Consider the following 144,179-nt stretch of genomic DNA (forward strand, 5'->3'; position numbering starts at 1 on the left):
AATACAAAAAGTACTAAATCCAGCAGTAAATGTTTTGTAAACTACTTTTTGAAGAAACTGTTTTACTAAGACAAAAATGCTGCTTATTGCTTTTTGCAAGGGACTTTGGGATTGAATTTCTAAAAATACTACACAGTGAAAGTAGTTGATAATGTTTGTGCAAGTAATACATGAAGTACTTTGTCCAGTAGCACGTTTTGAGCTACTTGGTTTAATTGAAGACCTTTTTTTTTTAATCACTTATACAAAATCACGTGTTATTGCTACCTGAAAGGGACTGAAAGACAAGATGGACATAGAAAAAAAAGATAAATGCTTTATTTTGAAATCCGGAAGTAATCATTGCTGGTGGTTGCTTTCTGCATAAACTTGTTAATAAGCACTTGACATCAGGAGAGGCTGACTTGACCTCAGTCTAGACTTCCTTGGGTGAAATTCCCAAGGTTGTTCTGTCTGGCACCTTTTCTAAAGCTGTTTATCTCATTTCTTTAGCCACTTGCCACAGTCTTGTAGCCAAGCAAACACATTCAGATAATCTAAATGGCAACATTTGATCTATAACAAAATGAGAACTTAATTTAAAATAACCACAAAAGTAAAATTAAACCCCTTTTTCCAGCAGCTTGTAGTGTGCTGCTGTGCTGTGGACTTGGAATACCTTGCCATAAAACGAATTAAGAAACTGATTTTCTATCCAACATGGCTGTTTTAAAGAAACAAATGTGCAACCTTCTTGTTACGGCCCCAGGCTTTGGCATTTGTGTGTATAATTGACTTTTGTTTGGTTGCAGCCAGTTGATATGCTGGCTGTCTAAATCCCCTTTGTGTGGATCCTCTCTGCAAGTAGCTGACGGTGCCATCACTCATCTGCGATTGGCTGGCTGTGCCATCACCTACTGGCCCAATCAGCTGCTGTCCACCTGAGGCTCCACTATTTAAGCACGTGTGAGACATGCATTTAGGACAGCGGTTAGCAAATGGAGCAGCTTGTGGTCTCTAGTTTGAGTATGTGCTTAGGAATTTTGGACTTTGTCAGTTGAATTGTTTCACTTGTGAAGGTTATTGCCTCTAAAGAGCCTTAGGTGGGCTATTTGGAGTTTGACCTGTCATATTCTTGTGAATGGCCTTAGGCTTCAAGTTTATTAATCAAGTCTTAGCTCTAGGAGGTAGTGTAGTGCTTCTTTTGTATACTTTAGATTTGGGGTTTCAGGTCATATTCTTTTGGTGTTTTTTTTTTATTATTTTTTTTTTATTAATAAACCATTTTGCCTTGTTGTGTTGCCACCCCCTTTCTTTTAAGTTAGCCCGGGTTGTAAAACTACTTTAGAACATTGCTCTACGTTTTTAGACGCCTTTGTGAAAACAGCCTTGCCTGTGAGTGCATGTATGTCAAAATTATGTGTGCTCCAAACATTTTGCACTTCATGAAATAATGCAGCCCGATGACAAAATACCTAATTATAACACTGTTGTATTAACTTATTGCACTCCGTTTCAGACCTTCTGTATACAGCCTCCTGCATCACTAAGATACTGACTTCTTTGTGGCAGTTTTAACAACTCAAAAAAACTACATGGACAGACCATGATCAGGTCAGAGGTCAAGACGGTGCCAAGGAAGGAATCTGGGAACAGTCTGGAGTCCCAATGATTTTGTAAATTTTTTAAACATAATTCAGTCCTTTGCAACTTTGTTCTGCATGTATGAAAGCGTAATTTTTTTTAGGCAACCCTGTTATTCAGCACCCTGAAGACATTCTTCTCCACATTTCCTATTCAGATGGATTTATTTCATATGAACATGAATGTCCTTCAGCCACTTTAACATGCACCAACATTTTATTTGCATGTTAAAAAAAATATTTGTGCTTTCAAAGGTTTTATAGTAGCATGTTTTGTTTTACTGCATCACCAATAACAGGGTAGAGAAGCAGGAGCTTGCTTGTTTTTGTTTAACCGACACTGCTGATAAACAGAATTCTTTAGAAATAGCCTCAGGCTTTCCTGTAAATGATTCCAAGACTGTATAAATACCAACATGCAGTATCGACTTTATTAGTTATCTCTGCAGACGGCACAGATCTGAAAATGGAGAGATGGATCCCATACACGTTCTGAGTTTTCTTCCCAGATTTATCAGTAGCGACTTAAATACTTTACAGCAAAAAGTACAGACACTGCTCAGGAAATGTAAAACCTGGAGACTCACAACAGTCCCACTGAATATAATAATGAAAATAAAAAGTTTATTTGTTCTCAGTTCACTGGCAAAGTGTTTTTGTCGCCCCCCCCAAAAGTCTCCAGAGAAACTCTTAAAGCATTACTTTAGATTTTCCTGCTAACTCCATCAGAGCAGGTGAGGATGTGTTATCTGTTCTTCTTCTTGTCTTTTTTGCTCTTGCTCATAGAGCTGTGAGGAGCGTTGGCAGAGAGCGCAGTAGCGTGGCCGCTGGTCTTCAGGTGGTCGAACAACTTGTTTCTTGTAGGGAATTCATTGTTACAGGTTACACAGCGGAGGTTTACTTCCTTCTGGAGATGAAAATGCAGCTATGTCACTTAAGACAAAGACCAATCATTTTCTTCCGAATACTTTAAAGGTAATGGGAATCCAACAATTGTACAGTACAAACCTCAGGACACTGTTCAACAGTCTGTGACTTGATGTTCTTTGGTTTATCTTTTCCTCCTCCTTTCTTTCCTTTTGTCTTCCCAGAGCTGCTAAGATAAAATTCAAATGGCAGATACATTTTAAAAAGGACAACAAGCAAAAAATCATGACATCCAACACCTTAAACAGGAGGGAAAAATCCTTTTAAGTTCTAATCCTTATTAAAACCATTTTTTTTTCAAAATAACTACTTAAGAATGTTAAAAGGTTCTTATTTTTTCCAAGACACTTCCTTTGCTTTGATTTTCTTCATAAAAATAAACATTGCAGCTCATTTAAATGTACTGTAGCCAAAATAATTTAACATCCCTCTTTGTAGGAAACAGGAAACTTATCCAAACTAAATCAGTTAGAAAAGGACAAAGAAGCTGACAGGTCTTCTAGACCCATTACAGTGTTTCATTTTCTCCTTTAGATGCATTTTTATGAGTGTTTAAAACCAGGTGTAAAAACTCTCAAAGGGCTGAAAGTGCATCAACTCATTTCTTCTTAAAGGAACTCTCGCCCTGGATCAACTGTCGTTTGAGCCGGGTTAACCTAAATGGAGCAGTATGCAGGTCAGTAAAAAGGAATCAAACCCCTTCCGAATGGAAACCAATCCAGGTACAATCAAGGTGGGCATGATTACAAATATCAGGGACTGGTGTATACAATTTATGTAGCAAATAGTTTCTGTATAAATGGATGCAGAAATCATGAAGTGCATTTTGAAAGGAACATAAGAGAAATAAAAAAAAGACTTTTTAAGATGCATTAAAGGGACATTGTGTGACATTTTGTTGTTTACTGGCCAAAAACGATGTTTGCATGTATAGATGGGTTTTCATTGGTGTATTATGACCTCTGCTAATGATCTGACACATTATCGTAATTAAAGAATTTTAGATTTGTTCATACATATGACAGATAAGCCTGTAGGGAAGCGCCATGACAGCCTCATGAAACTACACCTGCCGGCAACTAGCACCACCATGAGCCAGCGCAGTGATTGAGACGAGGAGAAGATAAACGAAAGCGGTTTACTACCCCAGCAAGTTTGAAAAAATTTGTTAAATTGTTATTCACAAACATGCCGGACCATGCATATGCAGCAGCAGTACGAGAACCGTTTTCATCCTCGCAAAAAAGGGGACTTAAAAGGCAGCGTGACTAGACATAAATATAGATATAAAAAAAGTAGGATCAACATCCGGCTAGCCTTCCCCAGGCAGAAGGAGCCCAAGTGGAAGGCCAGTTTCCCTGTCAAGATCCATTCTCCCTGTGAGAACCAATCATCCTTCTAAACACAGAGGAACAATATCTGACAGCTTGATGGGGTGCGGTTTGAAATATTTATGAAAGCATGAACCTCTTCAGCTGAGTGAACACTCCATGAACTATGGGATGACCTGCTTTCATTGTTGTCGAGGTTTTTTTGAGACACGGTGGCTACCGTTGTTACAATACGTGTTTGAGAAAGAGAATGCACCATGTGTCAGAATGAAATACACAATTCCAATATTAGATGGAAGTAATGTCCCTTTAATACAAAGCTTGTATTTACACAAAAAAAAAAAAGAATTAATGCATGTGGTAGAGCAAGACTGTTTATTTTCTTCAAGATATCAGTCAGAAAACAGAGCAGGGACGGCAAAACTGACCTCTTGACTTCTGTTTGAGGAAGATCTTCTTGCTTTTCAGACTCTACAGAGTCAGCTGACTTTTCAGGAGCATCTTCCTCACAAGTGGTGGGTGTCTGTTTCTCCCCTTCCCCCTCCTCTGGGGCACTTTGCTATACAGGATTATTTCATGACCAGATAACAGAAGAGTATGTTTTAAAAAAAGATTCACTTCATGAAAGTAAACCAAGACACACAAAAAGAAAATGACTCACTTGTGAAACTTTCTGCTGTTTTCTTTTCCTCTTTTGTTTTTTTGACAGCCTGGAGACGTGGGAAAATGCATAGTCAATAATCTAAAATCAAAAATAATAATGATGGCTACATGACATGATTTTACTTTTGCCTTGGCTTTTCCTCCTCTTCCTCCTCCTCTTCCTCCTGTTCATTTTCATCACCGTCATTTCCATCATTGTTCAAACCAAGCGAGTCCTCTTCTTCCTCCAGCTGTTGCCGTAGCAACGCCACCATCTCTCGGTGCTTTTTGGACTTTTCATGGTTTTTCATACTGAAGAGAGAAAACAAAAGTAGCAATCATGAAAAGTCCAGATAAATTAAAGTTTTTTTTTCTTTTGTAGCAATGGATTGTATGACTTAGTCATTCATGTGCAGCTTTTCTGACTATAGAATAATAAAACCAAATGGATGAAAACAACAAATTCCACAGCTGTGACGAAGTTGAGTGCAATATGAGTTATTCTGAGCTTTTAAAAAAAATGACATTGGCTGGTCTTGTCAAGCAACACAGACTTATACAGTTTTCCTCTACTGTCTACGGCAAAAACATGATCACACAGAGAGCATACAGGACATAAAATTAGCAAGTTTGTCATGACAATTACCTGAATGTATAAATCTAGTCAACAAAAAAGATTGAACCTATTATTTACATCAAATCAAGATTTTAGCCACATCAAAACATTAGTAATATTCTCTGTGAGTGCCTTTAATGGCATGCTGAAATCATGGCAATAACAAGCTGATTTCAGAAACACTGGTCTGTGCTGTGACTAAATTTCACTCAAATTATCTATAGCTTTGAAAGCTGATCCAAAGAACAGAATGGTGGAAAAGTGTTGCAGATACTCACGCTTTATCTGATTTGAAGGATTTATCACAGGCTGGGCAGTAGAGATCATCAAAGTCGTCAACTGTTAGATTGTCTCCATCAGGTTGCTCTCCGTCTGTGGTTGAACATCAGCAACATTTAAAGAACCACTATCAACTGTTTGTTACTTTTTCTGTGTCCTTATAGAGAAAAATAACAGTGATGTCTCCAACATGTAGAATTCACATGACAAAGAAGGCAGTTAAAAATTCAACAAGAGGCCATTTCCAGAAATAGCACAGCGTTTCAAATTCAAATAACGAACACCTGTGTGCCAAACTGATGCATCCCATCTGGCTTTACTTATGCCGCTTGTTATGTAATAGTTGTATCTTTTTATGCTTTGACTGCCTGTGGAGTCTGTCCATTCAATAGTGTTTTGCACTATTTGTATTTTGCATTGTGTGTATGGTTTTTATTAACGCACCACTCAGCAATTAAAGTCAGCATGTGCACATTTATCTTTTTTTAATAACTGAAATAAACAGTAATGATTTTAAATTTTATTTAAAAGCATCCCTTCAAGATGAGTTCCACTAATTAAAATTACCTCCTCCCTCTTCACTTTCCTTCTCTCGTGTGTCCATGTCTAAATCTTCTTCCTCACTCTCAGATGCATCTCCAAACTCCTCTCCATACTGAGCTTCGATCTGCTGCAGCTCCTTCTCTAGTGCAGACATGGCCGCCCAGCTCTGCTCCTTGTACTCCTCTGCCAGCCTTGAATAATACAGAATAGAGTGAGCTCGGAAAAAGGACCAAAGAACAACAATCTTATCCGAACATTAATTTCAAACATACTTGGCTTGTTTCAGCTTCTGCTGCCGTCTAAGTTCCTCCATCTTCTTGATCTTCTCAGCGTTCTGCTCCTCTACTAGCTTCCTGTGGGCCTGCACGCGGCGGTCACGCTTACGGACAAAAGCCACCAGCTGTCGCACAAAGTCGTTGCGCTCCTTCCGAGCCTTGTCTCTGGTCTTCTTGTTCTCCTTCTCCATGGCTCTTTTCTCCCAGCGGTTGGAGGCCTGTCTAGTGTCATATTCCTCCTTCCAAGCAAAGTTTTTGCGTGTGCAGAAGCTCTGCCAGTAGCCGTAAAACACATGCACAACCTGCAACGTAAAAGACAGAGAATGGTTAATACCAACTAGTAGTTCAAGTTTATTTATAGAGCACATTTTCTTCAAACAACAGTTGCCCAAAGTGCTGAACAATAGAACAACAAACACTCCACAGTTGAAATTAAAACACTATACAACAATAGAAATCAATAAAAATTAAATTGATAAAGATTAAATCAATAAAAGAATATAATTAATAAAACTTGAATAAAAAGTAAAACATGCGAATGTCTAGCTCAGTTTTGTTCAAATGCCAGCACAAAGAAGTGGGTCTTGAGAAGAGACTTAAAACCAGAGACAGACGGAGCAGCTCTGATGTGAAGGGGAAGGCTGCTCCACAGCGACGGAGCAGCGACAGAGAAAGCTCTGTCAGCCCTGGATTTAAGTCTAGCAGATGGGACCTTCAGTAAGAGCTGTGAAGAGGACCTCAGAGTCCTGGCTGGAGCATGCTGGTGTAGCAATTCTGACAAATACGGGGAAGCCAAATCATTTAAGGCTTTAAAAACAATTAATAAAATCTTCTACTGGGTCCTAAAACTAACAGGAAGCTAATGCAAGGAGGCAAGCACAGGGGTGGTGTGATCACGTCATCCTGTCCCTGTAAGCAATCGAGCAGCATCGTTTTGGGCAAGCTGCAGTCAGTGTAGAGATGACTGGTCAATGCGGGACATAATGAGCAGGTGGATATCTTTTCTAGGTCATGCATGGGCAGGTAGGGCTTTAACTTGCCAAGCAGCCTTAAATGGAAGAAAACGCTTTTGGCCACAGAATCAACCTGCCGGTGGAAGTTAAGGACCCAGATTTTTAGGATCGGTTTGACAATGTGAAGTAAGTAGACCAAGAATACCAACTGTACCATTTAAAAGCTCAGAACTACCAAAAACCACAATACCAGTCTTTTCCTTATTAAAGTGGAGAAAGTTTAAATCCATCTACACTTTTAGGTCACACAAGCAGCTGAGAAGATTATTCAGAGAATAGTTTACTTTTAATATTTCACTTTCTAAAACTGTTCCACTAAATAAAAGAAAGCCTGCTTCTTATTTACATCAACAATTACTGTAAAACATAGAAACATCTATTTTAAGTCTGGGTGTGACTTACTGTATCATAATCACTCTGAGAGTCTCCAAAGAGAGGAAACTCCTCTTCCTCTTCCTCATCTTCCATCTTTGTGTGCTCCATCTCCTCTTTAACAATGGATTCAAAAAGATTCCTGTAAACTGTGTAAAAGCCCTTGGGAGAGAAAAAGAAGAAATAGTAAGTGAGAAAATCAGTGTTCTGAGAAGCACAAAGCATTTCCTTTCCCACAGTGTAATATAGGTGCCCATCTGGTCAGAGACTGCTGCTGCTGATTAATCTGGGTTGTTGGACAAGGTAAGTGCTTATGATGTAGTTTAAAGCATTTCCATGACAGATTATGCTCTTGTGTTGACATATAAGCACTTGATAATGGTTTTGAGCAACTAATTCATATTTTGAGTTGGTCTTCAAGGGTAAAAGGGGTCTGAGACAAGTTCTGTAGTCATCCTGCTGCAGCCACATCACCACCATATCCCTAATGCATAGCAATATTAAGGCCAACCAATACTGTAGTCCAGAGGTTCTCAAGCTTTTTTTTTGTCATGCACCACCACTTTAGGCTCTTCCAGAACCACCAGTATGACTGACATTGTAACATAGTAGAAGAGAGCTACCCTTTCCCATCAGGCAACTATTAGACAGATGTAGGTTAGTTCCAAAGTAACATGCTGTACATTGTTGAGTGGTGCAGCTCTGATTGTAAAAGGGGTTTATCACCAGAACTGACATTTCAACTTCATCACACATTCAAGGATAACCTTTCACCAAATTCCTTATAATCCTGAGGTTATGTATTATTTATTTTGGTTGTTTGAATTCTTCTGATTTGCCCTTTTTTGTATCAAATGAAGAAAAGTATGTTTGCCATACCTATGTATGCACCCTAACAACAAAATTAGGTCACCTGGAGAACTGCTGTCCGCTTCACTTGAAAGTGCAGATATAAAACTCTCTCAGTTTTTTATTTGCCATTGACAGACCATTTAATGCCAGAAATATGACTTTTTATTTTATAAGACAAAGAAATTTATCTGTAATTTACAGATTACCCTCTGCACAATCTGTAAGTTGGACCCAGATGGAGCGCGAGTCCCACCATTGGTACATGTAACATAGTGTGACATCGGGTGGGAGTCAATTTCATGACCTCTTAGCCTATATGCTAATCATCCTGTTCTAAGATAGTTTCTATCTATCTTGTATATTCAAACTGAAGTGGTCCTGTAACTACTCACTCTGTGTGTGTTTTTTTTTAAGTATTTCCATGTTTATTTGGGGCTTACAAGCTGATGGTTAATGCAACTGCATGTGATTTAAAAACTATAATCCCCACATCCGTAACCCAAAACACACAAACCTTCTCATCATCTCCGTATCCAGAGTAGCAGGTGACGGTAAAGTACTGCAGCAAGTCAATGCTATCATCTTCATAATCTCCACTCAGCCCTCCTTTTAGCAGAGCTTCCCTGTGATTGTCATACCTGCCACACAAGCACAGACAGAAGAATCAATGAGAGCTCTGCAGCCAGACAAATGCTGCTGTATTGGCGTCATTTTACTGAAAGATGCTTGTACACACCAGGCTCTCTCTTGCGGGTCACTCAGTACATCGTAAGCTGCCTGAATCAACTTGAACTGCTCTGCTGCCTCTTCTGCATTCTCCAAATTTTTATCTGGAAAGTTCAGAGAAGGATAAAAACAAACAAAAACAAAGCTGCTTAAAAGGGAACATTTTTACAAATAGCTATTCCAATAAACTTGTATCATCAGAGAAAGCAACATCATAATGATGCAAGAATAACAAGCTTGCCATCTTATGATAAAGGGTTGACACATGCAGATGCAGCACAGTTAGTACCTCAAGCAAAATGATCTACATTCTTATTTCAGTATACTATACTGTTATTTTTCTTTCTGAAGCACATGTAACATATGACTACTGGAAATAAGTTCAATCACCAGTACTGCAGAAGATTTTAGTTACAGGAAATCAGAATCTAAATTAACTCCCCACAAATGTCTAAATGGATTTTTATACAAATGTAACGCTATCCACTGATATATAAAGCTATACGTCTGATAGGGAACCGAATGTTAAACAAGTCTTAGCCATACTTTTAAATTTAACGTATCAATTACTGATATTAAATGTAATGCAAGTTACTGACATAACCCACAATTTTTTTTATTTCTGGACTCTTCCATTTACTACAGTGAATCTTCTCAATGAGGACAATGATGGCTTTTACAATCACAACTTACCTGGATGCCATTTTAAGGCCAGTTTCCTATAGGCTTTCTTCAGATCATCGTCTCCCGCGTCTCGTTTCACGCCCAACACTTCGTAGTGACACTTCATCCTTACGAAAACCTGACTATAGCATAAACAGTAAAGATTATTCACTTGGTCACAGCGAGGCTACCTTTAGCATTTAGATGGTAACAGGGTGCTAGCAACCGGGTAGCATCTCTGATATATCTCGTTAAAAAATCAAACTTCTGAGGTGTCATCGACAGTATCGTAACGTTTAAACTCTACATATTTACATATATGTTTTTCAAAAGAGCTTTAATACACCAAACTACTTTTAGATACTCATTGTGATCGTAGCTGTACTATCTGATCGAATGCCGCTAAATCTCGCGATATCTTCTTCTCCTAAAACGAGTGAAACTTGAAGCAACATTGCTCTTTCGTGCCATCTACAGTTACTTATCGACTATGTGAAGATTGTTTTATGACTGTATGCTCTCTTTGTATAAAGGCATTTTAGGGATACAAAATCAGACTCATTGCAGTTGATAAACATTACCACGTGTTGAAAGGTCAGAGCTTAAAGGAGCTTTGAAGTAATCGACCTCAACATATGTTTTAATCCCTTTCTCATTTTCTCCCGGAGATTAACATTTGTTGCTTCATCTGCCTCTTCTTTTCTCTCTTAAGCTGATGGGTACATCTGTCCCACTTTTACAGCTTGTCTATGTATGTATTTCGCTGCCTGGTTTAGGTTTTTTTATCTTGCTGTTTAACTGATGCTAAAAAAAACCAACAAAAACAAACAAACCTTACTGGATTTTCAGTCACCCAGTAAGGGATAGTCAGTAGCACAGCAGCCTAAATGGCATTTGTCTGTTCTTGACCCTGTTTTATTAATTACACATAGCATTAACTCGCAGACAAAGAGACAAAGGCAAAAAGCCCACGCTAGACTTGCACTGGAATTGTATTAATCTTCAATCCAACACAAACTATCATGTGTTTTCTGTGAAAGAGCTAAACTAAAAGTACTAACAACAAAGTCATAATCAAACAACGCACAGCTCAGGTTGTTCCACATATTTCTGTAACTGCCACTAAGAGGCAGCAAAACACTAAAAGTGTAATTGTCAGAAAATGATGTTTGGATATTAGATTATCCTATAATGCAATCTAGTGGTGTATGAAAGAGTTGCACCATGTTTGATTCCCTCTTAGTAACTTTGACTTAATAGAATTGCAACATGTTTGGAAACTGATTTTCAAAAGGTTGAAAATCAACTCTCTTTCACAAATGAATGAAGGTATGACGTGTCGTCATCATCATTGCATTAATTATTTTTTATTTAAGTGCATTCATGTAATATAAATATATATAATCGACCCCAGTGCACCTTTTGTTGCAGTACCACCTCCACGCCTCTAGGATTCGCTATCTCTGATAGTTTCAGTTAGACATCTGCCAACCACGCGAGATTTGCCTTTACTTAAGAACATGGCGGCATTCAAGAGAAAACGTGGAGGAAACAGACCAGTTCACGAAAAGGCAAAAAAGGTTAAATTTGTTACAGACGGAGGTGAAACACCAGCTGAAGTTGAACATGAGACGATAAATGAAGTCACAGTCCCAGCACCAGTTTCGCTGGTAAGTGCCCTGACTTGTTTTTAGCCTATTAGCTATATTTAGCCCACCAATACAGATTGATTAGTCTAGATTAATTTCTGTAGATGTTGTATAAGTAAAAGAAAAAAAAGAAAAAGAAAAGAAAGACAAAAAGCCACGCGACTACTAAACACATATCGGACTGTTGAATTTATTTTGTGACCGCATGAAAAGATCACGGAATTGAATTGAACCACAAAGATTATCACTCGCCAAACAAGGCCTGTGAGAAATGGCTTTATTTCTAGGTTGTTTTAAGAGTCTCCACCGGGTAACGGGGGCATGTATTACACAACTCGATACTGAGTATGTTGTTTGATATGATGCCACGAAATTATGTCTCCTTAACAGGGAAAATGGACCAACAAGGAAAGGGTTCTTATCTTTTCCTCAAGAGGAATCAACTTCAGAACACGACACCTGATGCAAGATCTGAGAACAATGATGCCTCATTCAAAAGCAGGTTAGTGTTTATAGATTTACATAGAGTAATCTTTTCAAAAAATATATAAAAAAACTAACTTGTAATCGTATCTTCAATGCCTAGATACAAAAATGGACAGGAAAGACAAGTTGTTTGTTGTTAATGAGGTGAGTATGTTAATTGCAGGAGCAGTCTTAAATTATCACACGTCAGTTAGCAGAGCTTGTCATTAAAGTTGTTTTTTGTAGGTCTGCGAAATCAAGAACTGCAACAAATGCATCTTTTTTGAGGCCAAAAAGAAGCAGGACCTCTACATGTGGTGAGTAATAAATTTTATTTTCTAAATGTCAAACTTATTGTAGCTGGAAAGCAAACAAATGTTAAATTGAACAATAATCCTTCCCTGTAGGATTTCTAACTGCCCTCATGGACCTTCAGCAAAGTTCCTGGTTCAAAACAGTAAGTTCCTCCTCTCCTTCAATCCTTAAGTGTAGATGGTGTCTGCCATGCTTTGGACATATAACTTAAAATTTCTTTCCAACAGTTCATACTCTAGCTGAACTTAAAATGACAGGAAACTGCCTGAAAGGATCTCGGCCACTGCTTTCGTTTGATCCTGTAAGTAGTTCACAGCTATAAAGCCAAGGAGCCTCCAGTTCTTTATATTTGTTTATACACTGTGATCTGGGTGATGATTACTGCTGCTTTTTCAATTTCTAGAAAATGTGCATTTATGAAATCGCCAATTTTTCCGCAGAAATTTGACAGTGAGCCCCACTACGCTGTACTAAAGGAGCTTTTCATCCAGGTATGTTTTCAGTTTGTGAGTGAGAAGCCTAAATACTGACAACATAATTGAAGATTAGCTTGTTTTGTTTTTGTAACCAACAAAAGGCTAGATTGAAATTCAAAGCATCGGTAGCTGATTCTGCATGACGAGTGAATTTTTTAAAAAGCAAAAGCATTGGATTTACTTAATTTAGACAACTAAACTCAATAGTTTATATATGTTTTGTTGTTTTAGACGTTTTCCACTCCACGCTACCACCCTAAAAGTCAGCCTTTTGTGGATCACGTCTTCACATTCACCATTACAGACAACAGGATATGGTTCAGAAACTACCAGGTAATATTTCACCACACACTCTTAGTTTTAAGCTTAGTAATGCAGGGCTTAAAGTATTCCGGCACCGTGCCGGATCTCCAGCTTTTCACTATGATTCACTATGGATATAGTGGTTGAGACTCTGAATTTGCTCTGAATTGTAGAAAATTAATTGAACAATGTTAAAGTCGGAAATTACACATATTCATCTTCAAAAATAAGCAGAACTTGCTGCTGCATGTTTTCAGTGTTCAGCAGATAATGACAAAATGCCACACTTCATTTTTCTCCGCCGAGTTAAACTGTAGCGTGAATGTTATCTCCGAGTGGTCTTAAACGCAGCATCCAAGCCGATGACTGTTTCACCAAAATCAGAAAAAAAGAGTAAATTCATGAAGCCAGGGAAAGACGTCCTAATTGTTAACGGCATTAGAACCAAATGGCGCTGGGCATGGATAGAAAACGGGGTGGAGACGGCAAGCTTTTTGGGAGCTGGTGCCAGAAACTAAGAGAGCCAGGTAGGCCTACTTGTTTCTGTGTTGTGCTCGAAGAAGCTGGTGTATGCAACTAGTGGCAAAAAAGTTCTATGACACCACGAAGGAGACCCCGGCAGCAGTTCGCGCTCTCCAACATACAAGTCGTTTGCCGGGAGCAACAGCCACAGCTGACGTAGCGGCTCCGGTGACTGATCCATGTTAAAAAGGAGAGGAGTCAAAGCCCAACCAAAAAAAAAAGAAGAAATAGAACAGGAAAAAACATGTCAATGAGCGGTGGTGATTGCACCGGAGGCTTCAGTTTAGCAGTTCTCAGTTTCTGAAGTAAACTGTTTTTATTTTCTATCCATTTCTTACACAGTTTAATCAGGTCTCGGAGCATTTTAACCTTTTTGTTGCTGTTAATTGAACTGACTTGTAGTTTAGTGTATTAAATTGCATTTGTTTATTTTGTATTTTCTATAACATAATTTGATATTGTTTTGCCTATAGTGTGTATGCATCAGATCCACTGCACCTTCGCTCCCCAGGAAAAAGTTACGGCTCGGGATTTTTTTTTTTTTTTTTTTTTTTTTACTTTAAGCCCTGGTAATGAGTTAACTTTTTTCCCTTTATTTCTTTATGTAATTATTTCTCTGTCCTTGGTTTCCATGTTCAGATAATTGAGGAGGATGCCTCACTGGTGGAGATTGGACCTCGATTTGTTCTGAACCTTATGAAGATCTTTCAAGGGAGCTTTGGAGGGCCCACACTCTATGAAAACCCAAACTTCCAGTCTCCTAACTTGGTAAAAATCCATTTTAATCATAATTTTAGTTGTATTTAATGGACAGTAATATTAGAATTTTCAGGCTCATTGTAATGACCACCTTGTAGAAATATCTACTTTTTGCTGGAGGGCTGCAGATGTCGTCTTTTCTCACTACACACACACACACACACAACAGCCTCTGTTTAATATAATGCTTCACCTCATTGGGTGTACACATTCACTATGAAAGGCAGCCACACACACACACAAAAAAAGCTATCATATTTCCTGTTATATTACTTAGTTTATAATCCATCATCTTCATCCACCTACAGCACCGGCGAGAGCTGCGACTGGCGGCAGCAGCCAAAGTACGTGAGAAGCAGCTGGTCAAGGAGATGCAGAAAATGAAGAGGACAGAAGCAAAGGAAAACTTGAACAAAGATGTTACAGCTGATGTCTTTGTCACACCAGCTGAGGAGAAGCCTGTTCACATCCAAACGGAGGCACCTGAGCCAAAAGTGGTAAAGAAGAACAAACACAAAGCTTTCAAAAGACAAAGGATGCAGAGGGCACGAAGATAACTGGATGGACTGAATTTTGTTGAGTCACTGATTGCTCAGTTTAAAGTCAGGTTATTAGTCCCGTATTGTGACCTTTTGTGGAAGATTTCCTTTGATGCATCCCACAATTATCATAAAAACCCTAAAAATTTGTTTGAGTTAAATGTCTACTGCTATAATGTGGACAGAATTTCTCTTATTTTGTAAGTAATAATGGTATCGGGACATAAAGGTCTTTAATTTTACAATACAGAAACAACATTTGCTGCCCTTTTTGATAATTTAATGTTTCAAAAACTTCAGTTTAAGTACAGTAGTTTTGTATGTCACTGAAATAAAACTATTCAACTCGCTGTCAGTATTGTATGATGTACCCTTCAAAAAGTCTGTGCAGGTTATCAGCATACAAAAATCTAGCATTTAGAGATGGCTACGGCTGTACTGGCAATCATTTACTCAAACTGAGTTAATGCCAACCCAACTAATAGACTTCTGATTTAATAACTAGGTTTCCATAATAACCAGCAACATAGCAACTGTATAGTTATGTAGTAAATGAACTTGGGAATATGACGGTGGTCAAACTACTCAAAAGTGCATAACGAACAGATAAGTAGCATCTTTTTCCAAGTCTCAGAAATGTTCACGATATCAAAATGTTCTTTTAGCTTAAAAAAAGGCACCTTCCTTAACTCAGTTAAACCATTTTCGCTTAGGTGTGAACATGGCAACACAGACCTCACCCACCTTGGAATTTGCTGTAATAATCCCTACACATGGTAACTGAGGAATAGGCTGAAGCCAAATGTTTGTAATTTTGTAGGGGTAGCCCAGAGGGCTAAATGCAGCCTGGATGAGTGTTTGACCTTGAACATATGGAAGCCAAAAATAACACCTGAAGTCTACAGATTAACTCACCCCACTTTGTGGACACTAATTCCTCATAAAGGTCATCATTCAAGCTAATTAAAGTCAAATTGAACAGGCTGTCAGCATTCTTCCTCCAGTTCCTCATCGGGACAGCAATAATATTCCACAAAGCAGATCTGTCCGTCGTCATTTCTGACCAGGTACTGCAGAGAGAGGAAGCCCCTGCTGTCTGTCCTCACAGAGACTTTGCAGGACAAAGCCAAGGCTTTGATGGATGGTTTCAGGAGGGACATTTTGTATCTGTCAAAGTTCACAAATAAGGAAAGAGAATAAGGTCCTTTAATAAAAGTCATTACAGATATTTGGACAAAACACAGATGGTTGTAGATAAATGTACAGAATTGAATATATTTGAAAAATTTTCAGTTGTCATTTAAAGATATTGGTCTATACTGGACCAAAATGTTAATGTCATTAACATGAGGTTTGAACCAGGAAGTTTCTTGCTGTGAGGCAACAATGCTGTTGACAAGATCCAGGTCTCATTAAAAAGATGTGTGAGTTCTTTTGTTAATCTGTAGCGATATAAATTAGGTCAATGCACTTTTCTCTTAATGATGGCATTCACCTGTTTGTTTGTGTCTTGGTGCACTGGAACAGTTCCATCATGTCCGAGTCTTTAGTATAATCATAATGGGCATTCCCAGAGTTCCCAAATGTTGACAATCTAAAGAGGTAAAAAGTTCAAACAACAATGTATCTGTGAGGTAGCATGAGGAATCTATGATAAATCAAATTCAGGAATTATATTTGAAAGGGAGCAGAGGAAAATAAGTGACACCTGATAAAAAGGATGGTACTACTGACATTTAATTCAACCCGAAATTAGTGTAATTATGCTCCTTCACCTCAAAAGATATCAGTTTAATCACTTTAAGGCATGAAAGTAAGTTTTTGGAGTTTTATCTACATCATTAAGCACTGTGCACTGTAGAGCAGCTGTATCTTTAACTACCCACCTGAAGTAGGGCTGGCTGGGGGTCATGGTGATCTGTATTACCTCACTGGTCATGTCCAGTTCAGAGAAGACTTCTTTCAGACTGTCTGACTGCAGGATCACCTTTCAAAAGAGTGCATTACATTACTACCTACTGGTTTTTTTTTTTTATAACAACTGCTTTTAGTTTTGTATATATTCCAAAAGGATTTAAGTATTTTTTTCTTAATTAGTAATGTTGTTTTAATAAATGAATGAATGAAGTGAACCTTGTTTGTGACATTGGTGCTGCAGAACTCAAAGTCAATTGGTTCTTCTGATTCTTGTGTGTTAATATTGCAAACAGTCACCACACCACCTTCCTCCAAGAACAGTGTCAGAGGGTAACCATACCCCCTGTAGCACATACGCAAGGCTGTTGATACTCCTGTAACATAATATGAGTGAGGTAATGCATACTGACTTTTTTACCTTTCCCATTCTCAGTCAAGTTTTTATTTTTTACCTGCAACAGTGCTTTCACCAAAGATATTGAGGCAATCCAGCAGAACAGTGAGGTTGATCTGAAAAGCCACAACATCTTCCTTTATAGTGAACTCTTGGAAGATCTCTGCCTGCAATAATACAGAACAAATGCAACTGTTCAATTGGATGTTTAATTGATAGAGGATGCATTTAACAAGTATTAACAAAGAGAATGAGAAGAAAAGTGCCACACAAACACACCTGAATGAATGCATTTGCTTGCAAACATTTACAGTCCTCCACAGTGACCTTCAGGCCATTGGGTGTAGCTGTGAAGATGGCATGGTCCTTGAAGGTGATGGCTTTCAGTATGTTAGAGAGATTGCGAGCATGATCCAAACTGGCCACCAAAATGTACAGTTCATCATCACCCTGAGATTGTGTGGACAAAGGCATTTTTATACTGAAATAAAAACAGATTTACAAGAAATGTTAGTTGGTATGTGTGACTGTGAAAAATAACAATGGAGTACAATACAAAGGGCTCCACCTGTCCAAAATAAAAGACGAAAGACATTCATACTACAAAGAGACAAACAGAGCTGACAACATGAGTCTCTGTGGTCATTTTTGTGTGCCTTGGTTGAGGTGTTTGCAGTGATTTTGTTTCTGTTTAGGTTAATTTTGCAGCTGTAATAATCAGTTTGCATTTCTTTCTGATTATTTCATGTTTCACATCATTCCACATTTCCTGTTTATTTTACTTATCCCCTCCTGATTAGGTCACTGTTCTAATTCTAGGTCTTTTGTAGTTGCTTGTTTTCTGTCTTTGCAATAATTTTGTAACTAGCTGTGATCCTTTTAATTGTACATTGTTGTAACTATGCTTGCATCAGCCTTTTATTTGCATTTATTTGGCATCTTTTGAAAACTGATTTGTATGTCTTTCTGGTAATTTTGAACATAGTTCAAAGAACATTATCCTTTCTAGTCTCCTGACTTCCTGTAGCTCTCTATTGTCAATTTGTTATCAGTAATCATCATTTTGTTGATTGACTATGCATCTCTTTCTGTTATCCTTTTAAGTCTCCTTGTAAATTTTGATGGATTAATTAACTAGTAATGAAATACGTTACTTAAAACAGAGGTCCTGTAGCAGGGTCCACTTATTAATTAATTATTAAGTAATTTATTGGCCCTCTGTGATTGACCCATTATATGCGAATGCTTAAAAGTTAGTAGATTTTAGTATATAGATACTGTTTAGTTACAAAGTTAACAACATAACTGACTGATATTTATGTTTGTCTGCAGCTTAGATTTCATGTGTCATGTCATATTTCGAGGTGGATTATAAAATAAAAAATAATACAAAAGACAAAACGCACCAAACTACTACTAGAATAGCTATACGTAGTTTAACGACGTACATAAGTGTTCGTTCAGTGCAATGTTGTATGATAATTGCACTGTCAGGTAAATAAACATGGTAAAATTGCGAATTGGTAGAACTTATGATTTTTAAGTCAGTCACAAACCTGTAAATGATTATGTGGCTCGATCCTGTTTTGAAGAAATGCGCCTAATGTGGAGCAACTTCCGTCTTCCTCTTTTCCTGCGGAAGTTGCGGTGCGTTCTAGTTACCTCGGAAGTTACCCTTGCAACAATACGAAGTTAAATGTGCGCCATCGATGTTTAGATATGCGTATATGTGTTTATGACGTGCACTATATTATTTAGCAGATATTACTGCAGTTTTTTATTTAATATTAATATGAGCTTCAGTACGATTGGCATTCTAAATACGGGCAGGTGAAGTGAACCCGAATTTGCTGTTTCTTTCTTTGTGTGTGTGTGTGTGTGTGTGTGTGTGTGTGTGTGTGTGTGTGTGTGTGTGTGTGTGTGTGTGTCCTTAGACATTCCGAATCCCAATTTCAATAGAACGCACCATTGGATTTAAGCGTACATCAAGTTCCAGAGATTTCGTAGAAGAGTCGAAACACACTAAAATCGACGTGTTCACATCGGCACTTTATGACAACGCTGTTTTTATTTGTTCCGGATTAGAGTTATAACAGTAAGAATGTTTACTCTCTTTGATTTTCAGGCTGGCTAGGTATTTGGCGTTGGGGTTTTTATACCTGTTATGCTAGACACCGCACGATGACAGGAAGCTGTAAGCTAACTTCTAGTTTGATTGGTATGACATTAAGATGTATAGACGATAAGTAGTAACTCATAAACAACAGCTTAGAAATAAATGTAACCACACAAAAGCCTGCTAGGCAATCAATCAGAAGGCCTGGCATGATTGAATTAAAGATTAATTAGCCTATAAAGGAGAGTTTCCGATTTACTGAAGTAGCTAACCTCTTCATCAACTTTGCTGTTGCAATTCAAGACACGATCTTGTAACAACCAATTTTCTGTTTTGTTTTTACAAATATGTTAAAATATTCGATTGATTTTGCAAATAAATATTAACATGTCAAATGATTAGTATATTAGACAATTTATTTAATGTAAATCCAAACCAAATTCAACGTTGATGCTCACTTCTTCTTCTTCTTCTTCTTCTTCTGCTACCTTTTCTTCTTCTTCTATCTTTTCTTCTACTTCGTCTTCTTGTTCCTTTAGTCTTTATTTAAGAGACCATTTATTTGTAACTTTTTTTTGTCTGACAGAACAACTGCACTGGGGCAACTGCTATTAATCGGTAATCATAATAGCTGAAAATGCCTGTCTCTATCTTTGACTGACGAAACCAACAATGCATCCCAGCATGAGTTGGCACAAAATGCTTACAGACACAAAGGATTCCTGATTTACAGCTGTTTAATGGTATAAATCATATAGATGGCCCCAAGTTATTTATAAGATTTTTATTTTGGGGTTTATGTGTGACTTGTGGGTTTGTGGTCTGGGGTACTTAATGAGAAAATTGTTTTATTGTTTTTCATTACATTTTTAATGTAAATCACTTTGTGTTGCATTTCTTTGTATGAAAAGTGTTCTATACCTAAAGATCGACTGGTTTTTGTCTTTGATTTTGCAGCTCCTGCAACAGGAGCAGTTGTTGAATTTCTTGAGCTTGTTCTTGCTACCTTTCTATCCTTTTGTACCTTAGGGGTCTCTGTTAGCTTCTTTTTGGTCAGATATATTTTTTAGAGTAATCAGAATGCAAGTAGATGTGTTTTTATTTAAGGCTGTCTTATTGATATTTATGCTGAGCTTTAACCAAGACTTGAAATCAGTTTAATGACTCCTGTTTCACCAGTATAGGGATGTGCATCAAACTTCTCTTGTAAAGTAGCGTCTTAAATTATTGTATGGTCAATGAGTTGTTTTTGCACTTATTTAAATAACTTCTGTGAATCTATGTTTTCTTTTTGTGCTTCAGATTTCTTCATTTTGAACACCCTGTCTGAGTTATAACCATGGTGTGCATTCCCTGCATTGTGATTCCGGTCCTGTTGTGGGTCTACAAGAGGTTCCTGGAGCCTATTCTCTATCCATTTATTTCACCCTTCATTAACACATTCTGGAATAAAAAAGCTGTCCAGAATACTGACACTGGTGGTCAAAACGTCAGTGATAAGAGTAATGGCACTTACAAGGTAAGCGGATAACAATTAATATATATATATATATTTAAAACTTTTTCTTTAATTGTTTACAGTTCAGTTACAATGTGAATGTCAGTGACATTACATTTTTCATCATTTTTAATAACATGTTAACGTCAAGTAGCAACATTATGAGCTAATTCTACAACCCAACAGGATCCACATCATCAGTATTTGTATATGAGGAATTATTTGTTCATGATTATTATTAATACCTTTTTGTTAAAAAAGTGTGCATATCTTTCATGTCTTACAGCCCCAAAACAACAGTGAGGCCACTGCTAATGGATCTACTATAGCAGCCGATAAGAAGACTGACTGACACCTCTACTTGCTTCTAAAGCAGCTAAAGAAGTGTAGATATTCAAATGAAATGACATATAGAAAAACTATTAGATAATTTATCAGTCTTCTTTAAACTGAATTGTTTTATAACCTTTGAAAGGCGTTGAAGCATGTTTTAAATTAATTTCTTCATTGATAATATTGATATTTTTCTTGTTAATTACTGTATGTGATATTGAATCCCAGTGAAATAGACTTCATAAGTCAAGCTTGCAGTTTTAACAAAAAAAATCTAAAGATAGAAAAGTGCTTGCTTCCATACAAACTTTACATGTTGCTGCAACTAGTTTGATTATGTAAGAAAGACATCTATTTTGTATGTATTTTAGGATATTCTGAATATTATACTTCCATAAATTAGTTGAAGATCAATTATTGTCACAGTTGTATACAATCGTGTAAAAATAGTCTGTTTTGACAACTTCAACTCATTCTCATTTTGATTTGTACATTCTGTAAGGCAGCAGGTGTAGTGTCTGTTATTTACAGTCAAGGTACTCATTTGTGGAAAAATGCTTACATCATTCAATTGTACTGCAAAAGAGGTGTAAATGAATATTTATAAATTAATAAATGCAACTTAATGCATCAATATTTTGACATCTGATACATTAAAGCTTTATGTAACAATGTATGTAGAATCTTCTGAGAACTTCTAATGGGAATAACTTAAAATGCTTCTTTTGCGCTTGTCATCTCCTTTTTGAAATCGTTTTGCAATAGTACTGGCTAGTAAAAGAATTATTTGAATTACTGTGTTCTGACAGAATATAGCTATATAGTACATAGTTTTTACTTTTGGAAAACCAAAGAGATGTTGAGTATTATATTGAGTCCTATCATGAGTGTGGTTTTAAATATCAGTTGATAATACCCCAGTCATCATTATGGCTATTTCTAATTTAAACTAAAGAAATGTGTTTTAAAATATCAATTTAAAGGCTATTTTTGCCCATGACAGCATGGCCAATTTTATGCTTAAATTGTTGCATTAACTGTATGTTATTTGAACTGTTCTCAGATGTTTAAATGTCACTGTCTAGTTTTTAGTAAGGTTGAAGTTTGCACTAAAGCTTTAACATTGGCGTGCTACTCAGATCTAAACATTAACATCAACACGTGACAAAAGTTTTGATGCCTCATTGGGATGAAAAATAAATAAAAAACTTGGCCAAATCATTGGTAAATATTTACATATCTCAGTTTATGAAAAATTTAATGATTTCCCAAATTATCTTGTCAGATTTACAGACCTCACAAATAATGTTGGCCAAGAAGGTAAACAGTAGGCCAGAAGCCTTAATTGGCATAATGCCTTAATACATTATTGTTAAGGTATTAATGTCAGTTCATTTATTTGGGTACTTCATATATATTTTGTTAAAATAGAAATAGGCTGTTTATTTATTTATTTATTTATTTATTTATTAAAAAGCATGTATAGTGTGGTCCTCTTTGGTGCACCACACAGGCAAGGTTTGGTGAATACCTACTCTGGTGCGTTTAAGTTCCTCGGTAGAAAAAGGCTTTGGTTGGAGTGCATAGAAACAGGGAATTTACTTACTAACAGAGGTTTGTGGCACTCTGTGTGCAAACAGGTTCCAAAACCATAAAGGAAGATTTTCTTTATCACTGAGAATTTATTGCGTGTGAGATTCCATCTTTAAACAAAGTTTCTCACTCCGAACTCTGAAATGACAAATTTCCATTTGCCATGAACTAAGCTTAAACGTCAACGACGTAGTCAACGCACCAATGTTGTCATTACGCCAGGGTAGGCTACGTGGAAAACATGGAGGAAAGGGTATGCAGAGTGAACTGCTAACTGAATCACACTCCATTTGAAAGTATTTTCAGTTTTAAAGACAATTGATAAACAATCTGGACAAAACCTGCTAGTTAGTGGGACGCTGAGGAAAATATAATCTGCCCTTAACTGTTCTGGAAGCCAACAGAGCCACGGAAACTGCGAGAAGCATTTATGACAGGTAAGCCGAGCGGTCAGCTGATGACAAACTAACAGTGAACGTTAGTTGCTTTCTGGATAATAATTTATTATTTACGCATGGGTCAGTATCATCCTAAGTGGGAGATTTAACTTACTGATTTTATATTATTTTTTGTAAAAGGCATTTCACTGTGTTGACTGCAGAAATTTACAAGGCGTTGGCTAATTCCTTCACTTGCAACCGATATAAGCTAACGTCATGCAAGTTGATTATTAAAAAATAAATAAATTAATAAATAATAAAACCACAAAAATTCATTCCATTAGAAGACACATTTGGCTGTCTGATAGTTTTTAGTTGAATTGGACACTACAAAGGAGTATCAAAATGAATTTTTTCATAGCTCCTCTTGTTTTTTTTTTTTTTTGTTGTGGTACTAGTTCTGTATGAAAAGTACACACTGTGGTTCCACAGTATTGGGTATTTCTTAAGTGCAGTAGGTCACTGGAGCTGGCTACACCTGTATGCAAAAGGTGTGTCACTAAAAAAAAGAAAAAAAAAGACATCCTGGTCTGTCAGTGGGTATCCTGTAGTCAGTCTAGCCGTTATAGATAGATATCTCCTTTATCTCCTTTATGTTTACTTGGTGTCTTTATTTTTTAATACTGTAATGGTTTAGTTTGTCCCTTAAAACCCAAGAAGAGAAGATATTTTACACAATGGAGTACCACCTGAGTAATAATGAATGTTAGCCACCGACCACGCAGACCAGCTAGAGAAGATCAGCTATTCAGCTGTTTCATTTTCACACATTATCTGTAGAGGAGGTATAGTAGTATCTTATGAGAGTGAACCAAAACAACTGGACCTGGTGGAACCCCTGGCTACATTTTTTGAGCAAGTGCTAAACAGTTAAATGATTTTTTTTTTATTATTTCCACTGTTTCCACCTGCTTCAAGTAATTCCAACCCTGAAGAAAACCACAGCTAGATTTGTGAATGACAGTTGCTGGGTGACACACACCCCTTTCATTATGAAGTACTTTATAAGGCTACTCATGTCACACGTTAAAGCTAAACAACTATAAGACTGGTATGGGAACCCCATAGCTGCTGAGTGTAGAGTTCTACAATGGGTGATGAGAACAGCCCAGCATATCACAGGAATGACTTTCCCATAAAGTGACTTTGGCTAGTTTATAGCATGGTTACTCATTATGTGTGACGGCAAAGACTAACATGCTTTCTGTGCAGCAGGATTTGGCATATGCCTGGTGAATAAGTGGTGAAGAGTGGCCTGTCTGGCAGAAAGGAGCCAGCAAAGATGGGAGCCAGCACCAGCCAAGTCAATGATCTGTCTGATAACCCCAACCTCAAGGCCCTAGTAGGCACAGTGTCCATATCTAAGAATGACCCCTTCTGGAATCAGCTCATCTCCTTCACATTCATTAGTCCCACCAGCAGGTAAACACTTTGTTTGCTATGTTAATAGTGTTCCAACAAGATGTTTATCAAACAGTCCCACTATACCCCACTACTGGCCATCTTCCTGTCTATGAAATAAGAAACTAAAGAGCAATTCACCTTCAAAATCACGGACAATGAGAACAACTGTCAGCCAGAGCTTTTGATTAAAATTTCACATGCTAAACAGATAAAACAACAGAGCAGTTAGAAAGGAAATTAAGGTCACAGTGACATAAGCAACTTTTCTTGAGTTGTATTTCTTCTTTGTTATTTTATTTGCATGGCTGGTGAGCTTTAAAAATGAAGATAACTGCTGGCTGACTCATCTGATGATTTCTTAAAAATACCAGACAACTTCCTGCAAGCACTTTAGTGATTTATAAAAAATAGTATAAGCCAGTATATTGCAACAAAGAACATTTCCCACCCAGGATAAAACATTAAACTTTAAAGATGGTTTTTGCAGAGCTTATCTGGGTAATGAACCAACAAGGTTGTTGTTGCACTCGAGTGAGGATAGTTAATTGTTAACATTTAGGTCTTTTGTCAAAAGTGTTAATAAGTCAAGATCACTCCCTTTTAGATGTGGACTGTGACTGATGTTAAATTTTATGTAGCAGCACTTTTTAAAAGATTTTGGGGTTCCTATAAACATTTATTTATGTTATAAATTAATTGACAGAAAATACACAACACTAGATAGAACATTATAAAGTTCTGTAAAAGAAAGTCAGAAACAACTGCGTTTCCCAGCTATGCAGAAGATAAGATAGTTATATAAAATATCTGCACAAACATGAATATTGAAAATTACAAGCCAGCGTGGAGCTAATAGATTTGCATCTATATCAGCTCCAATAGAGAATCATGTTGAGCAACACAGTGTCTTGATCTAGTCTTAAGCAAAAGTTGAAATAAAAATGTACTTTATGCCACCATGCTACAGTAATAGCTCGCTCACTGTAATAAAGTAGGTCCTCATGAGAACATTAAGTATGCCTCTGCAAGGACAATTATGATGTAGGTTTGAATCTTACAGCGTCAAAAAAGGTTTTCTTTTACACTTACAGAAGAAAAAATGAAGATGTTGCATCAATTCACATCTAAAGTCATCTCAAGATGCTTTAAAGAGAAAATACATTTCGAACAGTCCTTTTATGTCAGTCCACTTCAGTCCAATTATTATCTAATCAGTTGCAATTCAGTTAAAGTCTAATATAACTGATCATTATCCAGTTCAGTTCATTATAATGTATTCATGTCATACCAGTTTATAAAAACTTGCCTAACTAAGGATGCCATTGGTTTGCATTAAATCTTCACTTCAGTCAATTTTCTTTAATCCTTCTTAAATTATGAGTTTGTCATTGTGTGGGCTGCTTTGCTCTGCGTCGTGTGTTAAAATGACTTTCTGTTGAATTTGACACTATTGATAGGGAACTTAGATTATTCTGGGAAGATTAGCTTGCAAGGCTTTGGTTGTGTGTTTGTCCTAGGGCTGGGCGATATGAACAAAATCTTATATCTCGATATTTTTTACCTGAATCACGATATACGATATATATCTCGATATACTCTTTTTTTTTGTCAAGTAACCAAAGAGACAGCTCTAATTTAAAGCCTTCAGTGCTAAATATACTTTTATTAAGGATCAGCAGCACATGTGCATTAAAACAGCTGAATTAAATTAAAGTACATTTATATTAAATTAAATGCTCCTAAAACAAAATAAATTAAAAGTAATTTTCAATGACAATAACAAAAAATACAGCTGTGTAAAATGCAAAAGAAAAGATGCTTTTAACTCAAAACAAGCTATCTCGATATAAACCATATTCCTTCCTTCTATGTTGCGTCCGATAAAGTCTCGATATATTTGTAAATCTTGATATATTGCCCAGCCAGTTTGTCCCAATGGCACAGTTGTTTTGGACCATCAGTCTCCTATGCTGGCAGGTACATTTGGGTTTTAAGTTTGATGATGGTCAACAATTGTGACTTCCCAAGAGAAAAGTAAAGATGCAGAAGCAGCAGCATTGCTAGTTTTTTTTTTCATTGAAAGAAAAATGAAAAGCTACACCATCTTTTCTTGGTGGAAAAGATGTTTGTGCCTCTTTTCCATCTGGATTTGACAGGAGTTAATGAACTTGTTCATTGATATAATTGGTTGATGTCATCCCATAATAGAAAGTTATGTCTTATGCTATCTCTTTAATTGGGCAACCAATGTTTTAAACTTTGTGTTAAGCATGTATTAAAGAGGAAACATGAGCATCAATTACTATAAATATTTATTAGACAATGTTTAAGGGGAAGGGTTGTCTCATCCTGTGTGAAATTACGTTACCTCACTGTCATAGCTTCTTACTTACAAGGAGCTCTCATTGAACTACCTGTTTTCATTTCTCTGAATGTTAAAATATTTCTTTAAGAATTTTAATGAGTTCCTGCTTGCTCTGGCTTGTTGGAGCTAATTATGCTTTTTTATTTTTAATGATTATCATGGTTAACACCCAAGGAGAACATGATGAAAAGTAGACATTTTCCTGGCATGTTGACACATGACCTTCAGAAAATTAAACTAACTGCACTTTGAGCTTAAAACAGTATTTTCTAAAGCATATACTGTACACGAATCCCTCCTAAATGGCCTAATCAGCGAGTAAATTTATCAGAAACAGTCATGCAGTTCATCTTAACACAAATTATAGTAAAATAAGAATATGATTTTTTTTTCTATTTCAACTCTTGTAGATCTCTGATAACTGCAAAGTACAATTTGAATTTTATGATTGTTATTATATGTAACCTTGCATTGCAAGTTTTACTTTCTTTATCATTTGGTGCATTTTTTGTTTGTTTATTTTTCTGTTTCACAGTGGAGACTCCAAGTTACTAGAAGAGGCTGTCATTCCCTTGGCCAAGACTCTAAGTATGTTGTCTATTTGCTCAACGCTTTTGTTTTTTTTTTTTTTACATAACAATATATTAGCTGAGGCATTCTAGAGTGTACTGACTTCTTTGGAGTTAATATTTAAATTTAAGATTTATATTCTTTCTAGCAGAATTATGCATTTTATGAGAATTATATGTTGGTGACAATAAAATATTCTCATTTTTTCCCCCCCAGTTGAAAACAATCCCAGAACAGGGAACTTTGGTGCTCTTGTAAGAATCTTTCTGGGAAGAACCAAAGAGTTGAAAATTTCAACAGAATGCCAAGAGTGAGTATGAGGACATTCTTTCCTGTCCTTTAATGGAGACAAACACAGAGACAAATACAAACTGTATGTAGCCTAATGTAACCCATTAAAGGTTGGCATTATCATTTACCATCCACTACTTTTTCTTGGCATACTTGGTATGTATATTCAGTTAATTAGGTATCATTGATTATATATCCCTGCTAATCTTTAGTGCTTGAGTAATATCTGGACTTCCGCTAAATGGTTTCAGTCTTATTAACTCTTTTTATATTTTGCTCTGTCATATGTGAACTTACAGTAACCTGTGCATCAATGTCTTTTTTTTTTTTTTTTTTTTTTTTTTGCAATGAAGTCAACCTTATCCTCATGCCATGGAAAGGGACAGAAAGCTGCAGAAATAAAGTGCTTGCATTGTCTTGATTGCATTGACATCTTCCTTAGATTTGATCACAGTGAGGAACTGAGCTCCTCCCGATGTGGCCTGGGTGCATTTACAACTGACATTAACAACATTATCAACTGACATTATCCTCCTCCAGATAAAATATATCACTGTAATGTCAGGTCAAATGAGCTAGTAGTGTAGCTATAGTATCTCCAGCAATGTGTGGATATTGTGGAAATTTCCTTTTAAGCTGCTTTTGTTTAATTAACAAATGCCACAAGGCCAGCTTTCACCCTGCTGCATGCACATTTTCTCTTCCACAGTCAGTTGTTCATCTGGCAGGCTCACAATGCGCTGTTCATGATCCGCTGCCTGCTCAAGGTGTTCATCAGAGAAATGAGTGAAGAAGAGCTGCACCAACAGTTCTCCTACCAGGAGAGGGCACCAGGCTACTGTGGAGGTAAGCTCTGTCACTAGTGGGTGCGTCATTAAGAGTCTGAAATACAGCTGTAGATAAATGTGTTAATATGAAGAAATCAACAGTAAGAGTTACAAAGTGATTCTGGGGGAAAACCTTTAGTCACACATAATGTCACAATAGTGGTGGCTCATTTTTACATTTGGTTGCATTATTTTATGCTTTTGGCTCCTAGTGAATTATCACAATATTGAGAGAATGGTTAAACGTAAGACTTCCTTGCACTGGTAAATTGGCTTGAATGGAAAGAATCATTTCTAATTGGTTTGTCCATCCATCAATTTCCTGCTGCTTATCTGACCCCAGATCAAGTTAATTTGATTAATTTCATCATTAGGCATCATTGTTCTAAACTGCTGGGAAGCACTGAAAGATGTTGACCTCATTGTTCCTCTTATTCTCTTGCTGTCGTGTTGGTAAATTAGTGTGCTGCCCTTATTAGTTGTTTTTTTTTCCCCTAATTTTCTCTGGTGCAAAATGAGACTGGAAATATGAGGCATGGGAAGATGGAAAGAGAGACTGTGGGAAATGAAGAGAACAAAGAGTCACTGGCTATGATCAACAGGGAGCTGCCATATATGTCTCATATAATAACTCCCTCTACCTCTCATGTAGATGCAGAGAGTGAGGACCTCCTTGAGGAGCTGTTGTCCAACCTTGTTCACCTGATTGTTGAAGTGCCCCTGCTGTAAGTACCTCCTGCGTCTGCATGTGAGGAGAAGGTTGAATTAAACACCACACTGTGTCTTGTTAACACTATATGCAGTTGTCCCCACGTACTGACTTCTTAATGGGAATGGTAATTACTCAGGATTACTTGATCACCTCATAGTATCTCATTTACTCATCTGACTATTTTTTTTTTCTGATGGTTTTGCATTGATGATGTGCCTTGGATGTTAGTGATAATGTGATAAAAAGCAGTTGGCACGTGTATTATTCGTCTCTTGTTTTGTTTACCAATAAAAGATTAAATCCATTACTGAACATGCCAGACAGACAATGATGAAAATCTGAGCTGACATCTTGAGATACTGTGGAACAAATAAAAAGAAAGGAATGTAACTGAGAGCTGAAGAAAGAGAGAAAACATTGCTTGCTTTGCGGAAGAAAAAATAAAAAAATTAAGAACATTTCCAATGAGTGGGAGAGAAAAGAACATAATGTTTGAAGAATAAAATCAGCTTTTACTCCCACTGGGTGGTGCAAACACTAACACACTTTGAATTAATGAGTGAATTATTCAGTGGGTGGGTGGCTCATCAATGGTTGAATTATTTGATTGACAGTCTGTCAGAGAAGCACACAAAGACACATCTGCACACCACACAGGCTTGTTAGCAGTGTCAAAACAGTTCACAGAAAACGACTTGGCATTTGTTATTTCCTTGATATTGTATTGTCCTCTTTCTCTCTCTTTTCCCATGACTGTTGCATTTCATTTTTGACATTTTCTTCTGCCTACCAGAGTTTTCTATCTTCTTTCTCTCCTGTCTCTCTGTTTCTCTCTCCTTTTCTTCTGTTGTCTCTGGACATCAAACCCTGGCCCTTGTCTAAATGCATTCAGCATTCCAACGTTATTCATTGTCTCAAGCTTGAAGACTCCCTGTTTTTCTTCCCTTCACCACTTTGTGGCTGTCGGCCCATTTCCTCTGTACGTGCTCCTAGTTAGGGATTCTGGCCTTTCTTTTGGTATAGCTTCCCCAAATCCCAGGCAGACTGCTGCACCTTTTGTAGCTTTGTTTCAAATGAATGATAGATAGTTATTTTTCTAGTCCCAGATGCGTAACAGAAATAATTTTTCAAGTAATGGACTGTGACGAGATTGGATTGCTCATTAGAAACAATTTGAAAACATCACATTAGGTTATGAAGAATTAGGATTGTTCCTGTTTATGGTGAATAAGTAAGATAAATAAATAATCTATAACTAGTATTATAACATGTTTTTATGTTACCTCTTCAGTTGCTCTACACCTGAGCCACAAGCCTTTTTTTTATTTTTGGTGTGAAACAGCCATTAAAGGAAGGCACTTTGGTGAAAGTAATGTTTGCATGCTATATGTGTATGTGTTGTGAGTTTATTCTCTTTGACTTTGCTCAACTTACACCTTGTCTAATGTAAATATTAACTCTTCATGTTACTATGTCTTCCTACAGAGACATCACCTACAGCATCCTGTTTGAAGCAGTGACCACATTGCTGGTGTTCTTCTCCTATCAGCTCTTCCACAAAGACATCCTGCGAGATGGATTAATCTACCAGCACATCATGAAGGGAAGATGGTGAGACACCATGCACATTTAGATTAAACTAATAATTGCTGTTAACTCTAACCTAAATGATGAAACTGAGTTTTAAGATGAAGATTTAAAGTGGGCCGTCCACAATCTGGCGGTGACCTTTTTTGAACATGGTGCCTGATAATTGTGGATCTTCTCCAAATCCATTGTGACGCCATCTGATCCACTCTGATACATTTGGCATCTCTGTGCTTTCAGACAATCTCGTCATGTTCCCAGCAGAGACGTCATGTGACGTTCAGATTATGCTAAAAGGAAAAGAGATACTTTGTCTCCACGCTTATCTTGTAGTCCGTGATTGTTGAAGGAAGCAAATGAAGAAGTTTGCAGGAAAAAAAGAAAACTAACAAACCTAACTCTTGTGCCCTCCTCAAAGTCACAAGAGTTAGGTCACTGCGTGGTCAACTGTCAGTGTGTGTGTTCACGCTCCGATATAAAATTGTCATATATCAATATGTTTTTCAGCATTTTTAAATTAATTTTATATTTTTTATTATTTTTTTTTATCATTTAAACAACTTCTGTCCTACTGAAAACATTCAACCAATTTCAGGATTTAAACCCTTTAAATGCCTGTTTGAATATTTGAAGACTTTTGTAGTTAAACTTCATATCATGTCGCAACTCCTTTCCAGTGTTCAGTAGAAACTGTTGTCTTTGAAATGTAAAATCTTCTCATTTTATCTGTTGAACAAACAAGAAACCAAGGAACCCAGTGGTTTTAAACCTATTTAATAAAACTTTTCGGTTTAACAGTTACAAGTGAAATTTTACAGAATCTGCAGCTATAATGTCGACAGATTTGGTTTTAATAATGTAGATACACATTCTGAAGCTACAAGGGTCTCAGTTGTTCTATATGTTTTACTTGCATGCAGCACAGTTTTAGACCAGCTGCTGATATGAGTGAATCTCTGTACCTTTTATAATGTTGACTAAAATGGATAATAAAGTGAAATCAAGTCATAATCAGAATTTAATCTTACCTTTGAAGTGCATTGGGATGCCAGTATACAGTCATTTCAAAGGTCTGTGTCATTTCTAATAATGGTTTGCTCAAACCGGTTTCCACCTTGATCTTTTTAAATCCGTATCTTGTTTTTCCAGTTTGTGTTTAACCAGTCGACTTGTGAAGACACTGCTCTACAACTTCATCCGACAGGAGAAGTGTCCTCCTGCAACCCACATTTTTGAGCCAAAAGCTGAAGGTGGCCTGTTTTATGGGCTGGCATCTGGGGTAGCAAGTACGTGCACACACATTAACACAGAAAAACAACATGAGGCATGAGGCAAAAATAAGCTGATGTCAAAAGAACATTTTACATGTTAGCTTATCATAATGATCCAAAAATACCATCCATTTCTTACAATCCATGTCTGTAGCGGGCTTTTTAGAGGCTCTATGTGTTGCACTTTATCCAATCTCAATGCCTTATCACGTAAAACCTTGTGCAACTCAATGGTGTCCTCAGGGCTTAAAGTGTTACAGTACCGTACCAGATCTCCTGCGCATAGAGTTTTTTGCGACAAAAACTCATACACATTACTAACCAATTAGAAGTTAAGTGGGGCCTTAGGAAAAGGTGTAGCTTAGATTCAGCTGCAGTTTAGATCTAGGCTATCGGCTCTTTAGATATGATAGAGCAGAGACATTGGTGAATACATTGGTACCTCAGTTTTGTAAGCTTGTGAAACCTGGTTATTACCTGTTATCTATGCCACACATTTTCAGACAGATGCTCTCTGTCTGTCCGCTGGTGGGAGTGTGCACACCTGCGTGAGCGCGCACACCTGTCTTTGCACATCAGGGTGGAGGAGAATTGTGAGCATGCGGCCATGTATAGTCTGAAATGACATGCTGTCATTTAAATAAGGTAAATATCATCAGGCCATTTAGTTTTTTAACTCTGTGAGCGGGGATGGAAGACATATTTAGAGACACAGCCAGACGTTTACTGAAGTTAGCTTCTGATCTGTGATGTATTCAAAAAGGGCCAATTCACTGCTTTTTGGAGACCAAGACCACATTAGACCAGGTCCTGCTGAAAAACCTCCATATAGGATGTTCAAATCTGGACTGAATTATTCTACAGAGCATGAAGATTGATTAACACACAGTTCAGTTTACAATTGTGAAGACTTGAAATGTTCATATCTTGACTAAATTATTCAACAGAGCTGGTAGATTCACTGAAACAGTGTCTGATATGTGAAACCTTTATTCTATTTATAAAAATGCATACAAGCCCCCCCCCCCCCCAAAAAAAAAAAAAACAACAAACAAAAAAAAAGTCAAGCTCGGGATGATTTTTAGCTTTAACCCCTATGTCTTCGTATGATGGCATGCGCTATCTCAATAGGTGCGCAATGTCTTTTTTTTTTCCTTTCAAAACTTGTTCTTTAAATAATGCTCTAGACCCATGCAAAGTATGGGATATTTTTCAAGAAGATCCACCACATCCATTAAATCGAAATTAAACTGTTTCCATGATTGAAATAGACTTTAATAAGACTGTAAAAGGGTTAGAAAAGCCTTCTTGTTCTTTTCTGACTATAGCCAAGGAGTGAGCGAAATCTGATTAATCTTTTAATTGAAAATATGAGCAAAGCTACCAGCCATGACAGTGTGAACGACAGTGATGAGTCAGACATGAACAGAGCTTGTTTTACATATTAGATTGGTAAAGTGCACTGTTTGTGTGTGTTTGTGCGCACTGAATGCATGTTTGTTTGAGCGTGAGAATAGGGCCGGGTTTCCCCCATGAATAAATGCTCTTTGTTGGTTGTTGGAGGCAGATTCCTATCAGTGAGCAATCACCATTCAACCCAGCCTGTCTGTCTGCGGCCAGTGATCGGCTTGATGAGTTATGATGCCCTGTCCTGTTCTGTAATCCCCTAGAGCCTGTCTGTCTGCAGCCGCCTCCCTTATACACACACAGACCAATAAAGACGCAAGCTCTCTTATACTCAAAGCTCAGAATCAACACTTGTTTTCTTTCTCTGTCTCTCTGTGCCCAGTGCATATAGACACATAGGATTGCCAGAATGTACAATAAGAGTGTTATTTCATTTTCACAAAATATTTAATGCAAAACTTCCTATCCAAGTCAGTGTTCCTCTCTGGATGTTTATTGGTAGGTCTAACACAAAAGATCACAGTGATTGCTTTGTAGAAATTGAATGATGAATATGCATCTCTCACTAGTCTCTTTTATGCTTTAGTAGCTTTATAAAGATAATTAACTAGAGCTATGTCCTGTTAATTTATATGCAACATCAGAAAAAAATACCTCAATCCCTGAAAACTTTATTGGCTTCTGTTATCTGTGTCTTTTCATTTACTAAGCTGTGACTTACTTAGTGCAGACTTTCAAACAAGTCTGTGCTAAAATAATATTCATCTGACTTGAAACAGATTAAACAGATTTGGTGCTCACAGTGAGATGTCATAGCATCAGTTAATTTCAGTGGCACACTTAATTATTTAAATGTTTTTAAGAAAAATACAAAATCAAATGAAAACCAGTGAAAAATACTAAACATGTATCGCACGTATCTGAATTTGATCCTGATTTTGAAATAATAAACTAATAGTCAAATAGTCAAAGAGCTTTATGATAATTGCAAACGTAATGCGTTTCTATCTCAGGTTAGTCAGTTTATTCTCACAATCAAACATTGGTGTTTTAAAGTGTGAGGGTTAGAGTTAGGATCTCTCCTCTTGTCTTGCAATCATTCCAATTGAAGGTTGTTTTAAGGGTCTTGCCTAAGGACCTAATTGGAAGGTGCCCGGTTTAACACCTTCAGAAGGTGTTAAATATTCATCCCCTGTAGGATTCAAACTCACGTCTCCCACATGAAAGACGAATGCCCTGCCAACTGATCTATCCAGCCAGATTATCAGCCAGCCGGCTTGTACAAAATTTAGAATTGAATTAAGAATTTCACCTGAATTCCACTTCAATTCTTGAATTTGAATATGAATTGAAAACACAAAGAGGAAGCGGAACTGCAATTTGAATTTCTGGAAGTATAATTGGAATTTCACGAAATTCAAAGAAATTCCTGATACATAATTAAGGTATATTTAACAAAGACGCTTTACAGTATATCTTATGTATGTGTACAACATGAATTTAATACAGATATGATACTATGGACTTTATGTACACAATACTTTATTATAGTAAATTGGCATTATTTCTTTTTTTAATTTACCACAAATCAACATAAGAAATGCTCTATAAAACAGATCATTGAAATTGTAATAATTATCAAATTGTGGAAAATGATAGGACAGCCCTTAATTTTCCTGAATACCTTGCTCTTTCCAAGTCTTCAAAATGGTTGTCCAAACATTTTGGACATTTTGTTTAGACTACACTCTTGTGAAATAAGCTAACCGAGGGCCAGAGCTGGTTTGTACTTTAGATTTTTTGTAATTACAGAAAAGGGCAAAATAACACATGTAATAAGACATCTGTCCTTGATCATTTTGGTGAACCACAGAGCAATCTGCAATTACTGCAGTGCCCCAGCCTGCGTTTCCAGAATTTCAAACACCGCCTCCAGGTGAGTGTACAGATTTGTAATCTTGCCTTCATTTTGTTGACCATGACATGCACTTAGAATAGGAACCGTTAAACAATCAGTAATACATTACACTTTACTCACTACTTGAAATATGCAGTATATTACCTCATACCATACTCTCATTGTAATACAATGACTATCTAATCACATTATTTCTCATTTGCTTGTGCAAGTCTTAATCGAGAATCTTGAGATCATGTGACAGCAGAGTGGCCTTAGAGGCGAAGTGTGTATAACATAAAAACTTGCTCGCACTGTTATCCAAAACATGAACAGTCTTCAGACTGGGTTAGTGTTAGAAAAAAAGTATCACATTCTCACTGATATGTGATGATAATGAATTTCTCTGAATTGCAATGAATTCAATTACATCTTCTGTAATCCCAAATCAGATTCAGTTAAGTATCCTGTGGGGTGGAGTCAATTCAAATTCATTCAATGTAAATTAAATTCTAAATGTTGTACAAACCTACAACTCACAACTTTCTGGCCTCCTCACTTGAGCTCTATTCTTGATGCACTGTTACCCTTATTTTGATAGTAAAAATGTTCTGTGGTGTACGTTGTCTTGTAGGTGTTCACCTCTAACTTGTTAACATGTTGACATTTGCTATTAAGTATTAAAAACAAAGTGTAATACTGGTATTTGTTATTTAATTAGCTAAACTATGACTTTGATGATTAAGTTATTGAACAGCCGAAGTTATCAAATTCCCTCCTTAAGGTAAGTGCATATGTGCAATAAATCCCAAAGAAGTTTATCCCTAGAAGTTTAAAAGAAAATTACTGAAAATGTTTTGACAACCTTTCTAGCCAGCAGACAATCTAGTCTGGAACAAAAAGGTGAGTCAGCTAAAATTACTATTTCTAGAACAGTGCTGCCAGCACGGCTAAAGAGCTTTCATAATCCTCACAGTTTCACAGTCCTCACATCCCACCCTGCTGTCTTTGCTGACTGACACTTTGGTTCTATAGTAACTATGATCAAGTAAAAATTTTTACTATTAATAATAACTTAATGACACACTTGCAAACACTGGTGACTTGTCAAGTATATCTGCAACTTGCTTGTCAGATTGTAGATAGTAGAACACAATTGCTATCACATAGTCACAACTTATACTGGGAACTGCTATATTTTGGAAGTTTACTAGATTTAGCATTACGAGCAACCACTAGCTTTGTATTATGATTATAACATTAAAATATAAGTCCATGGCGTGCTGATACCGTATGTTTTATATGTTTATGTGAGAAGGCTTTTGGATTCAGTTTGGATGAAATTGCCTTTAAAATTTTTTTCTATATTGTGTCATAAGAGCATTTTTGTTTATCATCTCTACAGAATGTTTTGCCATGTGTATTTTTAGATAATCAGCCTGGAATATTTGTGTGTGTGTGTGTGTATGTGTTTATCTGCATGTTTGGCCTAAGCTTTGGCTTAAGGCCCTGACATTCTGTTTCATTTACTGTTATGCAAGTGAAGAATTAGGACATTGTGTCTGTCTCTGTTCACCAGCCATTCACCCCTCTGTCTGCACTGTGACATACAGTGTGTGTTCCCCGCTGTAACTCTGTGCAATCATTTACAACTTCACTGTTATGCTGTGTGCTTGTTTCTTTGATTTAAATTTCTCCACATTAACTACATACACAAAAACACATGAATTTGATGTATGATATGATAAGAGGGCAGGGTCTGGATGAGTAGAGCCCATGCATCTGATTTAGATTTAGTTGAAACTAGGGATATAACAATAGTAAAATTTCAAACTTGATATAGACACTAAGGATCGTACTTGACACTGAATTCCAATATGATGCTACAGAGTGGGTAGTAACATAACCCAAACTATACAATAAAAATATATTGACAAATATAAGAAATACAATACAGCTTACAAACTAAACAAAAAAAACCTTCCACCACTACTTAGTGTAATTATTAAAATAAATTAACTTTTCTTCAAAATAACTGAGAAAAGATCAAGTAAATAGTAAAACAAACTAGTTAAGATGATCAACATTCACATTAAATTTGTATTTTGAAGAGGTCTGTGTACTCAGCAATAGCCTTGTTATGCTTATGTGCATCTTGTGATTTGGCGTCTGTATTTACGTTGTTGCTGGTAGGGTGGATTGTGTTTGTAGTTGTTTGGGTCTGGCTGCTGGTCCTCTTCTCACAGTTTCAGCCTGGGACTATAAAATATGCCTGATTGTCAGATATGAATAGCTGAGTTGTGTAAGCATGGCAGTATTGCTATATCACTGTAACTATGGATGGCAGGCATGACCCTAAACCTTATTTTGTGAATTCAGTGTTTCTGAGCAAAACACTCCTTGTTTCGCTTTGTGCAGTGCAGCGGTGAAAAATACAAGCATGCCGTGCAATTAGATAATTGTAAAGCACAGAGAGAGGAGCGAAGACACAGCCAGCCATATAGCTAACTTGCGTTGCTGTCCATGCTTGCCAGTTAAAACTCAGTATTCATATTATGTTTGAACTATAACTTACTCACCTCTCGACACCTGCATATAATTCGGAGTGACAGTCTTAAAGGCACATTCACATTGGCATTGTTTGGTCCACTTTAAATGAACCCCAGTCCGCTTCCGCAACTAATATGGTTAGTTTGGAGTTGTCTACTTCAAATTCCAAACAGCAATCTTACTTTTCATATTCTCCACCAAAACTGGCCTCGAGGAACTTTAGCATGACCTGTTTCTGGCCTCTGCCATGTTGAAAGTGCATCTCTAGTGTAAACAATTATTCCACCAGGTAACTGCTGTAGGGGGAGGAGCTGCCTAGTAGAAACATTTTGTGTAATATTTTGATTTAAGTACAGGCAGTGGCCTTGTGCCAGTGTTAATGTCTGTGATGGTAGTTGGCATTATGTAAGACTTAGGTTTGGGCATCATGCCTTTCTGTCCTGAAACCAAGACTGGTTAAGCATCATAGTCCATGTTATTTGCTCAGTTTTTGACCAGATTAAATAGTTTTTTTACACATACTTCTGTGTATATGTGTGCTGAAGAGACTTACAGATTTACAGAAAAAGAAATTTACAGATTAAAAACAGCTTCATGAAAAGTTACTACAAAGGGGAAATGCCTTTCAGGCTGGAGATGTGTTTCATGTTCCATAGTTGGAAATCGTCAATGTCCCAAAATTGGGAAATTGAATTTACCAGCCTCTGTATCAAGAGTGTGACCTTCTCTCTTCCTTGCTGTACCCTTCCTCCTCCTCGTGTCCTCCTCCTCTTTTTCCACTGGGCCACTAGCCAGGACCCGAGCAGCAATGTAGCATTTTTGGGTTTATGTGGTGGGCAGGCAGACAGGCAGAGGGAACTGAGCCAGAAGGATAACAAACGGCACCCACAAAGGTAAAATAGAGCTCTGCATATGTGTGTGTGAGAATTCAGGAAATGTGGTTACCATACTGGGGTCCCTGACTACTGGTTCAGTCACTATGTTGGTAGTAATGCGACGAACACAGCTCCATCACCACATCTTGTTTCCTCTCACTTCAGCAGAGAGAGAGGATTATCATTTGTGCAGAAAGAGATTGACTGCAAATTATGTAATTTATCTCTCTGGGTTTCTTTTTGTTTTTAAGGCACTTTGTTGATGTCCTTTTACCCAGATATACACAAATTCCCTCCTTTCTGCTGCTATATACACACTTGAATGTCCTCAGTTGCTGGTTCAGCTCTTCACTGGCCATTAGTGAATTCAAATAAAAACCAATGTATAAACATGAAGAGAGAGCAGTGAAACAAAAAAAAATAATCTTTTTCAGCATGCATACTTGTTAAAGATTTTTATTTTATCCGCAAACTCTCCACCAAATTTTTAACCCTTATTATGTTTCCATTCTTTTCCAAGATAAGGGTGCATTCACACCAGGATACTCCACTAAACTTGTTCCGATTGGGGACTCTATCATCTATTCGTTAATGCAGGACAACTTTGGTTTCTAGTACGTAACAGCTAAAAATGGAGCTGCATCAGATCCAAACAGTCCTGTCAGATTTCTATCAGAACTTTTACCGAATATTTCCACGTCTGACCACGAACTATTTCTCCAATGCAGAGCCACCTATCGCCCGATACGCTATTTATGATTTGGTTAGGATTCGAATCAAGGGTGTAAATGCACCCTCAGATAGTGGGATACTACCCGTTGGTTTATTATTGACATAATTTTTTATGTAGTAGGATGCTTGTGTGGACAAAGCCCATCACGCCTTAAGTTCTAAAAATGGTCTTTTAGATCTTTTCTAAGAGCTTTTGATGTGTCTAATCAGATATCCAACCTTCGCCTCTAGATGGCAACATATCTGCTTGGCTTCTCTTCTAATTGAGCAGTTTGATCATTGTAAACCTACACACACCACACTTGTACTGCCTCTGACTAGTGCCTGATCCTACATTCTGTGTGGCTAGACGTGCAGGAGCCAGAGACTGTCATATGTGTGCCTTGGTGTTCATTTTTCTCGCGCTTCTTGTGATGCCTGAAAGCACCAACACTTTAGTTGCTCTGTAAGAAATTCTCTCATCCCCCAACAAAAAAAAAACTTGCCCCACTCGATTTGGCTAGTGGTTCTAGTTTCTCTTTGTTCTGTGGCGCCGTCTATGTTGTTTCAAATTTCAGGTGCTGCAAAGCATTGTGTGTGACTCTATTGTGCTAGTACTGGCTGTGATTAAATCAGTCTGACAGCACATACTCATTTGCAGTTCATTTTCCAGTGAATTGTAAATCAGTTAAGTTAAAAATATGTCAATTTTGTGAATACCATGATGCTTTCTATGAAATGGTTGACTAGTACAACCAAACTGCTCATTTTTATTTAATTCTACTCAAATTGTTGAAATGGAGATCTGCAGTTTTCTGTTCATTCTTTAAGTTTTCTCTTCGCTCAAGACCAACCGAGAGAGGACTAAGAAGATGCACAAGTGGCTGTTACTGAGATTTATATGGCATAGTAAATGTTAGTGAGAGGAGAGTCACTATTAACACCTTCCTTTGTGAGTTTTAGCTCATCGTTTAGCTCTCTGGATTGCAACTTCAATGTTTTGGTTCACGCTCGCTGCTCTCACAGAATCGTTTTCAACTCCAGCTGGGAGCCGTTTCCTGCAACAACAACAACAAAAAAGAAAGAAATCTCCAAACTGACTGCACACATCCCACTCTGCCAAAAAGCAAACATAGTTTATAGCCAAGTACTGAGTAAAGCAGAGCATTTAGTAGCTCAAGTCAAAGATTTCCCTCAGGCAATGGTAGAGACAAAAAGTGGAGCCAAGCTAAAGTAAATATTCAATTTGTCAGGTGGGAAGAAACATGACTCCAGATGAATGGTTATTCTGCTCAATGACTGTTGAATGTGTATACAAGAAGCTATTTGTGAGCAGGTTCAGTGGAAAAATAAGGGTTGAACTTATAAAAAATCATAATCATTGATCCTACTTTAAATGGTCTGTGAAGTGAGTTGTATCTGGCAAATAATGATCCCTGTAGCTGTTTTTGTTCCCACGATACAGCAAAAGGAACTAAGTTCAGACTACTGATAAGACTTTATCCTATATCTGCCTATGTCCTTGTCTGATTTAGATACTGATTTGGCCAGTTCTGGGTGTGGTATAGTAAGTGTGAAGCTGATGGTGGAGTGAGAAGCTGACCATCTATTTGATCTAGGTGGTTACTCATGCATCACAGTTCACAGCATTAAGTATTTAGCAGGTCATTAGCACACCAAGGCTAGCATCACACAGTTTGGGGTTGAGGTCAACTCAGCCGTAGTTGGCCACTCACTAAGTACACACTAAATTTGACCTCATGCATTAAAATGGAGTGAATTATTTCAGATTTTTCCAGCAGCTTAACATAAAAAATAAACACAACTTCCTGATGGATGTCTTGGTAATGTCTTGGATGTAATTTTAATCTTTGTGTCACTCTCTTTGTAGATGGTCTATGGAGTGTCTTCACATTGGGGGGAGTTGGCGTCAAAGCTGGGTTAGACCAGGAACACAACCCCTTGCCATTATCCAATCAGAGCCTTCTGTTACTGCTGGTTCTAGCCAATCTGACAGATGGGCCTGACTGGCCCAACCCCTACCGCCAGGCTATTACATGTTTCAGAAATACGCAAGGTGGTAAATTTACAAATTGCCTATTATATTCTGCTGTACCTTTTTGATATTTGAGGCAGTTATTTTTTATGTCTAATACGTGCCAAAGGTCAGTGAAGTGTGATTCGTAATAATTTTTGCAATATTTCCCCTTCTTCATGTAGACACGTCTTCGCTGCCTGCAGAGCAGCCGCACAATTTCCAGATAAATTTCAACAGCCTATACACAGCTCTGTGTGAGCAGCAACGCTCTGACCAAGCCACTCTACTACTGTACACCCTGCTTCACCAGAACGCCAACATGAGGACTTACATGCTGTCAAGAACCGACATGGACAATCTGGTGGGTGAAAAAAGAATAAACTAACTTGGGTTTCACTATTCTTGTCACAGTCTGACATTTTCAGCAAGTTCACCGTAGTTGAAAGCCAAAAAAATAAAAAGTATACAAATCAATCTCAGTCTGACTGGGCAATTTTTAATGAAACACATTATGTGGTCCTTCCTCACACACACTGGTGTAGCCATGAAATTGTATAATCTTAGACCAGAGCCACGGTTCAGTAAACAAAGATGTATTCAGTGGCAGCTGGTGCTTTTCTATCCATGTGGGACAGTGCCAAATTTTCCTTATAGCAGAATGGATGTGTGAAGGCATTTGGTGAATGCAAATCAATCTGTGGAGGCACATATGTGGATTGTAGACTTACAAGTAAGGCTCTTTCATACTGCTTGGTCTTATTGGATGAGATCAGGTAGTAGGAACACCATCAAAACTAACTGGCACAAATATCTTTATGAAGATCTATATTTCAGGCAACACCCTAAATTTTCATTTATAACTGTAGCTCACCTTATTGTGTCTATGTCAACCCATTTTGATAGCTTCTATAAAACACAATGATTTAAAATATCTAGAATTAGCTCATCAAGTCCACCGGTTGTTAATAAGTCTAGTTAGCTTTTACTCCTGAACAGTAAAGCGCCACTGTATGATAGTATGGAGCCAGCAGTATTTTGCATTTCTTGTTGACCAGCAGCTACTTTGCTATTCAGACAGAGCCAATTGGAGGTGCTCCAAACGTCTTGAAATGTGTACACGTGTCTAGCATGGTTATATCAAATTAGATCTTCAGACAAACTGACACAAAATCAGAAATAAATATGTAATGAGTGTAACAGCAGAACTAAAGGGACATTTATGTTAAGCCTTGCCCATTTTTCTCTCAGGTTTTGCCCATCCTTGAGATCCTTTACCATGTAGAGGAAAGAAATTCTCATCATGTCTACATGGCCCTCATTATTCTCCTCATCCTTACAGAGGATGATGCCTTCAACCGCTCAATCCATGAGGTGGTAGGTAGACACATGTTTTTATTACGCCTGTCACATATCGGCTCATGTCAGAGAAACCATTCATTATTTGCAGTGTCTCAGATTGTAGTCAATCACTCCTGACGTTTTCAGCAAGAATGTGTCATTTCTCTCCATCTCTCACTCTCTCTTTTCCTCTCTCTTTCAGGTATTAAAGAACATCACATGGTACACAGAGAGGTCATTGACAGAGATCTCGCTTGGTAGTTTGCTCATCCTGGTGGTCATCCGTACCATCCAGTTTAACATGACACGGACAAGGGTACAATGAACAGATTCCATACATAGTTCATGACTCATAAACAATACTGTGTGATAAAGAAGTTAGTTCTGAATTTGTAATTGTTGTGTTTTTTTTCTTCTTTGTGTGCATCCTCAGGATAAGTACCTACACACCAACTGTCTTGCTGCACTTGCCAACATGTCAGCCCAATTTCGATGTCTCCACCAGTACGCTGCCCAGCGCATCATTAGGTAAGGACATGCCAGGTGTATAAATGAATATGTAAATGGAGTAGAATGTAGGATGATATAATGTGTAAACTGATCTGTTCTTGCATCCAGTTATTTCCCATTCAACATTAACTAGTGCTTATCTCTTTCCTGTAAATTTATTCTGTGATAGCCAAAAAAGTAAAGTCTGTTTTTATTGTGTGAATTGTCTTTTTTATTTTAAACAATGGTCAAAAATCATATCTTCAGTGGTTTCCATTAGAATATTTTTCTATAAACTTTAACTGATAGGACTTACGGTTTTATTATTATTATTATATTTTTTATTCAGTGTAATTTTGCCTAAGTCAGTCAGTTACATTTACATATAAAAGTACTTCTTCACTGTGATGAAAAACACATTCAAATACAGTTTGCCTTTCAACTACTTTCTGTTTAATTTATTTATATCACCTCGGGGTGTCAACTTAAGCAGATACAAGCACTATTTTTCACTTTTGTCAGCCTCTATTTAGCATAAGTCCATGAAACAGTTGTTTATGTGGCAAGAAAAGAGTCCAGAATGGGGGTAAAGAGCTCATTATTGTTAACGATTTATGATTAATTTTCCCCAGAACAGTCATCAAAATGGTAACCTGACAGAGGCAGCAAAGTATTGAGAAAGCTTTGTCTGTGTTCAGAGAAGACCATTACGTAACATGAAGGAAATTAGGGGAAAGGGTTTGGCCCATAAGGAGACAGAAGAAGAGGACAGGCCCAAGTCACACACACAAACACTCACATACACACAGAGACATCAAGTCATTCATGCATGTTTGTTAACTCCAGGCGAACAGGAAGAAATGTTTCCTTCCCTGAAGACGTGCGCACATTCATGCACATTCAAGGATCCTCTTATCTCATGGCCTGTGTGTCTCTTCATATCTGTGACTCTGGTGTTTTGAGTCAGAGAGAAGCACTGTCTGTGAATGTGTACATTTCTGTCCAGTAGTGATGTAGAGCAACTGCCTCCATGTCTGATGATAATGATAATGATGATGACTGTGATGGGCTGGTTTGGGCAAAACTAGCTGACTGGCTGCAGGATAAAGGGAATTTCCTGCCAGGAATTTTTCCAAATGTCAGCCAGGCTGTGCTGAACTGTGCTCCATAACTGACTCTTGGAGCGCATCTTGGCTGGTGCTGTTTATTTACAGGCTACAGTGGGCTGATTTACCATTCCCACCGTGACCACTCATCTTCCTTATTATTTGATGTCCATCCTCAGTGTCTCAACATTCTCTCAGTTCTGCGTTGCAACTCTTGTATTGCCTCTGTTCAAGCTCATTTATCCGGTGGCTTTTAAACTTTGTAGACATGCTGCAAGTCACCGTAGGTTAGTGACTAATGATCCTAGTCTGTATCAGACTAATTGGTTTTATCGACCTATTGGTTTTATCGATTAATCAATTCACTGTTAGTTTCTCGCTTCCATGCTTCTGAAAGGTTTATAGCCCCAAAGTATTTGTTTACATCTCATTTGGGAGGGTAGAGTAAGTGGTAATTTCCTGTCTTATCAAAAAAATAAATAAAAATTCTAGTTCCTAATAATCCACCTTTTTAAATTTGTGCCCATGGGAAATGTTGGTCATCAGGTTGATGTTTTTATCTACAGGGTCTAGTGGAATAGCTTTCATGCTAATTCTGTTTTAGTTGCTTTGTTTTTAAACTCCACCTCCTAAAATGCCTAGACTGCTCAGTTTGGTCAAAAATGTCTCCTTTTTATTCTTTCAGGCAAATTAGTTTACAAACCAAACAGGTGTTATGCAAATATGTTACACCATAATGTTGATAAGTACCTGAAAGAAAAGACCTGGACTTTCAGGTGTAGCAGAAGAAAGTCATAAAAAGAAAATAAATAACGTTGTGCAGCTTAGTTTACCTGCATACAAGTTCTTTAACTCCATCTTAAGGAAAAGAAAACTTGCAAATCGTCTGTTTACTTTAAAATGACAAAACATTGCCAAATATATCTTATTTATTGCCTTGGATTAAAAGTGCTGTACCAGTGCTTTGTTTGCTGTAAGCAAAGCATTCAGGCTTTACTGCCACTCCCTGTGTACACTCATGTTCCATCACAAAGACCAAAAAGAAAGAATAAAAAGCAGAAGTATAACAACAATATTCCTGGTTGAAAGCCAGACAGTGGCCTTTGTATTCCAGCAATTATTTTAGTAAAATATGCAGAACACAGTATATACGTGACGGGGTGGTGCTTCGTAGTTGATAATATTAACTCCAAACATATTCATTATGTTTGAATAAACATAACTAATAACTTTATTAGCACACACTCTTCATATTTATAAAACTTCAGAAGTTACCAGTCTCTGTTTTACAAAGAGTGGTGTAGAATCAAACAAGGTGTGTGTCCAGATAAAAGAGAATCCAGTGGACCAGTGTACACAGATGACCTTCACATCTTAATCATGTCAGGCTGCACAACATCTGTCATTACTTAAGCCCCATAACTGACTTGAGGATCCAGCCAGTGCTGTAGAAATCTTTTGTATCCCTGCTTCCTGGACCGTGTCCATCACTGCCTGAACATAAATGACAGATGGGACAGACCAGCTAGTCAAATTGTGTATTGTGTGTCAACATCCCAGGTGGACCTTGGTTGGTGGTCTTCCATTTGAAGTAGAAAAAACTGGAAACATTGAACAACAGTTTTTTTGAGTAGTTGAGGCTAATAGGGCCTTTGACATTAGAGCTGAAGATGACAGGTAGACCCCCACATAGCTGCTCTGATGCCTCCATTTGGCCAATTATCCTGGATAAAGATTGGTACAGGGTTTTGCACATATATGGGTGTTTCCAGTGCTGACAGATGGACATGTATACCCTAAGGAGCATATCAGAGCTCTCTTTGTATTACTGTGTGAGTTCCTCCATCCTTTTCCCCCTACTTTCTCAATACCCTGTTCAAGGATCTGCTCTTCCTGGACAAATAAGGGGAGTATTACAAAGTTACATTTGAAAAATATGGTCAGAAATAGTTTATAATAAAACTGTATCTTTTCAGCAAAATGTCTCTATTCAGGTGTCTGATGAAACCAAACATGAGAGTCAGTCTACTGTGACGTGAATACTGTATTAATGGTGATGCGTACACTGACTGACCCACTCTGTTCTTCAACCCAAGGATAGAGTAGCTTAATGTCTGCAGCCATCGTGCACCATCACATACAAACGAAGACACAAAAGTTAATAGATAGTATCGTATTATGTATTATATAATCATATATAATGAAATAGGATAACACACACGTACAGATACTGAATTTCAAACAGGGAATTTGAAAGAGAATTGGACACAAATTCCTCATAATTTGTAGTATTTCAACATCATTTTAAAAATGTGAGTTTTATGATCACTTTATTCCAAGACTTACTAGTATTCATTATTTCCGAAAAGCTTCATTTAGAAATTCAACAGCTCTGTCTTTAATAATAATATTTCTCAAATTAAGGCTTTAAGCCCATTCTTCATTGTTAATGGCACATTTATTGTAGATTTTTTTTTCTTTGTTTTTTTGCTGTGTACATGTGGGAGCAGTTGATTGATCTTTCTAAAGTTTGAGTAATGTTGGGATAAAATTCCTAATTGTTATACTGTAAAGAGGAGATGTCGTGTAAACTTGGTGAGCTGTTGAGAACAAAGAAACATCTGTTGTTTCTTTCTGCTTGGCTTTCAGACTGCCCAGGCTCAGAAATATCTAAGGTATACACCACTGTTGGCTGTATTGGTACTGGTGTTGGTCTTTTAGCTTTTCTCTGCTGTGGAGAAGTCAGAATTCAAAGTGAATAAAGATCTTCTATAAGGACTGAAATGAAGCATTATACAACTAGTCCAGTGCAGCTGTTGTGTGAATGTTTAACCTGTACTTTTATTTTTTAGTTTTTGGTGCTCCAGCTAACTTTCAGCAAATCAGGATTTGATCAAAATATAGCATCATTCCCAGAGCTTAAACACTGTTTGGTCTTTAGACTACTGAGATATTGGCAGAATAACTGTGATGCTATGAAACAGCCTGAAAGAGGAGGAATTCATTCGCCTGTATAATTTTGGTAGTTACATATCACCCAACGCTCCATATTACATAATTTCTTGTTGAAATTGCAACAAACACAATATCCCAGTGTGTTATAGTGATCTCTTTGGAGATTTCACCCATGCCTCTCTATCTGAAACATTTACAACTTTCAAACAATTTTCCACCTGTATTTATTTATTCATTAATTTCCATTTAAATTTTGTATTAATTAAGTCTTTCTTGAGTAATTCGTACAACAACCGTATAATGTCCCTTTAGGGGAATCGAAAAAATCTCAAATTCAATCCAACAAAGACTGCGTATTTTGTATCTTTTGATCATCGTCAGTGTTTTCATTTGTGTTTTGCTTGGACTCTCATTCTTTTCCTTCTCTATGTGTCTCCCCTGCAGTTTATTTGCTTTGCTTTCCAAAAAGCACAACAAGGTTTTGGAGCAGGCAACACAGTCTCTGAGAGGCAGACAGGGAGACAACACAGCCTTGCCAGACTATGTGAGTAAAACACAAACACACACTTGATTTTAGTCTGAACCAAGTTTATTAATACTTGCCAAATTATGTCTACATGGATAAGGAAGAGGAATTTGACACAGATATTTGTGAAAGTTTAGTCAGTGTGAGGTTAAATGCCTTTATATTTGAAGTAGAGTGATTTTCATATATTAATCTGTATGTTATTTTTGTATTGCCGCAATAAAATCCATAAACGATTGCCATTTATTGTAGAATTTCTTCAAGTTTTCCCCTTTTTTGAATATCTAATTCCCTCTACATTTAAAAAGAAAATAGCTCATTAAATTATTGTGTGCTGGAAAGAGCTGTTGTGAATTTCCAGTTAAGAAGGATGTGACGTTTAGCAGTTATGGAGGTAAAAGCTATTACTTCCAGTTCTTTGGTAGAGTATCAGGTATATTCTTCCAGGTGACTAAAAATACTAATGTGTATTGAAGTGTCAATAGTTTTTGAGAATATCTTGGACACAGTGTTGAAATAAATTTGCCAAAAATTTGTTTGACAAGTCACATTCCTCCAGATATCAGAAACATCTACTGCATTTGGGCAAATCTGTGCCAGCCTTGTCTTTGAATAATGACATCTAAATAAAACTTTAAACTGTATCAAAGTCAAACTAGGACAAAAAGAGGTTATGTGAATGACCTTCAGTGTGGATTCCCACTAATGTTCTTTAAAAACCAATCCTAGTTCACACTCCCAAGTTTCTTTTTTGTTGCTGGTTAAATAACCATAACAGAACCACTAGACTGAATAGAAGTATAGATTGTTCTAGATTAAAGACCTTTGTAAAGGATTAAGTTGTAAAAGTTTACCCCATGGCTGCTCAGGTGGAAGGTGAGGGAAGTTGGAGAGCAAGGTTTTTGCACAGTCCCTCACCTGGAAATATCTAAAAAAGATGGAAGTGTGTAAGAATAAATTCAGTACCCAGGTCTGTGGAAGAGCGAAAGACCCCTCCCATATAGAAATCCCTAAAACATTTCAGTCCATTATCCTGCCATAAGAAGAAATTGGTGAAAGGATTTGTGAATGTGGGTTTAAACACAAGATTTTTTAACAGTGGGATTAAAACCGTGGCAGCAGTAATTGTTAACTGTTTATCTAAGCAATAACCACAGGGTTGCAGGTAGGGCCAGAGGGGTTTGCGGTGATTGGACCAGTTAATAAAGCAGAACAAGAGACTGGGGGACATGACTGTGCTTCCAGTTGACACTAAAGTATTCTAATTGACTTGGACCAGAATGTAATTTCATTTATGTTCGCGGGCTAGTAGTAAAATTGAAAATTTGGCAAAAAAATACATGCAAACGGCTAGATCTGATAGACAGGGGCTCATAAAATGATGAAAAGAGAGAATTAGTAACACCAAATCAAATGAAAGCTTATACATATTTGACATCCTTAATTTTCTTAAGTATACAGAATATGAAATTATCTGACCTCGTAAATATACTTTAAAGGACTCTGTAAGTAGCGCTTTAGAGATAGGTTTGGAATCAGATTGGTTAAGAGACATAAAATCCTCTATTGCACTTGTAAATAAATCTATGGAATTTGTCATACATCTCATAAAAGTGAGGTGTTAAATTGCCAATGGGTGCGATAGCGAGGTCCGGGGGAAATCTAAACATCTAGGGACACGGTTACATGATCTAAAACAAATATTGGACGATATGTACCATTTGTCATTTTTGGCACAAGTTTAGCAATTACAGAAATCTATATGAGAAAAGTTCTGGTGCACATGCAAATACCTGCTGCTGGATCTTAGCTATTAGTGATTAGGTTGGACCAAGTTTAGAAGTTTAGAACTGTCTAATTGAGGATCAGTTGCATAGTTTATGTCCCCTCTCAAAAAAGTCACTCAGAGGATAGATTTTTAAACAACTTGTTCATAAAACAAGGATTATCTAAATTAGGTGCTTTGACTTGGCCATGTTCTTTGGGTAGTATGTTATCCTGATGTGATTACGGCAAGACCTCGCCTCAAAATCCTCACATTTACTGTCAAGAGTGACAAGCTGGGTCCAATTTACTTTTGAATGAAACCACAGTGTCAGTGCATGTCTACAGCGAACCCTCCATGTCATTCAGTCACCCTTAGCACATCCACCTCCAACTTGATAGCCGCCATGCTAGCATGTAGCGCTGTTTTCGGGCATGAAAAGATCAGATCAGACTGTATGGTCAAGGTGTTTGTCATTGCCATCTCTAATTCAGTCTTGAAAATGTCTACCATCTCTTCTCGAAGAGCAGCGAGCAGTTTAGCCTTAAAGTCTGCAGAAGTCATGATCGGGACAGCAGCAGTTTGCTTTAGAAGAAGTGGCTTAGCAGCCGCACTCTGCAGGAGGGTGGTCGCAACACTGAGCTGGGGATGAAACGTGGCTGCCATGCTGCTCATACCCATTGACATGCAATGCAGTCAAGATGAGCTTGTAGAGAGATAATGTAATAATAGAAAGTTCATGTAGATGTCCTTACTAAGAGAGTTTCGCAGGAGCTCCCATAAGCACATCTTACTCCATTAGTCAGTAAGCCAGAAGTCCCCTCTGTATATTTCTACTTTTAAAAATTCAGGAGTTCCAGGGGAATAATATAGTTTCTTTAATAAAAAAGAGTTTGAGAAATGCTTCTGTTTGCCTTCTTGATGAGAGTGAAATGATAAAAAGATTGATGTCCTTTTCATATTAGTCCAGTAAATATATAAATTTGTATCTTATCTTGCAAGCAAATTGGAATATGTCTACATTACTGAGGCAGACGTGATAATGCACTAAAAATAATTAGGATAAAACCTAATTGCTTCTCACATCAAACTAACAGTATATTTTTCTTATGCAGACATTTCTCTGCCTTTAGACACATGTGTCTGTTATGAGTAATTTTGATGTGTTTACTAAAAAGCTTTTTTTTTTTTTTACTTTATAGAAACATTTAATTTATGCTGTTTCTTTTCACCATCTAAAGGAAAACTTGGCAGTTTCACAAACAAGCATTTTCATTACTGTAGTGCAAAAAAAAAGTCTCTGGAAAATGATGAAATAACACCAAGCGTGGACTTTGCCATAAACAAGTCCTTCTTTACTATTCTGTCTCTAGTTACTTTGTTTTTTTTCTTTAATTTATTTTTTATAACGCTTCACACAGTTGATCATTTTAGGATGATTAGAATTAGCAATGAGGTGTGATGAAAGGTGTGGTAACTACTGCCAACAAACAGATGTGCCTTACATTCCCAGCAGTAGTCAGCAGAAAGCAGTGATGCTGTTTCTAAATAAACAATAAAGCAGAGCATGAAAACGGTTGCAACACTTTGTTAACCAGTCTTCTTGTTTGGGTTACTACTGGGTTTCCCAGTGGTGAACATGAGCAAAACCATAAGTCTGAATGCTAATGCACTCACCATGTTGCAGTTTTAAGATTTATTCCTCCTGTAAAAATAATCTTTGTCTCATCTGGAAGCCCTTCAGCCTTTTCTTACCATCCTAAAATGTGACTTAATGGGAATGTGTAACCTGTATGAGCAGAACAGAAGAGAGAGTTCATTTAGAGAGGTTAATGAGGAGGAATTATCCATTCTACATATTCAATTATGGGTCTCATATTATTGTTCAAATTCCCAAAGAAACTATTATATTTTTAATTTTCCTTTGACATTTTTGATAAGTTCATTTAAGTGCTCAGAATAATCCAGAATATGTTATCCTGGCTTTTTGTATTGGCTTGTAAATCAATTTAAATATAAAAATGACTGAGTTGCCACAACAAACCAGATTATCACGAGCATCTTTACTACCAGCTGAGTATCTACACATTTCCATTTGCCACATCTGATCAGGAAATCCTGTTGACTATTGGCAGATATGTTTGTCTGTCTGGCTCTCCCTATTTAATTTGCATGGCCCAGATTAAATGTGTCTATGAGAACATCTATATCGATGAAGCCTTCCCGGATACCTTTAGGTGTTGGGGAAACATGAGTGTATGTAAGTGCTCCTTCATCCATGTGATGACTATGATGAGGCCCTTTGCAAACAGCCGTCTCTATACACATTCAAAGAAAAAAGTGAAATGCAATTATCCAGCTTAGTTTTGATGCCTCACTCCTTCAGGGTTTATTTTAATGCTCTGCTTTACTTATGTGCATGTGTAATTGCACACTGTATGGGACTGAAAATAGAAAATATTTAGCTATCATTGAATTTTCTCCATTAAAAATATTATTCCCACAGGGAAGAGAAAGGCAAAGACACAAGCATGGTGTAAGAGGTTGAGGTTTAAGGTCACAGTGCTCCTGTATTTGTCAGACTCAAGTGTGTTGCTCAAAGGCTTGTGGCAGCATATTACAGGAGAATGTTGCAAGGATTTTCTTTTCCTTGAGAAGTGTCTGACATCCAGTCTGGGTCACAGACTTTTAAGACAGAGCTGGTAAACTGTTCTGATATAGCTGTTATTCTTCAGCTTAGACTACACTAACCCTACATGACATTGGTTCCCATGTCTACTATCCACATCTAGAGGCCAACTTTGAGTTTTATTGACATCTTCTGATGAAAGGGAACATAGTGTGTTGTTTGCCTTCAAAGCTTGTGCACACACATACACACACCCATCCTGAAACATAAATTGAGTTTAATTATGTCTTGAACAACAGATGAGTTTCAAACTGTGCCATCAGCTTTGCCCGTGTCTAGTAGTGCACATCTGAGTCGTGGGTGTTTGTAAGTGTTGAAGCAGATGTGTGGTTAAGAAGAGGGTGACCATTTCAGCCTAGCGTTGAGGCTGAGTATTTAGCTCAAAATATTATTGTCCCTTCCAAAAACATTTACAGGTAATAGTAATCATGGTACTCTAATGTACTCTGTATGATACTTTTACTGATTTAATCCTAAAGAAAAGGCTGTTTTTTTTGCCAGCTTATGATGCTGTTTAACTTGAAATGTGGGTGACACTGAGGTCTTAAACTGTTCATGAATATTAATATTATTTTAAGCAAACAAAAGCTTGTTTTATATATACACAGCATGAAGGGTGGATAAATGAGCTGCAGAATGTTTGATGACCTAAAAGGAAGATAAACATGAGGTGACTAAGTTTATCTCTACCCTCTGCCATTACTTTATTCATAGACAGAAAATTCTATGAAATCTCATGCATAGCATTTCATATCTGAACAGCTATAATGACCTCATGCTCTAGGTAAGGTCTATCATTGGTTTGAGAGATATGACATCTGATGGAGGCAGTGCTGTCTCATCATGCCGACTCCTTTGTTTCCTCCATCCTGGCCCTCTTCTCCTCCTTCCATGGTGGTTGTGGCTGCATAATTGAAAACAGACTGCAAGTGTTGTTCTAAAAGCCGCACCTAAACATGAGAGGTGTGGAAGTTTAGGGAACTATAGGGAGAAATAAAAAGGAGTAAAATGTGAGGAGAAAAGAACAATTGAAAGAGGAGAAGTGAGCAGGCAAAGAAAGGAGAGTGGGGGGGGGTGTTGGGTTAGGGTGGGTTTAAGCGTGTTTTTGTGACAGGCATCTGGAAACAATGTAATTTGGCTGAGTCTGGCTCTGTAGAGAGAACTAATGTTTGTTTAATGTGGGATTGTGCGGGACATGTAATTGCCCTCTTTACGAGGGAGAGACTGAGAGGAGGATATGAAAATACATCGTCAAATGCTCTAAGCTGTTGGTAAAAGCTGGATGCATTCTGCTTATGTGTTAACGTTGTCTTCTTGCTCTTCATCTCTTTTCCTTCCTCCATCTTGATGTCTCGATCTTGGTCTCTGTCTCTTACATATACACAGTCAGAACACACCCCCTGTCCCTGACTGTGTTTGTGCTGCTGTATCTGGTTAGTGTCGGGGAAAAAGGAGTGAAGGGTTAGGGCCTCCTGAGCCCCCAGGGAACATCTAGAGGTTCTCAATCCAAGCAGAGCAGCTCTCATGAGGCTTCATGGTTGCTCTTTGTAGCTTCTGGACCTCTAATTATGGATTTTTTTTTGTGTTTTTTTTTTTTTTTTTTTTTTTTTTTGCTATGTCTGTTGAAGAAGCACAGTAAAACACAGCATGTACATATAGAGACAAACATCTAAAGAGAGAAGTATCTGATGTGTTGTATTGCATTGTGTTTTAACATTTATGCTCCCAGCCAGTAGTAATGGTTATGTTACTTCTCTGCCTCTTAGTGTGTTTACTGTTGCACATTTCTGGGAAGAGACTACAAGCACATACACACAAACACACACTGCCAGAAGCATGTTGGACCACCCTGCCTACTTGTTTATGTGTCCTGGTTGAGTCACAATCTGTGATCTCTTTTTAATAGCCAGAGTAGACACATGCATTAGCTTTGTAGCACCATTCCACTTGTTTAGGGGAAAAAGCAGAGCCAGAGGATAAATCAGCAGATAATAAACATTATGCCTTCTGTTTATTATCAGAGCTTTCAGGAATTTGCCACTTTTCTCCAAGGCTGAATCCAGCGTCATCCATTAAAGCTGCTTTAGTCTGTTGAAGTGAAAACTGTCCTTCTGAATTGAGTTTGTGTGTAGACTAAGATGCAGGTGAGTAGTTTCCATCACTCAAGCAGTATAAATGTTTGTTCTGAAAAGTTGTTTGTTTCATTTGAAGTGGCTTCCACACAATCTTTTCTTTACTTGTTTGTAATTTTACCACTGCCTTAAGTGTGTTTACATAGTCAAACATACTTTACCAGTAAATGTTAGTCACTTTTGCAGTAATCAGGATTTTTAGACATAACATCATAATGCATTTACACCGAATTGGTTTACCCTTGTGTCATGCTGGCATAGTTCATTATTAAAAGATTTGCATGATACTGTTTCCATGTACACACAGAAAAGCCTTTTACCTTTAATGACCAGTATTTGTCAATAGTTTCAGCTGATATTACTCTCAACTAAACTATGTTGTGTTTCTGAACAATTTCAAAGTAATTTTACTGTAAAATGCTTATGAATTCAAAGTGTTAGCCTTGGTTTTATCCAACACTGTTCTTCACCACATATAACTTTCTCAGCTGGAGCTATTACAGTTGTCTGTGTTCAGTTTAGCCTCCTCATGGTTCACTCACCAATAGGAATTGTATGCTTTTTCAACCATTCAGTCTCAGAGACCATAAAACGTGACAGTTTTATCACCTGGCTTTACTCTGACTTTCATCCATGTGCATTTCATCTAATTCCACAAGGCTCATGCAGACTCTGGTAGCGCATAATGTGCAAGGACAGAGATCAGTGTCTCCCTTCATACATCGTTTACCTGAAAGTAGGAGCCAATTGATTGAAATGTGAATGTTACATTATCCTGTCACATTTCGTGTGGTCTTATGATGTAGAGGCAATCCTGCCACCAGCTTGATGTACATTAACCACACCTCAGAGGTTATAGTGCATACACAGAGAGCTTCTTGTCATTCTTTAAGAAAATAACTAAAAGTGAGAGATTGCTACAGAGATGAGGAAGGTAAAGGGCACCAATACAATTTAGAGTATCATAAAAGTCTTCAGTGTATATGCACACAGCTGAGATATGCCCGTGCTTTGCAATACAGAAATACAACATGAGGATAAGTTACCAGGTTTTCAAGCACATTTTGGTGATGTTAGAGGAAGAGCAGCAATAGTATTATGAACATATGTTTTGTAGCCATTTAAATTTGTATACAGCACCAATATGTTTCCTGATCTTGGATATAAAATAGGTCTTCTTCTTTTTGCACACATGTGACTTTCTCGATTGATTTTTCACCAGCACATGAGCTACGTGGTGTGGAAACTTGGAGACAGCAATACATCCCTATCCATACTCCTTTTCTGTACACTGAGTCTGTTTTTGGTGCCAAATCCCCTAAAGGTTTGGATTGTTCAACACCAGTTGGTAAAACCCAATAAAGTCATGGTTCTGTACTAATTTTACGAAATGAACTGACCTCTTGAGTTTAAATGACTCAGGGTTTCAATTTATGGTTTAAAGTATAAAGTTACAGACCTTTCACAGTATAAGTAAAATGCACAAAGCAAAGTGTAATTAATTGTTTTTTGTTTTTGCTTTTTTGTTTGTTTGTTTTTCAGACTCTAGTCTGAAACAAAGGCAGAGAGAGGGGGGTAACATGTCATACAGAGCCAAAAATTTAGGACTGCCTGCTGCACTGAAGGCTTTTAGACATTGTCCATTTACAGTACTTTAATCATTCATGTTATAAATGTTCAAATTAAGTTTAAAAAATGCATTTATATGTATGAAAAAAATACAGCAAATTACTGTTTCACCATGCTTGTTGGGCTCACTCACCTTTTGGACAGACGTATTTGGCAGCATGTTTTCAGCAGGGTCAGTGTTGACCCTTGTGGTTTAGAGCTTCACATACACCCAAAAGGGCTATTGATGAAAGCATAACTTCAACCTTTGTAACCAGAAAAATGTACTGGACTATTTGCTGGACTATTGTTTTCCCCTCTATAAGTATTTACAGCTTTCTTTGATTCATCTCTCTCTAAAGCAAGGCATAGCCACACTTTTGATGATCCTAGCTTGTTCTGGCTGTCATTCTTTCTTGAACAGCAATCTTTCCTCTGAACTGCTGAATTTCTGCTTTATCTGAGGGATCAGAAACCTTTTCTTAAATTGGTCTTCATAGATCCACTATACTGTTGCTATTGCTTTCTCCATCACTGCATTTTTTCCCCCTTTTCATGTAAGTGATGTGAAATGTGTTGCGATAATTAAAGTCCGGTATTCTATAAATTACAAAATAAAATGGCAAAGGCTAGGATGTAATGGATGTTTATTATTTGTAAAAGTCTAACACTAAACCAGAATAAAATGATCACATATAATAAGTAACTTCTGAACCAACTTGCTCCCTTTTAAGTAGATCATTGTGTCTTTCTAGACATCTCAAAGTCTGTGACTTTCTGTCCTTCTCATTAAAGCAGTATCCAGCTGGGTTAACTGACCACTGTTTTCAGTCTATCATCTTTTTTTCTCCTCACCTGCTAAATCAAAAAGAGGATAGTCCTAGTTGTTCATTTTCCTGTTCTCCTGTCGCTCTCTCTCTTGCTCTCTCTCTCTCTCTCTCTCTCTCTCTCTCTCTCTCTCTCTCTCTCTCTCTCTCTCTTTCTCTGTGTGTGTGTATAACATCTGTCATACCCTCATCATCTCTCGTCTACCTCTCTGCCTTATTTTGCATTTATTCTTGGGCAGTGGGAGTGCCATGTATTTTCCTTCCAAATGATAATTAGAGCAGCCCTGCTGTGCCCTGGTCTTGATCGAGGCATAGCAAAAATGGAGTGCAGCTAGTTTCTGATCAATTGGCATTGCCTACCTATCCGCTAGAGTGCTGTTGCAGCTGTTGGCATCATCTTTTTTGTCATTATTACTAGCATCATCATTAACAATTCTTCTATTTGCCTTCATTCTCCAGCCAAGCTCCCCTGCTGTAGCCAAACACTTTTGTCTCATTCTGTGTGTGTATAACAAAATATGTTTTGTACATTATGTGTGAAGCTGTGGTGTAAGGAGAGGCCAACGAGGATGTAATGCACTGCAAAATGGTGTGATTATGACATAGCCATGATGCCATAATGCAGGTCAGACAGTGACCCATTTAAAAAAAAAAAAAAAAAAAAAGAAAAACTCCCAAAAGACTGAGCAGGCTGCTGCTACTCAGCCAGTCTGACCCTCTCTGCCTGTCCATGTGGCAGTTTTTATTTCTCTTTCATCCATTTTCCATTTCTCATTTTTGCCTTTTTTTTTAAAACTACACATGAATTCACAAGAAACTAGCGCTCAGTATTTTCATTTGCACAGCTTCTTTGCTGATGACAACATTCTTTTTTCTGTGAAATGGTTTATATTTTGAGAGATTTCTCAGAGATCTGCCTCTGGAGGTTTCTTTTTCTATTTGTCTCTCCATCTGTATTTTGTTTGGGTATCTCTTGTCAGTACTCTTTCCTAATATGTCTGGTTTTTCTGCCCTGCAACAGCCTACAATAAGGAGTGGGGCCAGCCAGGGAATCACTAAGCTATTGGTTTAATGATGCCAGCTCCTACTTTACAGGGATTTACATGTCTGTGCCTGTAAACACTCTGTCCACACACAAACATTTGCATACAAACATGCAGGGCTATGACAGAAGGGCTAGACACACAGACATTGATTACATCTGCAGACTGCAATTATCAGACAGTCAACACAGGTCGAAAGCACCTGCAACACATTTTGGCCCAGCTTGTCGAATTAGCTGCAGAATCTCATAGGAGTTCACACAAGCATATTCGCACACACATAGCTTTCCTGTAAGGTTTATGTAAAAGGTGTAAAACCAAGAAAATGAACTATGATTGTTGAGGCTATAATGATATAGTCAGAGAGGGTTGTGTTTTTAAGAAGGGAGACAAAGCAGCATGATTAGCAGAATGACTGGTTGTGACTAAAGGACAATGCAGTGAGCTTGAAAAGTTGCACATGTGCAGAAAAGAGGATGTTAGGGGAGGACAAGGAAGGAAGGGAAGGACACAGGGAGAGATGAAGAAAAAAGCTCTAAATATAGTATTCAGTCAAACAAATACGTCAGGTGTTTTCTGCCAGTTTAAGGATGCAATTTGGGAGAGAGGTGTGGAGGAACAGAGTGGGAAGAGTAAGAGGAGAAGGAGGAGCAGCCAAGATATTTAAATCCTGTCTGGGTTTCAAGTAGACCATGGACCTCTTAATCTCATCCACTTGACAAACATACACGCAGGACCAGGCAGACGTCTAGCTAGCCTATTTTCATGTGACCTGAATTCCCCAGTGTGGCATTTTTTCCTGCCAGACTAATCTCATTAAGCTGGGTGCTGAGCTAGAGAACAAACACACTAGGCATCCCTCACTCCTACTCTGCTTTCCACTCCTGCTTTTGCCTCCTCTTCATCATGTTCTTTGTCTCCATCATCTCCCCCTACTCTCGTCTTCTATGCTCCCATTTTTGTCGCTGTCTTCTTTCTTCCGCCTCCTCTTCCTCCTACTCACTTGTCTCCCATATGTGTCCCTGCTTTCTGTCTAATTATGGCCTGCCACAGCAGAACATAGGAGAGCTGGTCTAGCTAGGCAGTGGAGCTGAACCTTTAAAGCAAAGATGACTAAAGTTTTCAGGCATACTGCCTAAACTGGTTATGGAAACATTACATGCAGTTTTGCTGATATACTTCTTCCGATATTATCCTAACATCTTAGTCCTTATTTGTTTGTTTTGTTTGTTTATTTGTTTTTTTTTTGTTTGTTTTTTTTGTTTGTTTGTTTTTTTTTTTGTTTTTTTTTTCTCTCTTTCTCTTTTTACATCAAGTTTGGAAACTCTAGTCTTCGTTTTTGAATTTGCCGAGGGATGGTGGTCTTTGTGTAAATTGATGCCCACTCACTGCTGGAAGGCTCTGCATCTGTACTGAATCCCTCAATGGCAGCAGATGTTTGAGTAGCAGCTCAGCTTGATGTGTTTTGTAGGGACAGATGCCATTTTGACATGTCCTAGAAAAGCTCTGAAAATGGGAAGCTATGGAAAATGTTGGAGGGAAGAAAAACAGTGACTCTTAATTTACTTTTAATTAGATTTCTTTGTAGACTGTATAAGCTCAAGATTTATTTACAAATGAAATATACAAATGCAAACACCATACAATTTATTTGACTAACATAGCTTTCAAACAGTGAAATGATTTTCCCACACATTTATTAGAAAACTGTAGATTCGCTGCCCATATTTACTCCTCGAACACTAAACTCTCATTTTTACTTTTTGTGGAATGTGGTGCAGGATTGAAACACAAAAATTAAACTAAATTTACAAGGAAAAAAAATGATAGATTCACAAGGTATGCAAAGATAAAGTTAATGTAAGAATTGTGGCCTTTGTTTATTTGTTTTTAAATGAGCATTTTCCATTCTTTTTGTGACTTGGGATTGTATTTTTAGGTGTATTGTATTTTAACGTGACTTCTAACCATACAGATCCAAGAATAGCACTGAAACCTATCACATAATGCATGTTGTGTTCAGTCAACCATTATACTTATTTCATGACAACTGCTGCATTAAGTTAAGCTCATTTTCAATGTTCTTGACTCCTGTGATCTCTTAGTCTGCAATTTGTTGTCTCAGCCTCGTCTTAGCTGAGCCAACCCGTTCAGCCCAGGTTACAGTAGACACTGTGTACTGTTTGTAGATTAAGGCCAATATAATACAGTATAGCCAGTGTTACATTGTTAAGCTTCTAAGCAGCTAATGGTGCACTTTTACAAATTCTCTTGCAATGAATTTGGCCAAATTGTGACTCACTTTTTGATTATTTTGTTCTTTAGCAAATTAAAATGAAGAAAACTTCGAGTAAGTTCTGTTTGTAGTGTACAGATTGTTTTGTATTTTCTAGATTTCTTTGGAAACTGCATCATGTAGGATTCTTATCTGTAATGCTGCCTGTAAATGGATAAATGATAAGTTATGCAATACTGTCCCCACAGATTTCACACTGTCAGTAATCAGTCATCAACTCTTAAACTCTATTTGTACCTTGTCTTTGCTGTTTTGTTTTGTTTTGTTTTTTTATTTATTTTTATCTCTTTAAAGATTATTCGATTTCCCACGGTGTCTGTGGTTTTGTTTCTTTATGTGCCATCAGGGAACACGCCAGGAGGGGGTTTATCTCATCATGGTGGCGCCTGTCTGGCTTGTAGACACATTGTTATGAACACAGTAACTAAAAGACAAGATTGAATCTATACTCATAAACTATGGCTTCCACTTTTAGCATTTTGACTGATGTGATTAAACACCTTTAGATTTCTAAAACTTTTCAAACCTAACTATAACTCAGTTTCCACCTGTCTTCTTGAGTTTAAAGGTTTATAAGGCACAGTGACAATATCAACTGAATTAAACATTTTAGGCTCCACACATGTACAACTTATTAAATTGAATTAGAATGGGTTTATACTTTTGTTTTGACCTCTGAAAAGAAACCCTACATCTATCTTGAGATTCACTTGGGACCCAGGATAGAAGACTCTCTAGATTATATTCAGTCTAATTAGTTTGAGTCAGTCCAAATATTTCTAATACTGAGTGGATTTTAGTAGAGGAGCTATTAGCTTAGGTTGTGTGATTATAAGAGAAAGAAATTCTTTCAAGGAACCAAGGCAAAGTGAACTATTAATTGGGGGAAGACGTTTACATTTATCTTTGATGTTTTTGTCCACAGCTACTTGTCCATCTTTGTTGCATGACACTGTTCCACTGGTGCTCTTCTTTCTCACTTCAGTGTTTAGTTTATCCACAGACAAAGTTGGATGTGTTTCCTTTCAGTTACTGAAATGATAGTTTTCCTGTCATTTGGTTTAGCAGTAGCTTTTGAATATCTCTTTATCAGCTGCAGGTTTACTCCGATCTATTGTTCTCATCAGGATGGCTGAATAACAAATAGTTTAGCTGATTCATGGTGCACCATGAATTTACTCATCTCATGATTAACTAAAATCATCACAAGCATAAAGCCTGGCCAGATACTCACACCACTCACACACAAGTACAAAATCCCAAATCTTAATTTGCATTTCTTTCTTTTATTTATTTTATGGATTGAGTAATTGTTTACTTCTTAATGAGAGTCAGATGGTAAAAATGATCTGTCATCATGACTGTGTGACACAAAGTTAGAGACAGCAGCTGGTTAGATTACCATTTAGACTGGAAACATGAGGAAACTGCTAACTGGACAGGGTCCAGTGGCAACAAAATCAGTCTACCGGCACCTCTAAATCTTACAGATCACTATTTCACAAGGGATTATGTGTTGGAGCTTTTCTTAAACAAGACTATTGGAAGCATCAGGAAGTTATTATGCCAGGCCAGAAAAAATAGTCTGTCACATACTCCCTTCCTTGTTTAGCTTCAGTTGTTGTTAGAATTTTTTAACCTCAGAGTTTTAAACATAGATTTTTTATCTATTTTCTTTTGTTTTTTTATATCTCTGCCAAAAAGCTGTGGCATTTCCAAAATGTCAAACTAGTCCTTTACACGCCCTCAGGTAATTACAGCACACTCTGACATGCAAGTTCTTCTGTTATCACAGGTTTGTGATAAATTTCTTCTTGTCATTATGTCCTTATGAACTTCTCTGTACACAGTCTTGTAGTTTGAGGCAGGTCTACATTGGAGAATTTTGTAAATGATACAGTCCGTTATGCCACCTCGCTCCATGCATCTTTCTCTCTCTGACCTCCTAAACTGCCACCTGTTGTTAGTGGCAGTCGTCACTGATGTGACCTGATCTGTGGCTTACAAGATTGTCTCTCTACACTGAAATTCCACTTGCTTTCCCTTCATCCCTCTTTCCTTTCCTCTGCCACGCCACCCTATCCCGACAATCCGATTTATCAGGAGGCAATCATTTAAAGACACAACAACAAGTGAAACTGGTATAATAGGAAACCAATTAACCTTTACATCTCCCCTCTCCCGCAGGCCCAGGACTTGAATGTGATTGAGGAGGTGATCCGCATGATGCTGGAAATCATCAACTCTTGCCTGTGCAACTCTCTACACCACAACCCCAACCTAGTGTATGCACTGCTCTACAAGAGGGAGCTCTTTGAGCAATTCAGGACACACCCATCCTTCCAGGACATCATGCAGAACCTTGACACGGTTAGTCACCCAAAATATCAGAAGCAAATTTGGAGAAGCTTGGACTTTCTAACTTTTTACTTCACAAATAAATTGCTGAAAATTTTAACCGAGATCAAAGCATTATAGGTTTCTCCTCAGTGTCCTCTTTGTCTGTTGGGAATGGTTCAAAAAGCCTTGCTGCCATGGAACATGCAGTATGTGATCTGCAACGGTAATATGGAGTGTGAAAATAAGTCGTATCAATGAATTAATCAGTCCCCTTGTGTCAAGAGGCTCTGTCTCAAATAATTATTTAGAGTGTAGGTGGATTGGGGAGTAAGGGAGGCCATGAGAGAAAGCTATCATTCATTGGTGTATTAGTCATGTATACGAGGAAAGGAAAGCTTGGCATGTATGTGTGCAGGATGGGGGTTGCTGCATTCATTGCCATGAGCTTTACTGCTTTCCATAAGTATGAGGGAGGCATGCTAGCTAGAAATCCTCAGTTAAGTCAGCCTCCCTAAGGCTATTCTCCAAAGCTTTCCCTGCGTTGCAAATCTGTATGTGTGAGCATGAGATCCAGGATGAGAGGCTGCTTCTTTGCTCTTCTAAATTAACCCCATATGGGAGGCCTTCAGAGTTAATGAAGAGATTAGTATTAGATAGATGTAGACACACACCACACCCATACTGCTCATGTGCGCTTCTGTGTGTTTGAATTCTCTAAAGCGACTGCAGAGCATGAGCAGAGAAAACATTGCCTGTGGATGCATTTTTCACTGTTGGTTTGACAAAAAAAAGCATTAAAAAGAATCAGTAATACAAAGAGGTTTTTTTTTTTTCTTTCTAACATCAAACATTTCTCCAGAGACAGACCTAGCACAGAAGTAGAAACACAGTATATTTTCCTTGATTTCTTGTTTGAGCTAAAACCCAGATGGTATCGAATAATTTGAGCTCCAGTGAAGTGCTTCTTTTTTAAAGTGGGATAAAAGAAAAAAAAGCTCAAACCCCTTGTTGAATTTGTAATCTGTTTCCTCTGACTAAAAGCAGCATTCATGCAACTTTGCATTTTACCTTTTAACCTCTTATTTGCAACAGTTCTGAATGATTCTTATTAAATTTCCAAATATATCATAAGTGACACTGCAAAGTATGGAATAGATTTAGTGAGACTTGCTGTTGCTAGGAAACCTGACAATTTATCCACACTTTCAGGTCTGTCTTGGTAGAAGCAGTAATAGGTTGTCTCAAAACAAACATTACAAACACACAAGCTACATGTAATATTAGTAGGTTGCAACATTCGCTACTGTTATTGTTTACAGTTTAGCTCTGTTAGGTCAAGGCATGTAGCATTATGTCATTTTGTTCTCAGATCTCCACGTTGCACCCAGTGTCCCCACGTTGGGTGTGGCTGCTGAAATATTGATGTGACAGCTCCAAACAGTGAGATTGGAAGAGTCAGAGAGCTTTATGTGCAACTGGGAGATGAAATTAAAAGAGAAAGACAACTGATTGAAAGCTAGAAGTGCAAAAATACATGGTAGTTTACATTTTAAAAACATTTTTATACTACATTTTTACTCATATTAACTAAGAACTGTCGTGATAACAATAATATTAAAAAAAAAGAAAAAACTGAATCATTAACTTTATTTTCACCTTTATTTTCAACATTAACACTAAACTAATAATTATTTAGTTTAACATTTTCAGAGTGTAGGACAGTAGCCAGGCTTCCTTTTCTATTTTTAACAAAGGCTCTGAAGATGTGAATATGCATATATGAATTTATGCATTTTTATGCTTTTATTTTATCTACCTTGGATGTACAGCAATTTGTGTTAAAGTGCTTTATAATTGAAAAAAAATTATGATGATAATGATGAAGAAAAAATTAATAGAAATGATACAAACTGCAAAACCTTATAATATGTTAAAAAAAAGTATTTTTGTAAAAGTATTTTTGACTTTTTTGAAAAAGACTTGTGAATTAAGGAGAGGTGGAAACCGTCTTGCAAATCCTTCCTGATCTGGCAAAGATAAAAATTATATAACTCACCAGCTGTTTCCGGTCTGAACTGGCAAACAATGAACTCATGTGACTTATCAAGGTCTTTCCAGATATGATATAATATCCCAGATAATCCCAGGGATTACAGCTATTCCTAAAGAGGAGCTCTTTCTATTTTTCTTGTGTTGTCCACTGCAGTTGTTGTTTTCTTTCTTCTGTGTTCATTCTAGTTAGAACAGCCACTCTTTTTCTGTATTACAACCACTTACACATTTGAATTTTTGCAATGAAAAATGTCTGGCCCACATTTGTTGCAGCTTTTCAAAACATCCCCTTTAGATTTGCTTCATTAGTGAACGGAAACCTGTCTGGACTTGTAGCAGTAGCTTCCTAAAATCTTTTTGTCAGTACCAGATTTTAATAGTTGTGTAAATGTGATTAATCTGTTTCCAGACTGTATGCTAAGGTAAATGTTGCTGATCTTATATTGACCTAGTAAAAATAACTAGTTTTGAGGATCTTATCAAAAGGCTTTTACAGACGTAACAGAAACAGATTTAAATATCTGTTAAAGCAGCAGCCTTCTGTCATTAAGACACTTGTTGATGTGTCATGAATTTTCTGAATGGCTTTGTTAAGATACACCTAGCAACTGTGACTAGAGATCCATATGTATCAGACGCAAAGGGCTGAATGAGTTGTAAAGGGCTTAATGTCTTCTTCTTGCAAAAGCTTTAATTAAATCACAAATGTCACCAGCTCTGCTACAGCCTTTGTTTTTACTCTGTTCTGTGTATCAGACTTTGTATGAAATCATAACACCATAAAGAACATTTAGCTTAATTTTTTCTGTTGACTTGGCTCAGAGAATAGATAGATTTTTTTATAAGTAGCAGGGACCGTTTGTAATTTGTTTAGTTGCATAATGGTAGGTTTCCATCCAAAAAAAATCTAAATTCACTAAATTATTGTTGTAAGATCATCAGAAACATGTTGATGCTTGTCCTTAATATAACTGCATGCAGGTCTGACAGTGGAGTGTAGAAAGTTGTCCATAAATGTTATGGAGTGTGACCCCGTAATATTATTGTTTCCAGTTTTAGAGACGAGTAACCTGGGTTCTCATTCAGACATGAAGTCAACACATTCAGATGCCTTCAGGTCCATAGACAGTAATGCACACTGCTGAAAGAGCTTTTTCAAAACTTTTAAAAAAGTTGATCTGAAACACATTTGCTCTCCAGAACATCTCTGCTACACTGGCTCTATTTTCTGCAAGTCTTTAACTGTCGTTTTCTTGTGGTGTGACCTTTAGGTGATTGGATTCTTCAGTCAGCGTCTGGAGCAGGCTGGAAGTGACCTGTCAGTTGAGAGGGTTCAAGAGGTCATCATGAAAGGAGCGCAGGCCCTGCCAAAAGACAGACTGAAGGTAATTTGCACACACAGTCAAACGACAGGTGGAATGGAAGATCTCAGAGATGAGGAATGGTGAGACACGAGGCTGTCTGAAGAAAGAAGTGGTACGTATTGGACATCATGGGTATATGAGGACCAGAGCACACAAAGTATAAATGGTTGAGCGATTAGTGAAGAACCTAAAATGAGTTTGTCAGGATAGGTGAATGAGGAGGGGTATGGGATAGGGATATGGAATGGAAGAGCCATTGGGACTTGAGACAAAAGGCCAAAGCCCATCATTAGCATTAACGCTTATCGTTGTTCCGTCTCTGCTGGCCTGCTACATGCGAAGATGTAATGACATTTCAAGGAGATGGGATGGGGGAGCTAGGGGGCACTTTGTCATGGGCACATAAGAGTGGGGGGTGGGGCTGGGCGGCGACATAAATCTGCCACTGCGCCTCGTTACCCAGCACTCCTGGCGGGTTCGCTAACCCCTCCCCTACCGATGCTCCTCCATTAATCAGTGAGGAAATATGGAACCAGGGGTCTCCACACTTCGCTCCTCACCAGCACAGAAGCTCTTAATTGCATGTTTCATCATGTGTTTCATGTTCTATACTTGGCAGCTGGCTGCAAGGCATTTGTCTCGCTAGCCAATGTGGAAGAGGGATGGCGCATGGCTATGAGTCCATGTGCGCTCTCTGTCTCACTCTCAGTCAGCACCTCCCAGCACTAATGTTGCAATCAACCATAAAACCGTAGAATTGCACATGGAGTCATGTAGATAACCCTGCAATGTCCTTCAGCAAGAGTGCTGCACCTGTAGCACACACATGCAACCAGCTGGAATGCACATGTATGTGATGCATTAGTGTAGGTGTGTGTGTGTGTGTGGTATCCTGTTAGTCTGTCACTTGGATTGCTGTTAAGTATTTGCTGAGTCTGAACATTCAACAGTGTATTTGTGTTTTAGAGTGTAGTTAGTCTTTGCAAAAGTGTTGTTGAGTCTCACATTGGCTCTTCAACCATCTGAGTGCTTTCCAGTTCCACTGGGTAACGTGAAGCCATAAGAATATCAGGGCAATGTCTCCTCTGGGAGAAGCCCATACTGTCTGATGGTACCATTGCTCAAACAAACAGCTGTCTGTCCTCTTCTTGCTCCCCTTCATCATATGAGCTCATCCTGCTACTCAGCCCCCAATCTGAAAATCTATAGTTTTAGATTAATGCTGTGAAGAATCATCGATGAGTTGGTAATTACTCAGAAAAAGAAGTATTAGTGTCTCAATCAATTGTGCCTTCAAGGCGACGGCTGACAGGAAAGAGATGTGACAATGTTCAGGCTTTTTTAAGAAAAAAATAAGTTGATTTGAAGAATTTTATTAAAGTTGGTTATAATTTTCTTCCATATTAATTACCTCCACTAAAAAGGTGGTCAGTTTGACTTTGTCCTTCATCAAGACATGAGCTAAGGTGAAGGAAAGATAATAGTTGCTGTTTTTCTTTGTGACAGGACCACATTAAAATCCTGGAGTTAGGTTTACAATAACCATCGTGACCAGAACTTTTTGATAACTTTCCAAAGCGGAGAAAAATCTACGTGATTGCACAGATGCTGCAGGTTTTGTTTTAAAACAAGCACATGGTTTGACCAATCTTCTGTTGGCAGTAAAATGGCAAAAATCACATTAGTAGATTTTCCTAACATTCTGTGTCTTTTCCAACATTGTCATTTCTGCTTTTCATGGTGACATATCAGCCATAATACTGTGTCATTTTAAGTTGCATTGCATTTTCCTGAAGTGACCAGAGACTGACATATGCACTTGAAAGACAGCAACTGTCTTGTGATTGTGTTTTGCTGTATGGTTAATGAATTGCACAAATAAGATATTTTTGCCATAAATGTCTATCTTTAATTGGAGATATTAGAATAAAGATGTTAGGATGTAGAAGTGCATTCCTATAGAATTACCATGACATTTTGAACTGCATTTTAGCCACAGATTAAAAATTTAAATGTCTTTTTTGTTAATTGGATACCTAAATTGCAGCATAACTGAGCTAGCTTGCCAGGCTACCTTTACTCTTTTTTCAGGGAATCAAAGGTATCTGTCTGCATCAGTCTCGTCCCATACTGATGGATATTTTTTTTCTTTTCTTTTAACATAGACAAATGTATAGTTCTCCAAAAGACCAGTACACAGCCATCAGAGATTTAATACTTATTATAATGCCAAAAGATAAGTAGCAAAGAAACACAAATGGAAACACATTAAAAAATGCCATCTTCTCCATGTTGGGTCTTAAAAAATTACCCTGCAATGTTTCTTGGTGCTTTTCTGTGGCTTCTTGTGAAGCTTTTCCTGACTTCTTTAGCGTGACAACACATTCATGTGAATACCCCGGCATGTACAGGCCTGAGACTGAAATTTGTTTTTACAATAGGGATGATACATCCCACCTCTCTAGGGGGAGCATAGGGTAAAATAATTGCCAGACTCTTTTGTGCTGTTTTAGCCAACATTTAACCCAGCATCACAGCATTTAAGTTTTTCTTAAATTTTAAACCATTTGTAAGTGTTTTTCAGTTCAGCATGAACACAGTTTAAATAGGATCTCTTGAAAACTGTTACGAGGAGCTGACAGTTGTTTTAAGTCAGGGAAACATTGCAGAACGAGACCACAAGCAGCGTGTGTTCAAACAAAGATTCAGACATGCAAATTAGGTCCCAACTGAAAGAAATGTGGCAAATACTCCAGGGACGACGCTCATTAGCTCGTCACTCAACGTGTTGTTTCAAGGTGTGTGAGGTTGAGCGGCGATCATAGACAGCATCTGTGGAATGTGTTGTTTAGCCTGTCCAGCTGAAACCTGCCTTATTGAGCAGTGATAGCCTACAGACTCCTTGTAAGGACACATAGGAGGTGGGGCAAAGAGGCTGCCAGCTGTTAATCAGTACCTGGACGTTCATAGGCCTGAAAGCTGTCCACTACTTTTTCATACACACATGCAGTCAGTGTAACTTCATGTTGTAAATGGAGAACCACTTTCAGAAACCCCATACTTATTATAGTGTAAGTGTCTGTCTTTATTGCTATTGTGACACTGATAAATTGGGTGATCAGGGTCTCCTTTTAATATACTACAGTAAGTGCATCTGCTACAAACTCAAAAGTGCTCATATTTTTCTTGCAAAGCAGATAAAAGTAAATTAGTTGTTTCAAAAGCTGGAAATCCCTGATGTTTGGGTGTATTTTTGTTCTTTTATTTTGAAAGAGTAGCAATTGAACTTGTTAATAATATTTTTAAAAAAACACTTAATCCACAGTGTTATGTTGATTTGGAAGAGTAAATATTACAAAGACCACTTCAAAATGACTTTGAGTGTGGGCAGGAAATGAGAACAGCAAACATAAACACAACCTTCTAAAAATATTTGGGTGGCTTTTCTCTGTGATTTTGGTTGTGTGAACCATGGATTGCTAACTGCTGCAAACCTGTGTTTACCCAAAGCACAGCATATTAAACCAAAGAATCTAGACAAGGAGTCTTATCAAAGACTAGTATGTAGATGGTAATATTTTGATATATAGTCTTTTAGTGGTTGTGTGTGTACCTGCATGTAAGTGTGTTTGTGTGTTCAAAGTTCATATTTGCTCCTTGGCCACATTCTTCTCTGTCTGGCCGAGCTCTGACAGCACAGCAGCCTGCAGAGGAGGAAAAGGGAACACAGAGTCCTGAGTGGAGATATGAGGCCAGCCAGTCAGTCTGTGTTCAGGGGCAAGGGCCTGACCCGCCAGGACCCATAACTAGCTGATATGAGCCCAGGCCAAATGGGCCCAGACAGCACAGGCTGAGAGCAAAACAGAGGAGGGCAGGGAGAGAGAAGGCAGATACGAACAGAGAACAAACCCCATAGAGACAGAATAAGAGACAGAGATGCTCTATCTTCTTTTTTCCTCCTCCCTCCCCGGTTAGAAGGCACTCAGACCTGGAGGACATGTTTTTCTTTTTTGCTGTAAGGCATGTGCTGATATCTAAGATTTCCCGTAGCAGAAAATCCCCTTGTGGCTTTGTCCAATATAGGAGTAAGGAAAAATGGTGGTCATTGTGATTCAGAGATCATTTTTCTATTTTCTCATTTTGTGCTCAGTGTCTTGTGGAAGTGGTCAGATGTGCACAGGAGACTTATGTTTCTGTTGTAGAGGTTCATAATTATTTTTCTAGTATGCACTTAACTTGAGAAATGCTCATTTGGGGAAAAAAATGTTCGCTTTAGCTGCACAAGCTGCATCATCTTTTCTTACTTGTTAGTCTCCTGAAAGCTCATAAGCAATGCTTTAGTGATGTCTACACAGGTACAGATTTATTAAATATACCGTTTGAGGACATTTGGAAATAAGATAAGCTGGATTAAACATTTTACATGTAAAACAAGTATTTTGGGGACAAATCTTATTTGTGGTCTTGTTATTGGGCTGTTAATCAGCTGGGAGCAGCAACTTCCCGGAGTCTTGTTGTCAGTATGAAGTTTGCCAGGAAATGAGTAGTGACTTGAGGAAGTCACTGCTGCCAGCCAAGAAATAGTCTGGCACAGATGTAAAACTACAACCCGTTGCTTAAAAAGATAAACAAATACGTTTTTGTTAGGGAGCTTTGGACATGCAAGCTGGCTGATTTTACCATCATAACACTACTCTTAGTGTTTCCAACCATTTATTGCCCAAGCTAAGCTAAGTGACTTAAGTATGATAAGGTTAAATTCATATTTAGTTAGTGTAAAAGAGCATATAACCACATCTTAATGTCCAACCTCCTTGGAAAACTGATATGTTCAACATCCTATACTGGCTCAGTGTATTATTTTTGCCCATTGGTTATTTATTTGTATAATAACAGCTTTAAAACATTTTATGTTGTTTCAGCTTACTCTGCATGTTCCTCATATACACAATTAGTTTCTGGTGCAGCTTCAACATATATTTGCATTTTAATGAGGGTAAATTTAATCTTTTAATGCTTAAAGATAGGAAGGTGTTAATACCACACATGTTGACAGTATGTTGACAAAGCAATATTTGCTGATTAATGCTTTAATTAGCTTAATGGGCTAATTAGCATAACTGGTTAATGTTCATATATCATGATAATTATTATAATCAGACATTAATCTCCTCAGCAATATTCTGTATTTGAACGTTCTTGCTTTTAAATCAATAAGATTCTAATTAAAATGAAAAATCAAATAACATTTTTCATCCTTCATCCTAACAAGTAAAAGTGAGCCTAGTTTTGGTGACTGTCACCATCAGTGTCATATAAACATTTGATGAGTTAGTACGTTATGAGCCTAGTCACCTACACACAAATACTAGGCAGATAATACAGCTCCTGCATTGTGTCTCGCCATCACAATGGCAGTGGTGTGTGTGGTCTTGTGTCAGTAGCCTGGCATATGGCCTGTGACCTCGTAGCCCCTCTGTCTGTGTCATTATGATACCGATAGTGTGGCTGTGAATAGAGCCAGTCAGGACTCAATAGAGCAGACAGGGACCATCACATAAAGGGCACAGCGTCTGTCTTTCACCGCAGACTGATTACTGGACTTTGTGCGTGCACATACATGCATTTGCAGACAGGAGCATATAATGAGGTACCTTATATTATTGATGCTCTTCTTCTGTTGCCTACCAGCTGTTTGGTGGGCTGGTGGATGCTTGGTTTGGTCTGATTGGTGGGCTTGTGTTACTCTTCTGCAGGTTTTTATAAAGTTCTTTTGGTATTTCTTAAAAGAGAAGTATATATACATATATGCTATGTGATTTTAAAAACTGAAAGGACATCTTAGGTGATTTTTGAAGTTGACAAGTTAGGCCTTTCAAAATCTATTAGCCATGGTGTCATGACATCATCAATAATAAAAATTAAAAAAATGCAGTCTCCAAATGAGAATGGTAAAACTATGTTGCTATATATATATACATATATGTGTGTGTGTGTGTGTGTGTGTGTGTGTGTGTGTGTGTGTGTGTGTGTGTGTGTAATATCTCAAAAAGAGTTCTCTCCATTTCACAAAAAATTGTGTGTAAAAGTACCCCCAGGTGTGAGTCATGTATCACTGTCTATGGCAAACGTAAAACTGAATTTTTATTCCTGGTAGTGGGAGCTCTCAAAAAGAATTCTCTCCATTTCACAACTCTAAACTAAGTGTTAAGTCATCTGCCATCAAACTTTTACATATAGTGGTACAGACATTTTAACATCTTTAACTGAGCCTCGTGAAGCACAATGCGGTTTTCTGGACCTCAAGCAATGACTGATTTTTATTGGCATTTATTATACAAAATTTGAATTTATTTCATAGTAAAATGTGATCCATCTATTTGTAATTTTGCTACAAATATAATGCATTTTCACAACATTCCTCTCTCTCTTTTTCTTTATTGTGTGAATAGAAGTTTCCGGAGCTCAAGTTTAAGTATGTGGAAGAAGACCAGCCAGAGGACTTCTTCATCCCCTATGTCTGGTCCCTGGTCTTTAACTCTGGAGTTGGGCTCTACTGGAACCCACAGGGAATCGAGCTGTTCAGCATGGACTCTGGCTGAAAAACTGCGTCTTTGTCCAAGAAATAAAGACTGATGGAGTGTGTGTGTATGTGTGGGTGGGTGGGTGTGTGTGGATTGCCCTTTGTAGTACGTGCACACTGCTTTGAAAGTGCCTCGACCTTGTACAGGATGGCGTTTCCTTTTATGCAGCACAACCTCTGTCCTCATATCATAATAATTCTTCTGCTTCTTCACTGTGAAGTTTCATTAGCACTGATTACCAGTGCACACAGTAGCTCCCACTCATGCACACTGAGTCCTGTAGTAAATACCCATTTAAAACTATATACAGATTTATATTATGGTAAGGAGCTCAGGACGCTGGCAATTGAAAGGTCATTTAAAGCATACACACCTAAATGTTACTGTTAGTCACGCATGTCTTCAAAAATACAATCTAAATTTAATTTCCCATCTTGTATTACACTGCGTTTTGAATATGATTCTCATAAATTAATTTTTCATTATTCTGAGTTCAGCAAATTTTTTATAAAGAGTTTGTGTTTGTCAGATTAAGTTCCAAAACAGGTCAGAGAAAGTAAATTTATCACCAACAGAGACCTCTGTTTAGTTGAAATATGCAGCATTTGCAGCGTTGCTGGTTGTTTAGTGCCACACATTCAAGTACAGTATAATTAAAGCATAATTTCAGTCCCAGGATAATATTAGCAATCTGTATCATTCTGATTCATGTGATCTCATTGTTGCTTCCAGCTCATTTATTTGTCTTTACCCTGACTTTGTTATTAGCATCTTTCTGGATGGTAACCCTGGGCAAAAACTTAAACTAGGACAAACAGTAAATCTTCTTTACTGTTTTGCATAATTACAGCCTCCTCTTTAATTTGTTACTTTATTTGCATGTTTAACTAGAAACCTAAGTTATTTATTTACATGCATATTGTTTTTTATATATATTCAACACCTCTAAATGTAAATGGTAGTCTGCTGTGACTGCTGCAAAAAAATAAAAAAAAAAACAAAATGAAAGGAAAATGGTGGAATTATAATTATTTGGTGGAAAACTAGCTTTTTATTATAGTACATAACTTGACTTAAGCTGTCATTTTGTGGCAAAATGTCCTTTGAAAATGGGAGTTTAAATAAAAATGTGAAATTAAATAAATCTTTGTGTCACATGTTTATTAAGGCAAGTAAAGAGGGGTCACATTCAGGGAGGAGCTGGAGGAGCTATTGTAATACTTGGGTACAGTTCTGATGTTTAGTGCTAGTTACACGAAGCTCTTCTTTGTTTCATTGTAACATTCATTTTTTCATTGAATTTAGCTAATTCATAAAAGCACAATTTTACATGAACGACACAAGAAAAAGCAACATAGATGCTTCCTTTGAGTCGAGTCTTTGCAGAAGAACTGCAGCATGGCTGTTGTTCAGCCAGTCCCAGTCAGTTTGTGCTGGCTAGTTTTTGCAACACTTATAATTTTACATTTGCTATGATAACTACTACTAGTTTCTGGGAGGCCAAGTGCGAGTTTATCTCCGCTTTACTGCACTTCACTACGGCCATGAAGCATGCCATTTAGTTGAAGGTATGCTATCAAATGATTAGCCTTCTTTTTGTTCATTTAATTCATTTTCATCATCTGGAAAATTCTGACATCTACAAGCCATGATAGATCTGTGACTTTGTCCCAGTTCCCATCTCAGAATTAGTCCTTAAATCTTTGGATTTTTTGGGGGGAGGACTTCGGTGCATCCTCTGCTAACAACAGAACATTTCTACCGCTGCACAGTAAATAAGACAAAAGAGATATTTGCATCAAAACTGAGCTGTAACCATGCTTATATCTGTGTCACACAATATTAATGTACTTCAGCGTTGAATGTGTCTCACATGTCTTAATGTTTTCATGGCTGCAGAGACAGCAGAACTGGGCGGAAAACCACTTCGGAGGGGAAAAGTTTACGGCACAATGGCACCCACTGTGCCACTGGAGCTCCCACTTCCCGAGAGAATTTCATGCCTTTCGGCTCTATTGTAATGATTTTCATGCCTGGAATTCTCGTATTCTCAAGGACAATATAATGGATGCAATTTGATGTAAAGAATGGCTCATTTTCAGCCTGGGGTCGATGGTAGGTTACAGTGACATCCCTTGTTTGAGTAGACTGAGGCGCTGTCTCTCCGCTCTGACTTTCACCTGCTCCCAGCTCTATTATCGTAATGCCAGATGGTTGAATGAAGGTTTTCACAAAGTGACATGGCTCTCCTTGTTCCTTTATGGTGCAGGGGTCACCTTACCACCATCTCCCATTTCAGGTGGCATCATAAAGATGGATGGAGCAGGGAATTCTGGGATGGGTAGTTTATTTTCTCTATGTTTGAACCTTTCAAGGTCTGGCTGAGATTGTGTTGGCTACCAGTGCAATGCCTCTACAGAGCCAGAGGTTATGCCCAGATCAGTTTCTACAAAGCTGCGTAAAAAGTAGGGCACTAGAGACTGGTTTCCTAAAGTGCTGGTTGCCCCTTGTGACACAGAACTCATTCATATGACTGATTGCCACTCTAACAGTGGGAGGTCATTAGGCTCTGCAGTTTCAGGATGAGGTCAGAGCAAAAGACAAGTTTATTCGTAGCATGACAACAGCACTGAGTTAGATTTAAATGTGAAAGTAAACACACACACACACACACACACACACAAACAATTTACTGTTTTGCAACCTTCCCAGGAATGAAAACACTACGTAGGCTGGACCATTAATGGAAAAACAATAGGAAATACACAAAGACATATAAAGATGAGACATACTGACATGATCTTGATGTCTGCAAGATGCCAGTTAATTTTTATCTTTAGTGGCAATAAACGATCACATAACATATAACCTCTGGTCAGTTTGCCTCAGGAAGAAATGAGCTTGTTTCCTTTGCTTTTCTAATGTTAATACTTTACTCTGAAACTATACTTTTTGAGATGTCAAATCATGTTGCTCACATCATTCATTGACAGCATTTACAAGATGTTATTGATGTACAGCCCCACAGTTTTGCCATTAAAAAAATCTTGATCACCCCAAAACTATATGGATTCATCCACCTGCCATGTTTTGCCTCTTTATGAAGCTACATGAAATTCAGCTGCATAGTTGTACTGTCCTACACAGATAGGCAAAAGGCTCTGATAACAAATCTACCTCTGCTGGCGCCAACAACAAAATAGAAGCTTTTAAGACAACAAAAAATAAACAGCATTGCATGACGAGGAGCCAGGCATGGCACTATCTCTAGATTCAGTTCAGAGCAAATATTAACATGCAAAAATATTTGATTAAAAAGATAAACAAGAAAAAAAAGTTACTTTATGTTCATTTTGTATTCCAACATTGGTCTTTTGAGCATTTTAGCATGTTGACAAAAGTATCAAATCACCAAATGTGACAGCATTTCCAAGAACTTAACATGCTGCTTACTAACAATTTCCACTTTCCCAGGGTCCTGTGTTTATCACAATTAGGATCTGAGAAATGGTCCCAAAGATCTTCCCCGCATGCTCACGAGCTTGGTATTCTCTCAATATGATAGATAATTGTAAAATCTTGTCCTCCAATATTGCAGTATCCTTCAGTTTAAAAGAAGTCTAGACTTACTAAATGGTTTGAATCATGGAATTACTAAAGGTTATAGCTTAATGCAGGGGTCATGGGGTTTAAATAAGTACCAAAGAACACTTTAGACTTAAAATAATGGGTGCCTGTGGCAATACAACCATGGTGTTTGGAACAAAGAATGATGTGCCAATGTCTTGAGCAACACTTAATTTCTTTATAGTTTTATTGAAAAAAAAATTTCTTGTGATTTTAAATTGGTCTTGAAAAGCAGCTCTTTAGACCTTTAGAATCTTTAAGAGGATTTTTATGCCATTTATTTCTGACCTTATGAAACATTTTAGTATAAAAAAAGGCACACCGGATGAACCAGTGTTGCATCTCTACATAACAGATAACTTAGCTAAGAACCTATTTTAAATATTATTTTTATGTATTTTGTTGCTTGCTGCCTGTTGCAAAGATACATCAGTTGTTCTCCTTTAAGATGCATCAAAAAGAAATACCAAGAAACTTGAAAACCTAAACAAGTGTAGGACAAAAGAAGAATAAGAGAGTCAAAAAGAAAACTATCTAAAGCAGATGAACAGTCTATCAATGTGATACCCTTAAAGAACAGGGAAAAAAAATCCAGGAAGAATCTGACACAGGGCCTGAGAGATGCATGTGACCCGCTGAGCCATCTACTGTCCTCTGATTTCTTGTCAGACAAAGTCTTTGTGGAAAAGTGGCTGTCAAAAATATATTCACAAGGAAAGTAAAATAGGTAGAGAAGGCTGAGGTATGCCGAATGACACAAGAACTGGACCAAAGTTCAGTGGCAACGGGTCTTAAGGTGTGATGAAACTACCCTGGAGCCCTGACCTCAACGCTTTTGATGCAGTGTGTGATTATCTTGACAGAGAATGGAACAAAAGAACCAACATCCACAGAGAAGCTTTGAAAAGTCCTTCAAGAACCTTGGAGAATTATTCCTGAAAACTTCTTAAACTACAAGAAATCTTGTCTAATGTGGTTGAAGATTAAAGGTGGTCACATTGCCCTTCAAGCTTTTTATAATAATTTTTCATGTATGCTGTATTTCCATTTATGTTTGAATGTTTTAGTATATCATTCTATTTTCAGTTCTCCTGGCAAAGTATGAAGAAATTAACCTTTTGCACTTTTTAGAATACACCATAGGAAATTGTAGAAATAAAAGTTAGCTGAATGTTATGTGTAAGTTCTTAACAACAATTCATCCTCTTGTGCAAAGCTGACATTTTTTTCAGCATCTAATAAAAACGTAAAATCTCTTATAAATAAAACCTCTGCTGAGCTTTATACATTTTAGTTTATTTTGGAGTGTCTTGCTGCTGAAATTATCAAAAACAAACATGTTAATAAACAGTCCCATCATCCATGACTATTTAGGATTTTCATTACAGTTTCAACCTCGTGTTTCTTTTATTATATGAGGATCAAAGTGCTACAAAGACAAAGAATCTGACTGACATTTGTGTCACTACATGGCCTTGGCACCCTTGCATGATTACTTACATGCATATCTTGAAAATTGTTTCATACTAATTGCTTTTAAAAAGATCTGGGTCACAAAGGCCTCTAGCTACATAACACGTCATAAATTGAATCCTTGAACAAAGCTAGACTGAAGGAATGTGGAGAAAATGTCTTTATGCCGCATAAAAACTGTGAAACAGGTCATGAATGTTATATTGAATTGATGCTTTTGCAAAATCCAGTGAGTATACGCTGCAAAAATTAGTTCTTTTAATACAAGTAAAAAGAATTAAATTGAGAAGATTTGTGTTATCTAACTGTGTTAAATGATTTATTATGAGTTTTTTAGGGGAAAAAAATTCACCCAAAATTGGCCTCATCTGTCCTTTTCCCGTGAAACACATCTAAGTACCTGCCATTCAAACAGGATCATACCAAAACTATTTGTGTGCTTTCTGTTTTTACTTCCCATCAACATTTCAGTAAATTACAAGGAATTTCATTTTCATGCATTATTTTCTCCACCAATGAAACAAGTAACTGAGTAACCACTGGATATTAGAAATGATCTCTATCTGTTTTCATAATTCAATTAATTTTTTTAAGCAATATCTCATCATTTCACAATTTGGGTATAAATGAATGAATACTTTGGCTTCCAACAATGTTTAACTTCCTTGTCTTTGTTCGTTGTTATTTTTTTTTTATCCATCCATTTTCTACCACTTCATCAGGGTCGGGTCACGGGGACAGATGCCTAAGCTGGGAAGCTCCGACTTCTCTCTCTCTTTGGCTACTTCTTCCAGCTGTAAAAGCTGGCCTGGGAACAAGGTGTCCCTTGTCCACCCTATCTCTAAGGGTGAGCCTAGCCACCCAGCAGAGGAATCTCATTTCGGCCTCTTGTATTCACGATCTCGTTCTTTCAATCACTACCATAGATGAGGGTAGGAAAATAGATCGACTGGTAAATCGAGCGCTTTGCCTTTTGGCTCATCTCCCACGTCACCACAACAGACCGATGCAGAGTTCACATCACTGCAGATGTTGCATCGATCCACCTGTCGATCTCCTGCCCCATCCTTCCCTCACTCCTGAACATTACCCCAAGATACTTGAACTCTTTCATCTGGGGCAGGATGTCATTCCTGACCCAGAGAGGACACTTCACCCTTTTCCAACTGAGGACCATGGTCTTGGATTTGGAAGAGCTGATTCTCTTCCCAACCATCTCACATTTGGCCATAAATCACTTGATCACAGCCTGATGAAGCCAACAGAGCCACATTGTCTGCAAAGAGCATGGACCCAATCCTGATGCCGCTAAAAAGGATCCCCTAAACACCTCAGATGCTAGAAATTCTGTCCATGAACAGAATTGTGACAAGGGGCATTTTGTTTCCTCTATGAACCTTATTATTAGGCCCCCCTTATAATGAACCCCCTAAATAAGCTCTGACACTACCAGTTACTTTCAGAAGTCACATATTAGTTTAATAGGAAATAAATGGGAAACTCCTCAAACGTTAAGAGGGAAGAAGGTCTTCTGGTCAGATGAGACTAAAACTGAACTTTCTGGCCATCAAGGAAAACTTTTGGGCTTTAAATCTGGCGCAACCCAACACCTCTCATCACCGTAAAAACACCATAATCATTCCCACAGCGAAGCACGGTGGTGGTAACATCCTGGTGTGGGGATGGGTTTCATCAGCAGTTGCTGGGGAATTGGTCAGAATAATGGGGATAATGGATGGTGCTAAATACAAGAAAAACCAGAGGAAAACTTATTTCAAGCTTGCAGAGATTTGAGACTGTCCATGCAGCTAAAGCAATATGTGAGTGGTTTAAGGGCAAACATTTAAATGTGTTGGAATGATCAAGTCAAATCTCAGACCCCAATCCAATTGAGAAATCTGAGGTATGACTTAAAGACAGCTGTACACCAGAAGTACCAATCCAACCTGAAGAAGCTGAAGCTGTTTTGATTTGAAAAAAATGGGTAAAAATCATGGTTGGTTGATGTGCCTAGCTCAGAGACACACCCTAAACCAAAAGCTGTGAATGGTAACTTTACTGAGTCAGACTCAGGGGTCTCCAACTCTGGTTCTCGTGAGCTACTGTCCTGCAGGTTTTGGATTCTACTCTGATGCAACACACCTGACTCAAATCACTGGGTCATTAACAGGCTTGTGTAGAGGTGTGTTGTAGTAGGAGACATCTAAACCTGCAGGACAGAAGCTCACGAGGACCAGAGTTGGAGACCCCTGGTAGATTAATAAGTATAGAAAATATTCTGCATTTCAATCTGAATTGAAAATTATGGTGAGCAGAGCTGCTTTTCTGTAGGTACGGCAACAGCTGAGAGGATATTATGTAGTGTGTCCTGCAGATATAATATTACTGACTGATGTTTTCTAAAGCTTCTTTCATTGACTTGACACACAAGGGAGTTTGGGAGGTGCTTTGAAATCTCAGATGTAATTTTATTCATTTTCACTTTAAGGAGAGATATTCACTAAGAAGGACTCATGATTTAAAATTAAATGTATTGACTTCTATGTAAAAAGATTTTTTTTTTACCTTTTTCTTATCAAACTAAACTTAACTAAGCACAGAAAAGTGAGCTGACTTAAAAGTCAATTAACCTGAGGTAAAAAAAAAAAAAACACATTATTTTTACAAGGTGATTTTTTAATAAAGAGATGTAAGAAAATGTAGGACAAATAATTACATGGAAAAGAGCTGCTTCCATAAGATTCACTCAGACAGTCCTAAATATTGAAACCTATGGCTCTGGAGGTGCATAGGACAAATGTCTGGTCTTTAGGATGAAACATCGTAGAACATCACAGCCAAGCTTTGACCCTTTTCCTCATGCTTGGTCATAAAGGCCCTGCTGGAGATGTTGACAAATGAAAGACTTTTTTTTTTTTTTTTTTTTTTTTGCCAAGACAATGAGATGAAAATGATCCTGCTTCTTGCTTTTCACCCCAGGATTCTTCTTTTTTTTTAATTATGCACTGACATTTACCAGTGTGGGCGTTTTTGCTCTTTCCTGACAAGATATCAGATGTACAAGTAGTGAAAAAAAGTCTCCTCTATCTTTTTAATTAAAGTTGTCTTATTTTTATCATTCTTATCTTTGCAATAAACCGCTCCCTGTGTGCCATCTTCACCCTATTTTTGAGCCCTGCGATTCACGCAGAATAAGCTGCCTTAATTGCATATGCATGACCCCTTGTCTAGAAGCAGTCACTGTGTCAATAAATTTGAGTAAAGGCCAGGACTCCTATCTAGAATATTAATCATCCGTCTTCCTGTCTAATGCTGTTTTACCCCATTGCGTGCCCTCTCTTGAATTTGCTCTGCGGGCCACTTGATTGAGTTTAAAGAGGTTCTTCAAGCTATAATTTTGTGTTTTGGGACTCTTGTTCTTTCTCTGGCTGAAAGTAAGATGGACAGATGAAGACCATTGCAGTTCCATGCTGTCATTAACTTTTCTAAGTTAGATTAACTAAGCACATACACTACAAATAAGGGGACATATTAAAAACTAAACTAACCACTAGTTGTAGCTTTATCTAATTCTCTTTGCCAGACAGCATCAGTCAGGCTACTTTAAGACAAAAAAACTGATTTACTGCTTGACCAGTGAAGGCAGAAATAATCAATAAAATACTCAGATGCACAGATCTTAAGTAAATTTCCCTCATAAATCAAACTGTAAAAGTTTAATCATTTTAAGTGTAAATTTATTATTAAAAAAATGTCCAAATGACATTTAGTAAATGGCCATAGGAAGGACCACATTTTAGAGAAATGGTCAAAGAAAATCTAAAATAGACCAATAACACAGCGTTCAGCATAACTTTCTAATGTAAATATCATCACAACATTGAGCATTTTCTGGAACTCTCACTTGAGGAACATTAAGTAAAAGAGATCAATCGTTTTTTATTGAGTGACAAATCAAGATAATCAATCAAATGATGGAAAAACATGTTAAAAGTCACTGATTTTACAACCCCAACTGAAACGCCCCACTATAAGAGTATCAGCAAGAATAAAAGGAAAGGTGCAGAAGACAGTGGTGAGACCAGCGATGTCATATGGTTTGGAAAGAGTGGCCTCAAGGAAAAGAGAGAGTTTAAAACTAGAGAAAGCAGAGAGTAAAATGTTTAGGTTTTCTTTGAGAGTGAAGGAATGGAAATTATCAGGAATTAATGTATCAGAGAGGCCAAAGTAACATGGTTCAGGCATGTACAGAGGAGTAATAATACATTTATTGGTAGAGGGATATCAAGGTTGGAACTGCCAGGCCTAAAGTGAGACCAATTGGTAGATTTATGGATAAAGAGAGAGAGGAGATGAAGTTAGTGAAAGAGAAGAGTATGTAGAAAATACGCTTAGATGGAGGAAGATGATTAGCTGGGGCAACTTCTGAAGGAAAAGTGAAAAGGAAAACAAATTGAAATGCTACCAATTTCTGACTACCAAAGGAAGAGTTCCTTGTCCTGACAGAAGATGAGAGTCAGACTTTGGGATCTACTTATTTTTATGTTATTTTCTTCTTGGCCTTGTCACATAGTTGCATCAAAAACACAACTTTTATTTGCACTGAACTTGCAGGGAACAACAGGTTGTTCTCTAAGGAATTTTTCTGTGAACAATAGTGGTGAAGCTGCACCAACACATCACACAAGATGTGCCTAATTATGTAAACAGTAAAGAAGATGTTGCAGCATTTCTAAGTCAGTCTTGATTTCGTTCATAATAATTAGTGAAATTTGTGCTTTTTTATAAGTAAAATATGGTCACTCACTGAGATATAAGATCTCCAACAGGTCCTGCTGCTTATTATATTTGGACTCATCTATAAATAAAGACACCAGTCCATGGTTGGCTCATGCCACTGATTGTATTCAGTATCAGACTTTGGTAGCTGATGAGAGGTTTGGTTTAAAGTAAGTAAAAACATGCACCCTGTCTTAATCATGATAATATATATATATATATATATATATATATATATATATATACATACCCCTGATCTAGTATATTGATGGCAGATGACTTAACACTTCACAGCAGTTAAGAGTTGTGAGAGAGAACTCTTTTTGAGAGCTCCCACTACCAGGAATAAAAATTAAATTTTACTTTTGCCATAGACAGTGATACATGACTCACACCTGGGGGTACTTTTACACACATTTTTTGTGAAATGGAGAGAACTCTTTTTGATATATATATATATATATATATATATATATATATATATATACTACCAGGAATAAAAATTCAGTTTTCCTTTTGCCATAGACAGTGATACCTATGGCAAAAGGAAAACTGAATTTTTATTCCTGGTAGTATATATATATATATATATATATATATATATATATATATATATATATATATATATATATATATATATATGCGCACCTTTTTTGTTTGTGGGCTAGACTGTAGACAAACTCTTGAGCCAGAATGAGATGGTAAACGGTTAGATAAAGCTGTCTACTTCCTGGAGTCTGGAGAATAGTTACACACACACACACACACACACACACACACACACACACACACACACACACACACACACACACACACACACACAAAGAGAAGGGCTGGAAGATGTGGGGAGAGGGAGGGGACAAAGTGCGACCGCTGCAGCCACTTCCACAATCCCACTGACAGACCTTTTCCCCTGACTGATTGCTTCCAGACTCCGTTAAAAAACGCGCCGCAGTCCCTTTGTACGGTTTGCGGCTGCTGCGTCGCGCTCCTGCTCGGCGCCAGTGGGGGCTCCGGGGGACAATGCGGGGGATGAGCTACTGGCAACCCCCATCCGCACATGCGGCCCCCCTAACATCGCACACCCCTGCCACCATCATTTACATCCTCCCACCCCCCATGCCCTGCAGCGGCTCTGTCACATTAACATATTGCTGACTGCACCTCCTCCCCGGGACTACTGTCTGTCGAGGGCTACCGTGGAGACATATGCAAAAATAACAGAAACATTTCTTTTTCCGCTATCCAGAATTTTATTTCAGTGGAGCTATGAGGAGGTTTTCAGTGGGGTTGCAGCTTCTTTCTCTGCTTTTAAAAATGGGATGTTTTGCCAAATAAATTTACTTTGTTATTTATTTGCATCTTGTGAAAACTAAATTTTAAAGAGAAATTTGAATGTTAAAATAGCCTATATCTGTCTCCAAAATTATGCAGTTGACTGAAATAACTGCGCCTGTCACAACAAATATGGATTCAGCCACTGAGGACAATAATAAAGTGGGGAGACCCTCATAAAGATCTGCTGTCAGGAAAGAGAGGAAATTGATCTTCAAATGATGGACTGTTCTGCTGGATAAAAGAAGGGTGGAAACGGTTGTACTGATAATTAGGACTGAAAATTTTAGAGTTCCTGAAAGCCAAACGTCCAGAGGGCGGCAGCAGCGGCTCCAATCTATGTTTCTGACCGATTAGGACGGTCCTATTTTCCCTCTATGACGTCTGACAGGCGCATTTCCCTTTACTTTTAGGAAGAACCAGAACTACGTTCCCCCCAAACCCATAATCTTAGAACTAATTTAACCTCGAATCCTGATCAGCTTTCTGGGGTCGCTATGGCAGCACGAGAGGCATAATACATGGCCAAAACTTCCAAAAATAAAGACAGCATTGGTTGAAAGGTTTAATATGGATCAAAAACTAGTAGCTTTATATTATACTTAAAGTTTATGCACGAGTGACACAACAGAGAAACAAACCGAGCAGCAGCCTAAATGATTAATTTTAAAATTAGCTTTTTAACATTATTTTTAAAAAGCTTAAATTCATTGAATGATGTCTATTAAATAAATTATACAAATTTTAAATATTTTACATTTATTTATTTATTTATTTGGGGGGGGTTAAATGATAGATAAATGATATACTCCCCCTTTTTTCAACTTTACTGTTTTTAAAAGAACTTTCTCACAGTTGTGTGTTTTAATGTGTGCGCGCCTGTGCGTGTGTGTGCGCGGTGAGCTCTACTCGATCAGTTGTTTGCGCAACACAATCACATTTCTTTTAAGCGACAGGGTGTCTAGACACACACGTGACCGGGCGCGTCAATGCGCACTGGAGACTGGAGACGGAGCAAGGGCACCCAAACCATCCGCCTCATTTACAGACAGAGAGCCCTTTACCCCCCAACGAGATCACTCGTCGGCTCGCTTTCTTCCACACTCAGCCACGGAAACTTCGTGTGCGAGACGAGGTTGGATTATTTAATCCGAAGGGATTCGTTTGCAGAAATAGGTTATCAGACTCGGTGCCTGGACGCAAAGCGAGGGTCTCTCGCTTTTCTGTGTGGCTTTACAAACGCAACTCAACTCGGAAGAGAAATTCAGACGTGGATTTGCTCACTGACGCTGTGTACGAGGTTTACCCCAGCCAGCGGACCACATCCTAGGCAGACGACTGGCATATAGAGACTATAACGGATAAAAAAAGAAGAAGAAGAAGAAGAAAAGAAACCCCCTCAGCCTGGTGGAAAGCCCTTCTCTGTGCACTCGGATCAAGGATTTTGTGGATTAATGCTCTTGAAGACAGAGCGGCGAGCTTCGGTTTTCATGGGATAATTGCGACAGCGTTAAGGCATAATTAGGCCCCAGTTTTAATAATATCCACCACAGTTTGTGCGATTTGAAAGAAATATTTTTTTTACTGAGTTTATTTGCTAAAGTCTGCCCTGAGTGTGTTTTTTAAACAGGTCAGTTCACAGCGCTTGGTTGCACATCACCGGCTGAAAATTGTTAATTGTTACACATTCAAGCTATACGCAGTCTGCTCTTTTTAGAGGTGTATAAGCTGCCATATTATTATAAAATCATAAAAAGCCGAAGGTGATGGTAGTTTATTCCCGGAGGCAAAGCTGACTGTCCCGTGAACCCCCACCGCTTTTCGCCGATCTAGTGTGCAGGAGAAAGCAACAGAGACTGGCGCATGCTACAGATTTCCTCTGCTTATCCAGCGCCCAGTTTTTCCACCGTATTTTCTCAGGCTGCTTGTCATTGCCTGGACTCGGATCCCGGAATCTTCATGATTTGCGGACACCATGCTCGTTTTTTAGCCGGGAAACCCTCTTTTCGTCCCGCATGTTTAGGACCAAACGATCGGGGCTCGTCCGGCGACTCTGGAGGAGCCGTGCGCCCGTGGAGGGCGACGGGGAGACGGATAGAGGGACGCATGGCTCCGGGGGCTGCTGCATGGGCAAAGCGACAAAGGTGGCCAAGTCCAACGCAGGGTCGGATGCTGAATTGAAGGCGTTGACCCACTCGGTACTGAAAAAGATCAAAGAGAAACAATTAGAGGTGCTTTTGCAGGCGGTGGAGTCCAAAGGGGGTGCCCGAAGCCCCTGCTTGCTCCTGCCCAGCAAACTGGACGCCAAAGTGGGTCAACAGTCCTACTCTCTCCCCATGCTGCTCTACAAAGTGTTCAGGTGGCCGGACCTCAGGCATTCCTCGGAGCTGAAGAGGCTGTCTTGCTGTGAATCCTACGGGAAAATGAACCCAGAGCTCGTTTGCTGCAACCCGCACCACATGAGCAGGCTTTGTGAACTTGGTGAGCTATACAATTAATATAAGTTTCTGACATTTAACCTTTTTAAACAAAAAAAGCGAAATTATCTTTCGTTTTCAGGCGACTGAGCCTCATGTTCAATCAAGTTAAAATTTAGACACATTTACATCATATCAAAGAGTTACCAGACTCTTTAAGGAGTAATTAGCCTAATTCAAATGACATCACCTCTCTGGCATAGTGGTTTTGAGTTTCCATAAGGTCAAACTTGACCCAAGTGCGTGACAAGTGGTCCTTTTCATTTAGTCGGAAGTGTGGCGTCATTTGATTTTATTTGGTCTTCATACACTGAAAAAGATCATTTTCTTTTGCGTTTGTGCTTTTAAATGTGTTATTAGACTGACTCCCCAGCGGTTAGACGCGCTGTGTAGGCGCTTTACAGGTGCCAAAGGACTTAGATTAGCAACTTCATCAAAGCCCCGCTTTCCAAACAAACAGCCTGGCTGCTATTTCAACATTTCATAATTGGCATTTCCAAAGTGCAGAGCGACTCAGCCAGGGCTTCACAGTCTTTCCACGGGGAAGTTTCCAGTTTCTCTCTCTCTCTCTCTCTCTCTCTCTCTCTCTCTCTCTCTCTCTCTCTCTCTCTCTCTCTCTCCCTCCTTCTCTCTGCATGTATATGTGTGTGTGTGCTTGCTTGGCGTCCCGGGCCAAAAGAGGCCCGTATCTCAGTTTGTCCTAGACGCTGATAGTGGCCCTTCTGGCGCCAGGCGGCCCCCTGTTTATCTGCCTGCCAATGAAAGGCAATAGCCGCCCGGCTGGCCTCATTGCCTGCCTCTCCAGGCGAAGCTGACAGACACAATTTTTTTTCCCTGAAGAATGACAACTCTTATCATAAAGTTTAGATCTCTCCCTTGTTTTTTTTTTCTCTCATGCACTGCTTCTTTTCCCCCCTTCATGCAGAGTCTCCTCCGCCTCCATATTCGCGCTATCCCATGGACTATCTTAAACCACCAGGTGAGCTTGATGTACATGAATAAATGCATGAATACATGTGTATAATTTTTTGCATGCATTTTATTTACGTTTTATTTCCATGACATTCACATCTAAAAAGCAATATGATATCCATGAATGTCTATGTTGCTGTCCAGATTTGCATTACACTGACATATAGTCTTGCACTCTTTCTCTGCAGAGTATGTGTGTGTTTCTGTGTGTGAGTGTGTAGGAAATGGCTCCACGTTATGTTGTGATTTATGATAGCAGTGGTGTGGCACGCCTGGCTGGCTGGCCAATTCTATCGTGGCTGGCAGCCAGGGCAAGGCAATACAAAGTTGAGATACCAGCTATAGACTGACTGACACATCACCGGGGGCAGTGTGCATGTCTGACAGGGGGAGGGAGGAGGGTTTGTTTGTGTGTCCATCTATCTATTGTGAATCACAGCACAGAGAAAGAGACAGACAGACAGCAGCGTCTCTGGAGCCAGCCAGCCTTTATCAGCTAAAATGATCAACAGATTAAGGTTTTGTGTTTGTTTGTGGTGGTCACTGTCCACTTTTGTGTTTAGGTGGATTTTGGGAAGTAGGAGAGGGAGGTTAAGTTATTCCACATTCAAAGCAATGTGATAGCAACATCTTTTTTTCTCTTTTCCCCCCTCAACTCATTTTGAGCCTAATTGTTCTCTCCCTCCACCTGTGCCAGACTCCACGTGTTGCTCTGATCTTGTGCCACATAATGGCATCAGCTTATGTCATCGCTCATTAAGTTGCCTATGACTTGTGTTAAATTTCATGCTATAACCAGAATAGACTGAAGAGGAAGAGGCTGTTTCTTTTCATGCCCTAGAGAAAAAGTTATAAATGACTGTTGGACTGTAGAGCCCACAGTTTTTAATTATCTCAACCTCTCCCTTGCTTCTTTACTCATTTACCCATCTCTGTGTCTTTCAATGCAAAAAGAGCTCAGAGTCAGTGACCAGTCATACAACCAACCAACCAGTCAGGAGAAGGAGAAAGTGGCTTTCAGTGAGTGGAAACAATAGGAAGTCATTGCAGCTGCATCTGTAGTTCTTCAAAGCCCTCCCCCCTCATTTTGTCTCTGTCATCTTTATTTACCCTGCTCTGGCATGATTCTTGCAATTGAAAAACAGCTCCAAAAACCCTAAATACAGGCAGAATTGATCTAAAATGTTGGCAGTGAAATCCTCGTCACACTCAACATTCTGCTGATTTGGTGGAACTTGTAGTAGGGTTGGCAAAGTGTCTCTGTATTAGTTCAGCTGGAGACTTTTCAGTAATGAAAGGAAACAAGACGGTAAATAAGGAAAAATGCTAGTGGGATGCAGACAAAGGAAATGATTATACAACTCATGTTAACACCTTGTTTGCCCTCTCAGGGTGAACCAACACAACCTGGATTGTTATGTGGGAATTTAATGTTGCCAACAAGAGCAACAAGTGCAGAACATTCATTCATTTTTTATTCATCTGCATTTTGAAGTATTATATGTTTGAGTCTTATTTTTCCTGGTATTCAGCTCTATTCGGTTGTGGCTTATCAAATGAGATGCTGTCTGTCTGTCTACCACTGTGCTTCTGTATTGGTGAAGGAAAGTGAAATACATATTAATTGGACAATAGAGCATGCTGGAAGGTTAGCGCCTACAGATTAGCTCATAATGCAAAAATATGTAATCTTCCCCCTGGTTCTGGAAGCTGTCAGTCATCATCCCCTTCCCATTATTAGAGGTTATTTCAATTTATGCACCAATCTCAATATTTGATTTATACCAGGCTGTGATGAAACATCAGAAATTCCACATACTAGCTTGAAGAAGGCAATTAGATGTTATAAATGATTGCATGAAGCGGAAGGATTTTATGATGCCGCTTTTATGATGCCAGCAAGCAGGAAGAAGGGTTATATATGTCAGGGTGCCTGTCCTGCTCCAGCAGCGGTCAATATGAAAGGAACCCCGGACATAAAATGCTACCTTGTTTCAGCTCTGGGGAATATAAATCACACACTGTTTGGCTCCTTCTCCCTGATGCCCCCTCAACCCTGTGGTCAGCTGTGAACTGTTGCCCGGGAGACCAGGGCAAGGCGTGTTGGCAGCCAATGAAAGCAATGTAAGCTGGATTTATGCTCGTGCATCTCTTTTCCGTGACCACAGCAGCACGGGCTTCGTCCGGACCGGGCAGGGTGGAGGGGAGTGGGACACACGGTCAAACCACACTGGTCACTGCTTCATAGGCTCTTCTCAGCCAAACTGGAGGCTGGTATGTGTGGATTAAATTGTCCTGACCATCAGGATTCATCCACTGCAGCGTTGAATCTGACTTATGCCTTCTGCACATGTGGCTTCCATTAGAGCATCCAGAAAAACTTTACTTTAGTGTCATTATTCAGCCAGCGTGGAGGCTACTAGCACCACACACTTGGGTTCGGTGGATAGGAGGTGTAGCGCAGTGGTGACGTGCAGCAAAAGGAATGTATCATTAGTGAAGCTACCAGTGCCTAGTCTGCTCCCAGCGGTGTGCTTCTCCACTCAGCACACACAGCGGTTCTGTTACAGCCCCATACAAGTGTCTTGTTGGAACTAGTCTACATTACAAGTCTTAGTGGGGAGTTTAGTACTCAGATGCAAAATAAGTGGCAAAGAGGAAGAGAATGACATTTTTTTTCTTCTGTTTGCCATAAAGAGGATTTATAGTACCTTTCAAGGCCTAAGTAAGCTCTGCGTGTCTTATTGTTTTAGCACAGATTGAGTGTAACACGGGTGCCTTACTTTAGAGGACATCTTTGAAAAAAACAGAAAAAGAATCAATTATAAGAAAATTAAGACCCAGATCAGTCTTCTTATATTCGATCTGTATTTGGTTATTGAGCTGGGATCAAAACGTCCGGCCCAAGCTCTCGCCTCGGTCATTAGCAGAAAGAATACAGCTCTTTCTAGATCAGCAGCTCATCTATGCAGAGAAGCAGGGCTCACGTTCCTCCCCAAGCAGTGGATTATGTGGGATTATCAGGGGTGTAAGAAATTCTCCGCTGTGAGTTTTCTGTGTGTGTGAGCGAGAGTGTGAGCTTCATCGTCAGCGTCTTCATTAGGCATTGATTTCACCCGAGTGATTGACACCCTCACAGCTGCTGCTTTGCCTTCTCCCCCCCACCCCCACCCCCCCACACACACATGCAAACACACACAAACACACTAAGTTCTAGCTCAAAGTGTCTCTTTCCATCTTTCCATTAGATTCTCCAGACTCTGGACCTTCATCCAGTAATACTGGAGGAACGACGTACTCGGCCCCTGTGGGGCTTTCAGGTAAAAAAAAAATCCCCACAAAAATATATCTTGTTTATATCACCTATTTTTCCACTCTTCCTCCATATTATTTTCCTCCTCTGTTTTCTTTTTCTTCTCTTTTGCATTCCTCCCAACACACACATCATCTCCCCTTCATACTTGTGATGATGAGGCGGTGATTGTGGGGGCCCCTGCTTCCCCTCTGTAATAAAAAAGCCAGTGAAGGAGGGTGGTGTAGTTCTCCCACATCCACATAAATTCCTCCCTCCTGGCTCTTTGAACAACGCTCCCCTCTTCTCTTCTCTCCCATTCTTTCTCATCCTTTTTACATGTAGTGTTGTAATGGAAGACAAACACGCTGGGCTGTTGTTTGCAGAAGAATATGCTGAGTGCATGTGGTATTGTTGAAAAAATGGAGGTTTCAACTGACATTTGAGTGTTTGTTTCACTGCATTTGCGTGTACAGGGGTTGCCTTTGTAGACTGGTAACTCTCCTCTGGGCTCTGTGTGGATAAAAGTGAGACACAGGCGCCTTTCTTTCTTCCAGCTCTTATGCAGGACATGTTTTGGGCTTCCTCAGCTTTTCTCCCATAATCCCCTTTGGCAGTGTCGCCTTCCTCACCCATGGCCCAGTCTGCAGGCAACAGAATAAGATGATGCTCATAAGGGAGAGAGAGAGTTTGCTCTCAACTGCCTGGGATTGCTCTGTGCTGTGCTTTGCTTTCCTTTGCCTCAGATGGTTTTCATTACTGGGCCTTTAAAGCCTGTTTTATGTCAGTTGGTGTTCGCTGCCCATTTCCCCCTGCCTTCTTTGTTTGGTGGTCATGGGGGTGGAGGGTTTAGCCTGCCTGTGTGTGTCCGTATATAGGGGGGAGTAGGAGGGGGAGAGATCAGAGCAATGCTTAAAAGAGCAGAGGAACCAAAAATCAGCCTGTCCTCTCCTCCACCTCCTCCCCCAGACCATCAGATGGACATTAAAGTCCTCCCTGTGTGCATTAACTAAAGACACATTTTAGACAGTTCAAACTGTGAAACCCAAGAAGTGGAGTCTTAACAGGCGCCCCCATGCTCCCTCCCTTAGTTTTTCCCTTTCAGTAAGACATGCACGCCACCCCTCCTCCTCCTCCTTCTCTTCCACCTCCTTCCCTGTTTTCCTTCCTGGCGTGGATGACATGGCAGTGGCAGCCAGTGCTTTGGTGAATGGGCCTCCTCAGTAAGAGCAGGAGAGGTAAAAAGGCTGGGCCGTGATGGCTGAAGCGCTCTGCCCTCATGATTTCCATGGCAAGCCAAGGGAGAAAAAAAAAAGGCTAATCCATTCCTCTTCTTCCTCCCTCACTCCCTCCTTCCCTGCTTCCCGGCTTTGCTCCCTCCCTCTGGGGCCCTGACAAAAGAAACATGGCTCTCCCAGAGGCCCGCTGCTGACCTTCTAATTCACTCACTCTGCCCTTTTTATGTTCTTCTTCAGACATATTTACAGAGAGGAGGGAGGCTCTGAGGAAAGAAGAGAGGCAAAGACTTAAAGTCAGCGAGAGTGCTGCAACTTCTTCTTTGCATTGTATTAGAATAATTAAGAGCTTGTCCTCTTTGAGAAAGAGCCTGGGTAGATTGGTTAGGCAGCTGCGATGGAGCTGCACCCCAGCAATAGCAGATAGTTACCCCAAAAAGAAATCTTTATTCATCTAAACTGGTCAGGGTTGAGGATATGGTGTTCATGCCTGTTTATATGTCCTGCAAAAAGCCTAGATGATTCAGGCGGGAAAGAGTTAAGTGAACTGCGACAGCGACAAGCGCAAATGCAAACTAGGCTGCCTGCCAGGCTAGCAGCTCCAAAGCTCCCCTTGCTGGCTCACGTCATCAGCTTGGAACAGAGCAGAGAGGAAGGGAAGAGGAGAGGACGGCTGGAGCCGAGTGTCGGGGCACCGATCTTGGTTTAAGCTGCGGTGAGGACTTAGCTCAGATTTAGGCTCACCCAAGAACTGAGCAGAGAGATCGAGAGGGGGAGGGATTGTGAAATGGAGATCAGGTCAGGGTTAAAAGGGCGCTGGAGTGTTGCTTATGAATATGTGGAGTGTTCAGTAATTGTAAGTTATGAGCAGCTTAGGTATTACTCTATTGCCAGAGGTGTAGAGCAGTTCTTTTGTTGATATTTCAAAAAGCTGACAATAACACTTTTGTAAGTTTGATTGCTGGAGGTTTTGTGTATTCAGACTTGGTGTTTTGTACTAGTTGGTCATTTTTATACATATAATATATGTTAGACATATGCAGCTGTTCACAAACTTTGTCCAAAAATTGACAACATATCATATTAACCCTGGAGCAGTCTGATCACAGACTAAGTAAACAGGATTATGAATCGAGCCAGACACTCACTGGCTGCTTCTGTAATATTTTCTGATGATTACTGTTGAGGATCAATATCAAGCCACAGTGTACACATATGTTGTCTTTTAAAGTAGAGGTATAGACTTCTGTTTGTACCAGACGCTTGAATGTGTACCATCGATGAGTGTATGTGTCAGTGGCATGCCTGTTGGTGCCATTGGGGACAGACCCGGAGTGCCTGTGTGTAAGAGGATCCGGTCAGGCTGTGGTGACATGTATGCACGCACACAGACACACACACACACACACACACACACACACACACACACACACACACACACACACACACACACACACACACACACACACACACACACACACATTCTGACATATACACACAGACAGGCAGATAGAATGACCCGGTGCGAGTCCTGGCGCGCGGCCGACTGTCACACAGGCGCTTCCTCCCACTGCAGGTTAAATTTAGGCCGAGTTGTATTCTTATACCACCAGCCAGTCACCTCACTCGACAGACAGTCAGCCAGCCCTTCAGTCAGTCAATTAGTCATGTAGTGAATCGGCTGGAAGTGTAACCTTCATCAGGGGCTCTGATGGAGATTAAATTTAGTCTTGGCACCTTGGCTCATTAAATCAAACTAGTTCTGCTGTCATATGGAAGGCCCCAAAGAAACGGCCCATTTTTGGTGCAGACTCTCGCACAGAAAAAGGCCCGTGTGTTGTTTTGAATTTGCTTGTTATGACGTATTTTCAGGAGCTGAGGTTTGAAATTGCATATTGTATATCCAAAGTAATATCAAAAACAAGATTTTAGATTTTTCTTTTTCTCCAGCTAATATTAAGCAATTAAGATGGCAGCTCTGAAACAGAGCACCCTCAGTCTCCCTCTTCTCCCTCAGCATTCCTGCCATGTTTGGGTTAGCATGGAGAGGAAAGGGCTGCGCAGGATATGACCTCATGTCTTTGAGGAAAAGGCGATGGGACAGGGAGGCAGCCGAGGCCTCATCTTGATGGAAAACAAACACTGGGGTGCACCAACCAGAAAGATGGGAGGGTGTGAAACAAGAAGGGGAGAAACTGAACATGTGTTGTACATCGGCACTGAGAAAAATGTTGTACATGTTGCTTTTTTCTTTTAAGAGAAAATCAGCCCTTTCTTGATCTTCACTTTCCATGTTATTTTTTTATGCTTGAACAGTAAGAGGAAGGAAAGAAGAGGGAGAGAAGATGGCGGCTTTGGGTGGAGGGAGAGATGGCCAGCAGCTCTGCTCTGTTCTCTGTAATTTGGAGTTTGTGTGTTAGCCAGTGAGTCGAGAAGAGCAGAGCCGGGCCGCTCCGTGCTGGGCCAGGATCTCTCATTACTCCCCACTTCCTCTCCTTGCGCAGCAGCCAAGCCGCCTCCTGGCAAGGAACTTAATTTTGGTTTTGGCCGTCCTCTGTTCCCCACCCTGTGTCATTATGCTGCACAAATCGAAAAAACAGCACACAGACAGCAGAGGATGAAGAGGGGAGAGGATGGAGGAGAGTGTGCCTTGCTTGCATGCATTTGGGTGTTTCCTTTGCTTTAGATGCTTCATGTTGTTGCATTTACAGTTAAAAGCATTACCCAAACTTAGCATAGCCCACTGACTGAAAAGAGGGCTATGCAGATTTGGCTCCAAGCCAGAGCTGGAGGGAAGCCCAGAACAAGACTAACATTGTTTTGGTTTGCAGTCACTCTGTGGAAGTGGATTTTGACATTACCTCCATGTATGAAACCGGGAGCAGGAGAAAGAGAATGTGTGAAGGGGAAAGAGGAAGGGAGGGATTGAACCCCTCTTTAGAAGGATAAAAAAAAACGGAAATGGAAATAAGTGGAGACATATGCCTGTAAACCTGTGTGTGTATGTATGTGTGTCAGATTTCTAGTGTGACACACTGCACCGCTGTCTCCACCCTCCTGCCAACTCATTCATGTAGCCAGTTTGTCTTTTGTGTACTCTGCGGTGGAGATGTGCCTCTGTGTATGTCAGTGACAGAATCATCCACATTTATATCAACGCTGGCATAACCACACACTCTCAGACATATGCAGACGTACAGGATTAATAACAGCATGACAGCACAGCAAAATGCTCAACCCGCATACAACTGGCTCTGCTGGGTGTCTGCATCTCTGTTTGTGGTGTATGTTTTTGTTTTTAGTTCCCACAGTGTTTTAGTGTCACAACAATGTGGGTGATTGTTCAGCTTGTCTGTCCATCTGTCTGTAGCGCCCTGTGTGTGTGTTTATGTGTGTACTAAGGGCCTGAAGATACTGATCTTGCGGGTAATCTCCTGACTGGTGTGTTTGCAAAACTTAGCTGATGACATCACTCCAGCCTGCCTGGCACCCTGTTTCCAACTAGCTAGTGTTTATTTGTGCTGTCACCCTGGGAAATCTGGACTGCAAAGAGGGGTGGGTGGTGTATATATATGTGTGTGTGTGTGTCAGGGTAGGCATGATGAAGTGTTGGAGTAAGAACTCAGCAGGAATAGGAAAGAAGTGTTACCAGGGGAACAAAATGTCCTTTTACTGGATTTTCACGATAAAATGGCTCCCGATGGAAGATGCTGTCCAATTAATAATGAAATATTCCCGAGTTTTATCTTGAGCCGAGGAGCACACCATTTCTCTGTGACATCAAGAGTCGTGGATTGTGTAATTGAGGCAGTATGTCTGTAGAAGAAGGGAAACATTCGGAAAGCATGCGCCATTTCTTTTCCTTATCTCCTCCCGGTCGTGGCCGGATGGTTCATGTTAGAGATGGCGTGTCTGCAGCTCATTCTCTCTATCTGTGTTTCTGCAAGGAGTCAGATCTGCAGATAGCGAAACTGCCACTCCCCTGTGTGGTTTTCCTGCCATCAGGGCTTATTTAGGTTTCCTGAAACGGGGGAAGGACTTAACCACTTACGTAACTTGCCACCCTAAAGCGGCACTTCCTCTCTTTGAGCGGCTAAAAACACTACCGCCTATCTGCTTGACTATTTCTCACTGAAAGATATGCATTAAAATATACTGTGTCCTCAAATAATGTCAATAATGAGCTCAAATAACACATACGGCCTACCTTGTGTACACGGTAATATTTTTTTATGCTTCAAAGACAATGAAAAGTGCCAGCATTTGCTTGTCCATGACTAATCTCAAAGGATGATTGCCTTTTATTATTCACATTACACCCATTACAGGTCTTTGGGAGTAGACCTGCATATGTGGAAATATTTCGTGGCTCTACAAAGACTGATAAATGGCTCCATGTCATGTTAAGGCCCAGTTGTGCTCCCTTACTTACATAAATGTCTGTTTTTCAGTATTGTCAGTTTTTTTTCTTTATATCTAATTTAGAAAAAAGTTATCATACACATTTAAAGGCATCTCAGTATTACAGTACACGTTTCTTCGTTACATTCCATAAAAAACATGAACAAACAAATGAACAACCACCACAAAATAAAACAAAGCAAAATGTGTGAGGAGGTGTTTTTATGGTAGAAGACCTCCTCACATAGACAGACCTCTAGTGCCTGCTTTTTATCTCTGATTGAGGCTGTTGGTTCCCATCTCCACCTGACTTCTCAATGGTTAAATTGAACTGTGGATATGATTCTGCAGCATTAGTCTTGATGTAATGTTTAAGGGGGGCAATTCCAGGAGAGCATTAAAGAAACACAGTGCAATCCAGTTGATAAATAACACAATTAAGTCTGAATTAATGACATTTCTGTCACTGGGTGCTCAGCTGTGTGAGAAGTAACTAATCACAGGCGAGCAGACTCAGTCATTATCTCTCAGCATCACTTAAAAAAGAAGACCGTAAACCCAACTGTGTGCCATCAATGGCTTAAACCTATGAGGCTTTGGTGTTTCATTGATGACAAGGACGATCCTCTCCTCCCTGCTACACAGAAACACAACTGCTGACCTTTCTCTCTCTAAAGTGGTCGCTTGCCATTGAATTTCTTGCTGAAGCAGAAGGCGAAGCAAGTACACATCAACAGCCCTCAGCGGATGGCAAGGCTGCTGTTGAGGACTTGTTTCCACTATGAAAATCAAAAAAGAAAATCAATCAATGAAACCAAACAATTTGTGAACAAAGGGGGAGAAATGCTGGGCTTTGACTACTTATAAAAGCACACACACACACAGACACACACACACAAACAGAGAGAGCCTTGAATATATACAGCATGGCAGAAAGAACAAAAGGAATGCCTCCAGGGTGACCCTTGACCTTTGGAATAGACTTTCTCCGGCTCCAGAGAGGGTGTTGACTTAGAAAATAAGGCACCGTGAAAAGCCCTCCCCCCCCCTCGAGCTTTTTCCTTCATGTCTTCCTCATTCCCCTTTTCAGCTGCTGTGTGTGTCTGATGACGACAGGGTCATTACACATCTGAGCTGAGAGAGGCACAAACACACACAGAGCTCTCAAGGATCGATGCGAGACTGTCCTCAGGAGCCTCCTCACTATTTACTGATGTTGAAAGTGTTCAGAACTGAAGGTTGGAAATTGAGTGCGTGTGTGCATGACAGTGTAAGCGTGCTGACTTCTAAGAATAGCTGCAACCTGGTGTGTATGCATGTGTGTGTGTTTGGAGTCAGACAGAGGTAATGATTAACCTTTCCAGACTGTGTTTCTGGCCCTGAGAGTTGCACCCAGTCTGCCACCCCCAGCACCTCTTCTCAGCTGTCCCTCCTCCCCTCAGCCAAATCCAATTGTCTCGGCTAGTGTGGTGTCCATTCTGTAAAACAACAGAGGTGCTAACACTCAGTCAAATCTGCTGTCTTTGGGTAAAAAAAATCTCCATTGCACAGGAGGTCTAATTGAGAACAGATATTTACACTTGTCTGGTATGTTGCTGTTGCCCAACAACCCCCACATTCCTCACAGAACATAAGTTTATCATCCATTAAATACCAAGAAAACTCAGGAGCAATATGCTGTTTATGCTTCCACAGCATCCCTAATGTCTAATATCTACATTAGCTCATACCACCTGCTTCTTCCAGTTTCTTACATTGCATGAAGTGTCTATAATAAGGGATTGTGCCACTATTATCATCTACTATGAAATGACAGTGAACATTTTAGCGCTCACTTGGTATTGAACAAGCAGGAGAAGTCTTTATTCTGAATGAGGGTTGCATGTGGACCCATGAAACAAACCAGATTGAAACAGACCAGCAGTAGACAACTGACTGAAGCAGAACAGAGAGGGTTGGTGTGACAGATGGCCGCAGGCTGTCAGCTAGTTAGCTTATCTCCAGCAAGAAGAAGCCCGAGACACAAGGGGGCTGAAAGGCTGCAGTGCAGACAAGCAGGTGGGGAGGCAGACATCCAGCCCACAGACAGTCACACAGACAGATGCTCAGACAGAGACTACAGTAAGAATTCAGGTGTTTGGGTTGACAAACATGCTGCGCAACTAGGACAATGTCACACACACCTACACAAGATGTACCTGAAATAGTGTCAGTTTGTAACACGAGGAGTTCGACACCTCCCTCACGATGGCGTTTAAAAATTAAAAATTCAGTTAAACGAGCCCTGCACTTAGAACACGGTGTGTTGATACAGGGCCACTCAAATTATCTGTGTTTTTATAAACGCGTGTGTGTTGAGAAGCATTACTCATTAGATGTAAGCTCATCTGCTGTCAGAACAAGCTGTGAACATACTCTTTACATGGTGACTCCCTGTGCATGGAAGAGCCTGTCCATCTTGCGTTTCCTGTGCTGATATTCTGAACAGAACAAGTTTGGCTTTGCTTACCTGTAAGAGACATTTGAGCTGGACAGAAACCTGCAGAAGTCGCTGGTAGAAACTGGAGGCATGGATATTAAAGCACAAGTGTTGACCATGTTGCATTATGCAAAGTGTGAGGCGCAATGTTTTCTGGAGCTCGACTCAGACAAGGGATTAAAAGCCAAGATATGAACTGATAATCAACTTTTTTTCTCTGAGGACTGAACTCATGTTTTTTCTTTACACTGTGATATTATTTAGGGCAAAGAATCTGAATACTTGTTGCTTCAGTCCTTTTCTAGCTGACCCTTTATTTACCTCTTTCTCATTTCTTTGTCTAACTTTCAAGTCTTTGCTTTAATCATGCCATGTTTTCTCTCCCCGCTGTGGTTCTCACCTACCACCAGTCTGAATATCTGAGGGGAGGTGAGCCCACAAGTCAGGGGAAACGGGGCAGTCAGTGAAGTCCTGAATAGCAGGGTGTTTTCAGGCTGCAATGACAGGCTCAGACAGGCAGCCGCTCTAATGACCTATGACGCCAGGCTATGTCTCTCTCAGCAATAACAAACACACACACACACACACACGCACACACACAGGGCCCCACAGGTGAGCTCTACCAGGAAGTCCACTATCAGCTGTTAAGAAAGTCCTAAGCGGCCGTTTCCTTATCAACCATGGCTGTTCATGTATCTGTAAAACATGCCAGGATTGGAGACTGTCTGACATGTGTTTTAAACACAAAAGACACTTTCTGATTCTTATCTTAAAAATAAATTAATCTTTTTCTTACATGTAGACTAAGGTAGATTGCTGGGTACTCAGTTTCCCGCAGCACCCCGTGAGGATGGATTTACGATAAACTCCCTGAGGCTTGGCTCAGTCCAACTTCAAAGAACACAGCCCCTCTTGTTTTATGGAAGGCATGCTTTCAGTTTTACTGGCCTCCTTCTTTCTCCTCTTTTTCTGTCTCTCTTCTCCCAGTGTTGCCCCCCACCCCCCTCTGCTTCTAATGAAGGCTAATGACAGGCCAGGCTAAGTCCGCTTGGGCCGGCAGAGATCCTGCCGCATTAACATTGCAGTTTGTCTCAGACGGGACCTTCCAAATTACCAGTTACATTCACAGCTACTGCCAGATGAAAGAGGGAGGTCAAATGGGAAAGATGGGCGCAACTGAAATGTCTGAAAAGGGCTGTATTCGTTTTTCTGTGTATTAATCCATCTTTCAAGTTTTTTTAACCTTTGCATGTCTTGCATAGGCTGAGTTTGTCTAAGGGACAGATTGTTGAGCAGTTGAAAGCTATTAGGTAATAACCCTAAAAAGCACAGGAAATGCTTAAAAGATCAGAAGAGGAAGTAAAGTTGCATAAATAACAGTCTAAATATGTGAGAAGCATTCTTTCTCCTCTCCATCCCGCCCCTTCCCTGTCTCCCTATATTTCCCTTGCGCCTGACTGGCTCCCACTTTTCTGGCTGGGAGTAGCTGGGAGCCAGATTTCTGTGGAACAGAGATATGAAGGGAGAGACGGACGGCACAGGAGGCACTCTAAAGGGGAGGAGGAGTTTGGAAACTGGAGCATGGCCAATGCTACACTTCTTTTACGCTCAGGGGAAACTTTACACTGGTGAGGCCGTACTTGTCAACGATTCAGACACCAGGGTTCGAGAGTTAACAGCCTGCCTCACTCGTCTGCTAAACATGGTTTATGTGTTTGTGTGAAAGCCCTTCATCCTGTTGCTGACACGGTTACCGGGGCCTCATCTTTGTCAGTCCAAGATGGATTTTAATTTCCTCCAGTAGGGTAAATCATGTTGCTGTAGAGACGATCAGGACAGCAGGTTGACGTCAGTACACTGGTGGCCACGCCACTACAAAAATACAGAGAGCCAGACAGAAGATAAGCATTTAATGCCTAGATAAATATTGTACTGCATGTGGAAACTTGCCTAGCAGTGTCTCTGAGCTGATTTTCTTGTCTGAAGTCCAGGAATTCCAACATGGTTTTCCTGTATGGCAGAAATTGTGGATGACATTTGCAGTTTTGGCGCTTGACTAAAGCAAATTCTCCATTTCCCAAAACATGGATAAGACGTTGTTCAGATGTTGCAATGTTTATGCACCTTGTTTAGATTTAGATGACATCTGATCAGAAGTCTTTCTCTTACTCATATTTTCCCCCTGTCCTCTCTTTTTCCTCTGGATGTGTTCATTCTGAAGTCTGATATTTCTTTGCAGAATATCTGTAATATCTTTGTTTTATGTAAAGCACTTTGAATTGTCCTGTACATGAAATGTGCTATATAAATAAACTGCCTTGCCTTGCCTTGCAGTTTTCTCAAACCTAAACATCTCTTGTCTCTGTTTGTTTCCTTCTCTAGATTCCCTGGCATTGCAGGAATCAGGTGAGCGGGCCCATTGGTGCGTGGTGGCATACTGGGAGGAGAAAACGCGTGTTGGTCGCCTCTACTCGGTCCAGGAGCCCTCCCTGGACATCTTCTATGATCTACCTCAAGGGAATGGCTTCTGCCTGGGCCAGCTCTGCTCCGACAACAAGTCACAACTGGTGCAGATGGTGCGAGCTAAGATCGGCTATGGCATCCAGCTGACGCGCGAGCCAGACGGGGTGTGGGTCTACAACCGCAGCTGCTACCCCATCTTCATTAAGTCGGCCACACTGGACAACCCGGACTCGCGCACACTGCTGGTGCACAAAGTGTTCCCCGGATTCTCCATCAAAGCTTTTGACTATGACAAGGCCTGCAGCCTGCAGAGGCCGAACGACCATGAGTTCACGCAGCAGCCTCGCACAGGCTTTACGGTGCAGATAAGCTTTGTTAAAGGCTGGGGACAGTGTTACACCAGACAGTTTATCAGTAGTTGCCCGTGTTGGTTGGAAATCATCTTCAACACTCGATAGCAGCAGCTTTCCTCCTCTTCATCCACACCTCTTCGGTTCTCTTACAAAAAAGACTTAACCCACTTTCCTCTTTTTTTGTTCCAGAGGCTCAACAGACAGAAAAAAAGGATTTAGAAGCAGAAGAAAGTATGAAATCCTGACGGACTTTGTTTAATAAATGACTGAGATTTAATTAAATAAGAAGTGAAAAAATGTATTTTATGTTATATATAAATATATTATTAATTGTAAATATGAAGACGTTTTATATGCATCATTATTTATGTATTGTGCAATGTGTTGATGAGAAAAGAAAATAAGATGCACTTTGCTTAATATAAATGCAAAACAAACAAATGCCAAAATAAAAAAAAAAGTTAATACTTCCTTGTTCGGTCTATCTTTGATATTGTGTTGATTTCATTACGTTTTACCAATGTTCTTTTTTGTGCATGATTCAAATCATGCTATAAAATCAAATCCACAAGTCAATTTTTTATTCTAATTTTGTCTTTATTATAACCACAGCCAACATTGGTTTAACTTTGTGTTGCTGAGGGGCTTTGATGTCGTGCTGTAGATTTTAAAAGCATTTTCCTCCAAGACAAAATGACTCAGACTGTGACAGAGCCATAACTCACTGTCGCTGTTCCTACACGCTCGTTATGCCTTTTAAATTTGTCTCATTTCTCCTGAGTTATTCGGGGATGAATGTCCCTCTTCGTCTCCTGTCATTAACCGACTCATGACATCACAGGCAGGAAGCAGTAATGACAAAATTCAGGAACCAATAAAGTCAACAGTGGGTCTGGCTTCCTGGAGGAGTCACTTCATTTAGAAGGCTGATAAGAGACTGGAATGTCATGTTTCAAGTCGAATTTTGCGCCACACCTGAGGAAATGAAGAAGTGTTGGAAAGTGTACTGGAAAATTACAACTTTGCTGAAGGATCTTGGATGTCAAAGGATTGCACTATGTGGTTAGAAACGCTGCCCTATTTATGATGGTTGGAATATCTAAAAACAAGACAAAACAAATCTTCTGACAAACATATTCTGTGTGTGTGTGTGTGTGTGTGTGTGTCTGTCTGGGCCTCGTCCTGTTGCTAGTCAGATGGGTGTCTGTGAAGAGGATTACTATTGTAAGCCTGCTTTACCCATACAGTCTCAAAGCCCTACATTCACAAGACCCACTTTCCATGCCATTCACCCACCATTCTGTGCTCTGTTCAAGAACTGACTTTAACTTTAAAAATTTAGAAAAACCTTGTTGAAATCTGTTTAAAATAAATGTGAAAATTAAGAGTGCAGTTATATTGCTTGTACATTGAGGTAATTTTCTGATTTTTCTTAAAGGCTACACTGTAATTTTAGATTATTTGTGTGGCATTGTCTGGCAGTTTCTCAGGATGCATTTGTTTAAGGATATATATTCATATTCTTTTTCTTATCATTACCACAAACAATTGGGCCCTGCACATATGAAACAGTTTTTATTTTTGTGTTTTTCGTAAAACCCAGAAAAAGAACTGCTGACAAAGAAAAATCACTTATACCAAACACTATGTCTACATGGTGGGATCTTTTTTTCTTTCGTATGATGCACATGAAGCTCACTGCAGTCTGTGTGTCTGCTTAGTAATCTCTATACCCGCTAATACAACTAAAGCCGCTCGGTGCCTCGTATGTGTGCTTGTGTGTGTGTGTGTTTGTGGCCTTATACCTATGACCCATGACTTCCGTCAGACAGGGTGACCCTGATTCAATAATTCCATTAATTACAGAAATCGCCAACATCTGTGATATCATGTAGATGTATTTTACATGTGTTTGTGTAAATATCTAGGAAAAACACTTGAATAATTCTTAAACTAGTTCATGAATGTTCACGTGACTCAGTGTGTTTACATCTGTTTTTAAGAAAGAAAAAATAAGATATAGACTCCAAATAAGATAAGATTCCAAGGTGTCTGGAAGTTGGGGAAAAGGCCTTGTTTTGTCGATTATTAGGGGAAAGTATATTCAAATTATTTGATGAACGAAAATTTTATAAAGACCTTTGGAGAGTGAAGTAGTTTTTTCCCACTTTTGTACGTCGTAAAGCTAATGGTGGAGGTGAAGCACCCCCTCTGGATAAATGCCAGTAAGTGCAATGAGTCTGTACTAGTTAGCAATTGAATGTTGTTTGTTAATTGAAATAAATAAATGAATGAATTTATACTAAAAAAAAGATAAATAGATTATCAGTAACTACTCTCATGGTTTAGGACATAAACATTAGCAATCTTTAACTGCAGTCAGCAAGAGCTGGGAGAATTTGCCAACTAGCAAAGCAAAGGTACATCATGCCGTCTTGCATACTGTTGAGCACCATCTCGCAAGGAATCTCACATTACCTCTGTTCACCGCCACTGTTGCCTAGCTAGATTTAGTTTTATTTGGCTTGAAATAGTCAACTCTAGTGACGAAGTCAAGAGTTGGACATGGAAAAATGTTGGAAGAAGATGGTCTCCACCAGGCAAAACTGAAGCATACAGCTAAGTGCAAGAGCTGCAAAATCTGGCCCAATGCAAAATTCATCTAAATTAATTAAAATGCCTCCAAATATCAGCGATGTGTTTACTTTATAGTCAGGAATTACATTTTATGAGTCATTATTTTATCAATAAAGATGTGTTTTTCTGTGTGTATTTAAATGTGTTTTAATTAGGGGTGGGACTTTAATGCATTAATTACGACTGATTAATAACAAAATAATGAACCCATTTTAAAAACATTAACACATTCAATCCCAGTTTGCGTTTCAAACAATGTGGAACGTTTGTCAGTGCACCTATTACGGTGATGCACATGTCAAAGCTCGGCTAAATCAATTTTGCCAACTTAGCAACTTTGCAGCTATATCTAGCGAGTTTCCAGACCCCTCTAGCAACTCTCAAAAATCAGCTAATGACAACTTGCCTTGTGCTATTGGAGACTTTTGGAGACTGATGTGAAAACATGCATCGTTTTCTCTTCTCAATGAGCAGTGAGTGCTGCTGTAGGCCCCTCCCCTTGGTCCTGTGCAGCATCAGTTCCAGCTCCCAGATGTCCACCTCTGCTCCATGACCAGACTCTTAATGAGAGAACAGCCGGAGCCATTAAAGTAATTAAAATGACACTTTAACTTTTGGTTTATTCAACTTCGGCTTGGGATGTTTTCTACATCTTTTTCTACTGTTTTGAATTGAAATGCAATTAAATGCAACTTTTTAACAGTATTAATGTCTGTGTCTATTATTTCATTCAGTCATCCCCTAGTTTTCATATTTAAGCTCAATGAAATGTATTTTCTTTTACATCCATTTGACAATAAGAAGCTGGCTATGATGATTAGGAAAGAACAGAAATAAGATTTTAGAGGCTTAATAGCACTTGACTCCTAGAGTCGAAGGATGTGACTACAACCTGGATTTTGAACATTTCACCTGTAGTCACAGAACACAAGAAAGTGAGTATTTTTGCTTTGCATGTGTGTGTTAGTCTTTGTCTGACTTCACTAATGCTTACACACATATTTTAGCAATCTGTGTGGCCGTATAGGGTGTGGATTTTCCGATGATCAAATGTACCGTGAGCTGCTGGAACAAGTTTGCATGTTCAATCATATCGTGACATTTGTGGTTTGTGGTTGTTTGTAAGACATGCAGGCATCTACTGTCATTGGATTTTTTTCTCCCCATCAACATTATATCCCAAGTAATGTTTTTTTAGGCAGATTTGGCTGGAATCACTAACTTGAAAACTGGTGCCAAAGCAGACAAAATGTTTAGGCCTTTAGCTGAAAATTAGTCAGTTTATCTTTATTCAAAGTAAGGTAAAAGCCTAAAACACAGACACACATCCCTATATCAATCAATCATTGATTATCACTTGCACACCTTCTTTTCAACACATCACACCGGTTCTTAAACAACTTCACTGGCTCCCTATAAAATTCAGAGTTAACTACAAGATCCTGCTTTTCACCTTCAAATGTCTCCATAATCTGGCCCCTCCATATCTGTCTGACCTACTCCATATAGCTACTCCCTCCCGCACTCTCAGATCATCTTCCACCATTCACCTTTCTGTGCCCCGTGCCCGTCTCACTACCATGGGGAGCAGAGCCTTCAGTCGCTCTGCTCCCCAGTTATGGAACACACTCCCACCTGAACTCCGTAACATTGACTCACTTCCATCATTTAAATCACAACTTAAAACTCATCTGTTCAAACTGGCCTTTTCATCTTAATGTTTTTAACTGTTTGTTGCATGATGTTTGTTTTGATGTTTGTTTTATGTTTATAACTGTTTTAATTGTTTTATGTTTTTAACTGTTTTAATTGTTTTGTGAGGTGACCTTGGGTCTTGAAAGGCGCCTTGAAATAAAATTTATTATTATTATTATTATTATTATACAATACTCCAAAATAAAACGATAATTTAGTTAAAAAACAGAGATTCCTGATTGTTCATCCTCAACATAATGCCAATTAAAGTATTCCTTCTTAACACACACTGCACATAAGTGAAGTATAGTAATCCTCATGCACACGTGCAAATGACTAAATAAATACAGAAATGCCTTTTCTTTGCATTGAGTTCTTCCTTACTGCTAAAAGTTTTTGCAGATATACACTGTATATTTGTTTGACTTAAAACTGACATTTTGAAGATAAATATAATAACCAAAGAAAAAAGAACTATTTCACTGGGTGGTCTAGACATTTCACAATGATTAAAGGTTGGAGAATAGTGTGTTGTTGAGCAAAGAGTCTAATTGTTTGAACTGACAGAGCTGGTGTTGATCTTGTGCACATCTTTATGTCTACATTTATTGTATTTTAAACCTCTTTAATAGCAAAATTTCTCTTTTCAGTGTAATGTACTGCACTGGCCTGAATGGAACACCTTTCCAGTATCAGACAAATCTGTTGACATTATGAGGTGCCCTTTTGTCATTATGGAGTAGAAATGCTTCAAGTATCTTGTATACAGATGTGTGTGTAAGAGGTCTGTAGAGGGGGTCCTCCAGGCCTGTCTGGGTAGGGTTCGTGGAGCCTATTTGGCTTGTTCTTAGTGTGTGAATGTGCCTTGACCTTTTCATGTCGTTGATTACAGTGAAACTAGGCTGCACGGTGGTGTGGTGGTTAGCACTGCAGCCTCACAGCAAGAAGGTCACCAGTCACCTCGGCTGGGGTGGGAGGGTGGAGTTTCCATGTTCTCTCTGTGTATGCGTGGGTTCTCTCCAGGTACTCCGGCTTCCTCCAACCATCCAAAGACATCCATCCTAGGTTAAGCAGTCACTCTAAATTAGGTATGAGTGTAACTGGTTGTTTGTCTCTCTGTGTTGGTCCTGCGATAGATTGGCGACCTGTCCCCTGTCTTTCGCATGCTAATTGCTGGGACAAGCTCCAGCTTCCCCACAACCCTGATTTGGACTAAGCGGTACAGAAAATGGATGGATTACAGTGAAACTGATGCAAACATCTCTTTATTTTGGTCTTTGCTTAAATGTGAGTCATATTAAATTGCATTAATGTTGTGCAGCATTTCTAGATATAAATATTCTGCACACCTTGTCTATGCATTTGTTTGTTTTTATTATTAGCTTACCTGTAAGCAATGTGTGTAGTGTTTTTGTTTTCTTTTTGTTTTCCCCCACGTGTGCCTGCATGTGGGGGTGCAACCTGAAGTCCTGTGCTGGTAGACACAAAGCTAACCCCATCCCCCTCTTCCTCATCCCTGGGGGGGATAAGACACAGTCTGTCCAACTGCCAGCTCCCAGCAGGAGGGGGGCTGGGGCTTGGAAAGGGAGGTTATCGTGGAGGTGGGGTGGGGACAGTCTAGCCATGTTTACAAGCTGCAAGAGTCGGTTGGGGGTTTATAGAAGAAGACAGTCACTTCTGGCATTCATATGCTTATTTAGCCTTGTCGTGGCCTGCAGTGTTTTTTTGTTGTTTTTTTTTATCTTACCCAGACAAATTCTATTGAATAAATAAATATATGCATATTCAGAGGCAAAAGTACACATGGACATGTGCATGAGCAATGTATGTTACATTCCTAGAGACAGTGACTCCTGTTACAAAGTCTTTATATGAATTGTGGTCAATTAAAAGATATCATTATATTAAGCTGACAGCAGCATGAACACGGCTTGCTGATAGTCATTAGAAAAATTCTTAGAGCACAGCACTTTCCAAGTGATGAATTTTGAGCCAATATTGATCTGCTGCAAGGAGCAGTCACACCCAAGACTACTTTTCAGTGCACCGTGGGCAGTTTTAATTAAAATTTGTATTTGTAGACTAATAATCATCTTTCATCCAATTATGCCATCACAAAGGTTTGTTTGCATGTGGGCAGAGAAGGCAAAGACAAATTTATTTGTATAGCACATTTCATGTACAAGACAATTCAAAGTGCTTTACATAAATCATTACAGCAGGGTGCAGATAGCAATACAAGTGCATAAATAAATAAATAAAGAAAGAAAGAAAGAAAGAAAGAAAGAAAGACTTGCATGCAGCTCCTCTACATGTTTTTGAATGAATGTGTTTAGTGATGTTCCTCCTTAACATTGTGCATGTAAAGAAGTACTATTTGTTTAGTATTTTTCTTAATGTTTGGTAACGTTACCAAATGCTTTTAGTTCACTCAACACTCGCTTGCTAATCTGGCAAACACTGAGACCATCCTGAGCCTTGTCATGATGGTTGCCTGGTCTTTCATATACAGCTGCAACAAACAGTTTTTTCATGGTCAATTAAGGTCCCATATTATACAGAATCCACTTTCTAAAGGTTTTCTAACAGTCATGTGTCCTCATAGCCTGTGTATGAGGTCCAAAAATGAGAAAATTCTGTCACGCTGCTGTCAGGTGCAAACCTCCTATGTCCAAAACTGTTATTTTTCAAGAAATTAATAAAATTGTACGGTTTTTGTAATAATTGGACATAATGTCATAAAACTTGGTATTGTGTTTTACATCATTTATCTTTGGTTAAATATTTGTAAAACTACAGATAGACATAAAGGGCGATCGATATTGCTGATTTATGAGGGGGAAAAAAACAAACAAAAAATCACTAATTTTTTACATAGGAGGTATGTGTCACTTCTCCCACTTACTTGCTCCACTGTCTAGCGTGTGCTCAAATGGGTGAATCTGAGATTTTTCCCTTTGTGACCTCACGAAGGAAAATAACCACTGCCCCTAGTAGTGGATATTGCCATTGACCCGCCCCGCCTGCTAGATGAACCTGCCCTCAAAATTCATAAAGCGGGTGCCAGGGAAAGCCGGATCCTCTCCCAGAGAGGGATGTGGACAGGCACTAGTCATGAACATTTAAATGTTCAGACACAGAAATAGCCCGTTCTCCATAGAGCCCACTAGAACTACTTTTTGGAATAGCTGAAATGAAGGACCAAAGCTGAATTTAGGATAATACACATTGAAAGCAATGTTGTTGGATTGGACACCCATATGAAATGAATGAAAAAATTATAATATGTGGCCTTTAACACTAAATGCAATAGGTTTGCAGTTGAAATAATCCTTTTCTATTAAATTCAGTTTTTACCTCCACCAAGGTGGATGTCATGTATTCAGACTGTCTGTTAGCAACTGGATGGAATTTGATGAAATTTTCTAGTTTCTTTTGTTGAAATGGATGTTTTCTCTATTAGCTGCTTTTGATTTTCAGCATCATCAAGATCTTTGTATTCCATGCATAAATCATAAAAATAATGCTTTCGTCTAAACTTCAGCTTAAAATCTGTGTGGTGGAGTTGCCAGATTTCTGAAAACAACCCAAGCAAAGAGCAGGCAGTCATAGTGAGAGCAACCCCTGCACTTTTAGTTTGACAGACAACAAACATCACATGTTCTCTACAGAAATGAAACTGGCTGTCTTGATATGAAATATCACCCCCATAGATGAGATCTCATACAATATATAATTTCATCTTTAATTCAAGCAGCTGCAGCATCTTTCTAGCACCATTCAGTCTTTCACAATATTGCCTTTGAAGTGTTGAGCTTTCAAAACTTAAATAGGTAAACAAGTCCAATCATATCAATAATTTGTGATAAATTCATTTAAAGCAATTCAGTTTTTTTTTCTCAAGCCAACATTTCATTTAATAGATGAAACAGAATGAGTCATTGTTTGATGAATAGTGAACTAATATTCCACCCCAAATCTGTCTTTTTTGTATAACATAGTAAGATGCAAAGATGCAGCATCTGCTCTGTTTGCAGCTGCAGTTTGGTGAAAAGGTGACTGGACATCCTTATTCCTCCCCCCAATTTATATATTATTCTCTCTACACTCCCACCCACATCGCATCACATTAAATCATCAAGTACATCCCCCATCTGTGATGCCCCTCTCATTTTATACTGTGTAGTATATGTGTGTTATTAACTCAGTAAATCAGGGGAAATGTCAGTGAACACGGTAAACATAAACGATGAAAAATGATTGATGGGTGCAATTTTGGCATTAGACAAGTGTGTGATGACGACAGTATCCTTTATCTTTTCTTCTTCAATTACATTAACCAAGACGAGCATGCCTTTTGATTATGAATTGCTCTGTCCTCTGTTCTGTTGGGCCTTGCTCCCCAAGGCTGGAACCCCACACAGAAGAAGTCTTTTGGTGTTAGACCCACGGAGAGAGCTGACTTTAATAAAGCAATAGGATATAAATTCTAAAAAGTATAAATGATGCATGTGGAGACACCTCCTTTATACAAGGCTGAAGCTATGGCAGGTATGAGGAGCTACTTCAGTTCTGTTCCTCGCACACACGTGTGTCATAAATCGGATAAAGAACTGTGCAACATGTGGCCATATCAGCAGCTGATTGGGCGTCTAGCCGACCGTCTGTAACAGCATTCTTTCCAGCAGGAGGGAAACACACGAGGCTAAACCCACCACTTTACCGCTGCTCTCCTTGCAGTTTGGTGTGAGGTGACAAACGCCTCCATGTGGATTACAGCCTTTCTGGCATTTTACAACCAGGTTAGCAGTGGCAACACAAATCTCACTCACAGCTGAAGTCGTTATAAAGACTCTTAAAAAGTTGTTGCATTATTTGAGATACAAAAAATTAGTGACAAGAACAAAAGGAGAGACAGTTTTAAGAAACTGAGGTGAATGATAGGAATTAACAGTTGGTTCAAATTTGACTGCAGATGTGCTGGTTGTGTTGGTCTCTGTGTTTATGTGTGTGTTTGCTCTGTGTGTAATGCTGACTTTGTAAAATTCCTGTGTGGATTGGAGTAAATGAGGGCTGAGGAATTTGAGTGGAGGGTAATCATAGCAGACCTACAGGAGAAACCAGATACCAGCTGCCAGACTTCAGAGGAATGGGAATCCCACCACCCAGACACACCACCTCCAGAAGGAGACACTTTGACTGGGACAGATCTAACCCACCTCCTTTAACCCAAACCAGGCCCTTGGTCTCCAGCCTCCCCTTTATTCAATATATTTGTCCATCAACTAAAATGTGCATATGTGGCTGCACTAGTTCAATTGTAAAACAGAACCAGCTGGATAATTCTTTAAGAAAACTTAATAGTAAAAAAAAGAATTATCTTAAAAATCCTGAACATTATTTTAAATGGACTGCATTTGTGCTATAAGTTGTCTGTAAATGTGTTTTTTAAGCTGCAGGAAGTTATAGGGCCTTGTCTTCACCACTGAAAACATGATAATGAAGATCTTCAGGTTACTGAACAGAGGTATTTGTGAAAATAACTTTGCAGGCCAGACCATCACTCTGTTTGCTACAATGCTGGAAAGGACAGGTTAAAAAAGAAAATAACTTTGCACAATTTCACCACCACTGAATCATGACTGGGACATTTCCACATGTTTAGATTTTTTCTGGCTTCTTTCCATGTTCTCAAAGAATGTTAGGCTAATCCGTTATCTTCAATTATTCTAAGGGTAAGCATAAATAGCTGTTTTCCTCAGTTTTCTACAAACAGGCAACCAGTCTGTGGAGCACCCTGCCTCTTGTCTCATGGTAGCTGCCGTGACTGATCCCTTGGATTGGAAGTATTTTAAATTAAATATAATTTAATTTGATCTAAATCGATTTTGATTCATTCATTCATACTAGATGCTTTCAAAAGTGTGACCACCAGACCAGGTCCATTTTGAAAAATATGTTTCACCAGAACTTTGTTTATCCCCTGATTCCTGCAGAAATACAGGCATCACCGGCTGGAGCCACCAAAAGTCTCCAAATACAGATAATCTTGTTTGTAACTCTTTACCAGAAAGTGGGTTGGTTTATTTCCCATGACATTTCACTTATTCATGAAACATTAACATCTTTTTCTGACCAACATAACTATAGAGTACTATGACGTAATAGATGTGTTTGACTGTGGCAGCCTACCCCACCAGGACAATGCATTTGCCCCACATTGCATAAGCTACTGAGAAATGGCTCAACAAAGAGCACAGTACATAACGTCCTCTGAACTTCCTCGATTGTAAGTTGATCAACATTTTACAGGACACGCTAGAACATGTTTGATCCATAGAGGAAACACCCCTCAAGACCCAAAAAAATCTGCTGCAATGTCTTGGTGCCAGACAACACAGTACATCCCCCGAGGTCCTATATCAATATCCCAAAGGGCCCAGAACTGTTTTGGTGGTGAGAAGGAAACAAAACAATATAAGGAGGAGGTTTAAAGCTGCTGTACTGATCAGTTGGAGGTATATTTTGTAAAAGGACTTGCCATTTTCATGTATCAATAAGCCTTATTTGAAAATAAGAATTCTGAAAAAGACATTTTATTTAGCAGAGAATGATCCATATAAGGACAAAACATATGGAAATTAATAATAAAAAAAAAATCTTGTTTCTGGAAGCAAATAAAATAAAACTGGCAATGATACTGAACAACTATTATCGGTTGAGCATCATTTCATGGCCAGTTTTTTTTTTTTTTACAGTTTCAGTTTATCACCCTCTGCAGTGGTAGCCTTGAATATCTCACTTTCATGCCAATTAAGCATCCTCAGCACTGATAAAAAAAAACAACAAAAAAAATAAATAAACAAAGAAATCCCACACACAACAGTTTCACTAATAGACTGTGATACTTATACTTATACTTAGACTTATAAAATTACATTAAAACAAATCCCAGAGGGAAAATTTGGCAAGTGTTTGACATAAACAAGCAGATACTCAGCACGTATCTGAAGTATGTATATACAAGCTTACGTGTGCAGATGTGCATGCACATACACACTGAAGTTCTGACTTCTCTACTGTCTTGCAAGCAGACCCTGGGGCCTTGTTATGTGAAAAGCCAGATCAAAGCCGCAGTGCTGAGCCAAGCATGAGGGAGAAATGGAGAGAAGGACATACAAAAAGATAGAAAGAATGATCATTCTGGAATGAGTGCAGCAACTTCTGCTTTTGCTTTAATTATCTCCGTATTCAATGCCAGAAGAATACAAGTAGCAGAGACACTGACGTCTATTCATCCTTAACACAGTCGAGCAAGAGCTTGTTTAAGATCAAGTTTCTCATTTGCTTTTGTCTTCACATCAGCCCTGAAACAATGCTGCCTTACCTCTATAGTTTCTAGGTACAATGACAGATTTAAAACTCTCTCATTTACAACATAAATAGTACTTTTAGTAATTCAAAAGTAGCATCTCTCTCTAGAGATCCTATCTTTGATTCTCTAGTCACAGTAGAAAGAAAGAAATCTCTGCAAAATCATAATAACATACTCAGATATTTATATCTATAAAAATAGATAATGCTTAATTTGCATTTGTGTAAAACAGAACTTTATATATTATTTACATTTTTATTGCAATATTTTTTAAACAGTAATCATTCTATTTTCTTTCTTGTTTCAATCAATGAAAAAATTAGTTTCAGGTGACATTAAACCAGATTTTATGTTGCCTGAAACTGAAAGGCTAAATACAAAACAATTTACTTGCTGCTTCTGTAGCCTGTCGTCGCTCCTCTGGATGTGGACAGAAGTTATACTTTTAGTGACAGATTTATTAAAATGTAAAGAAAAATAATAAGAATGATCTACACAGCTGTAGCAGTGATATAATTGATGTTTCTGTAATTTAGGTCACACTTTCCCTGTTTCTCCTTGTAAAGGCAGAGTTCAGAGCAATTCATTTGAAGAGTAGAAGCCTTACGAAGCAATAATAAACACAGAGCAGAAATCTTTATAAGTCATTAATGGCTTGCACCTCTTGGTCTCCCTCCATGACTTCAGCCCTCTCTGCTCCTCCTCCCCTCTTGTCTCTTCTCTCTCTGAGTGTTCTTTTCCTGTTGCCCTTTTCTAAGAACAAGCCAACAATGCTGACGTACTTCCATGTCTCGCTGGGCGAGCTGTACTCTCCAAACAAACACACTGGAGCTCAGAGAGACACATTGGCAGAAAGAAGATCAAGATAAAGATTAAAAAAAAGAAAAAAAATTAAATACAACTGGGAAGGGAGTGTTCGTTATAGACATGCCAGAGAAACAAAAATGTCCTGATACATTTTGACTCAATGTGTTGTTTGCACTGTGCTACAGACAGTAGATGTAGATAATGAGATAAATATCAGGCTTAAGACTGCTACGTACTTTGTGAGAAGTGTTCTTGAGGCCACAAGAACAAAATGATGTCATTTTGCTCTCTCTGATGTGAATGGGAACAGTTCTCGACACATCAGAAGAGCAGAACTTTCTTCTTTTGGGGCTCCGTGAAGTATCATATGACGGGTCGGACATTTGAGGTGTGCGTTGTTAATGTGGAAAAGAATAAGGCTGAAAGTTTTGGGTTTCACATTTCTCCTGACGAGAGGTTGAACAGCTAACATAGCAGACCTACAGGTGACATCCCATGCGGGATTTTAAGACACGGACACTGCCACGTGCACAACCCCCCCTGCCATGGATGAAGTTTCTCGTTAAATATGAAATAACCTGGTCAGCTGTTTATTCCATATAAAAACACAAACATCCCCCCTGCAGTTATCCCCGCCCCATTGCAGAGGAAGCTTCTTATACAGTATGAACAATACAAACTTTTTTCTTGTTCTTGTGGCCTCAAAAATAAGAAAAAACTTTGGTTATTATTAGATGAAATGGAAACACAGCCCAAACATTTATTATATTAAATTAAAAATAATCTAACTTACTTGTATGTAGCTTAATTTATCTATTCAGTTATTTCTAACATTGTATGTATTCAAATAGACTCCAATTAAACTCCAATTTCCTGTATTGTTTGACAGCACAGTGACATTTATTATGTACATTGCCGGTACTGTTGCTGCCCACCAGCGTCCCGAGGCTGAGAAATTGTCCTTCACAACTTTTTTGTCCGTGATGTCACGTGACATTGCAGCTGAGTTTTGTTTTACAAACCACGTCACACATTAGCAAGCGGATATAAACATAGCAGCTGTTTTGAATGTGTGCTGTGGTTGATTTAGAAAAGAAATGCAAGAAGACATCGAAAGAAGAGAGGAACAGAAGAAGCTAGGACTGCCTTTTACTAGCTGAAGAGAGCTCACAGCACAGGCAGGATGTAAGATGGATGCAGACTTAACCATCTATAGGGGGCACGTCACTGAGAAAATCTGCAAAAGTTCCATAGTACGTCTTTAAAAAAACACAGGTGCTTTGGTTATTGGAATCAAGTTAGAGCTTTACAAAAACTGGGCTTCATCCACCAATATTTTCTAACAATGCTTCTTAAATTTGTTCTTAAGTTTACTTGGTAACTTGGTTATGAATGATCACACAGTGAGATTGAAATCATATAAAAGCAGATTTGTGTACAAACTGGACATTAATTTATTCTGAACTTGGACAGCAGCCTGGAGTCTGGTCCCATAAACGTGTCAGCAGAACAAATGTCCTTGTGGTGTAGTTGCTAAACAGGGAAACGGTACACAGTGAAATAAATTTTCAAAACATAGCCTACTGTAGCTTCTACAGTTTGTGAAGAAAATAGGCACCTGCTGTGGCAACATTTTAAAATGCAGTGCACCAATGGAGTGAGTGGTGCATCCAGTGAAATGAAACCTCCAGGTGAGTTGGTCGGAGGTGTTATCCAACAGGCTACCAGGGCATAACCTTGAGTTTCTTACCTTAATTATTAAAGACCACATTCAGCAGGTGGTTGTGGAGTCTATCTAAAGTATCTATCTGTCTGTCTGTCTGCTGGGGTCTGCTTCTATTCCTTGGAGCAGGTGCAATTGCATTTGCAAGATCACTTAACATAGTGGTCCCCCAACTTTTTCTGCAGGGCCCTCTTTTTATCGACAACAATAAAGTTGTTTTAATTTTATTCATAGTGCCCTTAAATTACTTATATTGATGTTGTATGATTAGACTGAATTTAATTAGGCAATATTCACATATTAAATAAGCACTAAGGGACAAACTTAATGTGCTACTATCACTGACTGAGCAGGTAAGACAACACTGGAAACCTGCTTATCCAGCAGACACAGCGGGAGAACAGGGACTAGGCTGTGCTGTAAGGAAGCGTGAAAATACTGATGCATCCAAAGGGGGCCAGAGGGTTAGTCTGGGGGTCACGGACCACCACTAAAATTTGACTGACCCTCCAGGTGCCACCCTAAGAATAGACTATCAAAGTATAACAAATATTCCGTGTAAACTGACCTTTAGCTGGGTAAACATCAGATGCCCAAGTGCAAGTGAATGCAGCACTGAATTTACTTCTATATGTTGTTCTATGTGATGCTCTACATCATTACTACCATGTTCTTGATCATATTTCATACAGTAATATCTCACCAACTGCCTACATGGGTGATGATGTTTATCTGTCCAAACTATTTTGATTTCATAAAGAGAATGTAAAAGTGGGAAATACCACCAGATCTGACAAGTATGCAATGTTAAATGGCCAAAAATGCTATAGCTACAAGTTCATTTTTTTTTATAATGTTGCTTCATTTTATTGAAGTATTTCATGTTAAGACATGGTGAAGTTCTTCTTTGAAAAATGATTAATACCAGGCAAGTTTAATATGTAACCCAGTCCTAGTGCAAATACCCTGGAACAGACAGGGAATAATCAGCTGAAACAAACTTATTTCTCATATTTATTGTATTGCATTGTTTATTGCATTTCTGTTGTAGCTTCAAGTTGCATTTGAACTACTCCATCTACATTTTTATGTTGATGGAGGACTTTGGAAAATCATAACACATTACTATACACCTTCATGCCTTGTTTTTATCTGATACTGAACATCACATTGACTAACACCTCTCTAAGTTACATGTAGATCACAGTTCATGGGACTAATCATATATGAGTAACCAGCTGCTCTTCACCAGCTTCATCTCATCCCATTTTCCCCTCCTCTACAACACACCACTCTTTGTTTTGTGCAGCAAATGTGTGTTATTGAATGGTACTGAATGAAGCGACTTTTAGCTGTAGTGTGCTGGCTTTTATCCAGTACCTGCCATCAGTCATCTGAGCAACAGGGGTTATTTAGAACAATCAGAAACGGAGAAAGAAGTGTGCTGACAAGCTTTATATGTGTGATGATGTGTAAGTTTAGATCTATATAAAAAAAAGGAGCCTGAGAAAATGCTTTTCTTTCAGCTTTTTACCATTGTTACTTGCAGCAGGCACTCGCATCACAAAGCAGTAGAAAGTGAAATAAGAAAAACAAGCTAAAAAAAACAGGAATGAGATGAAACAAGAGCTAGACTATCTGGATATTTGATTGTGTTTTATTTAAACAAAACTAAAACAAAAACTTCCTCCAATAAAGTTTTGTTTAGGATTTTGTTTTTCTTGTCAGTATTCAGTAATACAACTCAGTTAAATTGGTTTATAACCTTTTATATTAAATAGAAAAAAAAAACAGACTAAGGCACATCTCAGGGCTATTCCTGAAGTCAGTGTTCACAGATTAAATTGATTTTGATCCTCTTGTTTGAGTCCTGATTGAAAAAGAAAAAAAAGAAAAGAAAAAGAATAACAGCAAACAAAGAGCTGCCATACTCTTCCTTTAAGAAAAGATGCTGTACCTATTCAAATTCATTTCCTTGTGTCCTTAATGATGTGATACTCTGCAGATTGTAATGGCAGATTGCAATCCGACCATCATGTGTGCCCTCATAACACCATTTGAGCGCATTTCTCAAATGTATCTCTGTTGACATGTAATAATAATAGTCCTTTGATCGATCGGCAATGTTGTGGCAGTGTAGACTCTCCCTATGTGTAATGTTGTGTTATTATCATCATTTACTAATTAGACTTAAGAAAAAATCTAATGGAATTTAGAGCAACTTCTTGGTACAACAGTCAAAGACATCTTGTTGTATAACATACTGAAGAAAAACAAATTCAATACACACCAAATAAATTAAATAACTTCCCAGTCTTATTGTCCTCTTAACATACAATCAACCTCTTTCCCCTGCCTTTTACCTGATGAGATCCATTGGCTTTTAAATAGTATACCAGTCAGTGGTTAAAACATGCACAGTTGATGGCATTACAGTAATAATTAGACATATTAACTGGAGCACTCTTCTTGTGTCAGTACACATAAATGAAGTGGAACTGAGTCATTGATAAAAGTATGTGCTGTGGATGGTGCTGAGGTTAGATGATCAGGATTTTTATCATAACAAACATCATTAAAATGCTTGAAGCAGCCATAATTTGGCACAATGTCATAATGGGCGGATTTTCAGTCACAATTTCTAACACAAAAGAAACTCAGCACCTGAGTCCATTTGAGCTTCTTTGCTGATTTAGCAGTGGGATTGTGCAGCATTATGTGATTGGTTTACTCCGCTTTTTTGAAACTTTAGATTTTGTATGATTTCCCTTTGACATACACTTTTACATGCATATTTACATTTACATATATTGTGTGCCACATAAAAGCTTCACCTCACCTCCAACTGTCTTCTTGTTCCTTTTTCATTTCATGAAACATAGTTTGCTTTTTCTCATCCTTAAAATACAATGACAAGCACCAGGTGTATATGTGTGTTTGCATTAATGAGTAAACAGCAGCTATCTGATCTGTTGCAATGAAATGAGGTGTAAAAGGTGATCTGACGATGAATTCAATCAGAGCTTTATTAACTAACCTTAGTGGTAGATTTGGTTTATGACCAGACACCTTCCATTAGCGGTAGTCAGCAAATATTCTAGTAAAATTTTCTAGCAAGCCAAACTACAAGATGGTAAAAATCACACCAGCATGTTCATTAGGGTTTCTCTTGAACTTTGAACAATACAATTCAAGCTTAACCACAGAGCTTCAAGCTACAGCAAGTAGGACTGTTTCAAAGGAAGGAATATCAGTCTCACCACACTGGTATCTCTACACTTCCAAGAGAATTATAACAGAAAGGTAAGCATTCAGCTGTCCTACAGGTTGAAATGAGCCATGAACAATTCTTTAATGTGTTTCAAAGATAATACAGGAGTCAGACCCACACAGTAGGAATGACAGTGTGAGCTGCCAGCTGTTGTGAAAGAAACTATGAAGACAAAGGAAGTGAATGCACGACCCCTGAAGCTTGTCCATCACAGTCACAGTTACTGTGAGTCAAATGCAGTTTTCTTTTATGTATATTGTGCATCACCCAGTGGGTTAAGTAAACATTTTGATGCCAGATGCTGCACTTTTGTGAATATTTGTAACTTATAAAGCCTCCGACGGCACAGCCAATTTACATGGATGATATTAAATTAACAGACCCAATTATAAAACTATTTGAAAACGCAAACATAAAAACTGGATAGGATTACCATGTTAGTAGATGTAGAAGTGCCTCTAAAGGCTTTAGCATTAATTATCTGCTTTGTGTTACTGCTTTGCTTACACACATCTACTTGCTGTATTCCTTTGTCGTTCCACCTGAAGGATAGTCTCCAAAACTTGTGAAAGAAAAATGGGGTCTAGGTTATTTTAGCTTGTGTTGATGCTGTTGTATTTAGTTAGTTTTGCACACAGAATAGACTGAAGTCATTGTTGACAATTAGAAGCTTCTTAGTGGGTGAAACAGTGATCAAACCTCTTCCATTTCAAGCTAGCTGTTGCCCACAGTGTAGCTTTTTGAAGGACTTGCACACATGCCTGTTTGCATAGGTTGAATACCCATAATCCTTCACAACGCGTCGGGTGAGCGCTACACAGATTAGCACAAATGTGTTTCTATGAATACTGTTAAAGTACATTATCAAAGAGATGAAAATTTGCCAGCACATTCCTTAGTTTGCCCCAAATTAAGTCACTGTGCCTCAGTAGAGTATATTAAGGCAGCATTGTGTCATGACTGAGAGAGCTGGGTTTCTTCTGTTCTCTATGAAGTACTTTTGTTCCAAATTGGATTAGAAAACAACTATGTGCTTCTGCTTCCTAAGGGAATCAAAACAAGGCCAATTGGATGTCTCCAGATTACTCCAGATTACTGTAGATAGTTAAACACCTTCTTTGTCTCCAACATTTTAATCTGTTTGTGTGGACAGGGAGTTCCACATGTCACTTACATGATACATATGCTTGACATTGCTTTTATAGTTAATTCTAAAATCATTCACAGACACTGATTTTTACTAGTGGCCATTGAGAAGAAAAACTGCTAGTAATGGCGACAAAAGAGAGCATGATGTATAAAGAGCAGCCGGTTGTACACAAACATGTAAAGACAATGTTTTCTCAATCAAAGATTACAATTTAAGTACAATTTAAACAGCAGACGCACACGTGGTGAGAGGAGTGAGTATCACTGGCAAGAATCATGTAATTCTTCTGGATTCAGCCCCTCACTTCAAGCAGTGCAAACACAGAGATAGACCCCCATACACACGGCAAATTCTGTTCATGTAATGAAATCCCCTTTGTTAGCAGAGGAATTTGTCCATGGGTCCAAGGCCTATCTGGATAATGTGAAGCTTTATCAAATATTTGGCAAGACACCAGACAGAAATCTTTTGACTCCTGTGACCACGATGGAGAGTTAAGGGGGAGGTTGGGGGGGCAGAGAAACTCAAAACAAACACTATCTGATGAAAGAAAAGCCATGAAAAAGAGCAGGGTACTAATAGTTATGTTGGTCTCAACCTCTATACTCATCCCATATGCACCAAACAACACCCTTGGGGTTTGTGGTGTTTAGAAGAAGTTATAATAATTACAGCAGTAGGCAATATTGAACATGAAAATATAGTTAGTATAAGCTCTGGAATCCCATCCGACATGCATTCAAAACAGATTTCTGTAAGAGAAGAATCATGTTTTTATCCGTTTCCTATGCTTACAAGTGTTTTAGAGAGGAGACAACAAATTACTGTTTAATAACAAGCTTGTCTACATATCAAGGATCCACGTGATGAGACAAGGAAGTAGGACCTTATTCTAAGAGTTGCAAGGGACAGGTGGATGTAAGAGCAAAGATGTTTTAATAAAACTAAAGATACTGCAAAAGCAGGGAATCTGAACAGTCATGCACAGTCAATTTTCTAATTGAAAATTGATTGTTTTTCTGAAGCTGAATATTTATATGGTCCAATCTTCAGTAAACCATTTAGCACAAATCTCTTTCGTTGTACAATAATTAATAACTTGGTCATTGGCTTAATTTAGTGACTAAAGTTTTTTTTTTTTATATTTTGAATGTTTGATATTTGTAAAAATAATAATTGCATCAGGTTCTTAATGTCCAGCATTGGAGTATGCAAAAAAACTGAACCAAGCAAAGTCAGCAGAGTTTAAACAGTTGAAGAGATCCATTTTTTTCTGGGGACTTATTTAGGTGTTGCACCTAAATCAGAGGTGTTCTGGTCTGTGTTTAGATTGTACACTTGGACCGCTCATTCGCCCACTTTAAAATGTTTGCTGCATAGATGGCAAAGTCAGGGATAAAGATAGTGAGCTGTGCATTTTGGAGTGCTTGGAAGCTACACTGCAGCATGATTATAGACTTGGTGTTCAGATGGGATCTGTTGCTGTAACATACACATATTTTTCAGTCATCCACACAAAACCATCAGATGCATTAAAATAAACATTTGTTTTCAAATATTTGCTCTATGGTTAGTATAGCTCACATAAGCATAGAAGGTAGGTGTTCTGACAATAATAATCCATAAAAACCTGCGGCTTAGTAAAAGGAGATATGCTGCTGTATAGTTAAAATGTCAGAATAAGGTTACTAAAGACATTCAGTTTAATTTAAAAAATCATATATTATCTAACAGCACTAATTTTAGTGTTTAAATTGTCAGCAGCAAAAGGAAAATATTGAGTTAAAGGTTGAGGTGTACAATCTCTTTCTAAAGACAGGTTCACACACTGGTTTGTGTCTGTGCTTGTGTGTTGTAAATGAGGGCAAAGAAGAACCAGTGCAGCCATGAAAGGGAAAGAAGAAGAAGCCAAATGCAGTGAGGCCAAGAATTTAAGATTGTGTGATTGTGTGTATGCGTGGATGTGACAGACACAAATGATTATGGTTCACTGACTTTCCTCCTCAGGGAAGTTACATTATATACATGATTGAACAAATTTTCCCACTAATCCTAAGGCTTCGTTTAATTTAGCTTGAGTTTTCCCCTAGCTCATCAGTGATATAAACTAAATAAGGGAACAAATAAACATTTCTGTAATCAGCTGCCATTGTTGAGCAGTCACCAGTCCATCTATTGGTTAAGATTCATTTAGTTGTTTTGCATCTTTTTCCCATCTTTCCTTATGTTCTTTATGCAGACAAATGCTACTGATTTGGAATTAAGAGTCAGAAACTGAATAAAAAGGTAGCAGCTTGTCAATTACAATGTAACCCTGCCCTAGAGCATAATCTGATTTACTTTGTTACACTCTAAATGAGACCATCATTCACAAAATGAATATCATGCACTATTAAATGAGATGTGACACTAGCTACTGACATTATAAACTCATTAACCACAGGAGTCCTACTTTACTGACCATTAGATCCACTGCAGGTTTAAGACTCTGCTGTGCTGGTTTCATTGTCTTTCATAAAAACATATACTGTATACACAGATTTATTCTCCTTTTTTTCTGAGATAACTTTTGGATTCAATTTAACAATTGAATCATTACACACTGAATTAAACAGCTTGATTGTGACATGCTTGCAGCCAGAGGACCATACCAAACTCGTCTTTATTGCTCAGTAAGAAAGTAATCAAATTTTATAAGTTACATTTCTTTAAAGAAATAATAAAATAAAAAAAGACTTGATTAACAGGGAATTGTGTGTACTCTAAGTTATTGCATTTCAAAAGTAAGACTCTGAACACTAAGATTAAGTTAGTAATTTCCAGCTCTTCTTGTCCATATGCCCTTCTTTTGCCCTATTCCCTGAAGCACTCTATCACCTTTTGATGACATGTGTCAGTAAAAGCAACCACTGCATTGAAATCATAATAACAGCAGCATTTCTGTATCCACATACAAATCCCTCAGACCATTTTCTTTGGCATGCTGAACTTTTACTGAACCAGTGCACTGTTAACGGAGCTGAAAAACACATCCAGCTGATTTCACTCACTCAGTCAATTAGTCGGCCATTGTGTCATTTAGGTGGCCGGGCTGCCTTTTTTCTTTGGAGGAACATTTCAGGTGGGTGTTTGGTTGTGAGTGAACATTAGGCCTGGGATTTGAGGAAGATTACCAGGGTCCAGAAAGCTGCCTTGGGGCTTCATGTGCTTTTCAACAGAGCAGCCACTTTCCCTGCTGCATTAGTGCAGGAAGGATGTGGTGTGTGTCGCTCTTTCTTCATCTGTCTGTCTTTTATTCACTAAGTGGTTCAGACATTGAAAAACATGACTGCAGGGGCTCACACTGATATCTAGGCCTTCTCTTCTCTTCTCTTCTCTTCTCTTCTCTTCTCTTCTCTTCTCTTCTCTTCTCTTCTCTTCTCTTCTCTTCTCTTCTCTTCTCTTCTCTTCTCTTCTCTTCGCCCTCTATGTGTTTGCTTTGAATTCTAGGAAAGTAGCTGAGTACCTCTGACCCAGAACAGGACATCTGGCCTCATTATTCATACTTCTAATTCTCTTGTCTGACCACGATGACTTACAGTGGGGTGAAGTGGCAAAGCTGTGTAAGTTGGGATGACTACACATCAAGCATTGCAGCTCCAAGGCTTTTGTGTTTCGGTTTAGTTATGTGGTTTCATAAAGGTGTGGCATTCTAGAGCATGCCATTAACTGGGATTATAGGTTTGAGTTTATGGGTGTGTACCATCTATTATGAGAACTGGAGCAGCTAGCATACATTTCTCTTTTGTATTGTCTTTTTTTTTCTAATCACTTACTTTTCAGACAGAGCTATGAGTATTAATATAGCAATTAACTCACCTTGGAGCACTTGAGGGCACAGGTGGAAATATAAAACTCAACACTGACATATTTTTAATTCCATTCCTATAAATAATTTGAACATTTTCCAATAATGACACTTTCTGCTAGGAAGTTATGATGAGTATTATTGTTGGTACTGTGTGATGTAACAAGAGACACGTCTTATTGTGAGAGCAAAAACTATTTCCAAGTAATTTAGATAAGCTCCTTTTTTCTAAGAGTGGCAAACTGAAAGTGATTATTTGAAATCAAAGTGGAGGAACCGTGTCTGTGACTGCCCATAGCTGCTTCTTAAATTCTTGGATGCCATCTCAAGAAGGGCTGTATAGTCATGAATCTGCAGTGACGGTGAGTTTTTTCAGTATCGATATTAGAAATAAAACTAGGAAATCTCCTATGGTAGTTTTCTTTCACCTGGAACATTGTGTCCTGTTGGACACATATTTAGCCAGTGTACAGTGAGACCTACTGGAGACATTGGGCTCACATTTAAATGTTCAGATATCAGTTATTAAAATTTTATTTCTATTTAACTTGTGGCCTCTAACGTAGTCTCGTAATTTTTTTTTAAAGCTTGCTGTGTGCCAACAGGCACTTGTGGTTCAGGCGCTGCAGTTTCTAATTAATATGTATCATGAAAACAAGCATCATATTTGAAGTCTAAAGTTTTCATTTTGTCTGATGGAGGTTTCTGTTAGCATTCAACAGTGCAACACAATTTTCATTCTCATGCAGCAGGTTGACAGTGCAGCACAATCTCAGCCTGCTGCCATCTGCTAAATGCTCCTCTATTAGCTATTTGCTATGTTTGTCTGTATGTGGCATTTAAATATCATACTTAGATTTATTATTCTAACAGAATCATTGCACTTCCACTATTTCCAAATGGAAGAAACCTTTTAAAGGGTTAAATGTATTTTAATTTTGTCATCTTATTCTGTTTCACATGTTCAGAATTAGATGCATGTATATGACTTGGCTGTTGTTAAGCTTTAAGTAATAGTGGATTGAATAGATTGAATCTTATAATATTGATTTAAAATTTTATAATTATATTGGAACCATAATATCATATACTCAGATGAGAGAATGTAACAAAGGCACAAAGAAAAAAAGAATAAAGGGGGGAACACAACAGAATCTTTAAGTTATCTGGAAATATACCTGCTCCATTAAATCATTATTGTAAATTTTTTTACATTTAGAGAGCAACTAAATTTATCAAAATCTGTCCTAATAAGATATTTGACAATGACACGAATGTCAAATGTAATAATATGATAATAATTAATAAAATAATTCTTCTAAGAAGGATTAATCTGTCACGTCATTAACCTTTTGTTGACTTGAAGGATGCATACTGGTCAATTCTTTCTTCCTGTTTGATGGCCTAAACATGCGCTTAACTGCTCAAAGCTGCAAGTGTGACTAATAAAAGCAAACCCAAACATTATGTGAATATTTGTGTCTCCTATGCAATATCGTATAAACATAAAGCTTTGCAGAGCCATTATAGCCAGTTTTGAGCATTCAAAAACAGAAAAATCAGGTTCCGTTAACCAAATCTCCCTTGCAGGAAGGGGTGTGTGTAATTGGGCGGGTTTTGAAATTACACTGGATATGTTTATTGGATATGAAATCCAAATGGTGCTAAGTAACCCACAACTGAACCCTGAGTGTGACAGCGTGTGAGAGACAGAGAGGAAAGGGGATATGAGGAGGTGTGGGAGTCACAGATAAAGCCTAGTGAGAAATGGAGAGTGTGGGTGTGTCGATGTCACCTCACCTCTCTGCACCAGAACTTGTGAGGGTGACAGCCTGCAAGAGAACAGGAAGCAAAGGAGACTGAGGAGGTGGGAGTGTGCATGTGTGTGAACGAGTGTGTGAGAGGGTCATAGATGAGTGGGCAGTCTAGTGACTCGCTGAGCTGGCTGGCACTTGTTCTATTATTAGATCAATTTTTTTTATGTGTGTGTGTGTGTGTGTGTGTGTGTGTGTAACTATTCTCCAAACACCAAGAAGTAGACAGCTTTATCTAACCATTTACCAACTCACTCTGGCTCAAGAGTTTGTCTATATGTATATATGTATATATATATATAAATTCAAACAAGGTAAATTTTGGTAGCATTACAGTCAGAAATATATGTTTTAGATCAAGAAATAACATTAGATTGTTTATTTCACTTGTAAATGTTTGAGATTGTTTGGGTAACAGATTCAAGCAGTACTTGAAAATTCAATATTAATTTCCTTAAGCACCTGGTTGCTTCTTTATGGGACCAAACAGCTTATTTATTTTACAATGGCCCCATGTGTGTGAACTAACTAAATAAAGATAGAGAAAAAACAACAACAACAACAACAACAACAACAAAAACTATTAAATTTTTATTCAAAAAGCTGCTTAATCAAAATGAAATTGTGATCAAAAGAAAACTTAAATATTTGATTTGTTTTGCCTATAGCATACACTCACATTACAGCATGTATTAACCCATGACAGGATCAAGAGAACTTATTTTTTTACTTCAGTTTAATTTATTTAGCTGTAAGCTGACATGTTTGCAGTATATGCTAGGTCATTAAGTAAAGCTGCAAGAATAATTGGAGTTCTTCCAGCCAGCTGGTCCCTCATCTAATAAAGATGAACAGCAGTAATAAGGCCTGAGCCAATAGAATATTTTAGGCCAACCCAATCTCACCATAAAATGAATACATACATTTATCACATACATTCTATTGTGCCAGCATGGTAGTTTCACAATGTAAATCATATTCTCGTGACATATTCCGTGGCTGTTGTTGTTTTGTCTGGCAGTGTACTCATGACATGACAGGAATGACAACTTACAAATACCGAAATACATGGGGTGAACATTTTAATATTTATTTCAGATACCATCTGTGGAGGCACATCACATGGAAATGTATGGAAGGTTATTGTGTGCACACCAAAGACTTTCTCCTTTTAACCATTTCATGATTTCATGGTTAACGAGAAACTTTGTCCGTGGCAGAGCAGGGCTGAGCACACATGCCCATGTTTTTATTTACACCGTGTTGTATTAAATTAAAGTAGTTCGTTCATCCTTGCATCATCGGAAATGCGTGAGTGACAACTTTGTGCTTCACGCTTTACTGCGTTAACTGTGCTCACCTCAAATGTCCGACCAATCACACAATACTTCTTGGAGCCCCACAAGAAGAAAGTTCTGCTAAGTTAATGCGTCGAGAACAAGATGTCTTTAAACGTGTCAGTGAGAACAAAATTATGTCATTTTGTTCTTGCGGCCTTGAGAACACAAAAGAATTCCTGCTTCACTCGGGGTATGTAACAGCCTTAAATAAAGGCTAAAACAGCTGGATATATGCTCGAGCAGCGCCTGCATGAGGTCAGTTGCGGCATAGCTGACGGTGGTAAACGCGCTCTCGCAGTCGAGTGTAAGTCATAAAGGCGAAATTATACCGGGTGCATGTGCAGCACGTTATGGCTGCACCGCGGCCTCTGCTGCTATTCGCGGCCATTTTAGTCAGTGGTTTGTTTTAAACCAGGTGCGCCGCAACGCGTATCAGAAGCGTCCCAGAAGCGTCCCAGAAGCGTGTTGTCGCGGCGCTCAGCTAAATTTACGCACCAAGTCTGTTTTTGATGCTTCACGCACCCAGAATGTGTCAATTCTGGTATTTTTCAAAATAAAAGCTCCCGTGCAGATTTGCACTGCTGAACCATGAAACCATTACATGTTTAACCGGTCAGGGGGTCTCAAGGTTTTTTATTATTATTTTTTATTTATTTTGTCATTATAGACAACGAGACATTTATCCTGCTTCTCCTGTGATTTTGTGATCTCGTGGTGGACTGCACCTGATACACTCCCGGTATAAAATGTCGTATTGGCTCGTAAACTCACCAGGTCGGGGTGCTTTTGATGGTATTTTCTGTTTTAAAACAACAATAGCATCCAGTATGGTTCAGTGTTTATTAGCTTGTGGAAGAAAATGAAGAAATAATTTGATATTTTGATCAGCCGGTTTTTGTTTTTACAAAATGGTGGTTACCACACAAATTGAGCGAGCAGATCCAGATATCTGGCAACAGGTGATCCCAAACTGACCAATCACAAGAGACTACCTCTGCGTAACCGTCTGCGTAGCAGGGGTGCACGTCAGGTCTGGAAGAGGTGCGCGTCGAGCCTTTGCGGACGTACACAGCGCCTACGGTGGTGACACAGACGCTGCGTGAGTATAAATCTGCCTGTGTGCGTTGTTTTGGTGTCATGTTGCAGTTTCTCTTCCTAATCTGAAGGTGGCAGCAGGGGTGGTATTGGCTGGTAAACTCAACAGGATGGAGTTTTTTTGATGGTTAACTTCAGTTTCAATAGGTTTTTCCTGTTTTAGAACAACAATAGCATCCAGCATGGCGCAGTGTCTTCATGCACTTGAGGAAGCAAACAAAGAAATAATTCGATCAGCCTCTCATCAACTTGATCCATAGGGTATTGTTTTTTTTACCACACAAATTCAGTGAGAAGAACCAGAAATCTGGAAACGTTTAATTCCAAACTGACCAATCACAAAGGAGTATTTCTCACAGACGCTGAGCGAGTATAAATCCAGCTTAAAGGGACATTTTAAGGCAATGGAGTTCAATTTTCCAGAATCAGTGTATCTTAGAGTTAGATTTTTTTAAATCTCCTTACTTAACATAACCTTAACATTTCCTATATGTAGACTAAATAATATATATTAAGTCTAACCTTATCCACTAACTTAACCTTTCACTCTTTCATGTTCTGACTGGAAATAGGGTTTATATTACTAGTTACAGAATCTTCTCTGTGTTTTGATGGACTGAACATCTTCACACTAATAAAAAAACAAAATATCAAGTTAGATTTAAACCTTTTTTTTTTATTTTTATGTATTACATAGGAAATAACTTATCACCAATGTGACGTTTACAAAATTCAGCACAAAACTTTATTGGGAAAAAGGCTAAAAAGAAGCGTTTTTAGTTTCTGTCAAACAAGTTTACATATTGGCTAAAATGAACCAGTTATATTATTCTCTTTTGTAGTTCATTTGTATTGATCATATCTCATTAACTGGATACAATATTGACTTGGTTTTTGTCTCCCATCATGAATAACAATAGTTTCTCAGGAGTAAAATACAGACTTCAACGATAAAACCTGCCATAAAATGTATTTTTTGCACAGAAACTGTGATTCTGTATTCATGACTTGTCACCAACCAGCAGACAGAATTCTGAGCACAGCTGGCAGCCTTGTTGTGTGATGTTGTTGTTTGTGTCTATATCTGCATGTGTGTAAGTGTACACACATGGCAACTGCATCTAAAGCAGCCCCTGTTGTACACTCATGGCACCATGATTCAATTATATAGAGCCAGTGCTTTGCCTGAATATTAATCTGGGGGTCCAAACTTAATTTGTCTGGTGATGGGGGAACACAAGCCCATCTGGCTGCATAGTAAGTGTGACTGTGTGTGAGGGGGTTGTCTTGCTATTGTGAGACACAGAAGGACCTGTCACCCTGCTCTGAGGAAGACAGATCAGTTTGTTGGAGGCAGACATGCATACAGACACTTACAAAAAAAAAAAAAAAGAAGATCTATAGAAAAGTAAGAATATCTTTTCCCTATGTGCAATATAAAATAATTTCGACAAGCTGCTTTAGAATTTTAAAGAAACTCCTGCTCTAAGTGAGCAAGAAAAGCATGCTGCCATTATTTGCGTAAAGATTTAACGAATCATAACAAACACTGAAAAGTCTCATTTTAAATGTGAATCTAAATTTTACTCAAGATAGACCTAATCCACTGAGAATTTTTTAATATCTTCATGATCTTTTTTAGCAAAATGACTTAATTCAAACTCTTACAGGCTCAGCTTTTGTAAGTATCCAGCTGCATATATGTGCAGATGAATTTCCACACCCCTTGAGGTCAAGTGGGCACCCTTCCTCCTCCTTGTCACATGGCCCAGAGTCCTTTGGGACTGAGGCAGTATGCCACAGGGCGCGAATGCAACCTCTCCTTGACCCACACTGTGTGCAAGTGACCTTCCTCTGACGTGTAAGGTTAGCTTTTATACTGTTGCAGAGGTCAAAGGCAATGACTGAGTGGATTGAGGCTGAATAGATGGAGGCAGTGAGGAGGGGAGGAGGAGGGTTGGAATAGAGAAAAAGATAGGAGCTGGGACAAAGAGCAGAGTACAGAGCATGTGTGTGTGTGTGAGGAAGAGATGAATGGGGGTGGGTTGAGGAAGTTAACAGTTCATCCAGGCTGTCTCTCGCTTTGTGCTTCACATTTATGGTTTTTGCTCCTCTTGCTTTGCTTGTCATCAGGAGGTCTGCAGGGCAGAAGGGAGGTGATAATGTAAGGAGACAGAAACAAACACACAAGGACACATTGCCTTGAAAGCTTACAATGCAAGAAAAGTCTTCCGTTATTTGTTGCACATGTATTGCCTGTGTTTGGGTTTTGTCTGTGTGTGTTTTTTGAAGGTGATAGACTGTGTATGTGTTTGCAAGGAAAAGGCATAAAGAAGTGTCTCAAGTGGACAAGAAAAGTGAGGTATGTATCAGCTTACTGACTGCCAGTGTCCATTGTGTCTGTCTCGCTCATTAAGGGAAAATTTGATCTCATCTGAATGTAATGTTTCACAATTTACAGCTCCTAAATTTAATATCTTCTCTGTGTTGATCCTCCTTCATTGTCTGTTCTCCCGTTAACATCATAACTACCTGAATCCTAACTCTCCAAAAAGCCCAAATCAGACCCAAACCTTTAGTCTGAGACTTTCTTCCAAATTGTCATTGGTGGGAAATGCTTATGGTCCATCTTTGTGCTCCTCGATTGCATTGCGGTTTAATTAATCAAAACCTAGGTTTAAATAAATGATTAGTCTTACAGGATCAAGCCAGTCCCCAGAAGAAGGAAACCCGTTCAGAGTGTAACCAACCTTTCGCCCTGTGGCTGTTAGAATAGACTCCAGTCTGCCACAACTCTGCAATGGAACAAGCGGGGAGGATGGAAAATAGATAGATGGGTTTCATTCAATATAGTGAGTGCATATGTTTCTGTTTGCCCTATCAATGGTATGACTAAAAATTTACCATCAAGATCAACAAAAATTTAATTTCAACCAAATTTGGAGATTGTTTTATTGCCTGAAGTCTGAAAAGACTGTTAGTACTCATCATGTAGATATCTGTATGACAGAGCAGGGAAATATTAAAAACCTGTAGGACTGCATCCCTCAAAGGACCAAATTGAGTAGCCCTGGCTTAGGCTATGAATCACAAGCTTCAAGTGGAACAAACCAACCTGTATGCTCCATTTTAAACAAACAAGCAAATAAAAAACAACAACAAATAAAAAAACCATAGCATTTCAACTTTGTGGTTTTCCATCTGGTGGGCAAGTGCATGGCTTTTCAATTAAGGTCAAATATATTAATGTACAGTTACTTTACACAAATACACAAATAGACCTTCACCTGTGTCAGTCAGCCTGCAGTGCAAGAAATGTGTGTTAACATGAATATATCAGCCAAGCCTGTAGCTCTGTAATAACCAAGAGTCAAACAGCTTTTTACACCTGTATGTTAGCTCTGACACATTGGTGTTTCCCTTGGCTCTGAGGTGAGTGTTAAGACAAACTAGAGCTTAATTGCTTGCCTCGCAGTCACTCCCCACACGAGTCAGAATGTTCTGTAAAAACACACGTTTGGAAATTTACTCTAAAATGTACATGTGTTAATTGTGTGTCTAATTAATAATTTAGAGCGACAGCTTTCATATGAGGACAAAAACACTTAGTAGGGATGTTGGTGATCAATCAATAATTTAATCAGTCTGTCTGAGAGAGGCACAAACAATGATGTGCAATTACATCCAATAATGTCTCACCATAAGCAACACTGCAAGACTGTCGATACACAAGTCAGTTTAAAAAAATCAATCAGGACCATCTGATTGTCTAAAAGGTTTGTCAATAAAACTAATTTTAGTGGATCAGGTCCTCATATTTGAGATTAAGTTAAAGTTTTCTAGTTAAAATTGCTGGAAAGATGTTCAGCAACTGATGACAATTTCACCGACAGATTAGTTTGTGCTGTAGGTGTGTAAGAATGCCTCTTCTGTACTATGCACCCCATTGTTTTAAAATCACAGCCTACCACTGCATGTTTGCAATGGAAAATAAACTTGATGGTTGTAGCATTTTTTAAAGTGGTTGACAGGAAGCACAACGGAAACACACTAAACTGTGAATAGGTGGTGAGTCTTCACTCGCACATCATTTTCTAACAATGAGTTTATGTGAAGCAGTGGAAAGATGCGTGAACAAGGCTGATCACCTTGAGTGAGGAGAAGGAAAATATGCAGTTACCATGACAATATGCTTCTAAACATGTACTGCTCCGGATTTAAAAAAACAAAAAAGAAAAGAAAACAAAACAAAAAAAAAAAAAACAGTTTTACTTGTTTTTCTTGCTTTATTATCATGAACACACACACACAGAGACACACCACTAATTCACTAAATTGTTCTACACTTACATGCACTGTTTTGTGTGTGTGTGTGTGTGTGTGCAGGAGCTTGGAGTCGTTCCTCCACGATGTGTGGACTAGTTGTGCTGACACCAAATAATGTAGCTATTGTGGCGCCCGGTGCCGCCAATCTTGGTGTCAGCCCCTGTGTCTCTGAGAGAGGCCTCGCAATCGCCTGAAAGAGGCGATAAATGGGCTTTTGTCTGTAGGCCTCGTGTCTGAAGTGCAGCCAAAGAGGCTCTGACACACACATACACACACACACACACACTAAAACACACTTATCCAACATCTACTTGTCCACTGGATACTTTCAGGGCAGGGTAGAGGCCAGACTTAGAAAATTATGTCTATATTTCATACAGATTACATTCAGTGAAGTACAAACGCCCCCACACACAAACATGCAGATGTGTAGATATGAAGCCTGGCGATATGGATAATGAATTACTTTAAATGGGTGTGAGATGCGCCAGCCCACGCACTGTGGTTATCATACATATAATATTCACTCAGGGCTCAATGTCAGAAAAAGTACATACTTAATGAAAGCATGAATCTTGGCTGAAAACTTCTGGGCCATGGGAAGCGTGCATCATTAAGCATGGTATTATTGTCATAAAGAAGCAGTAATATACATTGTTACCTCATGGAGCTGTAAAGATACTGTAATGGAAATTCAACGCTTCACCACGAATCTCATTTTAACAGTGGTTTAATAGTTAAATCCTTTGTCAGGTTTACAGTCAAACAATATTTGCATGTTAAAATATGTTATTTTTCTTTTTCAGCTCTAAAAATTCAATTTTGTGCTGTTGTTGGACTGAAATAATGATAAAAACAAGATTCTGACTCAACACAAACACCAGAGACTAAAATGAAGCATTTTTCTTTTCCGTCAGACAAAGCAATGTAGCATTTACCAACAGGGCTGCTCTTCTCCCTGGACTGTAAGTGGTTTCACAATCATAAAATTGATGCTGCTTTCTGGACATGTACAGACTCCATTCTGGGATGTAGCTCCACAAAAGTCACTGACCAACCTGTCAGAGTAATTTCATACTATAATAGCTTTCTATATTCAAACCAACTCATACATGATTGCTGTTTTAGTGCTAGTTCAGGACAGGACTTGAGTCAGGTGTTGGAGCAGGGACACATTGAAAACCTGCAGGACACTGGCCCAAGAGGTCCAGATTTGGTGATTCCTGGACTAGATGGTGAAATGTTTCTAGACCTTGAGTGAAAAATAAAATTGTTGTTGTGAGTTGCACATATACTGTGTGTTCATTTTTAAAAAATCTATCTATGTTTTTTAAAAGAAGATCTGAGGGCATTTGATGCCATTTGAATTGTGACACAATGAATTAAAGTGGATTTTGACTCTCCACGTATGTTGTAAAGAATTAAGGAAATTAATGCAATGTTATGATTTTCCTCCAATTCATTTGGGTATTTCTTCCCCAGTATACCATTTGGCCATGTCACCATGTCGTGAGGTTTTCCACAATTAAAACAACCTCCACATTTATACACACAGGTGTGGACAGCAGATGGATACTCTGCTGAACTAACTTTGGTTACTAGGGAACCAAAAGACTACACATGTAAAGAAACCTACTGTGCCAAGAGGGTTTGTCATTGTTATTAACAGCAGAAAAAAGGCAACAATGCAAAGAGAAGAAAAAAGGGTGTGGAGAAGAAGAAGGGGGAGAAAACAAGAATAAAACATCTCATTCAGCATTTGTTTGATTGCAAGATAAAAGACTTCAGCGTAATTAACCTGCTGGAAGAGAACCAGACAAAAATAATGAAGGCGCTGTAAATAATTTACACACTGGCCAATTGTTTTGTGTTTATTAATTCACTTTTAACTATTCGTCTGCTCGGAAACTTCAAAGCTCAGCTACGACAAGCAAACCAGAAGTGTTGGGGTGAACCGATACTCCTGCAACAATACTGTTAATTAGATGAATTAGCTAAACTCTCCTCTATGCTCACTATAATTATGCTGTCTGCTCTCTTTGCTGGCCTTGAGCTTTGGCACATTCATTAATGCTCTCTTTGTTGCTGGATATAACTATTGTGTTTTATAAAGTCTCAAGTTGATAGTATTGAGGATAAGAAAGAGAAAGGTCATATAGCGCAAAGCAGTATGCATTAACTTTAACTCTGCCTTTGTACTGATCTGCAACAGTCCTAACTTGAGTATACAGCGTGAATAATGGCACTAGATGCTCTCGGCAGATTAACATGGAGAAGTGTCATTCCTCAACAAGCTGTGTAAGCTGTCACGATATCAGTCAGCTTATTACTTAGTTATTGTAAATGTCATCATCGTCAGGCAATTTCAGTACTGAAAATAATAAAATTTAACCTCATTAAATATTTCTCTTGTGGATGTATTGATCCATTTTTTAGAACCTCAATTTCCATTGAGGCTGACAAATAATTATAATAAAAATCAAGTTAAAACTAACACAACTTCCCAATGATGCCCAGGTGGCTCTGGACATAGTGTATCTTTGTAGATATGTGGGCTGTGTGTGGGCTCTGTAAATGTACTGTAGCTCTTAAACTGAAGACAACATGGTAAAAAGATAAAGGTGTTGTATCATGAGTACTGTTTGATTTCTATGATTCAACATCCGCTAAATTGTTCACTCACCCATAAAAAGAAAGGAGAAACTCAAGTGTAGCATCCTGAAATGCAGCATCACCCAGAGACAGCTTTCGACGATCGCTGGATTTTGTGGGTGTGCTACACTCAGCAGTCAAATTCCCTCTGAGTCACACATCAAATACTCACACACTGTAAATAGTGAAAGAGTCCGGACACTAATAGCTATTTTTAAAGGTGTACCTTCCAAATATGTCCTTGTCTTATATTGAATGCATGAGGTTTACTGACTTGTTCAAGTCCTCAGATGTCAGTTAGACCTTCACTGGAGTTTCTTTGTATGTTACAGCAGACACATTGTTGGAGTTGTAACTAGATCAGTTCATCCTCATGTTTTCTGCATATTCTATTATATAATCAAATCAAATTTATTTGTATAGCACATTTAAAAACAACAGAAACTGACCAAAGTACTGAATAATTTTTGAAGTATAAACTACAATAAAACATTTTTTAAAAACAGATACAGTAAAAGTAATAATATTAATGAAAATTAAATAATAAAAAAAACACACAAAGGCTATGAAAAATAAATACAATTTCAATTTAGCCATGAAGAGTCTTTGACTGGAAGATTGTTCCAAAGCTTCAGAGCTGCTACAGAGAAAGCATGATCACCCTTTCTCACTCTTCTCAATGAGGGAACAGATGAGAACAAATAATTAGCAGATTTAAGACATCAAGTTGTGTTATACAGGTGGAGGACTTAAAAAATGTAATGGGGAGCTGCACCTTTTAAAGCTTTAAAAACATATAAAAGAATATTAAACTCATTACAATATTTTAAAGCCAGTGTAGTGACATGGGGACAGGGGTGGTGCTCTCTCTTTTCTTTATTCCAGTTGTGAGCTGCAACATTTTGTATTATCTGCAGATGAGACAGATCAGACTGAGAAACACCTAAATCAAGAGAGTTACAGAAATCAGGCCTTGAGAATATTAGTGCTGAGGTAACAGATTTTAAGCTTTACAAAGAGAGGAACGGCTTCATTTTGGCTACTTTTCTTAACTGTAAGAAACAAGATTTGACAATAGGGTTGATGTGCCTATCAAATGTTAAAAATTGTTGCAGTAAAAAAAATACTAACTGGCAGAGAAATCCTAGTGACTGACTATTCTCTTAACTGAAGATAACTGCCAGCTTTTGCCATCAAGAAGGCAAACAGAAATTGACTTGAGTGGATCAGGATTTTCTAGATTTAAAGGGAGGTACAGTTGTGCATCATCAGCGTAACAATGAAATAAAATATTGTGCATTCTAAAAATAGAACCAAGTGGGAGCATGTACAGGAATGCAAGTGGATCTAAAATTGAGCCTTGAGGAACTCCACAGTTTAGAGTGGCAGATGAGGAGAATTTATGTAGTAAGACACCTGAGTAAGATTTGTTTCTTAGATAAGAAGTGATCCACTCCAAAGAAGTGCCCTGAATGCAGACCAGGCAATGTAAACAATTAAAAAAATATGTCACGATCCACAGTGTCAAATGCATCACTCAAATCCAAAAGAATCAACACAGAACATTTTCTAATGCCAGCAGGTCATTTGAAACCATAAGAAAAGTAGATTCTGTACTATAATTTGCCCTAAAAACAGACTGAAATTTTTATTATCTAGATAGGACAGGCATTAAGTGTAAACTATTTTCTTTACGACTTTGCACGGAAAAAGAGAGTTTTGAGTTAGTTGGCCAGCTCAGCGCTATCCCGTTTTTATTTTTTATTTTTTATTTTTTATAAAGGGTTGTACAATGGCATGCTTAAAGCAACAATGAACTGTACCATTTACCAAGCTAGAATTAATAATTAGACTGTAGGACCAACTGCGCCAAAAACATCTTGTCAAAAATATGAAGGAACAATGTCAAGAGGACAAGTAGATGATTTTGTATGTAAGATGGCATCACAGGGAGATGCAAAGGACACAGGCTGAAAGTTTGTTTCAATAATAGCATAAATCATTTTCTCTTAAGATGTAAATAATTACAAATCATGTTTATTTATTTGTCAACGCTTAGCCAGGCACATTTATCACCATGACGACTAGCTGAGCAATGTAATCCAGATGTTATGATTTCTACAAGAAGATGTTTCTGTCCAGTGGATTATAGATCTGACAGATTTGTCACCTCTCATTCAAAAAAGTACATTCCTGAAAAACCTGCGATGTTTCTAAAGTAAAGAAATAAAAAAGAATGCAACAATTTATAAAGTATTCAAGCCATATGTATGAAAAAATATGTGCTGATTTTGAGTCTAAATCTAGAAACCTGCTACCCAAAAACTGTGTGTACATCTCTTTTTACACTTTCTGTTTGGAAACCAAGGAGACTGTGGCTGTAATTCGAGGAGTGAAAGGTTTTCCCATTGTTGCTTAATGCAGCATTATAGCTTTTCAACAGTTTAAGACCTACTTTCTTGTTCTTCTTTCATAATATGCCAAACTTTTTCAGTGGTTGCCATGTCTGAACTGAAACCTTTTCACTGTGGAGACGTAGAATGTGGTGTAACATTGTCTTGCTGGAATAAACAAGGGCCTCTCCAAAAAAACAACAACAAAAACAAAAAAACAAAACAAAAAAAAACAAAAAAAAAAACACGTAATTTTGATAATTTAATGGCAGCCAGACAATCCTGTTTCTCTTTAGCCTACTTGCAGTATCAATGATTTCTAAAAGAAATTTTTGATAAATCAGACCTATTAAGTTTCACCTCAACTGGTCTTATAGTAATGAGCCCATCCATGTGAATGTAGCACATCTGTTCTTGTTTTGATATTTTTTTTTTTATCAACATTATTTTTATTTGCTTTTATGGATGCAGCAACAAAAAACCTTTACAGACAGTGGTTCTTAGAAGTATTCCCAAGCCTATGCAGTAATGTACTTTTTTAATTTAAATATAAAGGTCCCTAAGGCTTGAAGCTCAAGCCAAAACACTCAGTTTCCACAGTTGTGCATAAAGTTTTGCCTCCTGTGTGCTTTACCGAAGGGCCGCTCCTGAGTAGTTTTAGTTGTGAGAATGTGCCTCACATGGCATGAGTCCTGCTTTGAAGCAAATGTCTGAACAAGTAACTGTACAGAAAGTCCACATATGATTCTCCATCCATTCATGTGTAAAAAGGGACATCTGTGTTACCTGCAAATGTAAAAGTAACATTAGTCAACTCTGCAGAATGAAAGGCGGAAAACTAAAGGCAGGTATTTGCAGAACTATTTGGAGGTCCAGCAGGTCTGGTTTTGTGACCAAATTGTCCAACCACTAAGGAGCTTATTCATGATGTGATTACAGAATAAGTACATATGCACTTAGTGGATTTGTAAATGTCTTTTACGGCGACACTGCAGTCACTTTTGTTCTGTTTGGTTGTTATGATGCTATAAAACAGTACAAACTGTGGTAGCAGTGAAGCTCAGCACATTTATGTTGGATTCAGAATTAGTGTGGATGAGTCATATTCAGTTTGTGTGCTGGAAAATTTGTTTGTAGTTAGTTCATTTTTTCCTGTTAAGAGCCCTTAAGGCAAATTTGTGATTTGTGATGCTTGGTTTTATAAACAAAATTGCCTTGGTTTGGCTTCCATTTGCATGTGTGTGTAATCAGTACCAAAGGAGGCTGAAGGAGAATCTGCAAGTTTGCAGACAGAGCCGTACCTTGTACTAGAGTTCATGTGATCCCCTGGCCGTGCTCTGAGCTCTTTTATGTGTGTGTTTACACACGCAGTATACTAAGAACACGCCTTGCACAGCATGCCACCTCACAAATCAAAGGGCTGCTGGCACGCATGGGAGTAGGCCTGTAAAAGCAGGAGAAGGCAGACAGCTGCAGCAGTTTTGATGAAGACACACTCAGTGTCAGTTCTTGCTATCGCTGCTCTTCAGGGCTTCCTTTGATAAACCATCTGACCTTCAGGGACTTCTTATTGCTTTTATTTATTTATTTATTTATTTATGGCTTCCTTGAAGACCAAAATCCAGTACTTTACTCCCTTTTATTTTTTATTCCACTCTCCCTTCAGAACCTCCCCACGATCTGTCACAGAAGTTCAGGTTGCCTAGCAACAGGGTCATGCTTGTCGCAGCATGTTGCCACATTGACAGTCGCTAGGCGGGAGCCTGGCAACAAAGACATCAGGTGTTACTTCCCACTGCTTGTCTGTGGACACTTCCATCGACCTCCAACGGCTGAGCTGTGTGTGTATATGTGTGTACGTGTACAGAATGTGCGTGTTCACTTCTGCTCCAGTGAGCAGCACAGGCTCAGCGGATGCTACCCATGTCCCTTTACCATCTCTAATTATGGCGTGCACGGGTATGTGTGTGTTTGTGTGTTGATTTCTGCTTGAGTGATCAGCCACTGAGTGCAGCTCACAGCAGAAGCTTTGCTCATGCCGGCTTGTCAGCCACAAAGAAAGACACACTTCTGGGTGGCTGGTCTAGTCAGGCTAGAAAGTGGCACAGACACAAACACACACACATTTAGTTTTTCACACACCATTGCTCATAAATTACAGCATTTAGCTAAAATCAGCCTTGAAAGAGAGATAAAGATGCACCAAAAAGGAATGATCTAGCAATTGCCTTCCATTTATATTTGCCATGCTCTACTGATATGCATATATTATTATTTCTTTTCTCTTGGTTATCTTCCATTTTTGAAGTTTCCTCAATTTGTAAATGATTTTCTTGCCTGTGTCAACTTCCCTGTCCCCGCCTTTCCCTGTATGAAGATCCGTCTGTTGACATTGGCAGCATGTGTGCTGCTGCTGGCAGCAACAAAGTGAGAACGGCCTACTGCAGCACACTTTTTAGCCAGGCCACTGCTAAGGGAGACATGCTCCTGCAGCAACAAAGGCATCATGCATCCTCACTTAAAGGCAAGCTGTTTTAAGACCTGTGAATGGTAGGTGTTAAAAGTGTGCAATTCACATTACTCCACTAAAGACGGTGACAACAACGCTGCATTCATTTAAAAAGATTGCTGATAGAGTGGATATTTGTTGCACAACCATAATTAAGCAATCACCAGATCTTGACTCAATGTTTTTATCTTTATTTTTACTTTTTGAAAAGCCCACCTTGAAAAAAACAATAGTTTAGGTGACATCTTGCTATGGTACTGTAACAACACAATAAGAAAACATTTCATAAAGTTAAGTAGAATACTTTGTGAAATACTTTGAATATTTTTAGATCTATTACTGGAGACCCAGATGACAGTTTTGTGTAAGTGCGGTAAAACTCTCATGTTAGTGTTTTTGTTTTGTAAAGTCCTTGCAACCATCTCCTACCATCTTTCTTCAAGTTCAGGACATTTTCCAACACAACTAAAGAAAAGTGCTTACAAAAAATTGTATGCCAATACTTGTACACAACTTTGACTGTAACTCTGTTATCATGTCCCTTTTTTGCATTCAGCTTTCTTCCCAACAGCTCTTGTCTGCCTTTTTTTTTTTTTGGTTCAAACTATTTTAATTAGCAATGAACACATTTTCATTTTGTTGTGCTCTTGCTTCTTTGTGTAGTAGCTTGTTTGTATGAAGTAATGCTTGGTGTGTAATTAGTTAATCAGTGTAGAATATCCTTTAACTTCACCTCTACATGCTACTTTCTGCTCTTTATGGACTTTTAAGAGTCCTGTATTGTTGCAAGGCTTTAAGCTAAACAAAATCAACTCCATCTTTGAAACAAATTAGTCTAATACCACTTGGAAATGCTAGAGGAATAAATGTTCATTGCCTCAGTAAATCAGAAAACTAATTTAATGATGATGTAACCTGATCAGATTTAATTCAAAGCTGGATTTAAGACATTATAATCTGTAAAAAAAAAGTTAGACCAATTAGCAAAAGAGTTGTGGTTGTGAAGGTATGTCATCCATTGCCACAGAAAACAGTAAATTGGCTAGTTTGCTGACTCAGCAGGTCCTTTACCAAAAGGACCACTAAAGAAGTTCATTAAGGAAGTGGACAGGTCATGACATCATTTCCTACATTACTGCCTGTCCAGGAAGCAGGAATGCAGCTTGTTTAGATCACATTTTAACTAGTTTTTTTTTTTTTTTTTTTTTTTTTTTGACACTTGGTTTATAATTTGCTCAGTATTGAGACATTTGCATCAATTATCAGACTTTTTTTTTTTTCACATCCAAGAGTTATCCTCACAAACACTCTCATCCACACAGGCACAAATCAATAAGGCTAAGAAAACTACATGATATTTAGGTTTGGGTCTGTCAGCGAATTTGACCCTTGTTTTATATTATTTTAAATTATGCAAAGCCTTAGTGGATTTACATCAGCCTTTATATTATTTAACATCCTATTCCCTCTTGTTCTCTAATAGAACAAATCTTACAGCAGCAACAAACAATAAATGCAAACAACTTAATTACACAGACACAACCTACAAAGTAGCTTGACAGAAATATTTTTCAATCCAATTTTACAACCTTGTATGATTTTCATTTTATATTTTAACTCTGCAGTTAATGCCTGGCAAAATTTAAAAAAAATCAGGTGGTAAAAATAGAAGGAAAAAAGCCTAAATTTAAGGCTTTATAAGTGAATATAAGAGATTTAATTTGGGAGTAGCCATACAGATCCAATAATACAATTTTTTGAAGTCATTTTTAGATCTAAATTAGACTCGAGATTCTCTCTATAACAACCAGCTGAATTCAAATATAGTTGAGAGAAAATCTGGTTTTTAGGTAATAGAATAAACTCCAGCACGGTAGCTGCTGCTGAGATGGAAAGGTCAAGAGAACAAGCTAAAACCACATTGTAGCCCACAGTTATTGATTTCTCCCACAGCAAAACATACTGTAGAAAAACATCTGGGGATGCTTCAGTGTGATTTAACTGTACTGTTTTTACACAATATCTGGCCTCTGTACCCCTCACACAACACAGAATGCATCCTCCAGTTTGCTTGCGTGCTGATCAAACACAGAAACATACACACTGTGGAGACGGGAGGAAACACACATAAGCAATTGAGGTCTAAAAAACATAATGTGCTTCCAGAGAGATAAAAAAAATATGAAACGCATCCAAAAAAAGTGGTTGAATTCAAGATATGTGCTGTTTGAGTTTGTAGGAGTATAAACCCTTATCTTAATGTGAGCATCCTCCCTTCTCGCCCTTTGGTTTGCCATGAAGGCCAGTAGAGACGCAGCCAGCTTGTGCTTGGCTTAAACAGAGACCAAAAGTGCAGTGAGTCATGCTGCACTCATATAAATTCATTCATCCTTTAATACCGGCAGAGAAAGCAGATCAAGTCTTAACATGGTACCCTGCTGTGCTTATTTTTCCAGTCATAGGTGGCAACCCCTTTCAGAAATGTTTCTTTCTAAGGTTTCCATCTAAAAATGGCATAAATTTACCATATAGACTTGAATGCTTCTCTCACTTAACACTTTATAATTCTCTCAGTTTGTCTCTCTGCTTGCAGGCAAATGACAGCCTTGTTTTAATGTGATCTACAGTATCTTAAGCAAAATAGACTGCAACAGCATGGTGGCCGACACGATCCCTTAAGGCTACCATGCCTGTTTGACTATCTGTTCGCACAGCGCTGAGCCATATCAGCTGTGATGCTAATTATCAGAGGGAGCTGGCTCGGTCTTTCCTCCACCATTTTCAATTACTCCTTAACAGGCTCAGATATGAGAGGAAGATTCATCATTTCTACAGCCTTGTGGAAAAATAAGTACACCACCTTCCATTTCTGAGCTCTTACTTCTCATGGCATGTTAGAAAAAAATTCCTGGTCTTTATAGGTCTTAATACAACTTCAGATGACTAACATGATATGTCACACTGTTTCATTAATTATTTAACAAGAACTAACCCAAAATGCAGAAGGATGGTGTGAAAAACTATCTTCATCCTATGATTCTGTAGCTTGTAGAACCACCGCTAGCAGCGATAACTAAAGTTACTCTTGTATAAGATTATTTGTTCTCACATCATTATGGAGAAAATTGGGCCCACTTTTCTTTATAATGTTGCTTCAGCTCATTGTGGTTTGCAGACATTTGTTTATGCACAGTTCACAGGATTTTAATAAGGCTGAGGTTTGGACATAGTCTGGGCCACTGCAATATCTTGATTTCTTTTCTTTTTTAGTCATCCTGTATAAATTTGCTGCTGTGCTTGGAATTATCATCCTGCTCTATGACCAAGCTTCAGCCAAGTTTCAGATGTTAGACAGATGGAGTCACATTTGACTCTTGAATACTTTGGTATACAGATGATTTCGGGGTTAATTTAATGGCTGCACCACTGTACTTGATAAGTCGGTATAAGGTGTTTTGGTGTTCACCAAACATAGCTGTGTGCATTTTGGCCAAACATCTCCACTTTCGTAGTGTCTGTCCAAAGTAAATTTCTCCATGGGTCTTCTGGGTTGTTCTTTAACTGCTTTGCAAACCTAAACTTGTTCTTTGTAGAGAGAATGTTTTTTTTTTTTTCATGGCTACACTTTCAGATACACTGTACATGTTCAGTCTTCTGCACAGTTTTTGCAGCTTCTCTGAACATTGCAGTCTGATCTTGGGGTAAACTTGCTGGGATGTCCACTCCTTGGACAACTGGCATCCATCTTGAATGTTTTCCTCTTTTCCTGAACGTTTCAGACCATCAAACTGCTAAAACTTGTGATTTTATAGTTATTCAGACTTGTTGATGACCAGTTACTTACTCTCGTAATTTCTGCG

General features: G+C 38.6%; 6 protein-coding genes across 10 annotated transcripts; 4 read left to right on the plus strand and 2 right to left on the minus strand.

Moving 5' to 3' along the window:
• Positions 1-1,848: 1,848 nt before the first annotated feature.
• dnajc21 (DnaJ heat shock protein family (Hsp40) member C21) lies at positions 1,849-10,301 on the minus strand. 3 transcript variants are annotated; one of them, XM_041969413.1, is made up of 13 exons: positions 10,216-10,301; positions 9,892-10,004; positions 9,209-9,302; positions 8,987-9,110; positions 7,651-7,782; positions 6,233-6,537; positions 5,985-6,151; positions 5,417-5,510; positions 4,667-4,834; positions 4,542-4,590; positions 4,309-4,439; positions 2,631-2,718; positions 1,849-2,529 (listed from the first exon to the last, which is right to left on the minus strand). In XM_041969413.1, exons 2-13 carry the CDS (start codon positions 9,986-9,988, stop codon positions 2,368-2,370), a joined length of 1,611 nt encoding a protein of 536 aa, XP_041825347.1. In that variant the 5' UTR covers positions 9,989-10,004; positions 10,216-10,301; the 3' UTR covers positions 1,849-2,367. The 3 variants fall into 3 exon arrangements, with proteins under 3 accessions (XP_041825347.1, XP_041825348.1, XP_041825349.1); XM_041969414.1 differs by having other exon boundaries at positions 10,226-10,246; XM_041969415.1 differs by having other exon boundaries at positions 1,851-2,529; positions 2,631-2,715; positions 9,892-10,290.
• Positions 10,302-11,346: 1,045 nt separating this feature from the next.
• On the plus strand, positions 11,347-15,035 carry bxdc2 (brix domain containing 2). The gene is made up of 10 exons (XM_041970207.1): positions 11,347-11,531; positions 11,901-12,012; positions 12,097-12,140; positions 12,222-12,292; positions 12,383-12,432; positions 12,518-12,591; positions 12,731-12,781; positions 12,998-13,099; positions 14,231-14,359; positions 14,659-15,035. Exons 1-10 carry the CDS (start codon positions 11,382-11,384, stop codon positions 14,905-14,907), a joined length of 1,032 nt encoding a protein of 343 aa, XP_041826141.1. The 5' UTR covers positions 11,347-11,381; the 3' UTR covers positions 14,908-15,035.
• rad1 (RAD1 homolog (S. pombe)) lies at positions 14,064-18,912 on the minus strand. The gene is made up of 7 exons (XM_041970208.1): positions 18,757-18,912; positions 17,480-17,681; positions 17,259-17,367; positions 17,023-17,180; positions 16,776-16,876; positions 16,385-16,483; positions 14,064-16,056 (listed from the first exon to the last, which is right to left on the minus strand). The coding sequence occupies exons 2-7, from the start codon at positions 17,672-17,674 to the stop codon at positions 15,876-15,878; spliced, it is 843 nt and encodes a 280-aa protein (XP_041826142.1). The 5' UTR covers positions 17,675-17,681; positions 18,757-18,912; the 3' UTR covers positions 14,064-15,875.
• Positions 18,913-19,138: 226 nt separating this feature from the next.
• On the plus strand, positions 19,139-21,778 carry LOC121630123 (UPF0729 protein C18orf32 homolog). Its single transcript, XM_041970209.1, has 3 exons — positions 19,139-19,295; positions 20,619-20,835; positions 21,101-21,778. Exons 2-3 carry the CDS (start codon positions 20,656-20,658, stop codon positions 21,164-21,166), a joined length of 246 nt encoding a protein of 81 aa, XP_041826143.1. The 5' UTR covers positions 19,139-19,295; positions 20,619-20,655; the 3' UTR covers positions 21,167-21,778.
• Positions 21,779-22,943: 1,165 nt separating this feature from the next.
• dym (dymeclin) lies at positions 22,944-73,909 on the plus strand. Of its 2 annotated transcripts, none has more exons than XM_041970310.1 (17): positions 22,944-23,177; positions 24,393-24,602; positions 27,485-27,537; positions 27,736-27,829; positions 28,520-28,656; positions 29,290-29,362; positions 30,835-30,960; positions 32,086-32,222; positions 41,539-41,724; positions 41,868-42,046; positions 42,934-43,059; positions 43,226-43,339; positions 43,457-43,551; positions 48,018-48,117; positions 62,647-62,829; positions 66,123-66,236; positions 72,668-73,909. In XM_041970310.1, the coding sequence occupies exons 2-17, from the start codon at positions 24,463-24,465 to the stop codon at positions 72,815-72,817; spliced, it is 2,007 nt and encodes a 668-aa protein (XP_041826244.1). In that variant the 5' UTR covers positions 22,944-23,177; positions 24,393-24,462; the 3' UTR covers positions 72,818-73,909. The 2 variants fall into 2 exon arrangements, with proteins under 2 accessions (XP_041826244.1, XP_041826245.1); XM_041970311.1 differs by having other exon boundaries at positions 24,396-24,602.
• Positions 73,910-84,998: 11,089 nt separating this feature from the next.
• Positions 84,999-102,240, plus strand: smad7 (SMAD family member 7). 2 transcript variants are annotated; one of them, XM_041969808.1, is made up of 4 exons: positions 84,999-86,494; positions 87,416-87,469; positions 90,711-90,782; positions 101,252-102,175. In XM_041969808.1, exons 1-4 carry the CDS (start codon positions 86,029-86,031, stop codon positions 101,788-101,790), a joined length of 1,131 nt encoding a protein of 376 aa, XP_041825742.1. In that variant the 5' UTR covers positions 84,999-86,028; the 3' UTR covers positions 101,791-102,175. The 2 variants fall into 2 exon arrangements, with proteins under 2 accessions (XP_041825742.1, XP_041825743.1); XM_041969809.1 differs by lacking the exons at positions 84,999-86,494; positions 87,416-87,469; positions 90,711-90,782 and adding an exon at positions 96,575-100,497 and having other exon boundaries at positions 101,252-102,240.
• The last annotated feature ends 41,939 nt before the right edge of the window (positions 102,241-144,179 follow it).

This window comes from Melanotaenia boesemani, chromosome 19, assembly GCF_017639745.1.
Source record: "Melanotaenia boesemani isolate fMelBoe1 chromosome 19, fMelBoe1.pri, whole genome shotgun sequence".
Taxonomy (NCBI): Eukaryota; Metazoa; Chordata; class Actinopteri; order Atheriniformes; family Melanotaeniidae; genus Melanotaenia; species Melanotaenia boesemani.

What these genes read in the sequence shown, in the direction of transcription:
- dnajc21 (XM_041969413.1), bottom strand. Translation starts at nt 9,988, where the DNA reads ATGAAGTGTCACTACGAAGTGTTGGGCGTGAAACGAGACGCGGGAGAC. An exon ending in GGCCTTAAAATGGCATCCAG is followed by an intron (nt 9,303 to 9,891) that starts GTAAGTTGTGAT and finishes TGAACTTTCCAG; the next exon opens with ATAAAAATTTGGAGAATGCA. An exon ending in TCCTTCAAATCAGATAAAGC is followed by an intron (nt 4,835 to 5,416) that starts GTGAGTATCTGC and finishes TTCTCTCTTCAG; the next exon opens with TATGAAAAACCATGAAAAGT.
- bxdc2 (XM_041970207.1), top strand. Translation starts at nt 11,382, where the DNA reads ATGGCGGCATTCAAGAGAAAACGTGGAGGAAACAGACCAGTTCACGAA. An exon ending in AGTTGTTTGTTGTTAATGAG is followed by an intron (nt 12,141 to 12,221) that starts GTGAGTATGTTA and finishes TGTTTTTTGTAG; the next exon opens with GTCTGCGAAATCAAGAACTG. An exon ending in AAGCAGGACCTCTACATGTG is followed by an intron (nt 12,293 to 12,382) that starts GTGAGTAATAAA and finishes CCTTCCCTGTAG; the next exon opens with GATTTCTAACTGCCCTCATG.
- rad1 (XM_041970208.1), bottom strand. Translation starts at nt 17,674, where the DNA reads ATGCCTTTGTCCACACAATCTCAGGGTGATGATGAACTGTACATTTTG. An exon ending in AAGCAAATGCATTCATTCAG is followed by an intron (nt 17,368 to 17,479) that starts GTGTGTTTGTGT and finishes GTATTATTGCAG; the next exon opens with GCAGAGATCTTCCAAGAGTT. An exon ending in CCCAGCCAGCCCTACTTCAG is followed by an intron (nt 16,484 to 16,775) that starts GTGGGTAGTTAA and finishes TTACCTCTTTAG; the next exon opens with ATTGTCAACATTTGGGAACT.
- LOC121630123 (XM_041970209.1), top strand. Translation starts at nt 20,656, where the DNA reads ATGGTGTGCATTCCCTGCATTGTGATTCCGGTCCTGTTGTGGGTCTAC. An exon ending in AGAGTAATGGCACTTACAAG is followed by an intron (nt 20,836 to 21,100) that starts GTAAGCGGATAA and finishes CATGTCTTACAG; the next exon opens with CCCCAAAACAACAGTGAGGC.
- dym (XM_041970310.1), top strand. Translation starts at nt 24,463, where the DNA reads ATGGGAGCCAGCACCAGCCAAGTCAATGATCTGTCTGATAACCCCAAC. An exon ending in ATTGTTGAAGTGCCCCTGCT is followed by an intron (nt 29,363 to 30,834) that starts GTAAGTACCTCC and finishes GTCTTCCTACAG; the next exon opens with AGACATCACCTACAGCATCC. An exon ending in CACATCATGAAGGGAAGATG is followed by an intron (nt 30,961 to 32,085) that starts GTGAGACACCAT and finishes TTGTTTTTCCAG; the next exon opens with TTTGTGTTTAACCAGTCGAC.
- smad7 (XM_041969808.1), top strand. Translation starts at nt 86,029, where the DNA reads ATGTTTAGGACCAAACGATCGGGGCTCGTCCGGCGACTCTGGAGGAGC. An exon ending in GAGCAGGCTTTGTGAACTTG is followed by an intron (nt 86,495 to 87,415) that starts GTGAGCTATACA and finishes CCCTTCATGCAG; the next exon opens with AGTCTCCTCCGCCTCCATAT. An exon ending in GGACTATCTTAAACCACCAG is followed by an intron (nt 87,470 to 90,710) that starts GTGAGCTTGATG and finishes TCTTTCCATTAG; the next exon opens with ATTCTCCAGACTCTGGACCT.